The 137,115-nt window shown below is 41.1% G+C and overlaps 2 protein-coding genes and 1 long non-coding RNA gene across 3 annotated transcripts; all 3 read right to left on the bottom strand.

The window, feature by feature from the left end:
• Positions 1–17,437: 17,437 nt before the first annotated feature.
• Positions 17,438–69,638, bottom strand: si:ch211-51a6.2 (neurotrypsin). The gene is made up of 14 exons (XM_049601183.1): positions 69,363–69,638; positions 64,929–64,968; positions 59,238–59,480; positions 49,705–49,843; positions 46,946–47,121; positions 46,536–46,683; positions 45,985–46,163; positions 42,358–42,499; positions 37,503–37,717; positions 37,220–37,361; positions 33,228–33,506; positions 25,764–25,886; positions 24,438–24,718; positions 17,438–21,883 (listed from the first exon to the last, which is right to left on the bottom strand). The coding sequence occupies exons 1-14, from the start codon at positions 69,432–69,434 to the stop codon at positions 21,564–21,566; spliced, it is 2,499 nt and encodes an 832-aa protein (XP_049457140.1). The 5' UTR covers positions 69,435–69,638; the 3' UTR covers positions 17,438–21,563.
• A 3,411-nt stretch (positions 69,639–73,049) lies between these two features.
• LOC125904041 (uncharacterized) lies at positions 73,050–84,243 on the bottom strand. The gene is made up of 3 exons (XR_007451358.1): positions 84,066–84,243; positions 75,332–75,712; positions 73,050–75,118 (listed from the first exon to the last, which is right to left on the bottom strand). It is a non-coding gene; the product is annotated as an uncharacterized LOC125904041 (long non-coding RNA).
• Positions 84,244–94,427: 10,184 nt separating this feature from the next.
• chchd1 (coiled-coil-helix-coiled-coil-helix domain containing 1) lies at positions 94,428–113,316 on the bottom strand. Its single transcript, XM_049601293.1, has 3 exons — positions 112,982–113,316; positions 110,038–110,156; positions 94,428–94,720 (listed from the first exon to the last, which is right to left on the bottom strand). Exons 1-3 carry the CDS (start codon positions 113,121–113,123, stop codon positions 94,613–94,615), a joined length of 369 nt encoding a protein of 122 aa, XP_049457250.1. The 5' UTR covers positions 113,124–113,316; the 3' UTR covers positions 94,428–94,612.
• Positions 113,317–137,115: the final 23,799 nt, after the last annotated feature.

Genomic DNA, 137,115 nt, shown 5'->3' with positions numbered 1-137,115 from the left:
GGTTTCTCTGACCATAATTGCATACATCCCATCCCTGTCCACCGCACTGTACTGAAGCGAGGCAAAGTGCAAAACCTCAGAGTGAAAGTCTGGGATGATAACGCCTGCCTCACTTTACAGGGTTGCCTGGAGGCCACAGACTGGGAGATGTTTAAGGAGTCTTCTGCTGATTTAGATGAACTGACTGATGCTGTGAGTAGTTGGGTCTCATACTGAGAAAAGTGTTACAGCTACCAGAAAGAAATGTGAAAACTTATCCCAACAATAAGCCGTGGGTTTCTAAGTCACTTAAAGACCTTCTGTTAAGAAAGAAAAAAACATTTAGGGAAGGCAACAGACAAAGCTGTAACCTGCAGAAGGAAATTAAGCATGAGGTCAGGACCTGCAAAAGGCAATATAAGGAGAAAATTAAGTGTCAGTTCAAAATGAACAATCTAGGCTCCGTCTGGGGCAGCATGAAAACAATCACTGGGACCAAAGAATGTGGTAGGAAGAAAGTTCAGTTAAATGGTTACAAATCAGATGCAGAGCTGGCCCAGTGCCTTAATGATTTTTATGTCAGATTTGATGCCCTTGATTTTATTAATAAACATTCTGAGATTAAATATTGTCTCATGTCAGCCCCTCCTCTGAGCCCTTTCTTTGATGAGGATGATGTAATTAGGTGTTTTAAAAGGTGTAAACCGAAAAGCCCTGGCCCTGATCACATTGGTGGTCGCCTGTTAAAAACCTGCTCTGACCAGCTTGGCCCCATTTTTAATTATATTTTTAATAGGTCTCTTCTCTTTTGTTTTTGTTTTTCAGTATAGTACAGTAGACATGTATATGTTTATTTTTATTTTTGATAATCTGTATGGAGCACAACCACCTCAAGGCCACAATACATCAGCTACACTGCCTGTTTCTCCTCTGTTTTTTTTGTTTGTTTGTTTGTTTTTTTCCTCCTTCTTCTCCGCATGCACTGTCGCTATATAACTCAGGACTTAAGCACCTGCCCCTCAATCCCCCCTGCTTGTTCCTTACTTTCCCCTTGACACACTTTGGTGTATCACGGCCCTCTCTGGCTCATATTATAAAGTTTTTCCAATAAAGGCTGATAGACTAGTCTCCAGGGAGGGTGGGTGACGGTCACAACCACGCACGGTATGGGTATAAAATACTTGACTTCAAGATTAACAGTGCATCAGTCTTCATGAGAAGCTTACACCCTTTCGTGGCGCTAAGCTACGAAGACCAATGCAGACAGGTAGAAAAAAAAAAAAATTTAATAGGTCTCTTTCCCAGCAGAAGGTGCCATCTCTATGCAAGCAGTCCATAGTGGTGCCTGTTGCCAAAACAAACAGTCCTACCACACTGAATGATTTCCAGCCGGTGGCTTTTTCCTGTATAGTTATGAAGCAATTTGAGAAGTTGGTCAAAGCAGAGTTACTAGTAAAGACTGAGCATTTGCTAGACCCTATTCAGTTTGCCTATAGAGCTAAGAGAGGAGTACAAGAAGCTACTGCTGCTTTACTTAACCTTGTCTATAGGCATTTAGAAAGCAGCAAGACTCGTGCCAGGCTGTTTTTTGTCGACTTCTCGTCAGTCTTTAATACAATCCAGCCTCATGTTCTAGCTGACAAACTTGTGAACTTCTTTGGTCTGGACGCATGGTTTGTGGATTGGATTCTTGACTTCCTCACAAACAGATCCCAACAAGTAAGAGTCAATGGAACACTATCAAGTTTATTAACATTCTTCACCAGCTCACCTCAAGGTTGTGTTCTGTCCACCCTTTTATACATCTTGTACACAAATGACTGTTGTAGCCGCCGCACTGATAGATTCATCGTAAAGTATGCGGACGATTCTGTTATCGTCAGCCTGCTTAGTGATGATGACGTCGGTCATGGCCAGGTTCTTGACGATTTTATATCTTGGTGTGATGAAGCTTTCCTCCAAATCAATGTTTCTAAAACAAAGGAGATCTGTATAGATTTTAGACGACCCTCTCCAGTTCCTCAGCGTAGTGTTGTCCACAGCCAGCCAGTTGAGCTCAATCAATCAGTCAGTCAATTTTATTTATAAAGCCCAATATCACAAATCACAATTTGCCTCACAGGGCTTTACAGCATACGACATCCCTCTGTTCTTATGACCCTCTCAGCGGATAAGGAAAAACTCGCCAAAAAACCCTTTAATGGGGGGAAAAAAAACAGTAGAAACCTCAGGAAGAGCAACTGAGGAGGGATCCCTCTTCCAGGATGGACAGACATGCAATAGATGTCGTACAGAACAGATCAGCAGAATAAATTAACAGTAATCCATATGACACAATGAGACAGAAAGAGAGAGAGAGAGACAGAGAGAGATGCAGGACAGATGGTAATGACAGTAGCTTACAACAACATTATTGAAAGTAATAATGTTATAGTTATAGTTCTGGCTACTGCGGTACAATATGTTGAAAGTATATATTAATATCTGGCAGTATACATGTGTGACAATAATCATATGTGTATAATAACAGTAGAAGTATGACTAATGACTAATGATGGCAGCAGGAGGCATCTGGCAGGACCACGACAGCAGCACAACCACACATGTCACGCTGTCCAGGCACCGCTGCGATATGAGTTAATCTGAGAGACAGTGGAGCACAAAGGCTCCGGAGAAGAAGCCGAGTTAGTGACGTCCAGAATGGCCGAGTTAGCAAGATGCAGTAATAGAATACGAGAGAGAGAAGGAGAGAAGGTGCCCGGTGTATTATAGGAGGGTCCTCCGGCAGACTAGGCCTAAGTCAGCCTAACTAGGGGCTGGTACAGGGTAAGCCTGAGCCAGCCCTAACTATAAGCTTTATCAAAGAGGAAAGTCTTAAGTCTAGTCTTAAATGTGGAGACGGTGTCTGCCTCCCGGACCGTAACAGGAAGATGATTCCACAGGAGAGGAGCCTGATAGCTAAAGGCTCTGGCTCCTGATCTACTTTTGGAGACTTTAGGGACCACGAGTAACCCTGTATTCTCAGAGCACAGTGTTCTGGTGGGATAATAAGGCACTATGAGCTCTCTAAGATATGACGGAGCTTGACCATTTAGAGCTTTATAAGTTAACAGTAGGATTTTAAATTCATTTCTGGATTTTACAGGGAGCCAGTGCCGAGAAGCTAAAACAGGAGAAATATGATCTTGTTTCTTAGTTCCTGTTAGTACACGTGTTGCTGCATTCTGAATTAGCTGGAGAGTTTTTAAGGACTTACTAGAGCTACCTGATAATAGAGAGTTACAATAATCCAGCCTAGAGGTAACAAAAGTGTGGACCAATTTTTCTGCATCTTTTCGGGTCAGGATAGGCCTAATTTTCGCAATATTACGCAGATGAAAAAGTGCAGTCCGTGAGGTTTGTTTTAAATGAGAATTAAAAGACAAATCTTGATCAAATATTACTCCGAGGTTTGTTACGGTAGTGCTAGAGGCCAGAGCAATGCCATCTAGAGAAACTATGTCATCAGATAAAGAGTCTCTGAGTTGTTTGGGGCCAAGAACAATAACTTCAGTTTTGTCTGAATTTAACATCAGGAAATTGGTGCTCATCCAAGTTTTATGTCTTTAAGGCAGTTATGGAGTTTAGTTAATTGATTAGTTTCTTCTCATAAATACAACTGAGTATCATCCACATAACAATGGAAATTTATAGAGTGATTTCTAATGATGTTACCTAAAGGAAGCATATATAGAGTAAATAGGATTGGTCCGAGCACAGAACTCATGGAACTCCAAAACAAACTTTGCATGTAAGGATGATTCATTATAAACGTCAACAAACTGAAAATGATCAGATAAATAAGATTTAAACCAGCTCAGTGCAGAACCTTTTAGGCCAATTAAGTGATCCAGTCTCTGCAGTAGAATTTGATGGTCAATTGTGTCAAACGCCGCACTAAGATCTAATAAAACAAGTACAGAGACAAGTCCTTTGTCTGAAGCAATCAGAAGGTCATTTGTAATTTTAACTAGTGCTGTCTCAGTGCTATGATGCACTCTAAATCCTGACTGAAATTCCTCAAATAAATAATTATCATGGAGAAAATCACACAGCTGGTCTGCGACTACTTTCTCAAGGATCTTTGACATAAAGGGAAGATTAGATATTGGTCTATAGTTGGCTAACACCTCTGGATCCAGGGTGGGCTTTTTTAGTAGAGGTTTAATTACAGCTATCTTAAAAGACTGTGGTACATAGCCTGTTAATAAGGATATATTGATCATATCTAATATATGAGTGTTAACTAAAGGAAAGACCTCCTTAAGTAGCCTAGTTGGGATGGGGTCTAAGAGACACGTTGATGATTTAGATGAAGAAATCACTGCGGTCAATTCTTGAAGAGAAATTGGGGAGAAGCAATCTAAATATATATTAGGTTTTATAGCTGTGTTTGAGGTTAGATAGGTACTATCTGAGGACAGGAGGTCATGAATTTTGCCTCTAATAGTTAGAATTTTGTCATTAAAAAAGCTCATAAAATCATTACTGCTAAGGGCTAAAGGAATACAAGGCTCAACAGAGCTTTGACTCTCAGTCAGCCTGGCTACAGTGCTGAAAAGAAACCTGGAGTTGTTCTTATTGTCTTCTATTAATGCCAAGTAATAGTTTGCTCTGGCATTGCGGAGGCCCCTCTTATAAGTTTTGAGACTGTCCAGATTAAACGAGATTCTTCCAGTTTGGTCAATCGCCAATTCCTTTCAAATTTTCATGATATTTGTTTTAACTTACGGGTTTGAGAGTTATACCAAGGAGTGAACTTTCTTTGCTTTGTTAACTTCTTTTTAAGAGGAGCTACAGAGTCAAGTGTTGTTCGCAGCGAGCCTACGGCGCTATCAACAAAATGATCAATTCGGGAGAGGTTAAAGTCGGTACAGGAAACCTCTGTTACTGAGGGACTTGGTATTGAATTTAACGACGGAGTAATCTTTTCCTTAAATTTTGCGACAGCACTATCTGATAAACATCTAATATAGTAACTGTCGCTGAGTGGCGTGTAATCGAGTAAAAAGAAATCAAAAGTAATCAGATAATGATCCGATAGCGAGGGATTCTGTGGAAAGACTGTTAGGTTATCAATTTCAATTCCATACGTCAGAACTACAGTGATGGAAAAAAGTTTTCGGACAACCTTAAAATTTTACACAATCTCAAATATTATCATGAAATATTTGTGGAAAAATCTTTTTTGTGTTTCAAAAGCTGTGGCTGCATTAGACAGATACAAACAAATACAAATTATATTTTTTTGTTTATTGTTTACAAGAAAAATTAACAAAACTAAATTCTTGACAGTTTCAATATGTCAGTTCTCAACATTGTTGGTATCAAAGTCAACAAATAATTGAGAATGTGTTCAAAACTGAACAAAAAATAAATAAACCATCACATCATCAAATTAATATTTAGTAGTCCTGCCATTGGCCTGCCATTGGCGTTGGCATTGGTAGTAGAGCTCTAATCCTGGCTGGCATGTTCCCCATGAGCCTTTCACACTGTTGAGGGGTAATCTTGTCCCATTCTTCTTGAATTACTGCTTTTAATTCTTCTAAACTCTTTGGTTTATGCTTTGAAACAGACCTTTTGATAATCCACCACAGATTTTCAATGGGGCTCATGTCCGGGGATTGAGCTGGCCACTCTAAGACCTGGATACTGTGCTCCTGCAGCCAAGTTCTACTGGCCTTGGATGTGTGGCAAGGGGCATTGTCTTGTTGAAACATCCAGTTTTTACCTCGAGGGAACAATGCACGCGCAGAAGGGAGCATGTGGGTTTCGAGAATGGTACGATACTTGGTAGAGTTCAATGTGCCATCACAGACAGTGAGATGACCAACACCAGCAGCACTCATGCATCCCCAAACCATGATACTGCCTCCACCATGCTTGACAGTAGGTACTGTACATGCTGGAGATAATGCTTCGCCTGGCCTTCTGCGTACCCTCACATTAGTAGGAGGAAGATAAAGCTGGAAACTGGACTCATCTGACCACAAAATCTTCTTCCAATTCCTGGCTGTCCAGTTCTTGTGTGCCTGGACCCAATGACACCGGGCTAACCTCTGTCTCTCATTGATCAGGGGCTTCTTGATAGCCTCGGACCTTAAGCCATGATCTAAAAGTCGGCCACGTACAGTGCGGGTGGAACACTGGACACCAGTTTGGTTTGACCACTGCTGCTGAAGCTCCTGTGATGTCATTTGCCGGTTTTGCCTGCACATGCGGATCAGGATGCGGCCATTTCTTGCTGAAGAAACCCTTGGATGCCCAGATCTTGGTTTGTCTTCCAAGCTGTTGGTTCGTCTGTATTTCTGCAGAGTGTATCCAACTGCTGAAGGACTGCATCTGCACTTCCTGGCTATCTGGCGGCAGCTGTACCCTTCCTGGCTGAGAATCTTTATCTTCAGGCGTGTTTCCTGCGTTAGGTTCATTGTTTTAGCCATTTTTGTGTCTGAAGAACTTTCAAATGTGCTGGCTTTATGTAGACACGAAGCTTGGCAACAAGAATTGTGTCTTTTAATAAAAAGAACGACCTTCATCACTGGTACCAAAATGACCCAATACTCAAAATGTCTTATGTATTTTTATGGAACCAATCAATTTTAAGTTTTTAATGGCTTTTTTAGGATTTATTTAGTATTTTGGCTGTGACTGTACTAAAAGAAATTGCACTTGAAGACCTAAGAGTGATTCTTAATGCAATATTTCACAAATGCACGGGGTGTCCGAAAACTTTTTTCCACCACTGTAGGTCGAGGGTATGGTTAAAACAATGAGTGGGTTCATGTACACCCTGACTGAAGCCAATGGAGTCTAATAATGAGATAAACGCGGTAGCCAGGGAGTCATTATCAACGTCACCATGATTGTTAAAATCGCCTACAATAATAACTTTATCTGATTTAAGAACTAAACTGGATAAAAACTCTGAGAATTCAAATTCAAATTCAGAATACGGGCCAGGAGCACGGTACACTATAACAAATAAAAGTGGCTGCGAGGTTTTCCAGGTCGGATGTAAAAGACTAAGAACGAGGCTTTCAAATGAATTATAATCTAGTTTAGGTTTAGGGCTGATTAACAGACTAGAGTTAAAAATGGCTGCAGCTCCCCCTCCTCGGCCGCTGCCTCGAGGAATGTAGGTATTATTATGACTGGGAGGAGTGGACTCATTTAGACTAACATATTCATCTTGACACAGCCAGGTTTCAGTGAGACTGAGTAAATCAATATGATTATCTGATATTAATTTTTTTTACTAACACTGCTTTAGACGATAGAGACCTGATATTTAACAGTCCGCATTTAATTCTGCTGTTTTGTCTTTCTGTCACAGAAGAGGTTTTAATTTTTATGAGGTTGTTATGCACAACTCCTCTTTGTTTAATTTTAGATTTAAATAATTTAGGTGGTCGGGGGACAGACACCGTATGTATAAAACTATGAAAACTATGGCTGGGTAACTGAACTAGAAGCTCAGAGAGGCGTATAGGACTGCGACTTTGAGTCCTGGTCTCAACTCTGGGTTGTCAGGGATTTAAATTACTAATAAAGTTTGCCAGGTTCCTAAAAATGAGAGCAGCTCCATCCAAAGTGGGATGAATGCCATCTCTCCTAATAAGACCAGGTTTTCCCCAGAAAGTTTGCCAATTATTAACGAAACCCACATTGTTTGCTGGACACCACCTGGACAGCCAGCGATTAAATGATGACATGCGGCTAAACATGTCATCAGTGGTCAGATTTGGGAGGGGTCCAGAGAAAACCATGGAGTCCGACATCGTTTTTGCATATTCACACACCGAGGCAATATTAATTTTAGTGACCTCCGATTGGCGTAACCGGGTGTCATTGCGCGGCGTGAATAACAATCTTACTGAATCTACGTTTAGCTTTAGCCAGCAGTTTTAAATTAGATTCAATGTCGCCCGCTCTGGCCCCAGGGATACATTTGACTATGGCCGCTGGTGTTGCTAACTTCACGTTTCTCAGAATAGAGCTGCCAATAACCAGACTTTTATCCTCAGCGGGTGTGTTGCTGAGTGGGGAAAAGCGGTTGGAAACGTGAACAGGCTGGTGGTGAGCCGTGGGCTTCGGCTTGGAGCTGTGCTTCTGGCGAACCATAACCCAACCTCCCGGCTGAACGGGAGTTACCGGAGGACAGTTAGCAGAGGCTAAGGCTATGCTATGTGGCTCCACACCAGCTACAGGGGGCTGGCTAACTACTGCAGCTACTGAATGGTTTTCCATGGTGCGGAGCCGCGCTTCTAATTCACTAAGCCTCGCCTCCATCGCAGCAAATAAGCTACACTTATTACAATTACCACTGTCGCTAAAGGAGGCAGAGCCATAACTGAACATTTGGCACACCGAGCAAGAAAGAGCAGAGGCAGAAGCCATCGCTAACTGTAAAGCTAATGTAGCTACCAAGGCTAGTAACGTGCAAACAACAGCTAAGAGATTAGCGAGAAAGTCGTAGAAAGGAGGAGAGCTATAAGTGCTTAAACAGAACCAGTGTGGGTTAAGACTTGAAGTGGATGTTAAAGCAACGTTAAAGCAACTGAAGTGAGAAAGCAGGCTAGTAGAATTCACCAGAGCAGTACAGAGACGCTGCCACAGAAACACCGGAAATGACACAACTCTGGAGCTGGTGACCAATTATAAATATCTAGGCACCATAATTGACAGCAAGTTGAAATTTAATGTGAACTGTGAATTGCTGTGCAAAAAAGGTCAGCAACGCCTCTTTTGACTGAGGAAGCTCGCCAAATTTCAGGTTGATAGGACTTTGATGAAAATATTTTACAGTGCTTTCATTGAGTCATTTTTTTCCTTCTCCATCATTTGTTGGTATGGAAAGAAGAAGAACTCCCTTGGGAGAATTGTACAGGTAGCTTCTAAAATAGCTGGGGTGAAATTCAATAGCCTGGATGACATTTTTAACAAACAGGTGCTTAAGAAAGTGAAATCCATTTGTATGGGTGATACTCATCCTCTCAGCCAAGAGTATAAGCTGCTTCCCTCTGGCCTGCGCGTAACAGGTGTAAGTTCTCCTTTGTGCCTACCTCCACCTGGGCTCTAAATTCCACGGAGAGGAGGAGGTAGTTGCTGCTCTATGTTTATGTATATGGTGGTCTCACTTGGGTGTGACCATGAGGCATCCTGTGGAGATGGATGTCAAATAGCTCTCTTTGTTTGAAGAACAAAGGGCATGCAGAGAAGAAAAGCCTTCACATATCCAGTGTAGATTTTAACAAATGACAAATCATCTTTGGTCCCATGAATCCCAACACTGTTAATAAGCAGATCATGTCTCATGCTTGTTAAACCAAGCTTAAACATAACCGCAACAATAAAGCTGCCATGCCATGATTTCTGCTTTGAAAAGGGTTTAGGCAAATTGGTTTCAGATGTGATTCGTTGATTATTTACACCTGTGAATGATAAATCAATAAATTGAGGAATATGAAGATTTTCTTTGGTCATGAGATGGAGTCAGTTCACTAAAATGGCACAGACAAAGGTTTTCGTGTCAGTATACTAGGCCTATATCTGACAGAGGTAATGGATGGAGAGAAGCTGAACATGTAGTTTTATGTAAATGGATGAATTGTGCTTTGGTAACAGTTAAGTTTGGGTAGTTACTAAAATTGAGGTACCCTGAGCTCAGAGCTCAGAGTCCCAAAGCCACAGTGTGTGTTAGCAAATTGCCTCAAAATCAGCTTTTTACATTGAAAAGTGACAGGGCTCACTCAAAGTAGGGATGTCCCTCATTTACTGCTGCCGATTTCCAAATATTTAGTACTGTCTGATACATGCATCAATAAGCTTAGTACTTTCAGTCCATGTTTGTCCTCCCAATGATAATACTGTTAACCATATGAAAACAACAGCATCTTTCTAACCTCTGTTAACCCTCTGTGCCCCCCTCCCTCTCTCTGAAGTGATAGTGGGCTATATAAATAAATTGAATTGTGGGGCGTCGGAGGCTTAGTGGTAGAGCAGGCGCCCCATGTACAAGGCTGTTGCCGCAGCGGCCCGGGTTCGACACCAGCCCGTGGCCCTTTGCTGCATGTCATTCCCCCTCTCTCTCCCCCCTTGCACATTTAGCTGTCCTATCTATAAAGGCAAAAATGCCCCCAAAAATATCTTTTTTAAAAATAAAAATAAATAAATAAATAAATTGAATTGATTTGAGACAGAATCTGATCAAATTTTTATAACCTTTGTCCAGGAGGTTGTTTTCAGTTCAATTTGTTGAGTTGTTGGTTTGTCAGCAGGATTTCTAAAAAACTACAGGCCAGATTTTCAAGGTGAAAGGGTGTAGGATGGAACAAGGAGGAACCCATTCGATTTTAGAGTGGATCTGAATCATGGGATTCAGATACACAAATTTTACTTTGACTTTAAAAGTATACTATGCAGGATTATTTGTAACTGTAAACACGCTCGCTAGTGAAAGTGAAAATGAAAGTAAAAGCCAACCTCAGTGTGGAAGCCATATAACTGATTTGTGTTTTTGATATAAAAAATGGGCTTTCCAATTTGTGTGCCCTTTTAGATAGATATCTGATGCAAACAAAGTGCTTAACACAGTGAGCCAGCAAAAATAGAAATTTCCCAGCCAAGGTGACTGTTCTTCTCTTGTGGTAAAATCCAGGGGATATTGTAAAAAAAACAAAAAAACACCATCTTAGGCAGAAGCAGAAAAACTGTACAATGCAAATGAAGCTGTGATGCAGTCTGCTGAGGGGTGGAGCTATATGAATACAAAATAGGAAAGATGATTCTCTCAATGTGTTTCTGTCCAAGTAACAATCGTAGTTGATGTTAGCAGTGGCTTTAGCTTTTCTGTCCATACTCATCAGTTAATATAAAAAATAAAAATTCTTATTATACTCCAGGCCCACTACTGCAGCAGAGAGCACAACACAGAGTTCATCATGCTTGGCTAGTGAATCCAGATTCATACTGTAATTTCTAATTTCCTCTCCAAACTAAAGCTGGTATGTTTCATCAATTCAATCAGTCCAAGCCCAATATCACAAATCACAATTTGCCTCACAGGGCTTTACAGCATACGACATCCCTCTGACCTTTGGACCTTCGCAGCGGATAAGGAAAAACTCCCCCAAAAACCCCTTTAATGGGGGAAAAAGAAAAAAAAAACATGGAGTCAAGTTTCCCTTCAGCAATCAGCACAGATTCAAGGTGGGCACCCAAGATGACTATCACTTGTTAAAGGGAAACTAAACCCCCCTCTCTGGACATTACTCCGCCCACAGCTTGATTTAAAAAAAATTCAGAAAAGATGGGCAGAGCTGAGGGAGGGGGTCGGGGGCGGGGGGGCTGAGGAAGGGGGTGGAGTGAAGATTGTCCCTCACTGCGGGGAGAGGAGAGAGGGCTTCCCCGGAGGTCAGGCCTCTTTACCCAGTCCCTCTTCCTCCACACTTTGGCTTATTTTCACCCAGCCCAGCACTGGTACCTTGGAGAGCGGTCCCTTGCTGTGGGGAGAGAGGAGAGGGCTTCCCCGGAGGTCAGCCTCTTTACCTGGTCCCTCTCCTCCACACTTAGACTTATTTTCATTGTGCCGATGGTGGCTTGAAACCACCCCCCCAAGTCTGTGGATATTCTCATTTATTCAGGTCAATTCCATTTTGGCAACAATTAAATCGTAGGCAACTAGACTTTGATTTTGTCTAGAAGACATTTCGCCTCTTATCCAAGCGGCTTCATCAGTTCTCAACGCATCGGTCTGACTAGTCCTCACTAGTCTGACAAACAGTGGAGTAAGACTCAGGTTTTTAACCTCTGTGGAGGTGTACACCCACCACCCTCATAAGACAATACTTCGTTAGTGGAGTTTCACTGGACCATTGTTTGGGTCAGGTGAGTCGCACTAGTGAACGACAGTCGTTAGGAGTGAGTGGGGCCACTGGTGAGCAACAGTCGTTAGGCATAATGTGTGGTTACCAGTGAACGACTGTCGTGTTTCTTTGAGCCACTTGAGGTTAGTTTCGGGCAGTCTTTGTTGTTCAGTCTCTTAGGTACAGCAGCAAGGGCAGCATTGTAAATGGGGGATAGGTGGTGTCTCAGGCCACCTCCCCTATTTAGAGACGGCTTCTCTATTTTGACGTAGATGGATTCTTTCACCCCTCTTTCGAACCATCTGTCCTCTCTGTCCAAGATTTTCACATTGCTGTCCTCAAAGGAGTGAGCCTTCTCCTTTAGATGTAAATAAACAGCAGAAACTGGACCTGAGGAGTTTGCCCTTCTGTGTTGAGCCATGCGCTTGTTTAATAGTTGTTTGGTTTCACCAATGTATGAGTCCTTGCATTCTTCACTGCATTGAACAGCATATACCAAGTTGCTTTTTTGAGTGTGTGGTACCCTGTCACCCCCCCCCCAACTGCGTCACACGGGCAGAAGGGAAGGCGGCCGGAACTCGGCCGATCTTCTTCTCCACACTTTGACTATTTTATCCTACTTGGTTCTATTTCTCCCTCTCTGGGAACCTGGGCTCACCGCGCAGCAGCCCACCGCATCCATCCACCCCTCCTTCCCTCCCTCGCTGCCCCGCACATATACTCCCGAGGCTCGGCGCCTCTCCTTGACCAACTAACCTAAATACTATAAACACACTACTAACTGTAAACCTGCACTAAAATACACTACACTAACAATACAATTCAACAAATTACTAGCTATTTTCTCTGCTCTGATCCAACCTACTCGCGCTGTGGACAGAATGGATTTATAGTAAGGGGAGGAGGAGTAAAGGAAGGAGGGCAGGCTTTAGCGTGGACGGTTAGTGACGTCATTCGCCTCGAAAAAGAATCATTCGCCTCCAATGTAATGTAATGTAAATTCAAATGTAGTAACCAGGTTTCAAGCTGTAGAGGGCACTCCATACCACAATTATAAAATGAAATGTAGATTTTCAACAGTTTGCGCTAAACTGTCAAGATTTTGAGCAGGATCAGTCAGTAACACTACTATACAAACAGAAACAATGATTATCAGCTGAAAAAAATGGTTTTAGGGTTTAGTTACTCTTTAAGTATCTGACCAAATATCTCCCCTTCTGTTCCTGAGATACTGTATGACAGTAAATAATGACCAGAAAAGTAATTTATGCCGAACATTATGATGTCACTGTGAAGTCGACCTTTGACCTTTTGATGAAACACTGACAAACCTGGATGTGTGCTCAGATGGATTCAGCTTCTCCTCTCCCTCATCTTCCTCTGATGACCATTCATAGTTCAATTCAAAACTTATTTTAGGAAATAAATCCATGTTTTTGGCTGTTTGACAGTGGATGAATTAATTGGCCTACAACGCAACTGCTGACCTAACTGACACTAACCGTCAGTTTTGATTTGATTGTTGATTGCAATCAGCTGTGAGGCGGAGTGATACATACACAGTGAAATAACCGTACTCCAATATCATCACGGTTTTACTGTCTCTCGACCAATCAGATTGCAGGGCCGGAACTAACTGTTGTATAATATTACTTCACCCATGTTTGGGGCTTTACTCACAAAGTGTACAGACTCATTCATTAAGCCCTGTCAGCTATATATAAAATATTATTTTCATATTGTAGTTTCTCATGTCAACAATTTCTACTTTAACATATACTCGTTTCCAAAAGTTCTGTTTTCTTTAAGTATTTACACTTGCTTGTGAATTGCACATTGAATTATATAATTCATCCAGTTATTACATTCTTTTATTTATTTTTTCAGTGTTTGGTGGAGGTTAAAATTGTTTAAATGAATGCAGTTTCATGTGTAATAAAGGTATTTATTCTGGAACTTGGAACTTCTTGTTCCAAGTTTGGTATTTTTTTATTGTGCATCTGGTATGAATTTTCACAATAGCAGCCTGTTAGCTGATGGAGGTAATTTGTAATTAATCAAAAGGCTGTTTATTGTTAGCTTTATTCAACAACATGAAGGATCAAATGACAGATATTAAAGTTTGTGCTTTTCTTTATATAAAAGAAATATTTGCAGGTGACACTATGATGATTCATCTTGGCCATGGTGCTCAATGGTGAGTTTATGTTCTAGTGTTCTCTTGATAATAATGTTTGAAGGGACAATATTGTTGCATTGTCTCCTGCTTGCCATTGAACTACTTAGCTAGGTTATACAGATAATATTTTATTGACAGATATTTGACATATCTGTCAATAAAAGTGTTAAAGAATTAGTTGTTAGATTTTCCCTTGTCCCCAACAATCAGGGAGAACACTGCACACTGCAACAGCAAGATTTTACCCGTGCCTTTTGACACTGCAATAATATATTTTTAGCTTTTTTTTCAGTTCCCATACACATTGATTATTTATTAACTAGGGGTGTCACAGTTCAGTTTATACCCTGGTTTCGGGAGTCACAGTTCAGTGTGAGTCAGGTACAGCAAAGACCAAAAACCACTGGTTTTCATTTATTTTGAATGGACAGTAGTAAAGTGCAAAAGACACAATTGCTTTTTATGAGAATTAAGCTTTTTGCTCGCTGTTTCTGCGTTGCTACATGCCTGGCATTTCTGCGCTTTAGGCACCTGGGGCCGCATTCACAAACATTCTGAGAATACTCTCAGAGAGTTCCTAACTTAGCCTAAAAAAATAGTAAGGTCTGCTAGTATGGGAGTGAGTTAGGAAAGTTCTCAGAGAAACTCTGAGCAAGGGACAGAAACTTTTACCTTAATGAAGAGGTGTGGTTGACCCCCTTGCTAGATATGATGCATTGTTTTAACAGATGTGATTGGTTGTCTCAGGCATGCCCTTTTGTGAGCCTGCAAGGTGTGGACCCCCAGTGGAAATGAAATGAACTGCTGACTGCGCAAGTGTTTTCATTGTTAGTGATCACTCTACTGATGGAAGGTTTAGACAGACCAAAGTCATCACTGCTGCACTGTTGCATTTTTCCGTTTTTTTTTAAATGTCTTAGTGTTGTGATCACTTAATTTCTGGCATTCTAGCATTATTGTGTTGGGTGTGAAATGTGTGCATACTTCTAATGAGACTGACCACAAATATTATCCCTGCACAGTCTAATCTGTAGCATTTCATTGACTCACTCTCACCCAGTGTTTGGAGGATATTTCTCTGACCTCTTTGTCTTTCTGCCATTGTCCCCTCTGCTTAAGAAACTCTTGAGCCTCTAAAAGTCCTCTTCTCTGCCCCTAACAGTTTTTCACCTTAGTAGTTCTTTTGAGGTCTGAGAGGCTTTGTGAATGACTCTTATCTTTACAAAGACCTAGTCTTAATTTTAAGGGGAAATTCTAAGAAAACATCAAAATTCTTCTTAGAATTTCGTCACTAGGAGCAGCTCTTAGCTACAGAGACTGGGAGGTGACATGCATATGTTATTTTTTTTAAAAAACGCATGCATGCTTTCTAATTCGCGCGCATGTTTTATTACTATTTTGTGCGCACATTTGATAAAACGCACGCGCGTTTTATTAATTTGCACTGCTATTTATTTAATCGCGGGCGTGTTTTATTAAAACGCATGCGCGCCTGGCTGTCACTCCCACGAACTGCAGCAGGAGGACGGATTACATCTGTTTATGCCCGCGTGCCAAATTAAACAGTAAGACAATAGTAATGATGAGACAACGAAACGTGATTGCTGTGATGACCCCTCTGCTCCACTAGTTGTCCCTGCCTTTTTTGCTGCCGTTCTTTCTCTTGCAGGAAGCAGGGCAGAGGGTCATCAGCCTGATGAGCCACACCTGGGCCCGGCGTGTGTCTCTGTCAAAAGCTCCCTCCTGCCTGTCTTCATTCTCTCTCTGGTCTGACCGGAGCATGGGCACGGCTGCTGCTGCTGTTTTCTTCTTTTGTTCGCTCCATACATTTCCACACATCCACACATGCTTATACGTGTGTGCGTAATCCCCGAGAGGCTCTCCAACACTCACAACGAGGAAGCAGCAGACACCGGCGGGGCAGCATTATTCTAAGCTTCCAAGATGCCAAAGCGCAAGTGCAGCTTCACAGATGAACTGCAGAAAGAATTCCCACCTTACCTACTTATATAGGGGAGGCTGAGTGCACCGTGTGCAAAGCCGGCACATATGATTCTGTATCTAATAAAGGTGCCGGGGAGCTCAAAGTTGGATTTTCTAATACAGAAAGGTATTATTTAGAACATTGTTTCATATTATTTATTTATTTATTCGTCCAGTAAGACTTTAAAAGATAGCTATTATTTTACAAGTTGATTTTTCTAATACAGAAGAGACATTATTTCTATCATTAGCCCATTTAATTCCAGAGATTTTACATTTATTTTACATTTATATTTAATTATTGTACAATTGAAACTTGTAAAAAGATTATTATTTTAGGCATAATAAAAGCAAGCTGAGTAACCTCTGAGAAGCCTATCTAAATTTCTGTCTTTGAGAGATATTATTTTGTAATATAACTGAATTCTCTATCCATACATATAAACTTAAATATAGCCTATTAAAATTAGAAGGCATCTTTGAGTAAACTGCGAGTATCATTTAAGTAGGCTATGTCGTGGCCGGGGCGAGTGTCCTCTTTTTTGGAAATCAAAATATGGTCACCCTATGTCCCTCTCTATTATAAAGAAATATCATGGTTTGCTAGCTTGATGCTAATGACAGTACTCACCAGGTTGATAAAGTGCTTCTGCTGTTTCACACCATCATTTTCCCTTTTTACTCAGTTGTAGTAACGTCCCTAGAGGAAATAACAAAAAGGCTGGGGTGTTGTTGTCATTCAGTTGTCTATGGCAGCAGATCACTCTGTGTTTCTTATGGTCAAAGTGATGGCTGTGATGGGAGCAGTCGTGAACGACAAAAAGAAAATCAAATATGCTAGACTTTCAGTTGGAACGTTGTGAGGCGTCCCAGACGTGGTGCCGATTGTCTTTAACTATGACACACTACAGGAGATGAAACGATGAATTGTCGCTTACGACACTCATTTACGATCCACGCTGACACCGTACATCGCTGCGTCAGGCTAGAATTGGGTTGATATCGTGTAGTGTGTACCAGGCATAAGGCTGCTTGAAAGCAGAGGACATAAGGAGTTGGACTTCAGTTTGGTTTTCCTTGTGTGTTATTGCATTTAATAGTTGAATAAAACTCAAAATGTTTGAAAGATGTAGACAACTGTAACATATCCAAGCCCTGCATATGTGTGCTGGTTTGGCTCAGACAGTGTGTCTGAATTTAAACTGTCAACCCTGCAGTTCCCATAATGCATATTGATTAATGCCATGTCTTGTACCCATTGATCTACCAACATCCTGGCTAATATTTAAGGGAAAAGATAAAAAGTTCAAAAGGAAAGAGGTCTTAACTATTACAAACATTGTGAAATCAATCAGACACTGCTGCAAGTGTAATCATCTAATCAACTATGTGAGATTTAAAACAATTACTATTTATTTTTTACAGATGCATTAGACAGGCTTTAAACCTCCAATCACCAGTCCCACATTGAACAACTGGCAGGTGCTGAACTACAGAGAGGTCTGAATAGTTAAAGAGAGAATTCTAAACCATCCAAACAGACGCAGAAGTATTACTTTGATACAGTTATAATTCAGAAATACCACTGAATACAGTGGGGTTAAGTAGCACAAAAGTTGTAGTAGCAGTAGTAATAGTATTGGAAGCAGCAGTAGTATTGGTAGAAGTAGTAGTGGCAGACAGGTTTGAACAGGTGACCCAACATTCTCTAACATAATCATTGACGTAACACTGTAAATTAAAAAAAATAAATAAATAAAGCATATCTTAAAAAGTATAAATGCTTGACAAAAGCTGAAGAAGAGCACACGTCCTTGAAGAGCTGAACATTTTGACATATGAATGATTGCTGTAGTTCAGAGCATGCAGGAGGAGAAGCCAACTGAAGAAATGTACGGAAGAATAACAGTAAAGATTGGATGACAATATTAGGAATGCTGCATCAGCATTTACACTAATAAAGCTTGTTAAGCTACAGCTTAACAAAGTTAACTTTTTTCCTAAATAAATTAAAATGATAACAAATGAAAATTGCACTGATCAATGCAGAGCAGAACACACTAAAAAGTATACCTTATTTACATTACAGCTATGCACATGCATAGTGTGCAGTATTCCAATAATAGTAATAATATACATATTCCCATATCCCAAAACACAGTTAAACAAATGACTCCAAACCTACTGCCAAACAGTGATTCAGTTCCACCAGGGCAGGTTATAAGCCTCTCTAAGGCTGCGCTACCTGTGTGAGCAGAATGTGACGGCTACCTCATTGAACCACTGTGGCTTGCATGCACAAAAGCCAGTATTTCACTAACTTATGGAGCAGTGCAAGCCACTGCATTGTCCACAACATGGTCCTGCAAGTATTTCAAAATAAGGCTTGTGTGTTAAGGATTCTGTCCCAAGCGGTGACCTCTGAGGCTGAAAAATGAAGGCTGGCTCCAAGAGTGAGTCAGTCCCCATGGACACCTATGATAAAATGCCCAACTTTGTAGCAGAAATAAACATGTTTACAGCCTGGTACAAAAATTAGTTTTGGTCTCTATAGGTAATTTCAACATTCATGACAACCTGTAATTCACCATACATTTTATTAAGGCTTAACCTTGTGCCTATTTAAGGGCGGGGCCACTTGAGAGACAGGTTGTCTGCAAGACATCGCCAGTCTTTGAGTCACATCCATCCCTCGCTCCTCCACAGCTACACCAAATATGGTCACCTCTAGCTCCAAAAAAGATGGTGATGGCTGAAATGCCAAAGTCAAGGCTTTAAAGCGGCAGTCCACAAACCAATAGGTAATGTCACGGTAGCTACATCAGTTATTTTTACACCCTGTGTTCTGTCCACACAGGGTCCAGATTGTAAGAGGGCTTTTATTTTGAAACGTAAAACGTCAAACAGGAAGTGTTGAGTTAAAATATATATATTTATATTTTTTCATGTCTGACAGATACAGACATTGAAACTGTAGTGAAAGTGGTACAATGTCAATATGAGTATCAAAAGACAATTTTCAGTCTACTTTGACTAAAACCTGCACGTCAGGCAGAAAAAATAGACGAGACGCCGGATCTCTGGATGCTAGGCAGCTGAGCAGCAGCCTGGCCGTGTCTAATCATGCAGACAGTGCTGCTCTCATCTGTTAACAATTTTATATAGTCTATAGTTAACACGATTGTGGAAAAAAAAAGAGAAAAACATAAACAGAGGTTATACAACACAGACGCTGCTCACGCAGGCACTGTAGCCCGGGTGTAAACAGCTTATCGATGGACTTGCATTTACCCTTTTTACTTCAAGGTGGTTGACAGTAAATGTTATCTTATACACCTGTTAATTGGTTACATTTTAGCAAACAGGACTACATTGTGATGTCATGAATGTTTAGTATTCCATTGAATGATGGTTATGAGCTATGATTTTGGTTCAAAGCACACTTGGAATGTTTATATTACAAAAAAATGTCTGTATGTAGCATACATATTCAGCAGTATCATGTCATTTATCATTCTTCGAATATATTTTTTTTGTCATTCTTTCACTGGCTTGCATGAGGTCCTTATTTACAGGTGACCCTGTGTGACTAAGGTTTGTATTTTACTGCAATGTCATTCAACTTTTCACCTGACTGGCTTAGTATATCACTTTAACAGTGCCACATATACCCAGTAGAGGTCTTAATGGACTGGATTCCTAGTAATATATCTCATCTGGCCTGGATCCAAATTGGATTGTCACCATTTACCACTTGCTGTGTGTTTATCACCAGCTCTTTTCATGGTTCTTTGAAGTATGACACAACACAGGTGCCACGTACTATTTGGAAATTTGGCACAAGTTCACACTGTGACAATAAATGCTTTTTGAAGTGATGTGGAGGGAATACAAATGATCTGAAGAGCTCAGTAGTCCAGGAGACACAACACAGAAGCAATGGCCAAAACATACCTTGTGCAACAAGCCCTGAAATAACTTAATTACAGTGGTTTTCAACTGTTGTTATAGTTTTTCTTTTCTACAAATGGTACCACACATTTCTCAACACTGAATTCACTTCTTCTAAACTTTTCACTCAGTCAGCACAACAGAAGTCAATGTTTGCACATGTAAACATATTTGTCCAAAAAAAAAGTTAACATTTACGTTCCAAACCAAACACTTTTTCACATCTATATGTAAAAATAAAGTAAATGTATAAACTCCTGATTGGAACTTAAGAGTGCAGCTCTGAGTGTCTGGTTTCATTCATAATGACCTCTATGAAAGACGTGTCAGGTAAGGGAGGGGATCATTTTTTAACTGTATGGTGGTTTTCTGCCCATCCCAGGATAGAGTCACTTTTCCTGCCAACTTATCCTCTACTTTGCAACTGTAAAGGTATTCTTTTCCTCATGGAGGGGTGTGTATGACCACCTGCCACATGATCAAATGTCCCATTCTGGACACCAAGAGGATGGATCAGGCATGCAGGTGTGTTTTTAAAATAGGAAAGAAGGTTGTGATGTAGATGACAGTCCATCCATCCATTTTCATCTGCTTATATGGGGCCAGGTTGCAGGATCAGCGGGCAGAGCAGGGTACTCTGGATGTCCCTCTCCCTGGCAACGCTTTCCCATGGCGTTCCCAGGCCAGATGAGATATATAATCCCTCCAGTGTGTTCTGAGTCTGCCCCAGTGCCTCCCACCAGTTGGACATGTCCAGAACACCTCTGATGGGAAGGCACCCAGGAGGCATCCTGATCAGATGCCCGAAACACCTCAACTGCCCCCTTTCAACGCGAAACAGCAGCGGCTCTACTCCGAGCTCCCCCCAGATGTCTGAGCTCCTTACCCTAATTCTACAGCTGAGCCCAGAAACCCTACGGATGAAACTCATTTTGCATTTTGTATCCATGATCTCATTCTTTCAGTCATTACCCAAAGCTCATGACCATGGGTGAGGGTTAAGACGTAGATGGACCAGTAAATCAAAAGCTTTGCTTTCTGGCTCAGCTCCCTATTCACCATCACAAATACCACCAATACAGATAAATACAGATTAAAGGGTCGGCTAATGTTATTGTATTTCTATATCTGTAGCTGTCTTATACAAGAATGTATTGTAAATACATAACAATATACAACATAATGTAGTGTTTTACTGCATTATTTTAGTTTCATTTTGTGCACTTGGCATTAAATCAAACAATTAAAAATAGAAAATATATCCTTTAAACATCATTTCTGTGACACATACGATAAGGTAGCACAATCAATCCATGCCCTTTTTTGTTGTATTTGTGTCTTGGTCTATGCTAAATAAATGAATAAATGACAATTATGATCCAGGTTGATTTTACCTGTTGTTCATGTTGTTGTGTATCAAGTGTTTTGGCTGCAATGGTGTATTTTGGATGCTGAGCTGCATGTCAATAAAGAGCACTGTGTAAATAGTAGTGAATAAATGAACTCAGTATAGAGAAATGTATGCTATCAATTAAAAAAAAAAAAAACAGTCCAAGTCTCTTTTATTAGGTCTTGTAGGGTTTGCTGATGACCTTGTCAATCCATCGCAGGAACCTGCTAACACGTGTGTACACTCCAGGAAATGAAGGGTTACCACAGCCATGACCCCACGAGATGACTCCTGTCAGCACCCAATGGCCCCCCTCTGCCTGACAAACCAGCGGACCCCCACTGTCACCCTGGCAACTGTCCACACGGTGGCGCTCCGACAGGCTCCCAGCACACAGCATGCGGCTGGTGAAGCGATCACTGTAACGCTTCTTACACTTCCAGGCTGGAAGCAAGGGGACCCAGGCCTGGAGCAGAGTTCGGGAGTACTCCGAGTCTGACAGGAAGAAGCAGACAGGACAAAAAAAAAACATGACATCTGACAGAAATACAAATAATGAAGCAAAGGCTGCGACAGAATCACAGGGGGAAGTGCATGCGTATGTGCGCCAAATATCAGATGTGCCGCACAGTTGTGGTCAATGTACAGTAGTAGAATGTGTGTTGCTCTTTAAGAACTGGACGTGGTCTACAGGTAAATGTATGCTACTGAAGATACATACACTACATGCTGATACCTAAACCCGTGTTAAAGGAATAGTTCTGATTTTCTGAAGTGGGTTGTATGAAGAACTTATCCATAGACAACATATTAGATACAGTAGATGTTAATTTGCACACCCCCAGTCCAACATGGAAGCTAAGCAATGTACTGCTGTGGAGGGGTCAGCGACAAAATGTATTTGAGCCACCTCAAAATTTTTTTAAGTGTACGATATATTGGAGTATTTTCATCACTTTACCTTTTCCATCAGACAGATGGTAACAATGGGGAAGCCAATAAAGGCTTCAGCTTCCCATCTACCCTCTCGTCAAAGCCACCAGACTTCACTGAAAAAAGCAGTATTTTTAGCTCACTGAACAAGGGAGCCACTAGTCTACTGCTGCTTCAATCAAATAGTTAGTTTGTGTTATTGTGTGACTTTGGTGAATCTGAACCAACCAACCCTTTTAAACGCATAGACAAGCAGCTCCTGTGTAAATATTAAATTACTGTTTTTCTCAATGGAGTCTGGCTTTGAAGAGGGCGATAGAACAGTTTCATTTTCAAGATGGAAATCAATGTCTGACGTTAAGGTAAAGCAGTGTAAATGGATAGTTTATTTCACTGAGCTGACAGTTCCTTGGGAATACTCGGTGAAAAAAGCCTATGAAAGAAAAAACTTAGATATGCAGACTTAGGAGCAGAACTAGGATTTGTCCAGTGGAAGTGGGATGTAGGGGATTCATAGCAAAATCAGCTGTCTCGCTCCTGGGGGAACTCGGAGTGCGGGGACAGAGTTTGAGGAAGACAGTGAAGGAAATGTCAGATGAAGCAGGTAGATGTAGTCAGTGGATTTGGATGAAGAGGAATAATGTCAGTTGGGGGCCAGTAGGGGGACCTACTAGGCAGGGTACATAACTCCTTGAGTGGACTATTTGAATCCCTTTGTTTGAGACCATGCTGCAAGGTGAGTGTGTTTGCAGATTCTGAGTTAATCTTTTCTATCTCCCTTAACTTAAGCTTATATTGGAGTTATGATATGTAGCGTGTGAAATAGGGTATGATGAATGTGCTAGGAAAGGTAGTAACAGCACTGTCTCTACCTGGAGCTCGCATAAACGGAGCCTGGTTTTGTTGAAGGTGGCAGTGCTGTTTGGGCTGAGAAAGCCATGTGTAAGTAAGGTAAAGGAGGTTGTTGGGTTGGTGCGGGGAGCAGTGAGACCTGGCATTAGGGGAGTGTCTCTGGGACGCCAGAGATCACTGTCTAGCCTCCTGGAGGTGTCGTGGGACCGACTAGACGAAACACTGGTGAAAGGAGGTTCCCACCCGATGACCCCAAAGACATGTTAGTTATCACTGCTCACTGGTCTGTACAGTTAAGCCTTGCCATAATAGCTTATCATAGGGCTTAGGAGGTTATTCACTGAGTGCTGATCCTTTATCTAGAGCACAAATTTCTTGTGTTTGTTTGAATTCTAAATATAGCATACAGTTAAACTGATACAGATTTTTTAGGTGGGACTTTTTAAGGTGGCTAAATACGTTTTGTTGCTGACCCCTCCATAGCAGTCAAACTCCAGCCTGCCTCTCCAAACTGGGGGTGTGCAGACTGACATCTACTGTATTTAATATACTGTCTTTGGATAAATACCCCATACAACATGGCATTTTGAAGGAAGGATATTGGACTTTTTTTCTGGTTGGATTACTCTGTGCCATGGAGGAAAAATGTTTTTGAGATCTACTGTAGTGGACATTTTATGGTAGCCCTTAGAGTCAAAGTCAAAACAACATTTGACAAAACAGAACAAACTTAACTAGAAGTGAAATGTTGTAATGTTTTGTGAAATGTTTTTGTGAAATGTCTTTGTGTTTTGTGAAATGTGATCTTGTTTTGCTGTTGTGTTTTGTGAAATGTGTTTTTTTTTTTAATTTTGTCTTGTTTTGGGAGATGCTGTTGTATCTTAATACATTGTGCTCAAGCTGACATTGAACTTTCCTTTTAGTACTTTCTTTTGGTGGTGCCACCAGGGAATTAAAGGTAGTCCCAGTTAGTGGTCATTAGTACCACTGTTTGGATGAACCCAGACAACAGAGAAATGTAGGGAAAATGATGTTGTACAGCTGTTTCTGTTTGATCCTGTTTTGTTTTGTTTTGTTTTTTCGCCCGTTAAAGGGTTTTTTTGGGGAGTTTTTGCTTATCCGCTGTGAGGGTCCAAAGGACAGAGGGATTTCGTATGCTGTAAAGCCCTGTGAGGCAAATTGTGATTTGTGATATTGGGCTTTATAAATAAAATTGATTGATTGATTGATTGAAGACACGTGATGGTCAGAGCAGTTCGGTTACCTGTGATGCCCCAGCCAGTGATCACACAGGCAGCTGGCCTCTTCTCCCACTTGTTACCTGGCTCTGGCAGACACACTGCACCAGTGTGAGGGTTAAATGCTACACAGTTGCCCTCTGTGCCTTTGAGCCGCAGCAGGGCGATGTCATACTCCCAGCCCTGGTTGTGGTATTTTCTGTGGATAACAATGCGTTCAGGGGACAAGGTGCGTTCAAAGTCATCCTGCTCCTCAGTATGGTAGTCACCCAGGCGCAACACGTAGCGGGTCGGGTCTCTGCCAAATCTGAAGGAGCAAAGCAAATTTGGAAGTTGGTCTTGAGAAATGCATTTGCAAGAATGAGGTCAGGAGAATCATTTACGATCCAAACCACTGGGATAATGGTCTTTTCTCCCTGTTAAGGTCGGGAAGAAGGTACCAGACACATGTTCTTTTTAATGCACAATTTGAGGAACTGACAGAATTACATTTCATTGGAATTGGATCTTATATGATTACATGTGACACATAAATTGATTGACTGATAGATAATGTTACGACAACTCAGGAGGGATTTCATTTTAGCAAATAGGCACCCATGGTAAAGACCATTTAATGTAACAAAAATGTGATGAAAATATGATGAATGATAAAAATAAAGACTGTCAAAAATAATGAACATGGAAGGAATTCTATACGGGAAAAGTTTCAGCTGGTTGCAATCTGCAATCCTCCAAGCTAGATTCCACTAAATCCCGTTGAATCTTACACACTGTTACTTTAATGCATAGCTGGAAAGGACAGACTGTCCTTCCAGAAAAACGGCCTAATAGGTTGGGAGTCAGGTGACACAGTATTAAGAGCAACAAAATCACTGTAGGATGGAGGTTGAGGTGGGTGGGGGGGTCAAACAAACAGGACTTTGACCCAAGGGACCGCAGTTTATGTCCCATGTGAAACCAAAAATCAACGTTAACTATTTTTTTGTATGTATGTATGTATGTTTTTTTTATGTACATAAGTTAACTTACATTATGTATATAATGTGTTTAATTTACATACACAATTTAAGTTATGTAACAAACCTTATTTTTATTTTAACCTTAAATATAATATTTTCCTAAACCAAACTAACTGGTTTTATTGCCTAAAACGAAAAAAGTAAAACTGCAACTGTTTCACAATGTGAGTGCATGTGTCCATCACTGGTACTCTCCAATGATCATGTAGTTTTGTGAGTCACTGGCAAATGACCTGTTGTATCGTTTGGTTATGAGGATGTGTTGGGAATGTGACATCAATTAAAGGGAAACGTGATAACAGGTGTCCATTAGAGGGCGCTGTCTCCTACCTCTTAAAGCAGTGGGCGGCAGTCACAACCCAGCAGGGGTTGATGAGTGATGCTCCACACAAAGGATGATTTCCTTTAGACTGAGACCTGAGCCACAGAGACACCTGCCAGGGCCACTCACCCCTGAAATCACATACATACAAGCCACAGTTATGCCTTTAGGGGGGCAGCTGCACAATCCCACCAATCTGGAAATCCATCGGTGTGAAAATAGTCCAGGGGCCAACGGGCTAATTTTCACAAATTGGTGTCACTTAAAAGGACCAAACAATTTTGGTATTTTTGACTTCCTCTATGTCTCTAGTTTACATTTTGGTATGATAGACCTGCCTGTGTAGTAGCTTAATAAAAATTTTTGGATGATCTTTGGGTCTTCCTGAAAACAGTCAAAATTGAGGCCTCTCCAAAAGGGGCGGTGTCTTATCACATGAATCTCAGGAAATAATTATCAGAATGTCACCAAATTTGGACTGAATGTTCACAGACAGTTGCTGCACACAATGCAGCAAAGATTTCATCAGTACCTTGCTCCTTTTAAAAAATGTATACACCTAAACACACATGAATTACAGGCAGACATGGAATAAGGAATAAAAAATCCAAAAGGCATGTATATATGTGTTTGCCATTATGAATGTAAACAAGCCAGTCACCCCAAAATTGCATTTGTATGTGCCAAACAATGTCATCTATCATAAAAGTAGGTTATTAGATTATTCACCTCACCATCTAATGTCACCAGCCCCTGACAGGTAACTAGTGCAGCCAGAACTTCAAACAGACAAACAGAATGGGGCCCTATTAGTACAGGGGCTCAAGGGATCGTTTTCACAACTTGGTAGGCCCCTATCACCCACGGGGACCAAACAATTTTGGCATTTTTATCACTCTACAGGTCTCTAGTTTATATTTTGGTATGATAGCCCTGCCTATCTATTAGCTTAAATTATAGTTATCACTCTGTAAACAAACTTACACCCGTGTAGGCAAAACACTACAAATACGGCGAAAAATTAATTAATAGATATCCCAATGTAACTTGCCCAGTTGATCATTCATATTAAGACAAGTATTTTTTGCATTACAAATTTTCTGAAATATTTTATTTAAATATGCACCAAATTTATTAATGAAGACAATCACAAGGAGGGGAAATTGATTATGCAGTTACTGTGCTAACACTCAGTGTTACTGTAGCCTACAGTAGGCCTACTAGCACTCAGAGCTGCCCAGTTGCTATTTGACCCATAACTAGGAGACAAAGGGAGTGCTACCACTTGCCTAAGGCGGACTCCCAGGCTAGCAGAGGGAAGGAGGTGCCTTATTTCTCCATTTCTCCATTGTAGGCCGTCCTAAAATAGGGGGGCCCACCTGCTGCCCTCATCCTTGATCAGTACTTCCTAAGGAGTCAGCTGGATGAAGTCCAGCGACAAGTAGAAGGATATCAGTAACACTGCCGCTGAGGAGGAGGAGGAGGAGGAGGAGGAGGAGGGAGTGGTAAGAGAGGATGCAGGTGACACTGAGGTCAGTATGCCAGTCAGAGAGAGAACCATGGAGCAAAAGGTTAGAGTTAGATGGCCTAGGGCAAATGACAGTAAAGAATGGGAGATAGTTAATAGAGATTTGTTAGTAATTTTAAGCAGGCTTAAAGGAAATGCAATAGAAAAGTTAGAAAACATGGGAGATATAATTTACTCATATAGTGCAGAGAGGTTTGGGGTGCATGAGAGAAAGAGGGGTGAGAGGGTATAGTCAGGTAAGTCTAGGCAGCAAAGAGAAATAGAGAAGTTAGTTAAGGAAAGGAGACAGTTAAGAAAGCAGTGTAAAAAGGCTACAGAAGAAGAAAGGGAGGGAATTAATGTGTTGCAAGAGGAGTTGAGAAGCAGGCTAGCAGCTCTTAGAAGGGCAGAGCATCTCAGGAGAAAGAGGAGGAAGAAGGAACATGTAAGGACAGGTTTTTTCAGGGACCCTTTTAAGTTTGTTAAAGGACTGAAGCAGAAAGGCTAGAGGTTGAAGAATATTGGAGAAATACATATTCAGATTTAGAGAAGAATAGGATAGTTTTTATAGGTTTTTCCACCAGATATCCCTCCATTAGGAGGGATAGAGCATGAGATGGATGTCAGGCCACCTACGTGGAAGGAAGCTCAGGAGGTGGTCAGGCGTGCAAAGGCTTCTTTGGCCCCAGGGCCTAATGGAGTCCCCTACCGGGTTTATAAAAGTGCGCCTGATATCCTTAAATTTTTGTGGAAACAGCTAAGAATAGTTTGGGAGAAACAAATTATCCCAAGAGCATGGCGTAGGGCAGGGGGTGTCCTCATTCCTAAGGAGAAGGAGTCTGTGGACCTTAGCCAATTCCGGATGATTTCTCTCTTGAATGTGGAGGGAAACATTTTCTTTAGTGTAGTAGTGCAGAGATTAGCTAGCTACTTAGAAAGGAATAGCTTATTAGATACTATGGTGCAGAAGGCAGGAATACCAGGTTTTGCAGGGTGTTTAGAGCATACTAGCATGATCTGGCACCAGATTCAGGCAGCAAAGATTAAAAAAAGGGACCTACATGTAATATTTTTAGGTCTTGAAAATGCGCTTGGTTCAGTACCACATAGCCTCATTTGGAGTGCATTTGACTACTTCAAAGTGCCACATGTAGTTGTTAACTTAGTGAAAGCATATTTTCAGGATATTAGGTTGTGTCTAAGTACGGCAGGTTTCACAACAGGTTGGCAAAGGCTAGAAATAGGCATCATGGCAGGGTGTACAATTTCTCCATTAGCTTTTACTATGGTGATGGAAGTCATCATCAGGGCTTCTATGTGGGTGGTAGGTGGGGAGAGATGGCAGAACGGGTTGCATCTTCCACCAGTTAGGGCTTACATGGATGACATGACACTGGTGACCACAACGATGCCATGTACAAAGAGGCTACTAGAGAAGGTAAATAAGAACCTCAAGTGGGCCAGCATGAAGATCAAGCCTAGTAAGTCCAGAAGCATCTCGATACGTAGAGGGAAGTTAAGTGACAGGAAGTTTGTCATAGATGATGAGGAAATCACAACAATTAGGGAAAAGTCAGTAAAGAGCTTAGGTAGGTGGTACAATGTGGAGTTGAATGATGAGGAACAGGTGGTGAAATTTAGAAAAGATGTGGCTGCAGGATTAGATATAATAGATAAATCAGAACTTCCAGGAAAGTTGAAGTTGTGGTGTTTGCAATTTGGGCTATATCCTAGGTTAATGTGGCCATTGTCAATTTATGAAATTCCAATATCCATTGTGGAGAGAATTGAAAGGTTGATTAACTCCTATATTAGGATGTGGTTGGGTGCTCCTAGGTGCCTAAGTAGTGTTGCATTGTATGGAAAAGGGATACTTCAGCTGCCAGTATGTAGTTTAACAGAGGAATTTAAATGTACAAAGGTCAGGACAGAGCTGTTGTTATCTGGGAGTGAGGACGTGGAAGTTAGGAGTGTGGTTCCAAATCCAACCAAGGGGAGGAAGTGGAACCCAAGATCTGCAGTTAAGGAGGCAGAGGCAGCTCTTAGGTATGCAGATATTTTTTTTCCCCGTTAAAGGGTTTTTTTTGGGGGAGTTTTTCCTTATCCGCTGCGAGGGTCATAAGGACAGAGGGATGTCGTATGCTGTAAAGCCCTGTGAGGCAAATTGTGATTTGTGATATTGGGCTTTATAAATAAAATTGATTGATTGAAGACATGTGATGGTCAGAGCAGGCAAACCGGTATGGAATAAAGCAGGTCTCAAAGATAAAAGAAAGCTGGTTGTGGAACAGATACGTAGACAGGAGGAGATACTAAGGGGTGCAAAGGTAGTGGCCCAGGCTAAGCAGGGACAGTGGTTGAATTGGGAAAGTGTAGAGAAGAGGAAGCTTAGTTGGAGGGACCTGTCGGGTATGGAGAAGAATCGTATTAGATTTCTGGTAGGGGCTACATACGATGTCTTACCAACCCCCCAGAACCTAAAACTGTGGGTAAATGGGGACCCATCATGCCCATTGTGTTCAGGTACCACAACCTAAAAGCATATTTTGTCAGGCTGTAAAGTTAGCTTGTCACAAGGCCGGTATACATGGCAACATAACCAGGTGTTGAAAAGTTTAGCTGCAGGCATGGAAGGGAAATGAAGACTGGTAAATTCTGGTAAAAGGGTTTTAAGAACAGGAGTTTAGCAATTCAGTTTGTCCATGAGGGGGAGAAATACAGAAGGGATAAGTTAGTAAGGAGGCAATGGTGTGGCCACCTAGAAGGTGCTTGTGATTGGGAAATGCAAGTAGATTTAGGGGGAAAGCTTGTTGTTCCCCAGGAAATAGTTTGTACCAAGCAGAGGCCTGACATAGTATTGTGGTCAGTGAGTCAATGGATAGTTTATTTCATTGAGCTAACAGTTCCTTGGGAATACTCAGTGGAAGAAGCCTATGAAAGAAAAAAGCTTAGGTATGCAGACTTAGGAGCAGAAGCTGAGCAGCAAGGATGGAAAACTAGGATTTGTCTAGTGGAAGTGGGGTGTGGGGGATTCATAGCAAGATCAGCTGTCTCGCTCCTGGGGGAACTCGGAGTGCATGGACAGAGTTTGAGGAAGACAGTGAAGGAAATGTCAGATGAAGCAGCCAGAGCTAGTCAGTGGATTTGGATGAGGAGGGATAATGTCAGTTGGGGACCAGCAGGGGGAACTACTAAGGAGGGTACATAACTCCTTGAGATCAGGTGGAGATATCCACCAGTCAGTCCTCTTAGGAGAAAATCCAGGAAGAGGAGGGTTATTTAAGTGTGGGAGTGGCCTATTTGAATCACTTTTGTTTGAGACCATGCTGCAAGGTGAGTGTGTTTGCTGAGCCTGGGTTTGTTTAAGGTGGCAGTGCTGTTTGGGCTGAGAAAGCCGTGTGTAAGTAAGGTAAAGGAGGATGTTGGGTTGGTGCGGGGAGCAGTGAGACCTGGCATTAGGGGAGTGTCTCTGGGACGCCAGAGATCACTGTCTAGCCTCTTGGAGGTGTCGTGGGACCGACTAGACGAATTACTGGTGAAAGGAGGTTCCCACCTGATGAACCCAAAGACATGTTAGTTATGACTGCTCACTGGTCTGTATTGTTAAGCCCAAACAGCTTCCTATACAGTTAGCGCTTTCAGTGGCCGTGGAAGGTCAATCATATTTAAAAAAACTGAAGACCTGCCAAGACACATTCAGAATTGGGAAGCTCCTGGGAGGTCTCAGATGACCTATTTCACATGCCAGATGTATCTGCCTTCCACAAGCACAACTAAAGTAAACACGCTTCGCTACCAGCTATTTTGTGCAAGGCGCGGAGAAATAGACTCCAGTCAGCTTCCACCTTGTGAAGATTGTCTCTACATGCATGCCTTATGAGCAAACTATCAGGCTGCTATCTGGCGGAGGAGTCTGGAGTGCAATCCAAGTGTACCAAATCCAAAGGATCATGGATGGAAGATCCATGATGGGGATCTGGCCACCGAGTGGATGCGAGGTACGCCTGCACCAGAGGCTGTATTGGACCTACTATCATGCTCCTGCTCACGAACATGTAAACTTTCACAATGGCCATGCCTGCAAAGTGGTCTGCATTGCACAGATATGTGTGAACTACAAACCTGCAGCAACCAGGCAAATGAGCTGGAAAGTTTTCCGGAGCTGAATGATAGTGATGTGGACGATGAATGATGTGACAGAGCAAATTTTATACTATACAACGGCTCTAGATGGTCTAAATTCTAATTCGTGCTCCTAGCGTTGACATTATCTCTGCGCTCTGCCGTATGCCATCTCTCCCTCTGTTTTAAGGAATCACCAGCCACAGCTCCTGTCTCTTCTCCACCTGATTCAGAGTCTGCCATTGCTGTCTCTCCATGCTCGCTGACATTCAATTTCAGTATAGTAGCTCTATAGTAGTGTTAGCTAAGATGAGGGCAGCAGGTGGGCCCCCCTATTTTAGGACGGCCTACAATGGAGAAATGGAGAAATAAGGCACCTCCTTCCCTCTGCTAGCCTGGGAGTCCGCCTTAGGCAAGTGGTAGCACTCCCTTTGTCTCCTAGTTATGGGTCAAATAGCAACTGGGCAGCTCTGAGTGCTAGTAGGCCTACTGTAGGCTACAGCAACACTGAGTGTTAGCACAGTAACTGCATAATCAATTTCCCCTCCTTGTGATTGTCTTCATTAATAAATTTGGTGCATATTTAAATAAAATATTTCAGAAAATTTGTAATGCAAAAAATACTTGTCTTAATATGAATGATCAACTGGGCAAGTTACATGGGGCTATCTATTAGTTAATTTTTCGCCGTATTTGTAGTGTTTTGCCTACACGGGTGTAAGTTTGTTTACAGAGTGATAACTATAATTAAGCTAATAGATAGGTAGGGCTATCATACCAAAATATAAACTAGAGACCTGTAGAGAGATAAAAATGCCAAAATTGTTTGGTCCCCGTGGGTGATAGGGGCCTACCAAGTTGTGAAAACGATCCCTTGAGCCCCTGTACTAATACGACCCCATTCTGTTTGTCTGTTTGAAGTTCTGGCTGCACTAGTTACCTGTCAGGGGCTGGTGACATCAGATGGTGAGGTGAATAATCTAATAACCTACTTTTATGATAAGATGACATGTTTGGCACATATAAATGCAATTTTGGGGTGACTGGCTTGTTTACATTCATAATGGCCAACACATATATACATGCCTTTTGGATTTTTTATTCCTTATTCCATGTCTGCCTGTAATTCATGTGTGTTTAGGTGTATACATTTTTTAAAAGGAGCAAGGTACTGATGAATGCTGCATTGTGTGCAGCAACTGTCTGTGAACATTCAGTCCAAATCTGGTGACATTCTGATAATTTTTTTCCCGAGATTCATGTGATAAGGCAGACACCGTCCCTTTTGGAGAGGCCTCAATTTTGACTATTTTCAATTTCGGGGAGGACCCAAAGATCATCCAAAAATTTTTATTAAACTACTACATAGGCAGGTCTATCATACCAAAATGTAAACTAGAGACATAGAGGAAGTCAAAAATACCAAAATTGTTTGGTCCCTTTAAGTGATACCAAAAAAAAAAAACCAAAACATTTTTTTTCTTCCTTCACAATTTTACAATGTAAATTGCAGAATCTGTCTTGAGAGATTAGAATCCCACTGACTGGTCTGGACATCTGCACATTCATACACGCACACGCACACACGCACACTGTGATTGTGATCAAAATGGGGCAAAATGTGCAAATGACATCGCAGAAATAACAGACATATACCAAACTGTACAGTGAAGTAGTTATTTTCAATCTTTAGTCAAGCGATATAAGTACTTTAGTAAAACCTGTGTTGGTGTTCCACAGATGTACAGGGGCTGAGAAAGACTGTGAATCAAGTTCTGACATTTGTAAGTGTGTGTGAATCTACATACATTCCACTGTTCCCGTGTTGTGAGTGTATATTAACCTCAGTGACTTATCTCCTCCTATTATCCTACGTCTGCGACGCTGGTTATTGAGTCTCAGACCGCAGGTCCGCATGGCCACAGCAGCATCTCCCACAGGATCCAGGGTGTAGTCACAGATGACACCTGCATCCTCACTGTGGCGACAGTCATGGCTATCCTGACCCACAGCCGAACACTGTCCTAAGGACATCTCAGCACCCAAGCATCGAACATTGTCCAGGTGGATGGGACCTTGACCCTCACCAAAGTATGCCATGGATCGAGCTTTAGCCACACCCCTGAAGGGTCAGCACACAAAGACAAACAGCATCATGATTAATTGTTCCTTTTTTTCTAAAAATTCCCAGTACATTTATTTTATTTTGTCTGCCGTCCACTGTTAGTACTGTGACTGAACAAACCTTAAAGCTACAGTTGGTAACTTTTAGAAAAATATCTTGTCACATTTGCTGAAAGTGTCACTGTATTCACATATGAGACAAATAATCTGGAAAAAAAAATTCATATTACTCTGCCTACTCTATTGCCTTACAGTGGTTCTGATGGTTTTGCTGCATGTGAGGGAAAAGAACCAATCAGAACCGAGGTCTCTCACGCAGCTGTCAATCATGTCAACTACTGTGCATGAACTGCAGTCAAACTGTTAAACTAGGCAGCAAAGATCAAATATGAAACAAGATTCTGTTACTGCATTGCCTATTTCTGTCATCAAATGTTTTCAGAAAGATATCTTAGTGACTGTTTAGTTGGAAAATGAGAAAGTTGCTGCGGCCAGTGGGCAGTGCTTAGTACTTTGGTCGACTGTGTCCAAAATGGCAGCCAGGTCACAAACTTTCTCATTTTCTAGCTAAACAGTCACTAAAATATGTTTCTGAAAAGATCTGGGGAGAGAAATAGGCAATACAGTGACAGAATCTTGATTCATATTTGATCTACCTAGTTTTTTCAGTTTTACCACACTTCAAGTGCAATGATTGACGTGATTGACAGCTGTGTGAGACTTCTGGAGTCTGATTGGTTGGTTTCAGTGCGCATGGTAGATTCTAGTGAATGCCAATAGAAGCAGGAGGAAGAGGAGAAAGGACAAGATATTTTTCACAGAATATCTATCTCAAGTACTTCTTTTAGAATAAAGTTCAACAAACATGAAAAAAATATTTTCATAAATGAGACTGTTAGGTAAGTGTAGCTTTGATGCAACAAATCAAACCTGTTTTTTCATAAATAAATTTGATTATATCAGCTTTGATAATACCCCTTTGAGGTTCAAACCAGTTGGTTTTTGAAACAAGTCACTGTTAAATGTCACCTAAATTAAAGTGTTCATTTACTAAAGTGACTGAGCAATGTATAGCGGCTAAGCCTAAAGTTTAAGCCACTAAGGGGCAACATAGACAGGCTAATGACTAACTGACACACTCGCCTGACCTAACCGACTGCTGTTCATCAGGGGAAAACAAAGACTTCTACTTGTCTTTGATGTTTAACTTATTTCTCACTGCTGTAGTCTTCAGTGAAAAACATGCAAGCATCCATGAATCTGTGTATATAAACCATTTAAAGGAATAATATTTCACTATTACAATCAGCAGCATACACCTGGCTTGACATGGCCCGGTGCTGCCGTAAAAAAACATGACCTGAATGAATGGTTCCTACCTCTATACACATATACAGATGGCCATGACAGTACAGTGACCCCTACAGGACAAATTAGCATCCCACATACATTTTACACCAGGGATGGTTCCTATAGAATGTTTCTTCTCTGTGACAAGCTTCTGTGTTCGTGTCTGTTGATCTGCAGGCGGACCATGAGGGAAAGGTAGGGGATCAACAAAGTCATTAGGACTAATATTCTGGGACAATGAATGTTTGAACCAGGGGCGATTGCTCTGAGACAACAAGGGAGGCTGAACTTCCCCTAAAATTTCATAGAAGAAATTGTCAAATATGCACTATTGAATTTAACATTAAAATAAGAATTTACAATGCATTAAACATGCGCTAGGATGCTTTTAACATCATGACTATGATGTTCAAACGTCAGCTGTTTATCGCCAGTTTTCAAACGCGACCTCCCTGTCATACATTCTCGTGTCAGCACGGTGGATGTGGAGCCTCCAGACAACACTGAGCAGGTTTTTTCCATGCAGCAAAGAAAAGACGCTCATTGGATAAATGCAACAAAATCGTCACTTCCAGGGAGGCTCCGCTTCCCTGGGACCTAATGGAGCAGTAGGCGGGAGAGGACACTCGGTGTATGAATGATGATTGGAGGAATTGTCTAAAAGGCTGAACCCCTTTGTGATTGACAGCTTATCGCATTTTGAGCTCAGTCCCATTTGGATTTTTCTAATGAGAGTCTTCTGACAGAGTGCCGTCGGGAGTTCCTTATTTCCATAAGCGATATAGCTCATTTTGACCGTTAAACCCATCTGAAAATCTTTGAGGTGTGTTTTGCTGTGGTCCTATGGCATGAGTGTGGTTGAAAAACAGCTTCAATTAAATGTTCCTTTTATAAGATACTGCCTCGCTACAATATGACAGATTTTATGGTGTAAACTTAAAGTGAGCTTTCCCTGTTTGAAAGACCAGCAGCCACCACTGGTTTGAACCAATTTTTATGGCAATCCATAAAACTGCCAAGACCTTCTGAGACATTTATAATGTACAACATCAAACCAAAAATGTCAACCTGTTGGTGGCACTAATGAAAAGTCAGTTGATCACAGTAGTCAATAGGTTTCATCCTCCATTCATCCATGAATATCCATTCCACAGCCATCAATACAGCACTTGTCAAGATATTTTATTCTGGGCCAAACGGGTGAACTGACCAACCAATGAACTGTCCTTGCCATCATCAGAGTCAAGCTGTAGCTGTAGCTACACACATTTATGTCCCCAAAAGGATCAAATCACTATTTCTTTTAGGCAGGATCAAAATCAACGATCTTATCATTCTTTTTCATGTTGGTTTTTAAGACGATTTTGCAAGGTACTGAACAATACAATCAAACTAATTTCCCTGTTTAAAAATGATAGCTTTACAAGGTAACAAAACCTACAAGAAAAGGAATAACAGATTATTAAGGCTAAAGTACCTTTTCAAATAGATTTTAATCAAGTCTGCAATTCTAAAATTACGAACTTTCCACAGGAATCTTGACATGGTTTAGACTTGTATTGTACATTAAGAGACTTCTGCATAACTCCCAAAATGAACATTGGTTTCAAAAGGTAAAAAACACTTGAGTAAAGTTCACCCTCACTACCTAACATTAAGAAATCTAACATTTGGTAGGAATTGTAACAGTCAGGTAGCTTATTAGACACAGATCCTCAGCAGTCTATTCACACTGTTTTTGAGGTAGCAGTATGAAACATTCGGTTTGATTCCGGGTGTGGGAGCCCTTCTGTGCAGGGTTTGCATGTTCTCCTCGTATCAGCGTGGGTTTTCTCCGGGTACTCCGGCTTTCTCCCACAGACCAAAGACAGGCATGATTGGGGATAGGTTAACTGGTGATTCTAAATTGTACGTAGGTGTGAATGTGAGTGTGAATGGCTGTCTGTCTCTACATGTCAGCCCTGCGATAGTCTGGCGACCCTCAAGAGGATAAGCGGTTAGAAAATGGATGGATGGATTGTTTTGGAAAATCCAAATCAGTTCCATATTACAGATGTAGAATTTTTTCTAGTGACCAACTCCTCTGTGTTGTCAGCTATGCCGCTACGTTTCCAAATACAAAGGAGGAGGGGCTACCGGATGTGTGTATGAGCCATAGAACTGCAACTGATAGAACGTTCACTGTAGCATGATACTAACAATCTCTCTGTAAAGCAGATTGTGGAGACATTTTAATTGTTCACAGTCTAATATTGTCATATCGCCCACGACTAGGATGAACCCTTTTGATTCTGGACACTGCATGAGCTTTTCACTAGCTGTCTTAGGTAAAAATATCAAAGAAGGTGTAATCATACTCACATGAATCCCATCTGTCTGCAAACTACAGCTGCATTGACATCATTCCAGCCATCATCACACACACTTCCCCACTGGCCGTTAATGAAGACCTCCACTCTACCCTCTTTCCTGCTCTCTCCAGCAACCAAACGCACCAGAGGGCCTGCATTACAGGGAAAACGTGCCATTATAGTCATTATCACAGTTATTCATGCCCTGAGGTTTTCAGAAGCCTTTACAAGGGTTATACACAAATGTAATGACTGGAAAACTACTCTCAATAGCCAACAATGTGTGTACTTACCAATAGAGGGCAAAAGGTCTGGTATCTCATTGGTATCACCTCTCCTCTCACAGCGGACACCTACATCCTCACTGTGAGAGCAGTCATGTTGGCCCCACTCAGAGTGGGAGCAAGCCAGTAAACTGGCCTCTGTTCCTCGACACTGCACCTCGTCCAGAAGGATAAGCCCTCGACCTTCTTCATACACCCCGTCAGGAGCCACCTCTGCATGGCCCCTGTAAACAAGGCAAGATGGCAGAACATAGAGCCCATCATGAACACTCGTTCATTCATGTATTCATTGATCAGAGACATGCAACCATGTCAGTGTTTCCTACAGACTTAATTAGATAGTTTGCGGAGCGTTAATGTGGTACAAATACTTTCTTTGTTCATGAAGTTCAATGACACTGTATAATTCTCAGGTTTATCTGTGCAATGTATGAACTATACTGTAGAAACACTGTATGTGCCACTGCAAGTTTTGTGTAAACTGAGTGTGTTTGTGTTTTCATTGTAACCAACCTCTTCTGGCTGATTTGAGTTTGGTGAAATTATTTGACTGAAGTCGGCTGGTAAACAGATATTTAATCATCAAATCAGTCAGATGTGTTGATTGTGATGTTGATGTTGATGTTGGTTGGTTGGTCTGTCTGTCTGTCTGTCTGTCTGTCTGTCTGTCTGTCTGTCTGTCTGTCTCTCAAAAATACACTTTGAAATGTTCAGGCAACCGAACTTCTGCCAAAGTATTTAAAGCAATTCTCCAAACGCCATTGACGTAATGGGCAATTTAACATTTAAAGCAATGAACACTTTCATAATCCCAAGATTATCTCTGTCAATTTAGGTCAACAAATGACCTTTCTTCAGACACCATCTATAGACCAAAAACTACCAGCTTTGTACACAATATATATAAAATATGAAAAAACAGGCAATTTACTGTGTAATTATGGGTGGATATCTTAAATGTTTCCTAATTTCCCTGACTTCTCTCTTATTGTTAGTCTGAAGCCCGATACACACTGTGCGATTTGGGCTGTCCCAGACGAAAGATGACCGATGTGAAAGAAATGTGGTGTTATCTTTGGTTGTGGCTCTTAAACAGGGGTCCCCGTTAAAGTTTTTTTGGGGGGGGAGTTTTTCCTTATCCGCTGTGAGGGTCCAAAGGACAGAGGGATGTCGTATGCTGTAAAGCCCTCTGTGGAAAATTGTTATTTGTGATATTGGGCTTTATAAATAAGATTGATTGATTGATTGATTGATTGATTGATTGAAAGGTTCAAGAATGGCCGTTGTCACGGTCCTGAGATCAAAGACAGTCTGGGATAAAATTCTGACAGTGTCATAAATTTGGGATGACCATCTCACTGTGTGACTGCTGTTACCACCTACGTCTACTAATCAACCAAAAGAAATGCAGCATGAAATGGCACACCGGCGCCAAACCCAAACAAACAGACAGATAGCAGCTTGCAATGGAGGCAAAACAAGCTAAAAGAAATGTATAGGATCCCAGCAAAGAGGAAAACCTTGTTGAGTTGTGGCAGCAGAACCCTTGCCTGTATGATGTGTCCTCCAGCTCTTACCATGATTGTGTAAAGAAGAACGAAGTATGAAAGGAAACAGCTGTGGAGTTGCAGCTGCCAGGTGAGCAGCCTAGCAGCTAGCAAACACACACCCAGACACACTGCAGTATATAGTGCCTACAAAACTTTAGGTTATTTAATAATGTGGCCCTCTATGTTGTGCTTCACAGTTGGAGAAATAATAACCCATGCAGCATCCTTGCACACTCAGTATGGAAAGCTACTGCATTTTACGTCATAGGAGGGTTTAGTTACTCCCACACACACACAAAGTCACTGCAAAATATCTCTGTATATTTTGCCTTAAATAAACACCTTAACAAACATCTTACATGGAAGGCATACACAAACATAAAATCAGGCAAATGAGAAGCATGGTCAGACAAGAAGGAGGAGAAATCTATGTTCAACTGTTGTAATTCTGTGGCCTTTCATTCCGTCCCAGTCTTACACTACCATTTCCACTTACACAACAGATATTTTATTAATGTTATAGACAGATATCCTTGACGTTTGCTGAACACATTCATGCTTCCCAGAGGAAGAACTGTTTTAAATCTAGCTTGCCAAGCTCTTGATTTATAATTGGATCGATGTTCCAGCCCTACCAATTATCATGAACTCTAGTTCAGTCAGACAACTCTGGATTGAATTTAACATTTATACTGAGCATAAATATTGCATACTGAAGCAGAGCATGAATAGTTTTAGCATGGCTGAAGCAAGTTTGGCGTCGGGCTCTATCTCAATTTATTCATTCCCTGAAAATGATCTGTATGACAGACATTACAGGGAATGAATAGCAGACCCCCAGCTGGGGATCCTAGAAATAGAGCCCACAGGTGGATGCTGGGGAGGTGGTGGGATTTGAGAAGCTTCATAAGCAGCACACAGCAGTGGCGGCAGCAGCAGCAGCAGCAGCAGCGAGAGCAACAGAACCCAGCAGGATCAGCAGCAGCAGAGCAGCAGAGCAGCATGTGCATGCAGCAGCAGAGTAGCAAGGAATGATCAGGTAAGCACGGGAGGTTTAAACAGCCCGCCCTATCAGCTGAGGAGAGCATGTGGCTGATCAGCTGATCAGGATTGCGCACTTGAGTTGTCTGCCTGAATTAGCTCCGCAGGCTTCGCATCATATAGTGACCCAAAGAATGAGCTCAAGCAGACAAGAAGAATAGATTTTCTTGCATGGTTGTCACCTTAGAATTCTAAAGTTCTATCTGACATTTTTGTCAAAACTGAGCTATTCATATATTCTTATTCTGTGAAAACTTAATAACATTGTGTGAGGTGTTTTTTTTTTTAAAGTTATTTAGAAAACAAAAAGGTTCATATCATTTATGTTATTTGGAATGCAAAACTTTGAAGCTCAGTATATCAAAACCGCTCAGAATGCAGGTAGAACCTTTATTATTTTAAGGTGGCGCGGTGTCTGATACCTCTTACCTCTTTTCCACCAAAATTTGCGCAGGTATGCAGTTTTTATTTTAAATGTGGTAAAATCTGTTAAAAGTAGACAGTGAAATGCTTTGCTATTACCAGCAGAGCAGTCACGCACACTATCGCCGACTGCAGTGGGTGAATGTGTTACAGGTTCTGCTGCAGGCAATCGAGTGCCTTTCTGTTTTTTTAACAGATTGGTAAACAGTAGAAAGCAGCATAGAGGCCAGTGAAAGAGTTACAATAGTCCCTTCTTTTTTATAACTTACTTATTCAGTCTCTCTGTAAAACTTAGTGCAGAATGAATTTTGAACAATGTTAGAGCACTGCTTGTACAGAGACGGACAGTATATATGCCGGCCCGTCACTGCATTGCGCCCCACAAAGGGGCTAAAATTAGTGTGTCCACAAGGTTGTCATTTTGTCATCACTGTCAATCAGAGCTGAAGCCCATAAATACCTGTGACTACTGCAGAGTAATTTGTCCCGGGAGTCAATGCCGATTACAACCTTTCCCAATAAACAAAAAAGCCAGATGTTAGTAGGTTTGATGTGAAAGGGGCTTTACGGTCAGGTGAGGGGCTCAGATGGACTCGGTAGCTAGAAAGGAAGCAGGAAGGAGTAGAACTGCTGCACCTTTGCACTGAAAAGAGCCGGTTCAGGTAGTTTGGGCATTGATCAGGAGGCTTCATGGACCACTGTCTGGGGAGGTATTCCAGGCACATCCAACTCTGAGGAAATCCCTTTGTAGACCCACCCTGAACATGCTGGAGGGTTTTGACTGTATGTCAGGAAAAGTCTTGGAATCCCTCAGAATAAACTGAAGGACATGGCTGGGCAGAAGGGCACCTGGACTACCTTACTTAGGCCCCGATCACACAGAAAGCGTTTTACAGGATGCAAAATGGTGTATCACAGTGCCTTTTAAAAAAAACAAAAAACATCACCTTCTTACCCTAATCTTCCAGTAATTAGTAGCTATTTACTAAAATGGACAGGCAGAGGGTACTTGCTCTAGCTCTAGTTGAGGGTGAGAGGCTGTCAGCAAATAGTTTGTCAGGCACAGAGAAACAGAGATCTGTGTGGGTACATGATACGCTAAAAAAAGATGGTGGATCACGGAGAGTACCACCAGTTAGTGGAGCTTCGCTTCCATAAAGGCCGTTTCCAGGTGTATTTTCGGATGACTTGGCAACAGTTTGAAAACCTGCTGTCTAGCCTAGCATGACAAAATGAACACAACCTACAGGGAGTCCATTGGTTATGCCAAGCGACTGAGCATCACCAGATTCTCCTCCATTGTTTACCAACTGTATACTTGTTGTTGTGACCATCACAGAAAGCCTGCCTCTCCAATCATCTGCTTTGATAATGGAAAAAAAAGAGGAGATGATGTGGGGCGCTTTATCCGCTCTGAATTGAAGATTTTTTAACTAGAGGAATTTCCAAGCGCTCCAGCAAAAACGGCAATTGCCTAGAGCGCAGAAATGCAAAAACAGCGAGCAAAAAGCTTAATTCTTATAAGAAATACTACAAAAAGCCGCCTCCAGCTGGTAAAATGCTTTCTGTGTGATCAGTGCCTTACCCTGCTGCGACCACAACCACAAACCAGCTTTAAAAAAAAATAGAGGGATTGGTAAGGTTCTGAGACTAGCAAAATTGTCAGTATGTTGTTCAACCTTCATGAGGAAAAAGAAAGGACTTTCAATTGCTTTACCAGGGAAAAGAAACTATTAGTGCTCTGAAAAATTTCATCCCTACTTTAGATTAATATAAAATCACAGGGTAGTACACAATCTCCTAAGGCACAGAGGTCTTTCATAATGACTCAGATGTAGTGATGCACTGACCTGAAGCCCAGTTGTCTACACACTACCTGGGCGTTGATCTCAGTCCAGTTGTCATCGCAAACAGTACCCCATTGTCCCTGGTGGTATATCTCCACACGACCCTCCCAGTGACTGTCTGCTCCCACCAGACGAACTGCACCGTCTGCTGCCAGACAAGGAAACACTAATTCTTAATTAGATCACATACTCTAGGAAGTGTATGGGGAATCTAATTTGTTTTAGTGCTGGTGTTAGTCATCTCTTTTAGTGCTGTTACGATCACAGTATGTCTGAGAGGATTCTCTGTTATCAAAATCAGGATATCTAAAAGTGCAAAGTCAGATGCAATTGAGCTTGCTGTAGACTTGTAAAAAAGTTTAACTACTCGGTGGGAGGGAGTCTTCAGCAGAATTGTTAACATACAGCAAGGAACGCACAGGCCTTCACTTTGTTCATTTTGAACAAAGAAGACAACTGATTTGAAAGAGGAGTGACGAGTCCGTCTACGCCAAACCAGCCATGTTCAGACCAAGTGGCAACCTCTGAAGCTGAAAAGTGAAGCCAACACACAAGTGCCGAAAACTGCAATTCCTCAAATAGCCACTTGTGGCTGGCTCCAAAAGCGAGTCAATCCCATAGACCCCCATGTTAAAATGCCCACTTTTACAGCAGAAATAAACATGTTTACAACCTGCTACAAAAAATGGTTTTAGTCTCTATGGCTAATTTCAACATTCTTGACAACTATAGGGGGAATGATTTTTGAAATAACATGCCTGAATAAATATGTCCCAAATATGGCCACCTCAGCTCACTTCTGGCTCCAAAATTCCAAAATGGCAACAGCCAAAATGCCAAAATCGAGTCCACAAATCTATGGGTGACGTCACAGTGGCTAAGTCCATTATTGTTATACAGTTATGCTGCGTTCCAGTCAACCTGTAACTCATGTTTTTACAACCTTCTACCCGTGAAAGTGCACTGGAACAGCAGTCAAACCCATAACTTACCACGCGTGAACTCGTACCAGATCAGTGCACTCCCAGTTACGCTTTCTGACGTCACACAGCCCTCTAAACCAATTACCTTACTCCTCTAAACAACAATGGCAGCCCCATGGATGTGGTGTTGATGCAGGTGATACACAGTGAGAAATAGACATAAAATAACCCTAATGTTAAGGCATTACTGGCAGTCGCTCTAACAGCTAGTTTCCAGTGCAAGAATAAATCAATACAAAATACGTTTCCAAACACACAGATAACGTAAAATAAAAAGTATAATAGCATCTGTGACCTTATGCGCCGTTTCTCCTCCTCCGTTTCACTCAAATGAGCAAGGAACTGGCCCCTTTGGTGACAGAAGTGATCATAAACAAACATAAACCCCACACGGTCCACCATGTTGCTTTGGGAGTTTGGGGTGACTTGCCTGGAACGCTATGAAGTCGTGAGTCGTGACTTGAAGTGGTGACTTACGGGCTCAGAAACTTGCCTGGAACGCAGCAAGACCAACAAGACTAAAATGGATTTAAACTTTTGCAATCAAATCTATGTCATAGCCGGAGGTGCACCTCCTCAGAAATGTAAAGTTTGTCGCGGCGATGCAGGCCTGTCTGTTTTTGTAAGCTGAGAACCATTTCCTCTGAGTAGAAACAGAGCTTTTCATTTCATTTTCATTTTGACAAATAAGAAACAACAAAATTGTGAAGACAATAAAGTCCCCACAAAAAAGAATTTTAAGTCTTTTGTGTAATTTATCCTGCTTCATATGGGTAGAGGAAATCTCTGCTAGTTGCTAGGCTCATTTATACAATGTAAAATGCCATAGGCTTGTGCTAATAATGTTAGCATGTTGTATTTGTTTGGAAAATGTGTCCAGCAAAAGACAAGTGTTTTGTCTGTGAATCCTGTGAGTTATAATTAAGCTGTTTGTGTACTTGTAATTGAAATTGTCGCTATCAAGCCATGTTTAACCTGTGTTTTGAATCAACTAAACTTCACAGAAATCCCAACGCCAACTAGTGTTTTGGAGGTGTGACTGCAGAGTGACACAGACACACCACCACACAAGTATAAATGCTCACAATGCCACATGCATAGGCTCTGCATAGAGCTGACACACAAGTATAAATGCTTGTAAAGAGTTTACAGTCATGCTAGTGGCTCTGTGAAGCTGTACTTAGGCACTCACACAGTGCTTTGAGCTATATGTTATGCTACAATGGCAACACAATTCTAAATTCAGTGTTTAGCAGGCATAATCTTTACCATGTTCACCAACTTAGTTTAGCATGTTAGCATGCTATTTAACATAAATTTCAACTGAAGCTGATGGGAATGTCATTAAGTTGCATGTATTTGGTTCTAAACCAAAGTACTGGACAAATGTTGACCTGATTATGGCACCAGAGGAAAGGTTAAGCGTTCTCCAAAGTTTTTACAGTTCAAAAAGAGGGAAAAATAAGCCTGTACTAAATTTCTCAGCAATCCATCCAAAGATTGTTGAGACATTTCACCCAAAACCAAAAATGTGAACCTTGTGGTTGTGCTTGAGGAAAAGTCAAGTGATCGCCTAAGTTGTAGGTACATCCTCTGAGGTTCATACATTTTGTGTTGAGATATTTTAAATTTCAAGTATTTCAAAGGGGTGGACGGACCAACCGAGTGACTAGTTGACAGACAAATATGAATTGAACCAACAAATAACATCCTGGAACTGCCAAGCCAGACACAAGGCTCAAAAATTCCCCCTCTGCTCAATCTGGGGAGGTTTATAAATGTTCAGCACATGTTGTCTCTTGCATAAAATAAAGAAAAGTCATACTTGTTTTGGTTCCTTCAGGAAGTAGAAGTCTCTTCCACCTCCACCAGGAAAAGCTGATTGTTAGTCAGTTTTCCAATTCTCTGCATGAGAATTTCCTGGGATATCAAGTCCAATTGCCTTTGACTTAGCACTTCTGGATATCACAGTGATACCTATTAGTAGAGGACAGCTTATATAACCACAGTAGAAATGTTGCAGTTTTTTCATTTGGCATAACATATTGGTTCAAAGGTCCAGTGTGTAGGATTTAGGGGAATATATTGGCAGAAATGGAATATAATAGAGTAAATATGTTTTCTTTAGTGTATAATCACCTGAAAATAAGAACTGCAATGTTATCGTTACCTTGGAATGACCCGTTTATATCTACATTGCCTATGGAGGTCTTCATAATTCACCTCCCACTGAAAACCCCTGGAACCTCTGGATCTTGAGTTATCAGAGAAAAAAGGTCAGCGCCCCCCCATTTCCAACATGCCAAACAGCATAGGAGAAACAATTACTTTTAACATTAAACTGTTTTATTAAGTGTTTTTACTGGTTTGAATCACTGGTCTGTTAGTTTGTTTGAATAGACCTCTGCAGATAATTCAGCTCCTGGAGTAAACCTCCGGATGAACAATGAACACTAAAAAAATTCTGAGCGGGAGAAGTTTCAGCTGGTTACAATGTGCAATCCTCACCTCTAGATGCCACTAAATCCCCGTAAATCTTACACATTGAAACATGAAATAAAACGTCAGTTGCTTCCCACAGGATTGATTACGGTGTCATCTAATATGGATGTGTGAGTTAGCGCGTCTTTCCTTCCTTGGCTCTGACCTGTGTGTGGGTTGCAGGACACCCCTGCATCTTTCATGTGATCACAATTGTGTTGCTCCCAGGGGTTATGAGGACACTCCTCCAAAGAGAGCTCATTGCCTGTACACTGAACCCCATCCAGGAAGATGGGACCATCACCCAGACCAAAGTGGGCTCCTGTCCACGCCTTGGCCACACCCCTGTCAGACAAAAAAACAAAAAAACTTTTATGTGTACAGTAGCACAAGGTCAGTTAGGCTGAAAAAAGTTTTTGAAAAATTTATATTTACATTAATCATGTAAGGGTGAGTGCCATTATGTGGGTCTAAATTTATTGTGTTTGTGCACTGCTGTCAGAGTAGATTTGTCACCAAATATTGACATTGACACATCAAAATAATTAGAATATAATTGTCTTTCTCTTTGGAGACAGGTAGAGTTTCAACATGCCTTGGTGCTTCTGTATAGCATTCATTCAGACTTTTACACTGAAAGGGTTTTAGATTCAGAGAGATGCCAATAGTTTGATCCAGACATTCTATGTAAAGCAGTAGCACAGCAATTGTTTTTACCCAAGGTTCAACTGTCGGCACACCACCTCAGCATCAGTGTCATCCCACTGATTATTGCAGACGGTTCCCCACTTGCCATCATGGTACACCTCGACACGGCCCTCAAAGTCCTCCAGGCCTCCCACCAGCCTTAAAGGGATGCCAGTGCCTGAGAAGCAAAAGGTAAAAGCCAATACTACCCTACACAATGTTTCTGGAAAGATTTCATATACTAGGTCTCTGCAGTGGTGGGCTTGTAATCTTAGCCCTGCATTGTAACAATCATCATCTTCACAGGCTCGATAGAGGCCCATGTTCCAGCTCTGTCACACACTGTATGTGTCACAGCAATAATGTATCCGCAACATATTTGTCATTACTTATCAATGATGTATTTGTTTATTTAATCCCATGTGACACCCTGGCCTCACCTTTAGGTTCGGCACAAACCATCCCTGCTTCATGGCCATGGTAACAGTCGCTGGTGACAAACTTCCTGCTACGGCATTCCAGTAGGGAATTCTCATTACCGCGGCAACCCAGACGTTCAAAGTGGAAGACGGAACCTGGGCCAAAGTAGGAATGCTGCAGGGCTGTACCGATCTCCCTGCATGGACAGCAAATACACAGACAGACTAACACATGCAGGCTCCTCCCCTCACAGCAAACATCATTTAAGGGCAGTGGAAATATTGCTTTCACGTATTCAAATGACAATTCTGATTGAAGCTACTTTGTCCACTCATACAAAGCTTAATGCAATCAGCAGCACTGCTTCCCAGAAAATACTGCTATTTTGAAAACATTAATGCTTCACACACATCTTCCCCCCAGCAGCACAGAAGACCCATACAATCAACACAGTTTCAAGGTGAAAACCCAAGATGAGTGTCACCAAATCAGTATCTGACCAAATGTCTCCCCTTCTGTTCATTATGTTCTTGCAGAACACACTGATGTCATAGCAAAGTTGACCTTTTACCTTTTGGATATAAAATGTAATCACTTCATCATTTTATCCTATTAGACATTTTTTGTCATAATTAGTGTATGAATTCTTGAATTATGGCCAAAAACATGTTTTGTGAGGTCACAGTGACCTTTGACCACCAAAGAGTCCAAGTGGACGTCCCTCATGACTTTCTTAAGATACAGCGTACAGACAGCCCAAAACATAATGCCTCTGGCCACTGCTATTGCTGGTGTGAAGGCTTAAAACAAACAGATAAAATTGGACAGTGGTTCACAACTGGTGCAGCCATGGGGTCCAGATTTGTCCTTAGTCATTAGTTCAAGGTCCACAATTACTAGCCCAGGCTACTATTTGCTTGAAACAATGAACTCAACAGGCTTATGCTTGGGACAGGTGTCTATATGGGACAGGCCTTTAATTTCTTTCACACAAAACTGTTGCTCAGAAAAGATGGGAAATAATATCGAGGAATGGACCCATATTCTGATATGACCAGACCTGTGATGACCTGTAGGCGATATTTTTGTGGGCGTGTTGCACCAAAACCTGTTTCTCCCCAGCAATATTTTTGCAAGCGCACCGTTGCTGTGGCACCGCCAAGAACGATTGTGATTGGTTGAAAGAAATAAAAAAGCCGGGGCGTTTTTTTCTCCAATCTTAAAGTGAGAGTCAGACCAGCCAGACCTTTCTTTTCTTGAGAAAGGTCTGGTGAGCGAGACTAGGTGGGGCCTGGTTATTGAGGGCTTTGTATGTTATGAGGAGGATTTTGAAGTTGAGTGTAGCATCTCCATACTGATAAATTTTTTAACATTTATATTTGTATTTTTAAATTAAAGCAGCTAACTAACGTTAGTTTTAGTGGGTAGCCAACAACCTGGTTTAATACAAGCAAAGAACTTCTATAAAAATTAACTGTTTGGCAACCAGACCAGGCGTCTAATGAGGCAGGAATTTATTTGTAAAAATGTGTAGCTACACCGAGCCAGTAAATGAAACTGGGTGTTTAACTGGGACCAAGCTTTTAATTTAAGTTTTATGGTATTCAGTATCATACTTGCATTTGGCCACTTCGCAAGCTAGTTTGCTGTCCGTTTGTCACTCTACAGGAAAGGAAGTCTACAGGAAATGGCACTTCGAAATGAAAGCTCTCTGGAATTCATTGTACCTCACCACCTCAACACAAGTGTTTTTAACAAACTTCGCATTCGCAGTTCATTCAGAATGGACCCGCGATCCACTTTTGGACCACGACCCACCAGTTGGGAACCAGTGAAGTAGGAACTGCAGTGGTAGCTGAAACAAGTCATGACTGGTGACCTCCACATACTACAAGCTATAAGCTCAACGGTGTATCACCCTTTCATTTATTAAGTTTTAAGCCTGGCGTGGGGCTAATCAATAAGCCTCAGATGGCTGGCCTTCTGTGTTACCCTGTTCTGGTTGTGATGACATCATTTCATTGGTTGATAGCACTTCTTCTTCTCCTTGTCTCCTTATTAGGGTAGAAACTGCTGCTGCACAATGGGTATATTAGTTATTTTATTCACTGTGACAAACTGTGCTGAGTGTGGTGAGCAGAGGGTTTGCAGTGGAGATGTCTGTGTTAGATGCGTGTTAATGAAAAGCAGAACATCACTTTTAATACCACTTCTTCAACTTGTTTTATGTTGTGTTCACTCTCACTAATTTCTGTAGGAGAAAACACAAGCAGTCCAAACTGAAAAATCCCAATTCTTGAAGTGGTATCTCCGTAGCTCTTCATTCCGAAATGTTTTGTTTTTTTTGTTGTTTTTTTTTCCTGAAGGTGCAGGTGGCATATGGCGTAGCTAGAGCGGCTACATGTATTGGCCTCTTTAGCAATGCCATAACCCCTGACTAATGTCACTAAGAAGTAATAACAGGGATTTTAGGCTCCATTCCATTCTGTTATTTTGCAAATAAAGCTGTCAGATAAATGTAATAAGTTAAAGGTACAGTGTTTCCCCCCTGAAATACATGAAGCAAAAAATGTAAGTATTTGTAGTTTCTGAACTGATACAATTCCTCCTGAAGGCCCTAATGTAGTGGCAGTGATTTAAAACTGCAACAAAATTGAAAGTTAGATTGGTTGTAGTCACCAGCAGATTCACTGGCTGTTCACAACCATGGTTTCATATAATTATGTCCACCTGTGTATTGTCATTAGAAACATGTCTGGCTCTGTGAGACTGTCCTCACCCCAGTCCGAGCTGTCTGCATATGACGCTAGCATCACGGTCGGTCCAGTGTGTGTCACATACTGCCCCCCACTGGCCATTTAGGTAGACCTCCAGACGACCACTGTTATCTGATGATCCCCCCACCAATCTGGCTGCACCTGTAGATGACACAAAAGTAACTCTGTTAGCAGGGGCATAAATATAGGCAGTGCAGGCAGCGTGGTTGCACTGGGGACTGTGTAGTGGGGAGGGCCCTTGCGAATGATTCAGACACCTGTGTTAATTCAAAGAACTTACATTAAATTCAAAATGGTGCCTATAGGCTGGTGCCTATATGTGCGTATATATATATATATATATATATATATATATATATATATATATGTGTGTGTGTGTGTGTACATGTACATGTACATACATACATACATAATTTTGTATTTTCTTTGATATTTTTGTCATATACAGGTATGATTGTTCTGTAACATAATTTCAAGTCTATATTTGATCATGTGACATGACGATACAATATGGTAGCTAGTTAAGAGGCTGAGCACATCTCCAAGTCCAGCGAACAGTCATGCCTTTTACACAGAAAAGCATCAGTAAGAAAGGACAAGAAACAGAGAGGATGAAAAAGTAGGAAAGCGAGTGAGCAAGGTATGGAGTAAGACGTCTTTTTCAGACCTCCTGCAGATTCTTCTTCCATATTTTCTATAAAAACAGCTACTTCAGCATCAAGACCAGCCCTAAAGCTCACCGAGGACACCAAAACTCAACGTATGTGGTCAGAATCGAGTTTGTATGGCAGAAAAGCTCCAAAAATACAAATACGGCAGTGATGCCAGTGTTCCGCGGCCAACAAGAAATACGAGGCAGCGCACACCTGATAGCCAAGCTCAAACCTCACCCACCCGCAGTGAAAGCCCAGGTGTGGCCTCTGAAGAAATGAAGGCAGACATTTTATCTTCCTTGAGAGGAGAAATCTCCGCAGTCATAAGGGAGGAACTTAAAAGCGCACTGGCGGAGGATTTTGACGCCCTCAAATTAGAACTGCAAGCGGTACGGTGCGAAATTAAAAACAACATGGCGGCAATTAGATCAGAAGTTGACCATATGATGGCGGACATTCGGGACGTGAAAGGCGGATTGTCGACATGGTCCGATGAGATGGCAACGCTACAAACCACGGTAACCAGCCTTCAAAGCCAGGTGACAACTTTAAAAGACCGATGCGAGGACATGGAGGGGAGAATGAGACGGGGTAATATCCGCATCGTTGGCATTGAGGAGCAGCCGGATTCCAGCTCCCCCAGAGCGGTCGCCAAAGTTATTAAAGAAGTCCTGCAGATGGACCGGGAGATAAAAATAGACCGCTCGCATCGCGTCCTCGCTCCCAGAAAACCAGGAGACCGTCCCCGGGTGATAATTGCAAAATTACACTACGATGGAGAGCCAGAGACACAGCCCCTCTTATCTATAGCGGGCACCGCATCGCCATATTCCCCGACTACACCTCCAGCCTTGCCAGAGACAGAGCCGCATTTACGGATGTACGAAAGGCGCTGCGAGGACGTCAAGGAGTCAGATACAGACTATTTTACCCGGCCAGGCTCCGGATTTCATACAGGGATGAGGACAAGGACTTTCTGGACCCCCAGAAGGCCATGGAGTATGTTCAAAAGTCAATTGTTCCAGCAACAGAGACTGAAGCCTGAGTAGGCCTATACTTTTCACCTGTAACATTACTGGTAACACACTAAGAAGAACTAATCAAGAAGAGTAACTTCTGTCTTTTCACACTATTGATTTGTTCATTACTCTAAGCTATTTCCTGGTAGAATCTCATATGGTGTCTCAAATAGGGTGAGCAGCGCTCCATACACCTTACCTGAACACTTATCATTATTGTTATTTTCTTTACATAAGAAACTACCTGTTCTAATATTTCAGAGTTCATATTGTTGTTAGTATTCCCTACTTATCACTATCTGTTTTACTAATATAGACCCACATTCATAAGAGAAGACAACATTCTTATTTAAATTGCAACGTGTGTAATACAGATGGCTAGTATTTTACCATGAGAAGCTGTTTGATTTGTATACATCTACTTATCTGCAGGAGCCTGAATGGCTAACACCTGATACCGTTTTTGTTTTTGTTTTTTTCTTTCCACCTGTAATTTTTCTCCTTATCATAGCACACTCAAACCACAGTCAAACTCAAACTAGACTGTGCACTTTTGCTGCTTGCCTTAGTGGCTAGGGACTAGGTCCCACTGTATTACTGTTAATGTTAGTTAATTATAGTTATACTACGTTTTGTGTTCTTCTTGTTCTGATCCTCCTGTTCCCCGAGGGTCCTGCGTTAAATGCAGAAACAACAATGTTATCATTCCTTTTCCCTATCCAGATTTCCTCTACTTTTATTGATGTTAAAAATTCTCAGTACAGCTGTAGTAAATATCTGTACTTATTCCACTCCTTCTGGTTTCAATATTGGGCTCCACTCCTCATAACTCACATGACAAAGTATACTACCCAAGCATGGATTGGTCGTTCCTGCTTGACATCTCCTTCCCCTAGACTGCAATATCAGGGAACTAAGACTTGAACTGTAAATTGTAAGTAATGGACACACTAAATATTATAAGCTATAATGTTAGGGGTCTTCATAATCCTGTTAAAAGGAAGAAAATTTTACACCAACTGAAACGAGTCAACTGTCAAATAGCGTTTCTACAGGAAACCCATTTATCTAACGTAGAACATGAAAAGCTAAGGAAATCCTGGGCAGACAAAATATATTATTCTTCACATCGATCAGGCAGGAAGAGGGGAGTCTCCATTCTTATACACAGACAAATAAATTTCACAGAAACATCGCTACAAAGAGATACTGAGGGGAGATATATCCTGGTTAACGGACTAATTGATGGCATAGAAGTGTCCCTCATAAATGTATATGCACCCAACGAAGATGATCCTAGTTTCATCACAACACGGTTTACTATGATATTACGATACAGCTCTGGTTTGTTATTGATAGGAGGAGATTTTAACTGTGTGTTGTCACAACTAATGGACCGACAACCTGCTTCTAAAGCTCCTGCATCCAGAATGAGTAAAGTACTTAAGTATCAATCCATAGAAGCAGGCCTTGTGGATGTATGGAGGAGTAAATTTCCAAGAAGTAGGAACCTCACCTTCTATTCAAGCACATACACCTCTTATTCAAGGATTGATCTTTTCTTTACACCTAAGGTAGAACTACATAGGATTGCAGACATTGAGATACTGCCTATTACCATCTCCGATCATGCACCTGTTTTATTAAAGTGGGACATAGGCCATAGACCAACATCTAAACAATGGAGACTTAACACATCCCTCCTTGATGACAAGATATTTACCTCCTTTGTCACAGCAGAGCTCAAGAGCTATTTGGATATCAATGCCTCACCTGAAATAACACCTCTTATACTGTGGGATTGTGCAAAAGCATACCTTAGAGGGCGCATTATCTCCTTTACATCTGCTAGAAAAAAGGAGAGGGATGCTAAACAACATGAATTAGAAGATAAAATAAAAGAACTAGAACATAAACACAAGCAATCTGCCTCGACTAGTCTCATAAAGGATTTAAATACAGCTCGCAGAGAACTCAATAGTCTTCTAACAGATAAGAATGAGGGAAACTTAAGATTCACTATCAAAGATACTATGAATATGGTAACAGGGCAAGTAGATTATTGGCATTTAGACTAAGGAAACGGCAATCATCTAATACAGTACAGAGAATAAAATCACAAGGTGCTTACGTCACAAAACCGGATAAAACAGCTAAATCCTTTGCAGAGTTTTACACATCCTTGTATAAGAATACAGATACTTGCTCTGATGATGTAAAAATCATAGAGTTCCTAAACCGTATAAAAATGACTGAACTGTCAGAAGCAACAGCTAAGGAGTTGGATGAGCCAATAGAAGAATGGGAGATTAAGCAGGTGATCTCAACACTCAAAAACAACAAAAGTCCCAGGCCAGATGGATATGTTAATGAATTGTAACTTTTAAAGATCGACTGTCTCCCCTGTTGTTAAAAGCATATCACTATGCATTAGAATCTAAAAATATGGCACCATCCTGGACAGAGGCAACCATTGTTGTAATACACAAAGAGGGTAAAGACCCCACTGAATGCCAGTCCTACAGACCAATATCGTTATTGAATACTGATCTGCGTATACTCTCAGCAATTTTAGCCAGACGAGTTAATCGGATAATTACCCAAATTATTCATCCTGATCAGACTGGATTTATCACTGGAAGATACTATGGGGATAATTTACGGCGCCTACTAAATATAATATCCCATCAAAAAGACCAGAAAGCAGAATCAATGATTTTATCTCTGGATGCTCAAAAGGCATTTGACCGGGTCTTGTGGCAATATTTATTTCTGACATTAAAGCGGTTTAAATTTAGTCCTACTTTTATAAATTGGATACAAACATTATACTCATCTCCACAGGCGGTTATCAAGGTTAATGGGTATAGATCAGAGAGGTTTACATTGGAACGAGGATGCAGACAAGGCTGCTCTCTATCACCCCTGCTGTTCGCCATTAGCATCGAACCGCTGGCCCAGCTTATCAGAGACAGTGATAATATAAAAGGAATTGTTATAAATAAAGAAGAGCACAAAATATCATTATATGCGGACGATGTATTACTTTACCTGACAAAACCAACATCAACAATACCACGCTTAAAGGAATTCATTTCACAGTATGGTTATTATTCAGGATACAAGGTAAATGTGGACAAAACAGAGGTTATGGAGGTCAGCGGCAGGATTTCAGAAGGTACAAAACTTCAGAGTGGATTCAAATGGTGTAAAGAGGGTATTAAATATCTTGGCATATATATTCCCCCCTCTTTACATAATTTGTATGAAGCTAACTATGGTAAAATGATTCGGAGCATTACTAATGATTTGGAACGATGGGTTGTGCTTCCCCTCTCCTTGATCCGTCGTGTTGAAAGTATCCATATGAATGTTCTTCCAAGGCTGCTTTATTTATTTCAGATGTTACCTGTAGAAATTCCAAACTCAACTTTTGATAAGTTAGATAAAATAATTTCACATTTCATATGGCAAAAAAAGCGCCCTAGAATTAGACTTAAAACCTTACAGTTGTCTAAACTAGATGGCGGCCTTAAGCTTCCAAACCTAAAATATTACTTCTGGGCTGCACAAATGAAGCCTTTAATAGCATGGATTCAGAACGACACATATACTAGATGGCTTAACATTGAACAAAGTATGTGCCCAGAGCCCATGCAAATTCTACCCTTTCTAGATACACCCATGAAAGAATTGGCAGATTGGACTAAGATTACTCTTAAAATCTGGAAAAAGATACAATCAGCTTTTGGCCTACCCAAGATAATTTCATCGTTAACAAGTATTGGATTTAGGAAGACCTTTACACCTAACAACCTTGATACTGGTTTTAGAAAATGGTCAGACCATAGACTGGTTTATCTGCGGCAGTTATTTAATGGTGGAAATCTTAAGACATTTGAACAATTGAAAAATGACTTTAATCTCCCAAGGACAGATTTCTTTAGATATTTACAATTAAGAACTTTCCTGACGACACACAAGGAATGGACAAAACTTATAAAATCTACCCCCACAGAAGAGTTCTTAATAGAAATACAAACAGGGAATAGAGATAAGAAAATAATTAGCAAATTATACCATATATTTTTGTCTATGAATCTACACAACTCCCTACAGATAAAGCAGAGATGGGAAGCGGAAATGAACAAGGTTATATCACAGGATACCTGGAGGCAAGTGTGCACTGAGGCACACCTAGCTACAAATTCTAATAAAAGGAGGGAATTTAAGTGGAAAATAATTACTAGATTTTTTAGGACACCAGAAATAGTAGCCAAGATGGGCCCAGCTCATTCAAGTTCATGTTGGAGGAACTGTGGAGCATATATTGCTACCCACACTCATATATTCTGGTCCTGTCCTAAATTAGGTGCTTATTGGAGAGAGGTATTTGATGCCCTTGAAGTGGTTTTCCAACAAGATATTTCACGGTGGCCCAATAATGCCTACAGTGGCATTATTGGGAGTGATTCCTGAAGGACTGGAGGGACGGGCCAAGAAATATTTGTTGAATATATTGCTCACAGCTGCATTAAAGAGTATAACCATTAGATGGCTGAAACCAGATCCACCATGGATATATGGATCCAAAAAGTATGGGATCTTTATCATTCATTCATTCATTCATCTTCTAACCGCTTCATCCTCTTGAGGGTCGTGGGGGGGCTGGAGCCTATCCCAGCTGACATCGGGCGAGAGGCAGGGTACACCTGGACAGGTCGCCAGACTATCGCAGGGCTGACACATAGAGACAAACAACCATTCACACTCACATTCACACCTATGGACAATTTAGAGTTATCAATTAACCTAGTCCCCAATCTGCATGTCTTTGGACTGTGGGAGGAAGCCGGAGTGCCCGGAGAGAACCCACGCTGACACGGGGAGAACATGCAAACTCCGCACAGAAGGGCTCCCACGCCCGGGATCGAACTGGCAACCCTCTTGCTGTGAGGCGAGAGTGCTAACCACCACACCACCGTGCCGCCCGGGGATCTTTATTAAATGGAGCAAATTACATACTCATTAAGACTCCAAAGATCCATTTTTGCTGTTCGATGGAGCTCTGTTATCCCTTTGTTAATGCAATGAGAATTGCTGCTTGACCCCTCTGTTTGACTTTTGCTCCATACTGCATCCCCCCTTTTCCCTTCTTTTTTTTTTTTTTTTTACTTGTTTGTTTCCTTGCTGTGATGGTTACTGTTGTCTCTTTGTCCCCCCCTCTCTCTTTACTCTATGCGTCTTGGAGTGGACATTTAATATTTTAAGCATCTGACTAACACTTGAAAATGTATAACTGTATTTGGATACAGCTGGAAAGGAAGATAATTGTATGGATATATATTGTACTGTTGTTGACAAAATAAATAAAAATTGAATTAAAAAAAAAAAAAAAAAGTAGCAAAGCTCCCTAAATTGGATTCTTTTGGCTTTTTTATAAACAGTTGCCAGTGGTGTGCATGTGTGCTTTATAACCAGTAACTGGCATGCACCAGGACCCATCACAATAGTATGCACTGGGGCCTGTGGTAACTACCTTACGTCTCTGCCTGTTAGAATACATAGCGTACATGCAAAATACATACATACAAAAAAATTAAGATTTTTTTTTTTTTATGTGGTACCTTAAATAATGAGTGCATTGATCATTGGTGTGCTGGCTGAAATGGCAGTGGATTGTATCTGGCAGCTGTGACTGAACAAGAACACAATATAGCCATGCCAAGAGGAAACTGTGAGCCATCGCTCTTAAAGGGGTGGTAGTTCGGACTTTTTGAGGTGGGACTGTATGGGGTAATAATCCATTGTCAGTATATTACATACAGTAGATGTCAGTCAGCACGCCCCCAGTTTGGTGAATAAGGATCGAGTCCAACACAGAAGCTAAGCAATGTGCTGCTGTGGAGGGGTCAGCAACAAAATGCATTTTTGCCACCTAAAAAAATTAATGTCAGTTCAAGTATACGCTATATTGAGATAATTTTCACTGCTTTACCTTAATGTCAAACAGCCTGTTTCAACAAATAGGTAGTTAACAGCTTTAGCTCCCCATCTATGCTCTCGTGAAAACCACCTGACTCCATTAACAAAAACAATAATTTTAGCACACTGAACACAAATGCTGGTATACCGCTGGGCGGCAGTAGCTCATGCCATAGGGACTTGGACTTGGGAACCGGAGTTCACCTCCTGGGCCCTGCCGAGGTGTCCTTGATCAAGGCATCGAACCCCCAAACCACTCGGGGTGCTTGACCAAGGGCAGCCCCCTCACTTTAACATCTCTCCACTTTGTGCATGTATAGGTCCTGTTTGTGCATGTGTGTGTCTTTCGGACCTGTGTGTTAATAACAAAAGAGTGAAAAAATTGAATTTCCCCTCAGGGGGTTTAGTAAAGTATATAAAATAAAATACATAAATAAATCAATTAGTTAGTGTTTGCTGTTGTGTGACTTTGGTGAATTTAAATTAACCCTTTTAGATGCCAAAGTCACACAATAACACAAGCTAACTATCTGATCAAGGCAGTAGCCATGTTTCTATCAGCCTGTTTAAATGCGCAACTAGAAGTATCACATTAGAAAATTATGATGGAAACACCAAAATTCAAATTAAAATCCCCTGAATCGCACAAACTAAAATACCCTCGCTTTAGCCGGGTTTTGGTTGATTCGAAAAAATGTTGATTCTCAAAACGGGGGATGGAAACAGTTATGTTTGAATTAAGTCTGACGTAGTGCACCTCTCTCCATGATGATATCCACACTCTGGGTCGAGAAGGTGGTAATGCATTCACAAGCTGGTTGCCAAATGCCAGAAAACGTAGAAGAAGAAGAATGCGAGACTTGTTTTGTTTCCGGTTCTGCGGAAAACTCGCACAAGTTCGTAGTTTTCACCAAAGTCCGTACATTTAATGGAAACACACAGGATTCGTATTTCTTTTAATGCGCATTTCCCAGTGATTCAAATCACTTTTGGATGGAAACATAGCTAGTGTTAGATAAGCAGCTCCTGTGTTCAGTGATGTTGAATCACTGACTCTCAAAGGAGTCTGGCTTTGAAGAGAGTGATGGAAAGGCTTCATTTTCCTACTGGAAATCACTGTCTGACATTAAGGTAAAGCAGTGAAAATATTATTACAGCGTACACTTAAACTTTTTAGGTGGCTAAAATACATTTTGTTGCTGACCCCTCCACAGCAGTATATGTCGGACTTCAGCCTGCTTCTCCAAACTGGGGGCGTGTCCACTAATATTTGGTGTACGTAATATACTGTCTGTGGATAAGAACCCCACACAACTCCACTTCAAAAAATCTGAAGTATCCCTTTACTTTAGACTTTGATCTTGTCTAGCATTTTTGGACAGCCTTTGCCTGTGGTTTTGGGCAGTCACCTTTGTACTAAACCCTACTTTCGTCAAGTAAAGACTTGACTAACTTTTACTCTTTGTCTGTGAGTCATGCTTTTGAGCCCTGTCTCTGCTGTTTACCAGAGTTGCATGATGAGGTCCTGCTTTATAAACCTGATTCTGAGGCCCTGCCTTTAAGAGGTTCCCTGTGTCAACATCAGGTTGAAAGTTCTTCACTAATTGCTTATATGCTGCCAATTCCTAAACTAAGGTGTTTAGGTTTTAATATAATATGATAATCAAAAACGATAATCACATTAACACACAGTAAATCTTGGATCATAAAGTATTCCAACTTTGAAAACTGTTCGCAGCAAACAGGGTGTTTAATAGGGGCCCAGAAGTTCTTGTTCTGGGCCTGGTATGATATAGCCATTACTGTCTAGAAAAATAGCTGACATCCATATCCATCCATCCATCCATCCATCCATCCATCCTCAGATACCCTGCTCACCCTGATGGCAGTCGCAGTAGGCCCAGCCAATGGCACCAGAACTCTGCCTGAAGAAGCACCAGGGGTTGGCCTCTCGGTCTGGGTTTCGACAGTAGCTGTGGTCTCCCAGGCCTCGGCCCGGGTACTGCTGCATGTAGTCTGGGAAGTCTGTCCACTTGAGGCAGGGGGAGCCTGAGTCTGTTTGGGAAATTGAGCCATTATAGTAGCCCAGTTCCGTAAAGCCTTCTGAACAGTAGAGGGGAGCTGCAGACACAAACCATCAGTCAGTCAGTCCTACAGTCTTAAGTAACTAAATCACATTACATGAAGAGCGACAAAACAATAAACTTTAAGATACAAGAAAGAATAATTGAAAACAGAGACAAAACCAAATCTAGTAAGATATATGACTGTTTCTTTGTTAGTAATTTGGTCAAGTAACACATAATTTACAAGCCAATTTTTTCTCACTGAAGAGTTTTACCCCACTCACAGTGGGGCCCGGGGTTGGGGATTGTTTTGTTTTTCCAATACTTTGGTTTAGAGCAAGATTTGGATTTCAGTGCCTATCTATCAATCGCACACCAGTCCTTTTACCGTAAAGCACAGGCCTCCTCTCTTTCTCTCGCCAGAGTCCTCTGCTCTGTCAGATCAGCATATAGAAAAAGAACCTCCTGGTTGGATGGTGCTGTCCAGATTTAGCCACGTTTCCAAGAATCAATACAATCAATTACAGTTCCTGATATCCTGTTGGAAAATGATGCCGCTCGGAGGTAATCCAGTTTATTACCCAATGCCTCTACAATGGCTAGCTGGATGCTAGTTCTGCTGGTGTGGGTGAACTTTTCAAACTAAAGGTAGGCTTTAAAAATAAACCAACGAACAGTATTTCCTGTTGCGTTCTCAGGATAGGATTATATATATATGCCCATTTTCGGTTATGCCTTGTTATTTATGGGTCTGTTTTTCTTATTTGACAAGTCCGAGTACTGGATGCTGTAGAGCTGTGCTTTTAATTTTATTTATGTTGATAGGTTCTAAAAATAAACCAACGGACAGTACCTGTTGCGGTCTCAGGATACGCTGTATAGCACACATTATCGTTACTGCCCTTGTTATTTATTGTTACTTTTTTTATTATTTGATAAGCCTATAAGTACTGGATGCTATAGGGCTGTGTTTTAATTCAATTGATTTGTGTGGATTACTATACTGGAAGTGGATTGTAGCCCACAGACAATTTGTTGTTATTTCATTCAATTTGGTTGACTGCTGCATTTGCACTTTTTTAAAAAAAAAAATTTATTAATAAAAGTTGTTAATGTTGTACATGCCTATATGCCTCCGTTATTTTTCAGTATTCTTAGGCCTATGTAATGTTTACTATACTGTTTCTGAAAGGTATAAGCGCAAGCTGACATTTTGGCGACTCCCTCTGAGCCCTTCAAAGTGATTTTTAATTAGTCACGGTAATACCGTATACCCCGGGAAAATGTGGGGAAGGTTTAACAGTAACAAAATTTGGATATCGCCCAACTCTATACCCAACTGTATATAAAATAGTTAAACATTACCTACCTCTACCAGCTGCAACATCAAAGTGCTGCTTATATGTCAAGGCATCAATCATCAGTTGTAATCTAATAATATACAATAGCTAGAATTACAGTTGTATGCCTCCACAAACCAGCCAAGTTGCACTGACAATTTACATCCATGTCTGTAAAACATGGATGCTTCACACACATCTTCCCCCTGGCAGCACAGAAGATCAATACAATCACTACAGTTTCAAGGTGGACACCCAAGATTAGTGTCACCAATTCAGTATCTGACTAAATGTCTCCCCTTTTGTTCCTGAAATATGATGGCCAGAAAAGTGTTTCTGCAGAACATTATGATGTCACAGTGAAGCTGACCTTGGACTTGAATACACAATGTAAATACTTCATCAATTTATACTATTAGACACTTTTGTGAAATTTTGTGATAATTAAGGTATGAATTCTTGAGTTATGGCCAAAAAACATGTTTTCTGAGGTAAAGTGACCTTTGACCACAAAATTCTAACAACGTTATTGTTGTGTCAAAGGGGACATTTGTACCAAATTTGAGGAAACTCTCTCAAGGGCTCGAGATTTTGTGTATACAAGAATGAGATAGATGCAAGATTACAGTGATCTTGATGTTTGACCTTTGACCATCAAAATGTCATCAGTTCATTGTTAAGTCCAAGTGGACATTCGGGCCAAATTTGGCAAAACTCTCTTAAGGTGTTCTTGAGAAACATTCACAAGAATGGAATGTACCTTCAGAAAGATGGCAGATGGATGAACAAACAAATGAACAGATGGACGTCCAGCATGGAGGCATAATAAAACATTCTGAATGGGTCATTCTGCACAATGAGTATTTCTGCTTTTAATACTTGAAGGTTATCTGTAGTCAATACTCATATACTTTTACTTATGTAATAATTTACATTTAGCACTTTTACCTGTAGCAGAGTAGTAGTTTTACATTTCAAGTGATCACTGCTTTGTATCTCTGACCATTTCTCCCTTAGGATCCGTAATAGATATTTTTTTTTTTGTATCCTCATTTGCTAACTGCCAGTCTTTACACTTCATTAGTGGGATCAGAAGCAGCTTTAGAACTTCTCTACGGGTTATAGAATCCTGAAGTGACTAATAAAAACAAGTTCTATGAGGCTGGAGTACACGTCAAATATCACACATTCATTTGGTAGGCAGGAGGTGGTTTAACAAGACGTTTCTGAGATACAGGGAAGACACTTAATAGCAACCAGAAGCACTACCAACTGTTAAACTGATCTATAAAACTGCTTTCTGGGCAGACACTAGACTCATTCACACACACACACACACACACACACACACACACACACACACACACGAGTAGGAACATTTACTGACTCAGAATCCGACAGTCAATCACTCATCATTTGCACATGTAGATTCTTGTAGATTCCAACACAGCTGCCAAGCATTAATACTCGACAGTCAGCTTATCCATTTTCCAGTGGGTGTATCTGACAGGCATGAAGTCAGTGCGTCTTTGTTCCCATTAGTGGTGAAGCCTCATTGCTATAAGTCATGAAGCATGAAAATCAGTTAATCTACAGTGCGAAACTGCTTTAACTGTGACTGTAAGCTATAGGTACAAGATTGATACACAGGCTGCTGGTGCGGCTGGTGGGGGTAGAACACTAAACCATACTGGTTAATTGTATACAGACATGCCGTAACTGGAGGGGAAAGAGCTGAGATGATGGGACAGGGAGGGCTAGAAGGAACAACAGACAGAAGGAGCATAAAGGCTATACTGCATGACTGGAGGGAGGCAGGATGAGACCATAAACAGTCTGACCTGAGGAGAGGGTGAGAATATTTGCATTGTGTAAAACTTCTCAATTTGCATCTATACCATTCATATAATTGCTTAAATGCATGTGCAGTACCTATAAAAATGTTTTACCTTCCACTTGGACTTTTTGAAGTTTCATGTTTTCACAGCCTTCATTCACTGTGGATATTACTATTATTAGACACTGATTAACAGGAACAAAACCTTTTCACGTCAAAGTGAAGCCAAATCTCTAGCAAACCTTAATTAATCACAAATCTAAAATATAGCAAGTGTCAGTCCCAGGTTCAATCCCTTTCTTAGCCAACAGAAGGAAGCCGCTAAATTACCAAAATCGAAGCCAAAAGCAGCATTGAGCATGTTCAGGGCAGGCTGAGAAAGCCTGAGCAAAGTTCAGCTGATGTCTAAAGAAGGAGTGAGACTAATCACACATGTTCATCATTACAATATATTCAGCATTTCAATAACTATGCAGTCATAGTCCCAACCTTTTGCTCCCACTTTATCAGATATGGACAATACGTGGTGAATATGTTCAGGACTTAATGCAGGATGTCACCACTGAGTTTATTCAGGATTGCTCCAAGGCAGCTTGAGTCATGGCCTATTTCCTGTTAAGCCCCACCCCTTGCATATATTTCTAATTAATGGTAGCCATGTTTTTGGACCAGTCTTGCTCACTTATAGTAGAAAAGTCTATCTCAGTTCCACAAAGCCATGTAGCTAACTGAGTCAAAAATCAAAAAAATCTGTTCATATTAGTGTTTTTCACATTATGCAATTATCATGGTAGTCTTAATTGTCCAAGAGTTTTTTTTTTTTTTGTTATAATATCATAATAATATAATGATATTTCAGCGTATTTTTGTGATAATTATATACTTGATGATTTGACAAATTAGTAAAAAACAAAACAAAAAAAACAATCAATTTAAGAACATTTAAGAACAACTGCAACAAAATAAGCAATATAGCCAGTCTGCCTGTCATTAACTCCTATTTTTTTCCTGTGCTGTAGTTCCTCACCTACTCTGTCTCTTAGAATTACAGGAAACCCTGTAGGAACATTTGCGATGGGTGTAACACTGTGGTCAGTCTGTAAATGGTGCTGATCAGGACCTTGATCAGGTGCAGTGTTAATTTCATTGATAAAATCTATGATGAAGATTTTTCATCAGCGACCTTTTTTCCATGATGAAAACGAGACGATGATGAGCTAAAAATAGACCTTGACAATATAAGCTAAAATGAAATACGTTTCATTTTCACTGATGAGACGAGATGTGATGAAATGATTAGTGGTAAACTATTGGACATTGAAAGCTGAGAACACTTCACAAACTCCAGTAAACTGTAAATAGTTGGTGCTATGATGTTTTGTTAGCCACCAAAAACACTCACACCTGAGCGTTGGTGAGAGTTGTGAGTTGTAATTCAGCAGTAAATAAGCAGCCATGTGTGTCTTGCTGTGATGGTGGAAGTGTTGAATGGATTTGTGGAGTATTTTAGTTACAGCGTGGCTGTTAGCAGTTAGCTCCGCTTGTTAGCAGCTGAACTGCAGCAGAGCAAGCAGCCACCAGCCGGCACAAGTCACATCTGTTCATCTCCACAGGACTCCACTCAGTCCCGGAGTGTCACAGAAAGATTTATGGGTTGATGCTGTTATCTCAGTTCATCTGTGAGTGTAGCTGTCAGTTTTTTCTGACAGCTGAAAGTTTAGTTTTAGTCACCAACTCTGTGAGAGCACATGAGTTTAAACCCCCAGACTAACATGTTGCAGATTAAGAAAGAATTCATGCTTTAATTAAGTTATTTTCAGTGAGATAGATAAGTCAGAATTTACAACGAACCTAGGTACAAATCCAAGTTGTCTCAGATTAGTTATTTGAGGTGTTGAAGTTTTTGAGATCATAAGTAGAGAGATATTGAGTTTTTTGAATGAAGATCAGTAAGTGTGTTTTCGTAAAATACACACATATATATATATATATATATATATATATATATATACATACATATATATATATATATATATACATACATATATATATTGACTAAAAGTTAACTAAAATATCAGGAATTTTTGTCAACAAAACTGTGAAGGATAAAAATGACTAAAATGTGACTAAAACTAATAAGCATTTACGTCTCAAGACTAAGACTAATCTAAAATGCCTGTCAAAATGTCAAAATGTTCACTGATCAGGTGTAGAGCCTTACATGTCTTAATGAACTAAATACTTCTGTTTTGCTGCCAGGCAATTTCAATTCAACACTCCCCCTCAAACAGACCCACACAAAAAAAGACTTGAAAATGACCCTTACCTGAACTCTGCACAGTATTCAAGTCTCCACCTTCAGTGACCTGCAGAAGACACGCAACATGATGGAACAAATATAGAGTTTGAAGTCTTGATTTACAACCAGAATGCAGAGTTTTCAAGCACCAAACACATGGCACTTATTATACCATAAGATTACTGCACAGTTCTCATGCAGACCAAACTTTCATCTGAGCTCCTGAAGACAGCAGAGCCCTTATAATACATATTTTCTTGTTGTTGAATTTGCTATAGAAGTGACTATGCCAGCTTCTCCTCAACTATAGTTATGCAACGGTTTAGGTCAGCAGTATTAGGAGTTAAAAATAAAAATAGGTGTGACAGACTGTTCCTACAGACAAAAGGACATTGGACTAAATAGCAAGGAAAATTCAAGGTTATAAAGTTAACAAATCATAGGGCTTATAGATTATGTTGCATTATTTGCAATTTTGTTTTTGCACAGCCATGTTCAGGCAATGTTTTTAACAGTTTTAGACTTGAACCATGACCCCTAACCCATAAAGTATATAACATTGTGCAGATGTTGCAATGTTTGTAATTTTGTTTTTGCACAACTACTTTTTTAAGATAATCCTTAATTTTTTTACTCATAAAATCCTACTACTACCACCAAATAGCTCGGGGGAAAAAATGCATACTAAAGAAAAGCTCAGGTGTCAGGAGGATAAAGACCACAGACAAATCCACAATGTGAACATGAATATGCATTTTAGATAACATTAATTTACAAAAGTATATTTTATGTATGTTTGTTGAAGTATGTATGTATGTATGTATGTATGTATGTGTATGTGTGTGTGTATGTTTGTATGTATGTATATATGTATGGCATGCAGTGTGACACACAGGAGCTGTAACACAGTGCATTTTCATGGCAGATTATGTGCAGATTAGTAGTATGAGTGTGTTAAATGTAGTAAATATTTATCCCTCCAGTGACTTTAATGTGGCACATTCTTTCATCACAAATCTGCCCATCTGAGACATAAACAAAGAGGTTGCTTTAGGCAGAGCCACCAGGGGGCCCCCACACCAGAACATTCAAGTCCTTTGCTCATTCCTCACAATAAATATTTCACTGGCGGACAGTTATTGTTTAAGTTTTACCATGTTAATGTAGTTCCCTTTGCACAGTTTAATGTAATTTAATCAGGGTTTAGGGGTTTCAGAGGTAAAATCAGTTCATCCTTCTAAGACACTCCAACCAGTCTTGCCTGAAAGAGCTGTTTATCTATGCTGTTTCACTTAAACACTTATCTGCAATGATGTGATATGAATAAAAATGAGTGTAGACTTTGACCTGCTCAGAATATGAAGCAAACAGACCAGCTATTGACAAAGGAATAAATAAACAGACTGCAGTATTTGGACTTGTTTTCTGTTCTGTCTGTACTCCAGCACACTGGATCTGAACTAAAGCTATGAGCTTAAAATGCTGACTCTCAGCTTGAACTTGAAGCTGTTTAAATGCACACTGGGTGAAACATGAAGGAATTACAGCCCTGTCACTGTCTGCCAACATTGTGGAACTATGTATGAAAAGGTGCATGTCCTACAATGTTCACCCAGTTTACACGTGAACATCCTCAAACACCTTAAACCTGACAGTCAACCGACCCGAATTCTGTAGTTTCTGGAAATGCATTTTGGAATGTATGCATCAGTGTTGTGCCTTTACACAAACAACATACCCTGCTTATGAGATATATGGGGTGTCTGTGGCCCAGAAGGTGAAGCCGGTTGTCAAATAACTGGAAGATCAGCAGTTTGATCCCCGGCTCCTCCAGTCCGCATGTTGAAGTATCCTTGGGCGAGATACTGGGTGGACCATACCGAACCCAAAATTGCTCTCGATGGCTGTTCCATTGGTGTGTGAGAACATGTGAATGGTTACTGAGTGTCAGGCATGTATGGTAGCCTCAGCCACCAGTGTGTGAATGTGTAAGTGTGACATGTACTGTAAAAGTGCTTTGAATGGTCAGAAGTCCAGAAGAGGGCTTTACAAGTGCAGGCCCATTTACCATATATGTTTCCTACATCCGTTCATCCATTTCTGTAACCGCTTCATCCTCTTGAGGGTCGCGGGGGGGCTGGAGCCTATCCCAGCTGACATTGGGAGAGAGGCAGGATACACCCTGGACAGGTCGCCAGGCTATCACAGGGCTTACACATAGAGACAGACAACCATTCACACTCACATTCACACCTATGGACAATTTAGAGTTATCAATTAACCTAGTCCCCAATCTGCATGTCTTTGGACTGTGGGAGGAGTCCCTGCAGAAAACCATGCTGACACAGGAAGAACATGCAAACTCCGCACAGAAGAGCTCCCTCCTGTGATAGAACTAGGAACCCTCTTGCTGTGAGGCAACAGTTCTAACCACTATACCACTGTGCTGCCCATGTTTCCTACACTTACTCGTCATTACTGCACTTCTTGCATGTGTATGTTGCATGTTGTATTCCCAGTGACCGCTCTGTTTACATTCTCTTACTGATTTCATTTTCTTCCTGTTCCTCTGTTGACCGTTGCTCTGCAGAGTTGAGACTGTATACACAGACTAGTTTTGAAACTATAATCAGGAGCGAGCTAGAAATGAGGCCGTTTGATAGATGACAATCCACTCAAATATCTGATTCTGAGATGTTTTCATTTGCACAGGTTGTTTGGCAGTCTCATCTTTATGACTTAAATAGGTGATGGAGACCCAAATGCAAACTGTCAAGTCAAAAACCTATTTGGAGTCCAAACCCATCACCAAGTAAATACGTTAAAGAAACTGTTATCAATGCCTGGCTTAAGACTATAAAGAAAACTGAGTGAGGAGATAAGGGGGGGGTTAGGTGATAAAGGTGTTACAAGGGTTTCCACAGCTCCACAGCTTTCTTATATGCCTGCTGAACACTGTTGTTTTTGGTTGGATTATCACAAATCTTTGGTTTCCACAACGGATTCATCCATTTTATATTTCTATTAGACTTTGAGATCATTGTTATTAGGGTTGCAACAGTATGAGATTTTCACGGTCTCAGAAAATATTGCAGTTTCACGGTATCACACTATTACAGCATTTATTTTATTATCAGTGAGAATGACCCTTAAAGTAATGAAAACAGAAGGGTTATGTTTGGTTGAACAAATGCCTTGTTATCATAACTGACATTTGAAACCATTTTGTTAATGGAAGTATGTATAAAAAGTCTCCCCTTAAAAAATAATTAAACCAAAGGGGAGATTCAACATACAGTTGCATTTTTTAAAAAATATTGTAGATATGCAAATGTACACAGCATGGTTACCGTCAACTTTCATATGACAGTATATAGGCCTACTGAAACTGATATATTGCTGCAACCGTAATTGTTATATTCTATATGTAGATCCTTCTGATACTGTGTGAGAGTGAGGATCTGACATGAATCTATGTGATGTTTTACTTGTTAAAAGTTTGGGACACTGTGAGCCTGTATTATTTTGCAGGTCTTGTAGTTTCTTAGTGATGTAACAGAAAATTGAGTGATATTAGGGGTGAGAATCGCTAGAGACCCCATGATGCGATATTATCGATATTATAATACTTAAATGACAATGCAATATTATTGTGATTTTGAATGTGTTGTGATATGCTGAGTATTGCAATAACATGCAGTATATTGCAATTAATTACCTTTATTTAAACTGCAAATTATAGGCAAACTTTGTCAACATCTGTTATATCCAGTATGATAAAGTTTCAGTCTGTTCATCTCACTTCAGTCATTTGTATTGCACCAAAATGTATCATGATGATTTTATTATTTTCTAAGTTTATTTGTATTCGTATTATCAAAGATTTATAAAATATGAAAATCAATACTTGGAGTGTGTGTACTGATACAAATATCACGATACTATCCTGTAGCCTATTGATTTTTTTCCCTCCCACCCTAACGGATATGTCACTACAAATTCTTTTAAAGGCCTGAGTCATTCATTCGCACAGACAAGTGATTGCACAGACTAGAGTGTGAGACCTCATGTTAACTTAAAGTGTGCACAGCTGTGAAAATAGCCTACCCTACGTGCCTTAAACATGCACAGATCTGTATCTGTATATATCTCTTTATTTATCTGATGTTCAATCACTGTGATGAACTCGGGGGCACTGTTGGTTTGTTGATGTACTTTCAAGGAAATTATGTCTGGAAATCACCAACTATTATTTTCCCTCTAATTATGAACCAGCAAAAGTTATTTTCAGGAAACGTCCTATAAAATGATTAATGCCAGATCTATAGAAAAATGTGTTAAAGCTCTCTAGTTCACTGGAGCCAGTGGAGCTAAAGCAGTCCTTGGAGACATAGACGTGCCAAATGACAGCTCGTAATCATCAGCTTTATATAGTCAGAGAATGTTTAGCAGCATACTTACCACTGCAGACACGCACAGCGCGAGGAACAGGCAGCAGGGCACGAACCCGGGCACAACTTTCTTCCGGTCCATCCTGCTGAAGGAACCATCTCCTCCTTCCACATACACCCTCACCACCTCAGCCCACCGCCTGAAAATCTCTCCTCTCTGACAGATAAGAAATTTCCCGTCACGGAAAAGCACATAGAAAGACACTGGCTGTGTAACGCTCTGGACTCATCTCCAGACACCCAACCCGCTTTGGAGCTAAAAATGACGTGCAGTTGGCACAGGAGAGGACAGACGATAACTCTCTCTCTCTTTCTCTGTTTCTGTCTCTATGTGTGTGTGTGTGTGTGTGTGTGTGTGTCTCTCTCTCTCTCTCTCTCTCTCTCTCACACACACACACACACACACACACACACACACACTGCGCCACTGCGAGGCGTCGCTCCGACTTATCAAAGCGGTTTGCCTGTTAAATCAGAGGTGTGGCGCCCTCATACTTAGCCTTTATATCAGTGCCTGACGTTAGAGCAATGGTTTTATTTATGACAGTGTCTATCTCAAGGTGCCACAGATATCATATAGATAGAGATGGTAGGACGCAGGCGGCGCGTCAGAATACTGAGAAGCCCTGGAGCCACATACTGAACATATAACTCAACCGTGCAGATTCACAACGAAAACTGTGCACGCACAACGGTAGAAATATGCATGCGCTTTATTTTCGCAAGATTGACAAAGTCGTCCGTGCGCCCTATTGTGACGCTGGGCACACGTGCACGAGCATATTTCCACGCACACAGTTCGCCATAAATGAATACAGAAACGCCCTTTATTCAGACATAGGTTTGCATATCGAAACTCGTGCGCCTTCAACATTCATTAGATTTTCATTTACCTGCATCAGTTCAGTTTATTATTATTAAAAGTAACGCAGTCTAACCGAGGTGTAGTTAGTTTGAGGTTGGATATTCGACGGATATTTATTTCGGGTTCAACAGTGATTTCCACCTCCCTCATAGGCAGAAAACAATAAGCAACATAGAGTAGGGCTCATACCCCCACCCGCCCCCACAAACAGAACAAAAACACACTTTCTATTTTATGGGGATTTCCAAAAAAATAATTTGGTTTTCTACTGAAACAAACTCCACTGGTTTTCAGTGAAAAAAGTCTATTTTCTTCAATAGCTTTGACATTACTGGACCCAGACATCCCACACCAATGTAGAATGACTTGGCAAGTGGGTCTAATATGGCCTAATCTCTCAAGACAGATTCTGCAATTTACATTGTAGAAAGTAAGAAAAAAAAAGTTGTTGTTTTTTTTTTACAGATGGATTTCCCGATTGAATATGACCCATCTCTTTATAAATGGGTTAATGTGAAAGCTATTGAAGAAAATAGACAGATAGATAGAAAGAGCATGAAACCCATTTAAAAAGAAGTGTGCCTTATTAGGCCCACTTGGCTAAACCATTCTACATTGGTGTGGGGTGTCTGGGTCCAGTAATGTCAAAGCTATTGAAGAAAATAGACTTTTTTCACTGAAAACCAGTGGAGTTTGTTTAAGAAATGGTATGAAATAGAAAGAGCATGAAACCTTTTTATAAAGAGGTGTGCCTTATTAGGTCGACTTGGCCAAGTCATTTTACATTGGTGTGGGGTGTCTGGGTCCAGTAATGTGAAAGCTATTGAAGAAAATAGACTTTTTCAACTGAAAACCAATGGCGTTTGTTTAAAAAAAATCATATAAAATAGAAAGAGCATGAAACCCATTTATTAAGAACTGTGCCTCATTAGACCCACTTGGCAAAACCATTCTACATTGGTGTGGGGTGTCTGGGTCCAGTAATGTGAAAGCTGTTGAAGAAAATAGACTTTTTTCATAGAAAACCAAATTATTTTTTTGGAAATTCCTATAAAATAGAAAGTGTGTGTGTGTGTGTGTGTGTGTGTGTGTGTGTGAGGGAGGTGGAAATCACTGTTGAACCCAAAATGAATATCCGAATATCCGTCGAATATCCTACGTCAAACTAACTTCACCTGGGTTGTAGACCGATACAACAATCCTGTAATAAATCCTCAATGGAGCATATGTTCAGTTTTCAAAGTGTTTTACAGAGGTGAATAATCATTTTGGAAGCTAGCTTGCAGTGCTGTTGAACTACATTGCATTATACAGAGATATAAACAGCTGTCAGTATAATACAGAAAAATACAGAAACTTAGATCACTTACGATTTAAAGGTCCAGTGTGTAGGACCGTTAGGGGGGTATATTGGCATAAATGGAATAAAATACAACAATTATGTTTTATTTTTTCATTAGTGTATAATCATAATACAATAATTCTATATAAATGGGGATGCAAAAAAAAGAAAATCATCAGGATTGGCCAACATGCATTTCCTTTATTTGCACAATGAATGAATATTACATACATTGTAAAGCATTGTATTTCATGTCTCCATCTGGTAGGAGAAAAGTATGCATGCACAATACGATGTTAATTCAGAAGAGACTTGATGATCACTAATATTAGGTGGGGAAAAAAGTGGATATATTTATGTCGGTATCAGTTGTTAACTTCCTTATGCTACTGTACATATGTTGTTTCTACCCAGAACGGACAAGCCAAACACTGGCTCTAGATAGGGACATTTGCGTTTTCGTCCTGGCCACTGTAGTTAGCAACCTCTCTGTGACGAGTCAAACAGTGTCAGAAAAACACTGATTTTTAATGTTAAACTGCTTTATTCAGTGTTTCAATCAATCAATCAATCAATCAATCAATTTTATTTATAAAGCCCAATATCACAAATCACAATTTGCCTCACAGGGCTTTACAGCATACGACATCCCTCTGTCCTTAAGACCCTCACAGCGGATAAGGAAAAACTCCCCAAAAAAAACCCTTTAACGGGGGAAAAAAAACGGTAGAAACCTCAGGAAGAGCAACTGAGGAGGGATCCCTCTTCCAGGACGGACAGACGTGCAATAGATGTCGTACAGAACAGATCAACATGATAAATTAACAGTAATCCATATGACACAGGGAGAGAGAGAGAGAGAGAGAGAGAGAGAGAGAGAGAGAGAGAGAGAGAGCGAGAGAGAGATATGCAGGTAATGACAGTATCTTACAACAACATTAATGGAAGTAATAATATTATAGTTATAGTTCTGGTTACTGCGGTACAATATGTTGAAAGTATGTATTAATACCTGGCAGTATACATGTGTGACAATAATCATATGTGTATAATAACAGAAGAAGTATGACTAATGACTAATGATGGCAGCAGCAGCAGGAGGCATCTGGCAGGACCACGGCAGCAGCACAACCACACGTCACGCTGTCCAGGCACCGCTGTGATATGAGTTAATCTGAGAGACAGTGGAGCACAAAGGCTCCGGAGAAGAAGCCGAGTTAGTGACATCCAGAATGGCCGGGTTAGCAAGATGCAGTAATAGGATACGAGAGAGAGAGAGAGAGAGAGAGAGAGAGAGAGAGAGAGAGAGAGAAGGAGAGAAGGGGCCCGGTGTATTATAGGGGGTCCTCCGGCAGACTAGGCCTAAGTCAGCCTAACTAAGGGCTGGTACAGGGCAAGCCTGAGCCAGCCCTAACTATAAGCTTTATCAAAGAGGAAAGTCTTAAGTCTAGTCTTAAATGTGGAGACGGTGTCTGCCTCCCGGACCGTAACAGGAAGGTGATTCCACAGGAGAGGAGCCTGATAGCTGAAGGCTCTGGCTCCTGATCTACTTTTGGAGACTTTAGGGACCACGAGTAACCCTGCGTTCTCAGAGCGCAGTGTTCTGATGAGATAATAAGGCACTATGAGCTCTCTAAGATATGACGGAGCTTGACCATTTAGAGCTTTATAAGTTAACAGTAGGATTTTAAATTCAATTCTGGATTTTACAGGGAGCCAGTGCAGAGAAGCTAAAACAGGAGAAATATGATCTGGTTTCTTAGTTCCTGTTAGTACACGTGCTGCTGCATTCTGAATTAGCTGGAGAGTTTTTAAGGACTTACTAGAGCTACCTGATAATAGAGAGTTACAATAATCCAGCCTTGAGGTAACAAAAGCGTGGACCAATTTTTCTGCATCTTTTCGGGTCAGGATAGGCCTAATTTTCGCAATATTACGCAGATGAAAAAATGCAGTCCGTGAGGTTTGTTTTAAATGAGAATTAAAAGACAAATCTTGATCAAATGTTACTCCGAGGTTTCTTACGGTAGTGGCAGGGGCCAGAGCAATGCCATCTAGAGAAACTATGTCATCAGATAAAGAGTCTCTGAGTTGTTTGGGGCCAAGAACAATAACTTCAGTTTTGTCTGAATTTAACATTAGGAAATTGGTGCTCATCCAAGTTTTTATGTCTTTAAGGCAATTATGGAGTTTAGTTAATTGATTGCTTTTTTCTGGCTTCATTGATAAATACAACTGAGTATCATCCGCATAACAATGGAAATTTATAGAGTGATTTCTAATGATGTTACCTAAAGGAAGCATATATAGAGTAAACAGGATTGGTCCGAGCACAGAACCTTGCGGAACTCCAAAACAAACTTTAGTACGTAAGGATGGTTCATTGCGAACGTCAACAAATTGAAAACGATCAGATAAATAAGATTTAAACCAGCTTAGTGCTGAACCTTTTAAGCCAATTAAGTGATCCAGTCTCTGCAGCAGTTTTTACTGTTTACTGTTTTTACTGGTTTAAATCATGGAGCCCATTTGTTTTGAAGAGCAAAGGACCTCTGTGGATACTTTGGCTCCCAGCAAAAACCTCCTGAACATCTGGATCTTAAGTTATCAGAGAAGTAAGGTGAGCACACATTAGCAGATGCTGGGATAGCAACCCATCTGTGACGAGCTGAACAGCATAGGAGAAACACTGATTTGTAACATTAATTAAGGAAGAAGTGCAGTATTTTGCACTTTGAGCCCCATTTCTGGGTTGTTTAGGATGAAATAGAGTGGTTAAGACCAAAGTTTTGACGATTGCTCCTTTTCAGAGAATTTGGATTTCCCCTGCCTGGCTTAACAATGCTGTCTATGGCCATGTGTAAATCTGTCCTGAAACCACCCTAAACATTCGTTTTCAAAGCCATGAAACTCACCAAGTGGTCAGTGGTATTCGTTGATGTTTTGACATAAAAATCATAGCAAACTGTGGTTTCCATCCGTGTTTTCACTATTCATCTTGATTGTGGAACTATTTTTTCAGCTGCCTCACACCCGTGTGTAAATTTCCGCTTGATCATTCGATTGACACTGAAGCGTTATACACTCCAGCCCACTTGATGGCGATAATGCTCCTTTGCATGGGTGTCGCCAACCGGCAGGAAACCACTGCAATGTAATGGGACAGAGAAAAGAAGCAGAAAAAGAAGGTTGGCATTGTGTTCAAAGGCATCGTACAATTACAAACTCCTTCAATCAGTTCTCACTTTTTTTCCTACCTTTTATACAGTGTGAAAATAGTTTTATACAGTGTGATGAGCATTTTATTTACAAAAACACCCTGAAAAGATAAGAAATAAAAGCTTTTGTTGAGATGAACTGTGTTGTTCAGTTCAGAGGTCAGAATAAATACTCTATCTCCCTCGCTGTGAATCCTGCGTACTGTCCATCGGGGGATGGGAACGCGTCTCTGATGGCCCACACCACACAACTAGGCAGTGCAACTCGATTTCCACGTCCAAGTTGTTGGCACTTGAGGGCCCACTCCAGAATCACTCTATATGCCACCAGTTGGTATTGTCTGAAAGTAACATGGATATTGCATAGATTCTGCATCAGTAAACAGTGATGACAAGGTAGCAGGGAATAACAGAATGTTTGTTTTCAAGGGGCTGCTGCTATATCCTAGCCTATGTAGCCTATGTGTATTTAGCCCAAACATATGCTATGACTTGGACGAACTTCTGAAATTGAAATTCATTACATCAAAGAGCAAAAAGGTTACATAGCCTACCTCTGCAACAGCTGCTCATTCAATCCCTCGGGTGTGGGACGCTTTTTCCAGTTAATTTTAGGGACGTAAAAACACGTCTCCAGAGACATTCAGATTTGCCATCTCCGCAGTGACTATGAGGTCCCATTTGTCACAGCACCTACTCTTTTCTCCGTGGGCATCTGTCTGCACTTTCCACAGGAGCACCACTAAGTGCCAGTGACTCTGGGGACAGGTCCAGCTTCAGCTGAGCTGCTCTGGGCTTAGAGATGGCTCTGCAGCCCTGGCCTCCATCTCCATCTCCATCTCTCTTTGCGGAAGTTCCTCCTCGGTATACTCCGGTTCAAATTGGTAACCACGGCCGGTGGCAGATTGCTACCACTGGACAGACAATGAGGCTTCCTATAGAAAAACAATGGATTAGACAAAATGTCAAATAAATCATCACGGAAACTACAGTTTGCTACGATTTTTATGTCAGAACGTCAACAAACACTGTTGATCACTCGGTGAGTTTCATGGCTTTGAAAACGAACGTTTAGGGTGGTTTCAGGACAGATTTACACATGGCCATAGACAGCATTGTTAAACCAGGCAGGGGAAAGCCAAAAAGGAGCAATCATCAAAATTTTGGTCTTAACCACTCTATTTCATCCTAAACAACCCAGAAATGGGGCTCAAAGTGCAAAATACTGGACTTCTCCTTTAAGCAATATCACATGAAAGAGAGTATTGTTGTACTGAATATCAGCACGGCTGTGATTGGGTCATAGGCACAAGGCCACAGGCTGAGTGCCAAAAATAATCACAGCCATGCTGATATTCAGTTACAGTTCTACAAGTGCCATTTATTAGTTAACAGTAAAAAGCAGCAACAGTTATGATTTATTTGACTCCGCCAACACAAATAATTCAGCAACTGGACTGGGATTGAACTGTTGCCAAGCTATACATATAAATATTCCTGCACATTAGTTTGCTACTGTACTAACATCTATGCAGGTGGACACACTACCACAGGCTAGTCACTATTTATCAGAGATGCTGATGAGTTAACAGCTACACATTGCGTCATCTTCTGAAGTCATATGCGCATACCTGAAGATTTACAGTGAAGTATCCAGACTTCTTTCTGCCCTTCGTCATTTACTGATGACCATTTATTATTTAACTCAAATATTATTGACAGACATAGCTATGTTCCTCTTTGTGGTGCAATGTTTGTTACAACAGCTCTTAATGTTGAACCCTAAATGCTAATTAATGGTTAACGTAATTAACGGCTCAGAGCACCTGTAAAGCGGAGTGTTCTCTATCGTATCAAGATAATCTCCCCAGCAGTAGTTATATGATAACTATGGGAATTATCCCCATCTGGGGTACTCGACGTGGAAAATTAATAATCTTTAAGACACACCGCTTTACATGGCCGGTATGTTCCAGGCTATAAAAGCCCCACCTTGTGCATGCACTCATTGATTCATCGATTTCCACCTGTCAGAGTCAACGTGAGAGCAAAAAGAAAAGAGAAAGGAGTTTAACGTTTTGTCCACTTCGCCTTAGCGGGTCCCTCTCGAGGATAGTTAAACGTTGTTTCTTCTTGACAATAAGGAGTGAAACGGTTGAGAGGGGTGCCATTTCCGTATATTGAAGCTGTCTGCTTATGCACAGTGGAGGCATAGTAGCTTGCTTGAGTCTGACTCAGTCAGGGGGCAGCATACTGCATCTCTCTCTGAGGTAATTGCTGGCTCAAACCCAACAGAGTCGGGGGGCAGTTTGCACCGTTCCTCGGGGGTTTCTTTGCCTGCTCAAACCTGATAGAGTCGGGGGGCAGCTTCCAGTAGAAGTGTCCTGCTGTCTGGTGTCAAAGAAAATAATCCATACTGTGGCCACACTCACATCTGTTGGCTCAGGGAAACTAATTAAAGACAGTTAGCAGCAACTATTGCCATAGCTAGAGTGCACATTCTGGTCACCATACAGTGACATCACTGTCCAAAAAAAAAATAAAATAAAATAAAGAGAGAGAGAGAGAGACGATGGCAAGCTGGCAGGGCCCTCCTTGTGTGAGTTGTAATGTTTAAAAAAAATGTAAAAAAAAAAATAACATGACTACTGTGTGTTATGTTTGAGAATTGAGGTTTCAGTAGGGGGTGAACGGACTGTGTCACATAGGAACCTGCTCCTGGGCCCTCTGCTGGGTTGGATAGGAGCTCCGAGGAGATAGACATTCTTGGCCTTGGGCCCTTAGAGAATGATGAATTGAGATGAGAATGAATGAGAATGAGAATGAGAATGCCCCTTCCTGTTTCAATGATGAAACAGGGGAACCAGCAACCGCAGCCTGCTTGGGGGAAGGAAGATCTGCGGGGCCGGCTGGACGCAGCACAGCATGACAAGACTAAATGGGGTGGAGACGTGGCAGTGGCCAGGGGCCAGCCAAGCCCACACCTCAGTCCTGACGCAACATCACCCCCAGCCTTCGACTGCCCTATAGGCGGCATGGTAGGCTCTGGAGGCAGACATCTGGGTTGTTTTACCAATGACCCAGGGGTATCGTTTATAGTTCTGGGGCACTCCTCCTCTGACAAGGGTGGCTGCGTTTTCCATTATTGCAGACCACCAGCACAGGGAGGTCTTGTGCTCGCAGATCTTCACTCTCGTGGCGAAGTCAGCTATCAGGTAAGTACAGGAAGAAGATCAGAGGGCAGGGTCTTATTCCCGCTATTCTCTTGTTCTGAAGTGGGATAGGACACTCAGGCTTGTCTTAGACCTCATGGAGCTGAATAAGTTCCTCATGCCCCTGAAGTGCAGAATGTTGACCGTGCCTAGGGTCAAGCAAGCTGTCCGGGTAGGCTCCTGGCTTGCTATTGTCGACCTCAAGGACGCCTATTTTCAAAGGGCACAGGAGGTTTTTCAGGTTTGCCTTCATGGGAAAACCTTTGAGTTCTGTGTCCTCCCTTCCGGCATCTCACTGGCACCCCGAACCTTATCCAGGTGCATGGATGTGGTCTTGGGGCCTCTGCCGCAGCAGGGTCTCTATAATTATTTGGACGACTGGCTAATATGTGCACAGACAGAGGGGCAGTGCTGCCATCATGTGTCTGTGCTGTTGGATCACATTCACGAGAAAAAGAGCAGTCTTCAGCCTGCACAGGCCACCCGGTCTCTAGGCATATGGTTGGATGCCAGAGCTGGGTTGGTGATGCCGTCACAGGAGAGGCAGGTTTCAGTCAGGACTCATTTTCGGCTGGGTGCAAATGCCACATGACGGCTGTGTCTCCGCCTCTTGGGTCTTAAGGCAGCCTCCGTACGAGTGGTGCCATTGGCCCTTCTACAAGTGTCCAGTCCAGAGGCATCTCCTAAGCCTGGGGCTCTGTCCACAGAGACAGCTGCAGGCAGCAGTGCACCATGCAGCTTTGTACAGGGGACTGGAGGCTGCACCTGGAGGTGGTTGGGGAGATCTGACAGCGCTTCGGCAGAGCAGTGGTTGACCTGTTCGCAACCAGGGACAATGCCCATTGCCTTCTGTCCTTTTCCATGGGGTGGGACTGGCGCCTGGGCATCAGTACAGTGACACACAGCATCTGCAGTGTCACTGTCCATTGAATGCGCAAGATGTTGTACAGGTGTTTATAACTTATTGGTGTTTTTTCATATATACACACCTATTGGGTATTTTCTGTTGTTAATGCACCTGGTGGCGGGGAAGTGTCTTTTGAATACCAGGGAAGGGCTTGTGTACCTGCATCTGCTCTGTCTCTTGGGGCCCCTTGTGGTGTGTCATAAAGCGTTCCCATAGTTATGATATAACTATTTGGTGGGGAGATAATCTCGATACGATAGAGAATGTTTGGCTACTTTGTAACCTTGGTTCTCTGAGTGAGGAGATTATCTCCCCAGGCTCAAAGCCGCTAGGTACCTGTTCCAGTCAATGTTAATCAGTGGGTGCATGTGCAAGGTGGGGCTTTTATAGTCTAGTGCATGCTGGCCACATAAAGTGGTGTGTCTTATTAATTTTCCTGTAATACTGCATACCAGCACTCAGGAGTACCTCTTGTCCAATCCAATTGCTTGGCTGGAACTAATTGTTGCATAAACTGCTTTATTGTTTTCACTAGTTTAAATGACCTGGTTCATTTGTTTTGTAAAGGAGAAGACCTCTGTGGATAATTCAGCTTCTGGTAAAAACCTCCTGAACAATGAACACTAAACAAAGTCTAACCAGGAGTTCACACTTGGCACATGGGAAATATTTCAGCTGGTTACAATCTACAATCCTCACTGCTGCCATTAAATCCTATACACTGCTTCTTTAAGTACTTAAGAATACATAAGCTAATCGTTGCTGCTGCTGCTGCTGCTGCTGCTACAGGACATGTCTGGCCTTAAAACACCTGAGAGGTATCTTATCAAATAGGATGTGGTCATAATTTGACAAACTAATATTTTGTCTGGACAGTTTAAACTTACTGATAGTGACTATCTGACACCTGGTAAACAATGGCAGCTCTGAAAACAAAAGCAGTAAAAGTCAACATCCTCTCACTGTAACACTGACCAAAGAACTCTTAAGATCAGACTGAGATAAGCAGGGCGAGTCCATGATCTCTCTCCAAATAAAAAGGCCTGATAGGCTGGGTTTCAATCGACAACTTTCAAGGCACTGATTGTTTTTTCCTGGCCACCTCTCACAAACACAGATAATTATTAAGCTTGATCTTGATGTATCATCAAAAACTCTTAGTGTGCCTCCTGGGGCAGAGGCCTCAGATGCTTCCAGACCCAGGAGATGTCTGTCAGAGATAATCAAATTTTCACATTTCACTTGGACAGACAGTGGCTGAAACATCTTAACTTTTAGTCCCTACAAATTAAGTTCCAAAACACTGGATCCTACACTTCCAACAATGCAACTGAATAGCATCTGTCTTTAGACTCTCTGTGCTGCCGTCTTTTTGTTAGACATTTGTAGACTTCAAGTCCAAACCGAGTGATGCCACTTTCTCAGTGTGTGTGGGAGGGATGAATGTGTAATTAACTTAACCGCTCGTTGATTCATGTTGAAATACAAAGCTACACTTCTTTGAACAACAAGGCTCTCATTTTAGTGTAGAGCGTCAGACTGAATTTATGAATGCACCATGTCAGGTCACTCACTCTCTGGGACTTGAATAAGTAAACACTGACCAACAGGACCAGACTGGCCGACCTGTACACTCTCACTCAGTGGATGGATGATTTGACAGGATTGCTGAAGGCTGGATGGCCGGCTTTGTGGTTGATTACTATTCCAATCTTACAAAGGAGGACGACACTTCCCAGATAGCAAACATACATCTGGCTGACGTCGGCCTAAGGATGACACATCGGCCCTTAATTTATAATGTCTGACAAACGTCGGCCACAGGGGCGGATATCTTTAAATTTAATACTATTTTGTCCCAGCTCATCAAACGTCTCTCTTACGTCGGCTTTGGGTTGGCCCATACCTGCCCACATACGGAAGTTGCCACGGAAGGTGGAATTTAATCTCTGCTGTCTTTGTTTGGAACTGAGCTCGCAGGTCGCAGCATCTCATCACAGTTGGTTTCAGGTAAAATAGCTGGAATAAATTGGCAGAAAAAAGCTATGTTGTTTATTCTGTGACCGTTAAAAGAGGTTCCTGGTGAGTGGTGAGGCACGACTGGGTGTATAGCTTAGCACAGGTCCCCACCAGCTAACGTTATCTTTCTTTAACTGTTAGGTAGTTTAGCTCATGTTAGCTAACACACTACAACTGTGGTGTTTTCATTTTATTTTGCCTCGTGAGCACTCATTTTGGGTTAAAAGTGGAAGTGCCCGGAACTCCCACCCATGGTCCCGGGCAGGGTTGAGACTTGGGATCCACTCAAAGTGAAGTTTAAGGATGCCTTCGGTATGTTGTTAATGTGATTTTATGGGCACATCAGTTGAGGTCTCCTCCTCTGCAAAGCAAACTGACCCGGTGGCTACAGGTAATAGCGCAGTTTTGAAACCACTGTTTTTCCGAGATGAAGGACTGATTGTTATATTGTTTGATGAAATTTGAAAATAAAGTTTCTCAAATTGACTTTTGTCTCTTCATTGTGCACACTTACACACGAAATAGGGTAACAGCTATTTTTGAATGTTAGCATTGATTTCTCACATTGGATGGTGAAATATTTGTAGTTTGAAAGGTCCGACCTAAATGAATAAAGGTCGTAGTTAACGAAGCACATGAATATTAATATAGAAGGAGTGCCCACTGAGCACAGCTTCTTTTATTGATCGTTTGAACGTCGTCTGGCAGTCATTTTCAATTAAAGGCCGATGTCTTGGCGACGTATTGGCAATGAGCAAATGCTCTCCCTGCTACGTCTTAACGATCTAAACTTGATACATCAGGCTGATGTCAGCCAGATGTATGTGTGCTATCTGGGTTTAACTGTTTTCTCCAGTTTGTTTTGCTATCAAAGCTAATGTTAGCTAATGTGCAAAAAAAAAAAAACAAGCGTTACGGAGAAATCCAATATTCCTCTTATTACCTCCCCAATTTCTGACTAGGTAGACATGATAACCCTTAATACACATAATGTTATTCATCCCTACAACAGTAAATACTTTTTCCCTAACCTGATATAAAGTGTGCGCTGCACATGCAAGCATTTTTGATGATCGCCTCGGTCCAGTCCTTTTGTCTTATCACATTCAACCCTTGTTGACTTTGTTTTTGTTGACGGGTAGTGGTGGCTGGTATGTGATAAAATTTAAGGTTTGAGCCATACTTCTTTTCTGGCTCCCTATAACACAACAAGGTTACATTTTAAGATGTCTATGTAGCCTACAGCCCTGTGGTGGCAAATCGTGTTTTGCCTCCAGCTAACAAACTGCTGTCATTGTAACGTCGGCCTTAAAAGGGTCTCTAGTTTTCTAAATTGAAGGTCTTTCAAGAACAAAATCCTCTGTAATGTTGAACAAAAACCTTGTAAGCTACTGCAGGGTTAGTGAGTTGCTAGCTTGCTAACTAGTTTGGTTATGCTAATGAGCAAATTTGCCAATAGACAGGAATATTAACGAGCTAGCTTGCTAAGCAGGTATACTATGCTAACAAGTAAGCTTGTCAATAGGCTAGAATATTAGCTAGTTAGCTTGCTAACTACGTAGGATGTGCTAACAAGTAAGCTTTGCCAATAGGCCAGAATGTTTGCGAGTTAGTTTGCTAAGGAGGTGGGCTATGCTAACAAGTAATCTGTTTACTGACAATGACTAAGAATAATAGCATTTTTAAGTTGCTAATTCCTGGAATTAACATGTTTTCCCTCCTTTTTTTCATGTTGATCCCGGATAGATTTATTTAGGTTGAACCAGGATCATCATCATCACGCTGTTTCTGGATAATTTCATTCATTCATTCATTCATTCATTCATCTTCTAACCGCTTCATCCTCTAGAGGGTCGCGGGGGGCTGGAGCCTATCCCAGCTGACATCGGGCGAGAGGCAGGGTACACCCTGGACAGGTTGCCAGACTATCGCAGGGCTGACACATAGAGACAGACAGCCATTCACGCTCACATTCACACCTACGGACAATTTAGAGTTATCAATTAAGCTAGTCCCCAATCTGCATGTCTTTGGACTGTGGGAGGAAGCCGGAGTGCCCGTAGAGAACCCACGCTGACACGGGGAGAACATGCAAACTCCGCACAGAAGGGCTCCCACGCCCGGGATCGAACCGGCAACCCTCTTGCTGGCGAGAGTGCTAACCACCACACCACCGTGCCACCCCCTCTGGATAATTTGTTTATGTGAATATCAACATATCAGTGATGGTCCTGGATCAACATCAGCCATTCTATTCAGGATCAACATGGCAATGATGGTCCTGGATCACTATAAACTAATTATCCAGGGTCAACATTTTGGTGATATTCCTGGATCAAAATTAACAAGTTATCCAGAGGGATATTGCACAAAACCAAGATAAGGGATTAAACCGGGATATGTTGGTTATCCTGGCTGAACTTAGCCTCAAGTCAGTTGCGTAAAAGCAGGTCAAATTTAACCCGGTCAAGTTACTATGGCGATTTATTCTCTGCTGCTAGCCTGCTCCAGACCAGGCTAACAACCAGGCTAAGATTAATCCTAGTGATTCATCTGGTAGTTTTACTGTCAATCCTGTGACAAATTCATGTGTTTTACAGCATTTCCATGGTTTTTCTAAATTATTTTGCATCATTTTTCCACTTAGGTTAAATCAACAAATTTAGCCTCTCTTCAATAAAGGATTTTTTATGTTACTTTTTGCTGTGTATGTGCATTTTATCTGGCATTGGTAGCACACAGTGTGTGGTTATCTTATAAATTCCACTTAACCAAATCAATAGTATACCGCACATTCATGAAAAAGGGAGGACACCAATCAGTACGTTTACATGCACAGTTTAATTCCACTTTTAATCGGAATGAAAGGCCATTCCGATTAAAAGTGGTCATGTAAACGGTCATTCCGATTGAAAAACGGTCATTCCGATTGAAAATTAAATCCGATTAAAGGGGGTGGTTTATTCCTTTTGTCATTCCGAATGAAAGAATTTTGTGTGCATGTATACACTCATTCCTCTTTAAGTTCATTCCGGTCTTTCTGCGCATGCTCGTTTCCTTGCCCTTCTGGCGCGATGACGTAATAGCGCGCATAGCAACGGGCTGCATAGCAACAGACTGAGCTAGAGCAGTCGGACTTGTTGCACTCACCGGTTTCCATTCGCCACAGCACGGTCTTCTATCTCCCTTCTTCGACCTTCTACCTCCGTTCTCCTCCTCAACAGATGAAGCATTAGCAGAACAAGGTTGTTGTCGTACTGCTGCTTCAAGAATATAAGCAAAACAAGCCTGAAAAAGGCACTAAGAACGGCATCGTCAAACATCTTGTTATCCGGAGCGAGGACTACAGTGTTTTCTTCCGGTAAACGTGAACACGTAACATCCGCCCGCCTCCTATCCAATCAGAAACCTTCCCTGACCCAAACCTTGTGCAGACCTGAATAAAGGCGATTGAACTGATCTCCCATGTAAACCTTCATTCGGAATGAATATTTCCCATGTAAACTACCTGGAAAAACTTTAATTCCGAATGATTTCATTCAGATTTATTTCATTCCGAATGAGAAGCTATCATGTAACCGTAGCCAATGTTTTGTCGTTCAGTTGCTTTATTTCGCAGTCCTCTTTTGTCTGCTTGGAACCTTAAATAGAAAGCACAAGTAACAACTATTAATACACTGTATTACAGATATGGTTACAGTGTGCACTGAAATACTCACTTCACTTTCTAATTTCTGGATTTCTAGGTCAAGTTTCACAAGGGTCCTTTTAATTTCAAGATCAAGCTCCATTTTTTGCAGCTTTCTTTTCTCCACTTGAATTTTTACTTCTGCCAGCTCTATCTGTCTCTCAAGATGTTTTCCATATAGAGCTCTGACAGTGTGTGAATTCTGTAAAAGAAATGTCAATTAGCACAGCAGGATCTATGCATAATATAGATTTACTTTAGCCAATACTTACAATGTTACCAGGCTGCTTCTGAGGCTGTGCAGTGTCTGGGTCCTGTTACACTCATAACATTTTCTATAAGCACCACATCACTGACTTCATATCCATTATGGACTAAATAAGCAGGATATTTCCACAAAATTGACATGATACCTCAAGCCTGCTGGAGTCCAGTGACACTGTCTCCTCATCAATCAATCAATCAATCAGTCAATCAATTTTATTTATAAAGCCCAATATCACAAATCACAATTTGCCTCACAGGGCTTTACAGCATAAAACATCCCTCTGTCCTTTGGACCCTCACAGCGGATAAGGAAAAACTCCCCCCCAAAAAAACCCATTAACGGGGGAAAAAAATGGTAGAAACCTCAGTAAGAGCAACTGAGGAGGGATCCCTCTTCCAGGACGGACAGACGTGCAATAGATGTCGTACAGAACAGATCAACATAATAAATTAACAGTAATCCGTATGACACAATGAGACAGAAAGAGAGAGAGACAGAGAGAGATGCAGGACAGACGGTAATGACAGTAGCTTACAACTACATTAATGAAAGTAATAATAATATTATAATTAATAGTAATATATTAATATCTGATAGTATACATATGTGAAAATAATCATATGTGTATAATAACAGTAGAAGTATGACTAATGATAACAGCAGCAGCAGGAGGCATCTGGCAGGACCACAGCAGCAGCGCAACCACACACGTCACACTATCCAGGCACTGCTGCAATACGAGTTAACCTGAGAGACAGTGGAGCACAAAGGCTCCGGGGAAGAAGCCGAGTTAGTAACATCCAGAATGGCTGAGTTAGCAAGATGCAGTAATAGGATACGAGAGAGAGAGTGAGAGAGAGAGAGAGAGAGAGAGAGAGAGAGGGAGAGAGAGAGAGAAGGAGAGAAGGTGCCCAGTGTATTATAGGGGGTCCTCCGGCAGACTAGGCCTAAGTCAGCCTAACTAGGGGCTGGTACAGGGCAAGCCTGAGCCAGCCTTAACTATAAGCTTTATCAAAGAGGAAAGTCTTAAGTCTAGTCTTAAATGTGAAGACGGTGTCTGCCTCCCGGACCGTAACAGGAAGATGATTCCACAGGAGAGGAGCCTGATAGCTGAAGGCTCTGGCTCCTGATCTACTTTTGGAGACTTTAGGGATCATGTGTAACCCTGCGTTCTCAGAGCGCATTCTCAGAGTTCTGGTGGGATAATAAAGCACTATGAGCTCTCTAAGATATGACGGAGCTTGACCATTTAGAGCTTTATAAGTTAACAGTAGGATTTTAAATTCAATTCTGGATTTTACAGGGAGCCAGTGCAGAGAAGCTAAAACAGGAGAAATATGATGTTGTTTCTTAGTTCCTGTCAGTACACGTGCTGCTGCATTCTGAATTAGCTGGAGAGTTTTTAAGGACTTACTAGAGCTACCTGATAACAGAGAGTTACAGTAGTCCAGCCTAGAGGTAACAAAAGCGTGGACAAATTTTTCTGCATCTTTTCGGGTCAGGATAGGCCTAATTTTCGTAATATTACGCAGATGAAAAAAATGCAGTCTGTGAGATTTGTTTTAAATGAGAATTAAAAGACAAATCTTGATCAAATGTTACTCTGAGGTTTCTTACGGTAGTGCATAGAGAAACTATGTCATCAGATAAAGAGTCTCTGAGTTGTTTGGGGCCAAGAACAATAACTTCAGTTTTGTCTGAATTTAACATCAGTAAATTGGTGCTCATCCAGGTTTTTATGTCTTTAAGGCAATTATGGAGTTTAGTTAATTGATTACTTTCTTCTGGCTTCATCGATAAATACAACTGAGTATCATCCGCATAACAATGGAAATTTACAGAGTGATTTCTAATGATGTTACCTAAAGGAAGCATATATAGAGTAAATAGGATTAGTCCGAGCACAGAACCTTGCAGAACTCCAAAATAAACTTTAGTATGTAAGGATGATTCATTATGAACGTGAACAAACTGAAAACGATCAGATAAATAAGATTTAAACCAGCTTAGTGCAGAACCTCTGCAGATGTGCATTCTACAGCTGCAGATGTGCCTTCCCCCTGCCGTATACATGCATGTACCAAGAGAACGTATATTAAGAATTTTGACAGGACATGCCAAGCCTGTGATTTCAATAAAATGTACAGTACTAGCCAGATCATCTTCTGGTGGCTCCAAAAGAAGTGTGTTCCCAGACACTGCAAGGAAATCCAAAGTCAGACAGTATAATATTTTTGTTTGTGTTCCATGTGCAGCAGTACTGCAATCTGTACCTTATATGAAGAGGCCAGTTTCTGTTGCAGGGACTGAGTCTGTCACAGTCCCTCCCTGGATCCCCTCCATCACTGGCCTCTCTTTATTCAAATCAAGTGCCAGGCCTGCTGCAAAATACAGACATTCAATATGTCAGCAAACACCTAATCTCATCACCTCATTTGTCTGCACTAACGTCACTTACCAGCCTGCAAAATGTTCTTGTATCTTATTTTCACCTGCTACCAGGTCCTTTGTTGCCCAGACAAGTTTGTTCTTTATGAAGAGTGGATAGATAAAATAGACAAAGTTTACAACTGTTAATTAGTGGACTTGAAAAGTAACTAACTCCGTTAGTCCTTTAATTGTAATTATAACAGTTCCAGTGGAGTAGGCTACTGTTTAATAATTGTACATTTTTTTGGACTACTTATGCATTAAGCTGGTCCACGATTGTTTGCCAGGCTTTCTCCCTTCCCTTGATTATAGTACTGGTGTTGCCTTTTTTTCTTATAATGTGTTTCACCTCCTCATATGATTCCATTAGGAGCTGCTGCTCAGCGGCTGTAAAATAGAAATCGCGACTCTTATCCATTTTCCACTCTGTGATTCTGTGATCGATCCTGTGGTCTATTTATGAATGCCGTGAACGTGCGCTTATCCCAACTATCTACACCTGGCTTGACATAGCCGCACCTTTTCATCCTGGCTCAGCAAATGTGCAACCAATTAAGCCAAGATGCGCCGATCAGACTAGGTCAAGCCGCGCTTGCTCTGTTATCCTGGATTTCTTTATTCTACTTTTGTGCAATACCCCTCAGGTCAACATGGAAATGATGTCCCTGAATTAACCTAAACAAATTATGCAGGATGAAAATAATGATGATGTTTCTGTTTCTGTCCTCAGATCTTTGCAACTGCAAAATGACATTATCCTTACTCTTAATGTCAGTGAACAATATCTAAGCCTATTGGCAAGCTTACTTGTTAGCAAAGCCTACCTAGTTAGCAAGCAAACTCATTAACTCTGCAGTAGTTAACAAGGTTTTTGTTTTTGTTCAAATATTATAATATTTGGAAAAATAGATAAGCTCTGAAGAAGCACAAAGGAGTTTTGAAAGAAGTAAAGGAGCAGCACACCGATGATGTGAGAGGGCTGTGATTGGTTGGTTGCAATGTTCACCCCGGAATTCTATATGGAATGTTGATCCAGGAGCATGTCCTGTGCAGAGATATCTCTCTCGATGAAAGCGATGCACAACCAACAGCCAACAGACCCACATGTCTGTGATCTCCACATTATCACCAGCAGACACACTGTACGCCACCTATAACTGTTGTTCTCAGGTAACACTGCATGCAATGTTGCAATTATTTAAACTTAAAATATGTTTGCCAGTGATGTTTTACAGTTTTCAAATAACCTACAATATAACAACTTCCTGTCATTGCTCTGGAAGCACACAGCCACTTTTCTTTCAGCCTTAGTGTTTGAGATGTGTGCTGTATGCTATGTTTGTGGTGTGGTAAGTATGCTGGAGGTTGGGACTGTAAATATTACATGTGACATTTGTCCAGTATATGTGTGGTTGTTTATTTACATTTCTATTTATTTATACAAAAGTAAAAGTTTAAGATTTGAGTAAAACTTTTTGATTTGAACATGGCCTTTCCTCTGCCAGCCTCAGGCCAGGTAAGGATCTGAAAAAAAATAAAGTTGTTTATCAAATTGTCCAAGTAGTTTGGAATGAGCAGAGAAGATGTAGATTTATAGTTTTATAGTTTTGATAGAGGTGAACATCAGCTTATTTACCCCCTTTTGCCAACTTAGACTACTACTTAGATAATAGTGAGAAATCAAAACTTGTTGAGTTTGGTATGAGTGAAGACGTCTATGTAACAGTGAGTGAGTGATTGCTGCGGGCTGTGGCGGAGTTTCCTCTGCACTCTTGATGTTTGGGAGGAAGTGATAAGCAGGGTGGGGAAATGGTTCTGTATAATGACGGGGAGATAAACAAGTACGCAGCAAAAATACCACTTTCTGACAATGGTGGGTGCAAACATAGTACAAAATCTTTCCTGTCCCTCAGACAAAACATGAAACCAAATCCACACTTACAACATCATTAACAGAATGTCAATACCTCTGCCAGGAATAAACCAATAGCAAGAAAACATAGAGGAAGGTCATTAAAAAAAGAGTTCAACTTAAAACATGCTTGCTTATCCTGTCAGATGAGAGGAGTGATATGAATTTTACGTATGCTGCTTGCATCAGTAAATATTATGGCAGTGTATTGCTTCCACGACAGAAAAAAACAACAACAAAAAAAGCATCACATAATAACATGAAAAGTATGTTATATCTATGCTATATATGTTTTTCATGTTATAACAAAATGTTTTCATGTTACAACAAGAGATTTACATGTTATTCTCATGTTATTTTCATGTCTTTTATTCAGTTCTTTTATTTCTATTGCAGTTTATTATTTATCTTGTTTTAGCTTGAAACATTTCATCTGAAAACATGATCATTTCTTATTATTATTACGTAAAGCGTTTTATAAACACAGACTATTAAAAACATTGAAACAATATGTGAAGTTATAACTATACTATTTATTCTGTAATAATTTGAAAGGTTTCATGTTATTTGAAGTTCTCACGTAATGTTAAATTTGACGTTATAAGAACAGAAGTGATCACTTTATAATGTAAAAGTTTTTATAACAATAAATGATCACTTTTGAACATGAAACATTTCACTGTAACAAAATAGATAGTATATTGTTAAAACAATAAAGCGTCTAGTTAATGTGATTAGTTTGTGTGTAATAACATGGAAACATGAAAAATGCCTTATTACAGCAATGAACTTTTCATAATTTTTTGTTTGTTTTTTTGTTTAGGTGTGGCAGCAATACGCCTACATAAAATCTAGCTTAGTCTAGCTCAGAACAAAGGTAGAGGTAAAGCAGGTCATCCAATTATAGAGCAATCGGTGGTTCGATCCCCAGCTCCTCCAGCCCGCATGTCCAGGTATCCTTGGGCAAGATACTGAATACAAAATTGGCTGATGGCTGTTCATTGGTATGTGAATGGTTACTGAGTAGCAGGTGGCACCTTGTATGGTAGTGTCGGCCACCAGTTTGTGAATGTGATATGTAGTGTACAAGCAATTCGCATGGTCAGAAGACTAGAAAAGCGCTACACAAGTGTAGTCCATTTACCATCCATATGATGATGAAGTGCATGTAATAAATAATGAAATGACTATAATACAAAATAACAAATGGCTGATTTGTACATGAATGAAAATGTACGTAAGCTATGTCTTCATTGTTGCTGTTCCAAAAATCACATATTAGCCACTGATCATTTATCTGCTTTGTTGTGACTGAGAAAAGAACCTGTGGCTTCTGTGGTGGAGCTGATCATCAGCTAATCACAAGGGTAGAGGTACAATCCACATGTTGACAAGACATGAAGGGTGTGTGTGTGTGTGTGTCACACATAGATCTCGCTACAGAGTCACCACTAAGTCTCTTCTTTATGTCTCCATTGCATTTTTACACAGAAGCCAATGACAGTGGCATCATTCTGTTCCAGCGTGTGATTATACACTGCATCTCAGCTTTACAGAATCAAAAGAGATATTGGGCTTTATAAATAAAATTGTTTGATTGATTGATTGATTGAAAAGAGGTGTGATGGGCATGACATGTAACACAACAACATCGGCCTCTAGTAAGACATATAACGTACACATTCGCAGCGCCTTTGAAGCAAATACAATGGCATTAACATGTCAATAACAATCATTTAGTGTCCCTGTTATATGGGTCTGCTCTTGTCCTCTGCTCAGAGGTTAAGGAGCTCCTAGACCTCAGTGTTTTCACAATTTGTGGACATTTTCGGCCACTGTTCTTCTTCCTTGAGTTAGCCGCTATTTGCTAACAGCTACTTTTTAAATCTCCCACAGTGGGTTGCATGTGAAACACATCGTAAAACATCACGCTCATGCCGCTCATGATCCCATCCTGCCGGCTGTCCCTTTTATACGGACACCATTTTGGCACTGTTACTTAATCCTGTGGCGTCTTAAAGGCGAGACCATTTTGTCTCCCCATTCTGCGAACGTACCTTATATAGAGAACAGCGAGGTGGCATAACATTGCAATATTCCTGACTTGAACAGGTAGTGTGAAAGGGACTAATGAGAGGCAAACTTTAAAAAAATGTATCATGGTCTACACTGACTTTATGTAGTTTGAAAGATAGGTTTACCAGGTAAAGAGTCTTCTTAAACATGCTGAAGAATTGTAGGATGCAGGGTTATGCAGTTTGACCCATACTAACAACTAAAACTCGGTGTATCTCAGACACTGCTTCAGTTTCGCCCTTTATTCAGAGAAACTGTCCCGTTAGAAGAAGAAATCCAGAAGACAACCTATGAACCAACCTGCTACTGGTGTTTTGATGTTAATTTGGAAAGGCTGCTGCTTGCCAGTCAGATGTCAAGCCTCAGATATTTGATGCAAACCTGTTTGAAAACCAATGGAACACTAGCAGACCTTGTAAACATACCTTTGACAAAGATATAATCAGACTTGGTTTATGCAAGTATTACTAAACTGAAAACACCATGACCAAACTTTACAAGGAAAATGGTTGGTACGCGTAACATGCTGGTTATCATGTCCATATATGGAGGAATGCTGTTAATAGAGTATGTGTAAGAGCCACTTAAGCACATATTTAGATTTGGTAAAAATGTCTGTGTTGATATGACATATCATATAGATTCTGATATTATTTAAATTTGCACAAGAGTTTCTTTATATTCTGAGTAGTGTATAGTAGTGGACTACGCTAAGGTTGTGTTTATATTGACTTTATTTCTGTTAGAATAAAGGCATAAGTTATTTACAACAGGTATGGTACTGTAAGGCAGTTGAAAGAGCATGACAAGGATATTGTTGATAATGTCATGTTTAAAGACCACATGAAGTCGAGTCACATTGTGAATATACAGATATAGGACATTGAGTCACTAGTGGACAGTACAAGATTTAATTTTGTAAGGACTTGGCCAGCTGTTTGGTTTTCTTTTCTATATTCTCAATAAACCTGGCTCAACCTTTTCCTGCTTCGTGTGAGTAGTGTGGATCTTCACAGAAGTCAAAAGTCAAAACTGAGACACCTTGCAGACTGAGTGGCCTAGGAACTTTGAAATGTTGAAACGGCTACAATAGTATGTGAGGTTGGAGCACCAATTTAGAGCATGTTGAGGACACATCAAGTCAGATGCTGAACGAAAGACAGAACAGGTTGTTTCCCAATTCCATACCACATACCTGCTGCATTCACATTGTGGTAAACTGTATTAATTCTTCACTGTAAGGGTACAAATAAAGTGCTCCAGGAAATAATCCAACAACCCAGAAATGAGTTGGCATTTTAGCACCGGTTCTCTTGTCTTAAAGTCAATGGGTTTTTGAATGAGTTTTTGGTTAGATGTCTGAAATAAGGTCTGTGGTTAACACAAACTAAGGAGACTTTCACATTTTGTTCTACAACATAAAATATGTCAGTAAATACCCCACTGTGAATTTTGAAGCTTTTAGGGCTCCTAAAAAAAGACAGTTGCTAACAAATGGCTAAATGAAACTACAGATCATCCACACTCCAAACATGGCTTTACAGCCCCGTTGTGGTAGGGCGACGAAGTTCGTTAATGTCTAACATTAGTTTTTTACTTATGCTTAATGCATTTATGTTTTCAAACATTATAAAACTGGTGTTGATCTGTGAAGATTATCTTGCTGAACAAAACATCTCAGTATAATAAACTTTGTGCCACAGAGCTTGTTTTCTGCAATAAACCAAAAAATCCTATAGGCTTTTTGACATCTTGCACATCAGCCAATAAAGACCCTCATCCCTGGAGCACTTTACAATCAATGTGCTTTTTGTTTGTACAATGTGAAATGATACAGGACATGCAAGAACAGGTACATCAATCAAACTGTCACTTTTCAATGTCACTGTCAACCAGACTTCACAACGAGAACACTAAATGTGTTTCCATGGATTTAATACTTTTGTTTCAGGAGCTCACCATTCTAACTGATTAGTTTGTTTTCCAGCCACTAGCAGCTCCTCTATTTCATTCACTTTATACTATAAACACATTACAGACTCAAAACCCGCTTTCACTTAGTGTGTCGTATGGAACTGGGCATGGTTCAAGACAGCAAAAAGAACTGATTGGAAAAAAAAAACTGTTTTTAATTTATTCAGGAATAAATATATCAACCATCCTGAGCTTTGCTTACTGGTAATCTGTTTGATAGGCTGATTTCAGTATCTGTTAACCACCAATCTCAGCTTCCACAGGAATGACAAGGCATTTAAAAGTACAGTGATATCGGTAAGCTCCCAGCCAGTAGCCATGAAACCCAAGAATAATAATTCCATCACATCCAATAATAACATCACAGCACTCAATGAGACCACTCTGCTAAATTAGATTGAGACATAATGGCATCGTGTTCATCAGAGCCAACTGTGGACATGAGGAGAAAATCTTATTATAATTTAAAACATAAAATGCAGTGTGTTGTGAATACAGGCTGAGCAAATACAGAACATTGGTCAGCAATGTGAAATGATAACCTTACACGCTGAGGGAGTCATGCAGTGTGTTTGTGTTGGAAATCACCCTTTTCAGTGCTCTGCTCCTTCCAGAGGCATGGACTTGAGTCACATGACTCTGATGCGAGTCATATGACTTGAGTCAGACTCCAGTCACAAATTTGATGACTTTAGACTCGACTTGACAAAATCAAAAAAGACTTGCAACTTGAGTTGGACTTCATCACCAGTGACTCATGACTTCACTTGGACTCGAGCCTTTTGATTTGGAAGAACTTAATACCTTCCCCCAAGCCCAAAGATCAGAAAGTATGTTTTTCAAACAGTTTAATTCCTGAATCATCTAGCATTAACATTATTCCTTCTCATCATAATGAAGAACTAATGTTATGGTACTGAGTGCCAGTTTAAAAAAATGATACTAACAAACTGCAGTATGCAAAACATGTGTATCGACAATTATAGACAGAGACCCTAAACCTTCCAACAAACTTGTTTTAACAAATTAATACAAAATTTAAAAGAATTAATGATTTTTTGTAAGTTTAATGGCTTATTAATCTGATGTTAAAATTATATTACATTTGATAAATAGCACATTATGAGATTTACTTGTGACTTGCAAAACAATGATTTGGTCCCATCTCTGCCTCTGTCCTTTATTTATGTAAAACATGTGTATGGTATCCCATTGTTGAATCATACAATAGCTGGCAATTCTAGACAACACCTTCACATGATTAAATCCAGTTCAGAACTCAGCCCAATGTCTCTGTTTAACCTACACATTTCAAGTCTGTCTAGGTTATGCATTATGAGGTTTCATTCCTAGATCTCAGTGCGCAGGTTGGGAAATCTCTTCAGCAGGGTTGTGGCTTGTTTTGGGTGCAATTGTCCACCCTGAAGGCTGGTCTGGTCTTTATTCTTCATAGCAGCCTGTGAAAGGGGAAGACAATTTGTTACCAGTGCTTTTTAATGAGTAATGTGTTCATTAAGTACAGCTAGCTTCACAGCTCTGTAAGATGAGGTCAGCAAACTCTGATATCTAAATGCCTCGTGTGAATGATGAGGTGAGACGCAGACATTCTTGGTGTGTCCAGCATTCTCTATACTGAGCACATACTTAACATTTCTTCTGTATAAAGACTTTCTAAGATCATGGCAACTTTGAAATCTCTCAGGCCAGTTCCACAAAGATCATTTGGACTGGAATTGTACGGGTGGAAATCACCAGAGGGTGCATGATACGATTTTATCACCATACTGAAGTCACAAAACAATATTAATGTAAATTTAAACATATTGCGATATGCTGCATATTGAGATAACAAATATTGTTATAGTGATTTATTACCTTTTTTCAACTTGAAATTATGCCCCAAAAGGAAAACTTTGTCAACTTTGGTTTTATCTAATAAGATGAAGTTTTCAGTCTGTTCATCTTACTGCAGTCACTTTGTATGTAGTGGACTGAAAAAATCAATTGATTTTATTATTCTAGTAGCCTACCAGCAGTTTACCGCAGTGAGGCAGTGGTTAGCACTGTCACCTCACAGCAAGAGGATTTGAACCCAGGGTGGGAGAGCCCCTCGGTGTGGAGTTTGCATGTTCTCCCTGTGTCAGTGAGGGTTTTCTCCGGGTAGTCAGGCTTCCTTCCATAATTCAAAGACATGCAGGTTAGGTTAACTGGTGACTCTAAATTGCCTGTAGGTGTGAATGTGAACATGAATGGTTGTCTGTCTCTATGCGTCAACCCTGCAATAGTCTGGTGACCTGTCAAGGGTTTACCCTACTTCTTACCCAGTGTCAGCTGGCATAAGCTCCAGCACCCCCTCGACCCCAAACAGGATAAGCGGTTATCGAAAATGAATGGAATAAATATTAATAATTTATATAATAGAAACTTTGATACTTGCTGTCCCTGTAATGATACAATATTGCCACACAAAAATATCGCAATACTATGCTGTACTGATTATTTCCCCCACCCCTAAAAATTACATACAAAGACAATGCAAAGATGAAAATAGACACAAAGACGTGCTATTCACATATTTACCCCAAGTTGAAATCTTTCAATTTGAGTGAGTAATACCAGCCTATCAGCATTGAGATCTAGCGGATATCCTCCTGATGTTACAGATGTTGACATTTTGGTTCACGCTGGTTCAGAACATGGAGCTTGTGAACCATTAGAACACTTGATTCTAGCTGCCAGCTGTAATTAGGATAATCAAGTTAGCTGCTAGCTGCCCTCGCACAGCTGTAAAGGGCAGATTTTCACCAGTAAAATACTCAAAAAAACCCAAACAAAAACAAAAACCCACTAGCAGCCATACATGCACGAGTAATGTGGCAAAATTTAGCTTTGCCTTCGGTGTGAACACACTATTATGTTTTGCTCTTAGATCAGTATAATGCATTTTAGTACTTGTTGAAAATAAATAGCAGTTGGGAGATTGTTAGGAAACAATCCTGAGCTTGTGTGACGTGTAGCAGAAGTACTGAGGCCTGACATATTGATGCTTATTTTTCTCTTGTTAAAAAGCTCAGTCATATGCAATGGCATAATAACATAATGGGTCACATAAAATCAAAAGTCAAATGAATACAATAAATATTTCAAGTTTTCAGTGGTTTTCAGCCTGTGACATTTAACAGTTTGAGGGCCCAGTTTTCCTGTAGGTCGACAGTTTATTTGTGGTACATTGACCACAAAATATTAATAGCTAATGATCTCAAATCTGATGATGATTAAATCATTAAATAATTAATGATTTAACATAACAATGATAAGATAGTGGCAACAGGTTGGTCCAGTGGTTAGCACTGTCGTCTTACAGCAAGAGGGTTCCTTGTTCGAACCCAGGGTGGGGGAGCCCCTCTGTGCAGAGTTTGCATGTTCTCCCCATGTCAGCATGGGTTTTTTCCGGGTACTCCGGTTTCCTTACACAGTCCAAAGACATGCAGGTTAGGGAGGAGCCCGTAGGTGAAAATGTGAGCATGAATGGTTGTCTGTCTCTATACGTTAGCCCTATGATAGTCTGGCAACCTGTCCAGGGTGTAACCCCACCTCTTGCCTAATGTCAGCTGGGATAGGCTCCAGCAACCCCCAACAGGATAAGCTGGAAAATGAATGAATGTAAAATAGTAACTTCTTACATTTCATTGCCGCTTTCAAATTATTTTTACTTGCTTGTTTAATTAGTGAAACAGAGTGAAGTTCTGAAAATCGAAGAGTGAGTTCTGGGACATTTAGGCAATAATAATGGTTACCCGTCTGCAGTCAACATATTTTATATGACAAATAAGGTTGCCTTGCCTGTCTCTCTGAATCAAAGACAGTCCAGCTACTTAAAGTGTCCACACCAATGGAAGCAATGACCCAGCGATGCAATAATAATGTTACACCAAATTTATGCTGTCAGTTAAGTCTTGACCAATAATATTCCAAACAGTGATTGATTAATCATTGATTAATCATTAACAACCCAAACGGTACCCCATTTTATGCTACCTTATGCTTCAACAAGTTTTTCATCCACTGCAGCATACTTCTAAACTGTGTAGTCTGCCCTCCTTTGTTGAGAAACCTTTATCAGTCCTGTTCTAACCCATATACTACAAAGGCCTAACATCATTCGCAAGTTCTGTCAACTGTCAAATCAGCTACTCTGTTAAATATACTGCGTTTGTGAGTAGTCAACTGCCTACTTGTCTGACATATTTTTGGTAATTTGTGGCATAGTTGTACAGTGATTAACATAATCACAACAGGGTTCCTGGTTCGAACCCCGATTCATTCATTAAAAACAATCGATCTTTTACTGTAACTATTTTCCTTCGTGGACGTGTTGTATAGCTGCAGCAGCCTACAGTACTATCAACCCAGGCAGTCTCACGAGATCAGCATTTAACACCTGAGGTCATGGCGAGAGATCTCGCGAGACGGCCGGACACTGAATGAAAACAGAGCAGCAAACAATGGTGGGAGCGCATCCACTGAAGGCATGGGTCTACGGTGCATTTTTCTCACTCGCATTTTCCCCTAAAAATATAATGCTAATAATGTATGAATGTTTATTAAATGCACACTAGTATCCCAGAAAAGATTAAGAAATACCACTAAGCATCAGCTCACTGCTAACTGTAGCCTCAGTTTGTACCTCATACAGATCTGCTGGTAAAGTTAACTTAGCGTTAGCAAGCGTGATAAAAGACGGCAGAGAGTCGACGTTGTGCAAATAAATCAAAGATTTATTATTTTTCTGTAGCAGTAAACACATGGGCCGATAACAAAAGTGTTAACTAACTATGCTAAAGCTTTACAAGCTATTCAGGGCTGCCAACGATAACATTAACATGACGAACAGCAAGGCTATCGTTACGGCCAACAAGCTAACGTACTAACGCTACTCAGACATACACACATACCGGACAGCCTCTCAGTCCTTAGCCGCTAACGTTAGCTCATGTACAACACATGTAACGTTACCACACAGAAACTTTTACAAAGGGTCATAACGTTCTTCTAGTGACTGTCAAATCGCCAGCGAACGTTGTTTACACTGCGGACACGGAGAACAGCTGCCTGCTCTCATGGCACAAAGATCCTCTGAGAAGAAAGACGGTTCACTCTGCTCTGCCGCCAGGAACAAACTGGGAGGCAAAGTTCCTCTCTGAGGAAGAGGGCTCACTTTGCTGCAGGGTTCACCTACGTATATTGTTTCTCTTCTGATACAGTCAATGTGTGCATCACAACCACTGTAGTGTATTGCACAAAAGACGGTTACTGGCAGCAAACTTGTGGATGTCCTTTGTTTACATTTTTTGTAGCCACTTCATTTAAATTGTCTGCTTTGTGATTAGATTTAATTTAAAATATTTATTTTGTATGTGTTGGTCAGGTAATGTTAAATAAAAGTACATGATGACTAATGTACTGTTTTGGGGTCAATTCTTAATGTAAACAATATTTTTTAATAGTAATGGACTAGGTCAGAGGGTTCCTTGTTCAATGAGGACTGTTCAGAAGGTCATCCTGTCTCTACAGTTTACACCAAGACACCCCTCCTTTCAGCCCACTCGCTCTTCACGTAAACAGGTCGTGCCAACGGTAACTGACTTGCTCCATCAATCACGAGTCTCTTACATCAATCGGTGGAGCTCAGCAGCAGCAAAGGACATCTGACTCCAGCTAAAGTGGACATCTAGCTATTCGGCAATATCAGGCCTCTGTTTCTCTTTGTTTAATCATCTGGTTTATTATCCTGTGCGTTCATGAGAATGTGTGTATTACTGGAGTCTTACTTTATAATTGTAACTGGAGTCGTGGTGTTTCGCATTCAATGCACCATGTAATGATGGTGCTCGGTGTCATGACAGTTTGACAGTCACATTATAAAGTTTACTTTGCTAATGCTATTTATGATCATTCTCTGTATATGGACCCTGATAATGTTATTTATGTTAATGTTCAAATAAACACAAGAAATTTGTACTCTAGATAAAGGATCAGCGCTCAGTGAATAACCTCCTAAGCCCTATGATAAGCTATTATGGCAAGGCTTAACTTTACAGATCAGTGAGCAGTGAGAACTAACATGTCTTTGAGGTCATCAGGTGGGAACCTCCTTTCACCAGTGTTTTGTCTAGTTGGTCCCACGACACCTCCAGGAGGCTAGACAGTGATCTCTGGCATCTCAGAGACACTCCCCTAATGCCAGCTCTCACTGCTCCCCGCACCGACCCAACAACTTCCTTTACCTTACTTACATACACATGGTGTTCTCAGCCCAAACAGCACTGCCACCTTCAACAAACCCAGGCTCCGTTTATACAAGCTCCAGGTAGTGACCGTGCCAATACTACCTTTCCTAGCACATTCACCATACCCTATTTCACATGCTACCATAACCAGAGTTGGGTAAGGGTTACTTTAAAAGTAATCAAAGTACTTTACTGCATTACTTTTTTGAAAAGTAACCAGTTACTTTACAAAGTTATTCTCTGAGAAAAGTAACTCAAGTATTTTTAAAGTACTTGAGTATTCTACATTTCCTATTGGGCAATGGACCACAGGGCGCTTAGCCTACATTTTGTGTCTCCAAAATTAAAGTTATGGACCACTTGCCCTTCAATGAAATCCAATTCTCCCACCACAGCCGTCACTTTGACCAGTAGAAACACAGAACGATCTGCTGCCGTAGACAACTGTATGACAACAACACCCCAGCGTTTTTTATATTTCCTCTAGGGATATTACCACACAGAGTAAAAGTGTGGAAAATGATAGTGTGAAACAGCAGAGGCACTTTGTCAACCCGCTGAGTACTGTCATTAGCATCAAGCTAGCAAACAATATTACATCCTCACGGTCGGACATAAAGTAATAACATTAACAAATAGCGGCGGGGCTTTTACTCACCACAGCTGCAGAGGCTCCCAGCTTCATCTGAAACAGACTACATTATAGGTGGTCCGTTATTTATTAATCACTTTGTGTTTTTATACATTTACTTTTTATCCGCTCCTGTTGTCTCTACAAAGTTACCACATCGCACGGTCATTTCAAACTCAACACTTCCTGAATTTGTTTCAAATTAAAAGCCCCTTATAACCTCGGCTGAGAGAATCCCTCCATTTTATAAATAGGCTTTTATTGTGAAACATTTGTAGGAACTAGTTGGGGAGGATACAGTAGCTTGAATGTTTGCGTACGGTGCTTCAAATGAAGCTCCTGCCATCTGCTGATGCTTTTAGGTGACTACGACAACATTTCGGCTGGCACATGAACAGACACAATGACTCAAATAATTGTAAAAGTAATAAAAATAGGACAAGAATAACCCGATGACATCACACACGTCGTGAAAGACAACCAGGGATAATTGGTGACTACCATCGTGTAGTGTGTCATGTCTGTTGGCTAAGTCACGGCACGATTTTATCCACAATCATGTAATGTGACATAGTGACTGTCAGAACGGGCAGAAAAGTCATGTAGTGTGTACCAGGCATAATGCAAGTCCTCCTGAGTCTGACCTCAGCGAGTCCTCCTCCATCTGTTGAGTCGTGGGTATTTTACTGAAGGATGCTGCAGAATGTTTTAGACTCGACCGTAGACAATGGCAGTATTTCTTCTACCACGTAGCTAGCCACAAGCATCATGACTTCTTTCGGACTGATAGGTTTAACGTTATCTCCGTTATTAGAACCAAAAGACAGTCGTTGCTGTTTCGGAGCTGAAGAACCAGCGTTCTATAAGTAACGGAAGTAACTGATGCTTGTTTGAAAATGTACTCAAGTATTTGATTACTCAAACAGCAAACTAATGCGTTAGGTTACTCGTTACTGCAAAAAGTAATCAAAGTACTCTAACACGTTACTTTGTAACGCGTTATACCCAAGTCTGATCATAACTCCAATATAAGCTAAAGTTAAAGGAGATAGAGAAGATAAACTCACAGACTTTCTCAGCCCAAACAGCACTGCCACCTTCAACAAACCCAGGCTCAGTAGGTTCCCCTGCTGGCCCCCCAACTGGCATTATTCCTCCTCATCCAAATCCACTGACTAGGTCTAGCTGCTTCATCTGACATTTCCTTCACTGTCTTCCTCAAACTCTGCCCCCGCACTCCAAGTTACCCCAGGGTCGAGACAGCTGATCTTGCTATAAATCCCCTACACCCCACTTCCACTGGACAAATCCTAGTTTTCCGCCCTCACTGCTCAGCTTCTGCTCCTAAAAGGCATGAAAATGGGTCAGGGTGAAAAAGGTGAGAAGGATACAAGACCCGGCACCTACTAGGGGGTCCCGGGGTTATGCTCCTTGATTGTTTTTTGGTGGAAAAATGAGCTTCAAAATGCTCATATCTGATTTCTTTTAGATTTACTCTAGTGGTGGTCACATGCAGAATTACAAGATTGCACAGAAACAAAAGTATGAATGTATAATTAATTGCAAGTAAAGTATCTTTACATGTTCACATATGTTGTATGAAAGACGAGACCAGGGGCAGACTGGGACACAAATTCAGGCCGGGACATTCAGGCGCACCGGCCCACACGTCTCTACCTATAATCCTCTATATGCTTCTACACACAACACAAATGCTGTCCTCAGAATCAACTGCATAAGAAAATCAGCAGTTATTGTTTAATTCCAGACTATAAAACAAATGCAATAACGAATTGGCCACAAATGGTTATGTGCTTATTATTTATCTTAAAATATGAGCATATGACACTATCCTAATGCATCTAATTTTATGCACAATATAACTGAGTGCCCTGTCCTGCCCAGCCCTGCTCGTGTATTACATAAGCCCAATTTATATCTCCATGGCTCACAGCCATGAACTAAGGAGGTATAAACTGGGCAATAGGCCCTATAGTCAACTTTTAGTGAACTTATTACTACAACAAAAAAATCCCACTTAATACTACTAAAAAGGTTTTCCTCTGGCTAAAATGTAATGCATAGTAGGCTATGCCTTCACATTGCACCTGTCATATTTCTGGTCTCATCCTCCTCCTCATCACGACTGGGGTTAGTCTGTCCCTCAGCTTCATTGTCCTTGGGACTGGGAGCACCACCTCACGTTAATTGCGTGCATCCACAGGAAAAAAGCAAGCACATATTTTCTTTTAGTACAGGTTTAAATTATAAAGACTTAATGCAATATCTAGTAGGCTAGTTGGCCTCTTGAAACGGACACCTAGAAGAAATTCACAATTTGCCAAAGCCAAATTTGCACATTACACGCTCACGAACGTTAGCTAATGTTAATACACCTGCTATAATGGCACTGTCGGCTCCAGCTCCATCTCCGTCGTTAGCAACACCAGCAGCCCCAGCCCATCAACTAACGCTGCGGCCAAACAGGTTGGTTATTTTGGAGCACTTTGCTGTCTCTTCTTGTAAAGATTTAATTGTTTTTATTTGAATTTTTTTCACCCTTTCTTGTTTTACCGGCTTTATCCATGTTTTCTGTCTAGCGGTCAAACTAGCCTGGTCTGCCATGAGTAATGACTGATGACTGCGGCTGAGGCAATCAGTTTTCAAGAAAAACGAGAGCCTCTTTTGTATCGGAGGAGGCCGCTCTTATCTCACAACACAACACTGACCACCGGCCCATTTGGTGACCGGCCAATCCGCCATTGGACAAGACAGACAATATCTCTAATGAAATGCCCACGTGCATATGTTCGCTACGTCTTTTTTCTGTGGCTTCACTTTGATTGGTACAAACTATTTCCTGGGGAATAACAAGCTTTCCCCATAAATCTACTTGCATTTCCCAATCACAGGCACCTTCTAGGCGGCCACACCCTTGCCTCCTTACTAACTTATCACTTCAGTATTTCTCCCCCTCATGGACAAACTGAATTGCTAAACTCCTATTCTTAAAACCCTCTGAATTTGCCTGTCTTGCCTACAGCTAAACTTTTCAACACCTGGTTATGTCACCATGTATACCGGCCTTGTGACAAGCTAACTTCACAGCCTGACAAAATATGCTTTAAGGTTGCGGTACCTGAACACAATGGGCATGATGGGTCCCCATTTACCCACAGTTTAAGGTCCTGGGGGGTTGGTAACACATCGTATGTAGCCCCTACCAGGAATCTAATACGATTCTCCTCCATATTCCACAGGTCCCTCCAACTAAGTTTCCTCTCTTTACACTTTCCCAATTCAACCACTGTCCCTGCTTAGCCTGGGCCACTACCTTTGCACCCCTTAATATCTCCTCCTGTCTACGTATCTGTTCCACAACCAGCTTTCTTTTATCTTTGGGACCTGCTTTATTCCATACTGGTTTGCCTGAGCCAAGCTCCAGGCCTTCCACGTCCTTACTCCCAGATAACAACAGCTCTGTCCTGACCTTGGTACATTTAAATTACTCTGTTAAACTAGATACTGGCAGCTGAAGTATCCCTTTCCCATACAATGCAACACTACTTTAGACACCTAGGAGCGTCCAACCACATCCTAATATAGGAGCTAACCAACCTTTCAATTATCTCCACAATGGATATTGGAATTTCATAAATTGACAATAGCCACATTAACCTAGGATATGACCCAAACTGCAAACACCACAACTTCAACTTTCCTGGAAGTTCTGATTTATCTATTCTGTTCAATCCTTCAGCAACATCTTTTCTAAATTTCACCACCTGTTCCTCATCATTTAACTCCACATTGTACCACCTACCTAAGCTCTTTACTGACTTTTCCCTAATTGTTGTGATTTCCTCATCATCTATGACAAACTTCCTATCACTTAACTTCCCTCTACATATTGAGATGTTTCTAGACTTCCTAGACTTGATCTTCATGCTGGCCCACTTTAGGTTCTTATTTACCTTCTCTAGTAGCCTCTTTGTACATGGCATTGTTGTGGTCACCAGTGTCATGTCATCCATGTAAGCCGTAACTGGTGGAAGACGCCGTCTCTCCCCACCTACTACCCACTTGGAAGACCTGATGATTACTTCCATTGCCGTAGTAAATGCTAATGGAGAAATTGTACACCCTGCCATAATACCTATTTCTAGCCTCTGCCAGCCTGTTGTGAAACCTGCCATACTTAGACACAACCTAATATCCTGAAAATATGCTTTCACTAAGTTAACAACTACCTGTGGCACTCTGAAGTAGTCAAATGCACTGAGGCTATGTGGTACAGAATCAAACACATTTGCAAGATCTAAAAATATTACATGCTAGTAGGCTCTAAACACCCTGCAAAACCAGGTATTCCTGCCTTCTGCAGCATAGTATCTATTAAGTTATTCCTTTCCAAGTATCTAGCTAATCTCTGCGCTACTACACTAAAGAAAATCTTCAAAAATTTAAGGATATAAGGGGCACTTTTATAAACCCGGTAGGGGACTCCATTAGGCCCTGGGGTCAAAGAAGCCTTTACACGCCTGACGACCTCCTGAACTTCCTTCCACCTACAGTACAGGCCAAAAGTTTGGACACAACTTCTCATTCAATGCGTTTTCTTTATTTTCATGACTATTTACATTGTAGATTCTCACTGAAGGCATCAAAACTATGAATGAACACATGTGGAGTTATGTACTTAACAAAAAAAGGTGAAATAACTGAAAACATGTTTTATATTCTAGTTTCTTCAAAATAGCCACCTTTTGCTCTGATTACTGCTTTGCACACTCTTGGCATTCTCTCGATGTGCTTCAAGAGGTAGTCACCTGAAATGGTTTCCACTTCACAGGTGTGCCTTATCAGGGTTAATTAGTGGAATTTCTTGCTTTATCAATGGGGTTGGGACCATCAGTTGTGTTGTGCAGAAGTCAGGTTAATACACAGCCGACAGCCCTATTGGACAACTGTTAAAATTCATATTATGGCAAGAACCAATCAGCTAACTAAAGAAAAACGAGTGGCCATCATTACTTTAAGAAATGAAGGTCAGTCAGTCCGGAAAATTGCAAAAACTTTAAATGTGTCCCCAAGTGGAGTCGCAAAAACCATCAAGCGCTACAACGAAACTGGCACACATGAGGACTGACCCAGGAAAGGAAGACCAAAAGTCACCTCTGCTTCTGAGGATAAGTTCATCCGAGTCACCAGCCTCAGAAATGGCAAGTTAACAGCAGCTCAGATCAGAGACCAGATGAATGCCACACAGAGTTCTAGCAGCAGACCCATCTCTAGAACAACTGTTAAGAGGAGACTGCGCGAATCAGGCCTTCATGGTCAAATAGCTGCTAGGAAACCACTGCTAAGGAGAGGCAACAAGCAGAAGAGATTTGTTTGGGCCAAGAAACACAAGGAATGGACATTAGACCAGTGGAAATCTGTGCTTTGGTCTGATGAGTCCAAATTTGAGATCTTTGGTTCCAACCGTGTCTTTGTGAGACGCAGAAAAGGTGAACGGATGGATTCCACATGCCTGGTTCCCACTGTGAAGCATGGAGGAGGAGGTGTGATGGTGTGGGGGTGTTTTGCTGGTGACACTGTTGGGGATTTATTCAAAATTGAAGCCACACTGAACCAACATGGCTACCACAGCATCCTGCAGCGACATGCCATCCCATCCGGTTTGCGTTTAGTTGGACGATCATTTATTTTTCAACAGGACAATGACCCCAAACACACCTCCAGGCTGTGTAAGGGCTATTTGACCAAGAAGGAGAGTGATGGAGTGCTGCAGATGACCTGGCCTCCACAGTCAGACCTGAACCCAATCGAGATGGTTTGGGGTGAGCTGGACCGCAGAGTGAAGGCAAAGGGGCCAACAAGTGCTAAACACCTCTGGGAACTCCTTCAAGACTGTTGGAAAACCATTTCAGGTGACTACCTCTTGAAGCTCATGGAGAGAATGCCAAGAGTGTGCAAAGCAGTAATCAGAGCAAAGGGTGGCTATTTTGAAGAAACTAGAATATAAAACATGTTTTCAGTTATTTCACCTTTTTTTGTTAAGTACATAACTCCACATGTGTTCATTCATAGTTTTGATGCCTTCAGTGAGAATCTACAATGTAAATAGTCATGAAAATAAAGAAAACGCATTGAATGAGAAGGTGTGTCCAAACTTTTGGCCTGTACTGTAGGTGGCCTGACATCCATCTCATGCTCTATCCCTACTAATGGAGGGATATCCGGTGGAAAACCTACTATCCTATTCTTCTCTAAATTTGAATATGTATTTCTCAAATATTCTTCAACCTCTAGCCTTTCTGCTTTAAGCTGCCCTCCCATTTCCTGGCTAAACAATCCTTTAACAAACTTAAATGGGTCCCTGAAAAAAGCTGTCCTTGCATATTCCTTCGTCCTCCTCTTTTTCCCACGAGATGCTCTGCCCTTCTAAGAGCTGCTGGCCTGCTTCTCAACTCCTCTTGCAACACATAAATTCCCTCCCTTTCTTCTTCTGTAGCCTTTTCTATTAACTATCTCCCATTCTTTACCGTCATTTGACCTAGGCCATCTAACTCTAACCTCTTGCTCCATGGTTCTCTCTCTGACTGGCCTGCTAACCTCAGTGTCACCAGCATCCCCTCTTACTACCTCCTCCTCCTCAGTGGCAGTGTTACTGATATCCTGCAAACTGTGGTTTTCTACCTGTCGCTGGACTTCATCCGACTGACTCGACTGACTTCTTAATAAGTACTGATCAATGTGGCTACTCTGCCCTTTCTTTACCACACTTCTTCTTTCCCTGATGAGTTCTGAGGCCTTTTACTGATGTTACTTTCTGCCAGTCGAAGGACAAACCTGAAACATCTTGTTCTCGATTGTGCTACTTTTGTCCTCTACAGATGCGCTCGCCTTGCCCTGAGTGCTGCTAATTCTAGCTCTGGTGGATAGGTCCATGCCCCCATCCTTCACTGAGTCACAGATCCAATGCATAGTAGTGTCCGTTCCAAAGTCTCTTACCGTGTAATCCACCTGTGAGTCATCTTCCACCCCTGCTCTCGCTGACTCTCTGGGTATTTTCCCTATGTTGGATGTAGCTAATTTGGTTGTAGCAAGGCTGCTACGCCTAAACACTGCTGCCATGGGTTGCTAGCCCATGCCAGCACATTTGGGGTCTTTTCCCTCCTGTCAGCTGTCTTTCCAAGCAGTAACATGGTCTTTCCCTTGTTGTCAGCTGCCCTATTCACAGCAGTCACTAGCTGGTTGAGTTCTGACGTTTCCTTCACTCATTAGTTTTACTGCCGCAACGTGGGAGTTTTGTTTATGTTTGAGGAGCAGTGAGCACTCTCATCGGTCTGCTAAGGGACTGTTCAACATTTATTTAGTGTGCCCTCAGTGTACTGGAACAGTAGTAAATATAAGTTTTACTTAGGGATGCACCGAATATTCGGTAACCAAATATATTTGGCCGAATATTGCAAAAAAAACACACATTCGGTATTCGGTGGAATAAGTTAAAAGCAAGGCCGAATAATAGCAGCGTGTTTTGATAACGCAATCAAACAGCGTGCCGTGACGGGCGGAATAAAATGTCGGCAGTGTGGCGATCCGTCCGTCACGGCACTCGCATTTGCGACTAAAAATAGTTTTGAGCGAGCAAAATAGGCTTAAATCATTCAGCATGCTGTGCGAGCAGCCTACAGATTTCAACCAGCAGCAGAAACGAAAGGCGAATCCCATCAGTTGTGGGTTCAACGGGGGTCACAGACACAGACAGTAATGTATTCCTGTCAAATACGGCGGCCATCGGCTTACCCGGCGACGGAGAAGTCGGCCCCAATAATATCCTCTTCTTGGTGTCATGACTGCCCAGAAGTACCTCAACAGCCGAGCCAGCCGAACACAGGTATGTGATGTGTCAGAGGAGAAACGAGCCTTTCACATTTCTGTCTTTGTGTCAGTAACAGTCCACAAACCTCACCACACTTTAGGGACTGTTCTTTACTTATGAAGGGACTGTCAGGGGAGGAGGGTGGCTGGTTGATTTTTATTTTATTTATTTATTTTATTTTGATTCCCCCCCATGTTAATCACTTTTTGATGCTGTTGTTGAAGTATGAATAAGTCAATAAGTAATTTATTCCTTTGAAACATTATTGATGTATTATAGAAAAGTGATTTATCTTTTCATAAATGACAAAAGGAACATCTGCCTCATTTTTGCTATGGCATCGTGATACTACTCAGAACCATATTTTCATTGGTATCGCACAGTGGGTCCCAATTTTGGTACCGTGACAACACTAATCTGGAGGAGGTTCATCTGCAAAAACTAATGAAAAACTAAACAATGATATTCGGTACTCGGTATTCGGCCAAGTGTTTAATAATATTCGGCTTCGGCCACAAATTTTCATTTAGGTGCATCCCTAGTTTTACTGATTTATCCCTTATTGACACTCCCTTACAGTATTGAGGGCAGGACTCTCTTCATCTATTCAATGTTGTAGTCTGATTTCCTTAAGTAACTTCATTTGTTTTCATGCCATACTGTTAATGTTTTTTATTGTTACATATTAATATATGTGCATGTTCTCTGTTTTATTTCTTTATCGTAGTAACCCCCCATCATATACCTCACCTATGGATATTCTGACTAGCAGAAAATAAATGAGTGGCAAGTCAATCAGTGTGTGAATTGGATTCATTATCACCCATCATCATCCTGTTCTTACCGGACAACCTGTGGAGATTGACCATCCATAAAACCAGCACTTAAGGCTTCAGTCATACATCATCACTGAGTCACACGCTTACAGTAAACCAACACCTCTTTTATAAGGACTTCAATATAAAACCATTTCTTTGAAACTGTGATACGGGCCGTGATGCAATGTTGATGTATGGTTAAAATATTGATGTATGGTTAAAAATGTTTGTGTTGATTTACAAAAAGATGTTTGTGTCCTTTACACAAAAATATTTGTGTCCTCCACACACACAAAAAAGAACTAAAATGTGTGAGTACTGCCATGTTCTAAACGAGCTAAAATTAATACAAAAAACTTAAGTACAAAATCTTGAAACAAACATGAAAAACATTTTGGTTCACCAAAATGAATTTGAAAAATAGTGTAGTTCTATATAGAGGCTCCTCTACATAGTCAACTGAAAGTATGACAGCCAGCTGGCCTGATGGTGTTTTATTCTTTTGTATAGTGTAGTGTAATGCAGAGTTTTTTCTATACATATCCACTGTCACTTTTTGGTGTCCTTGACCATGTGAAAACATGTTTTGACTCATGTAATGAGTTCATACAGATAGTGGAGTAACTGATCAGATCATTTATTCTGGATCAAAAATATGTTTGGTTTTAAAAGAAAATATGTTTATACAGATAGTGAGGTGGATCGGATCACTCAATTGTTGCAGCTGATTGCCATGTGATCTTGATTATGTCACGTGATCTATGTTACTTAAGATGGCCTCTCACAGCACCTAAGTTGACGAAGAGCATACGCTGCTCAAAACGCATCACTGTTGTTTTGGGATGTGCTAAATAAATTTAAATTGCACTTCAACTGGGAGCAAAAAGTGTGCGGCCCTTCCTCTTCTTTTCTGACTGCCTATGTTTTTTTTGGTCCAGCACCTGTCTTACTGGATGTGCGCGGCTGCACCTCTTCTATTGGCTTTCAGTGAAGGTGTAATTTCCCAGTGTGCATTAGAAAAGGCGTTTTTTGTGTCACTTTAGGAGCCCTGTAGAATTGTACATTAACCAGCTCAGCTTGAACACACGTCATCTTACAGCACTAACCAGTTGATGTATCAGTTGTGTTGCTGTTTATGTGAACATACCCGAGCTGTCTTGACACAGGTGAAGAAGGTGTTCATCTCATTATAGCACAGACTGTCCACAAAGTTGTTTTGCTTCCAACAGGCCATCAGGACGGACATCTCTGTGATACAAGTGGCCTCTGTGGAGGAAAGGCTACATGTTAACCATCTAAAACCAATGGGATTTAGAACATGCATTATTACAAAAACAACCTACTCCTGAGAGTCAGAGAGTTTGAAAATTTTCCAACCGGTTTGATTTAAAGCCAAATATCTAACCGAACTGATATATCGAATTATATACCTAATTTTACCACTGGGGGTCGCATAAAAGCAATAATCGCAATAAAAGTCCATTATAGGTGTAATGCGCTTCCAATCCACTAGGTGGCGGTAATGCTGTATTAACCGCCAATACACGCAAGGTTACACAAGAAGAAGGAGAAGACACAGAAGGACACCAAGGAACCTTCCTCCGACTCTGCCCGTTCAGTGGAGACACGGCGGTTGAGATGGCCGAACGAGAGGACGTTCCTGTAGTAGTGCCAACCCCCCAAATAGTACCAGGAACTTCTTCAGTGGAAACGGGTTACTAGGGCAACAAACTGAATGACTGCTGACTCCCTCGCACTTTTCCCCGCCCCAATGAAATTTCATCTCTCGCAGCAGCAGCAGACAGCTGAGCGGAGCTGCAGAGTCCCTCTGAAGCCTCTGAGACAAACTAAACAAAACACTTGTAGGCTCCTCCACTTCATTTATAAACAAACATAAACCTTATTAAGTTGTCATAATGCATGTTACAATGCAAGATACGTTGAATATAGTCCCTTGACACGCCGCCGATGTGAAAATCTTTTTTTTTTTTTCTCCTCCGGTTTATATGGTTGACGTGAATAAAACCAGGTGGAGCTCTTAAACCAGACCAAACCGGTTAAACCGGAAATCGGCACAAGCCTGACTAGCCCCCCTTAATATTAACAGCTCCTCAGTGAAGAGGGTGGACAGCCTTAAGTACCTTGGTGCCCCCATCACTGAGAGCCTGACCTGGATACTGCATATATATATATATATATATATATATATATATATATATACAGTCTACAGATATATATATATATATATATATATATATATATATATATATATATATATATGTACAGTACAGGCCAAAAGTTTGGACACAACTTCTCATTCAATGCGTTTTCTTTATTTTCATGACTATTTACATTGTAGATTCTCACTGAAGGCATCAAAACTATGAATGAACACATGTGGAGTTATGTACTTAACAAAAAAAGGTGAAATAACTGAAAACATGTTTTATATTCTAGTTTCTTCAAAATAGCCACCCTTTGCTCTGATTACTGCTTTGCACACTCTTGGCATTCTCTCCATGAGCTTCAAGAGGTAGTCACCTGAAATGGTTTCCACTTCACAGGTGTGCCTTATCAGGGTTAATTAGTGGAATTTCTTGCTTTATCAATGGGGTTGGGACCATCAGTTGTGTTGTGCAGAAGTCAGGTTAATACACAGCCGACAGCCCTATTGGACAACTGTTAAAATTCATATTATGGCAAGAACCAATCAGCTAACTAAAGAAAAACAAGTGGCCATCATTACTTAAGAAATGAAGGTCAGTCAGTCCGGAAAATTGCAAAAACTTTAAATGTGTCTCCAAGTGGAGTCGCAAAAACCATCAAGCACTACAACGAAACTGGCACACATGAGGACCGACCCAGGAAAGGAAGACCAAGAGTCACCTCTGCTTCTGAGGATAAGTTCATCCGAGTCACCAGCCTCAGAAATGGCAAGTTAACAGCAGCTCAGATCAGAGACCAGATGAATGCCACACAGAGTTCTAGCAGCAGACCCATCTCTAGAACAACTGTTAAGAGGAGACTGCGCGAATCAGGCCTTCATGGTCAAATAGCTGCTAGGAAACCACTGCTAAGGAGAGGCAACAAGCAGAAGAGATTTGTATATATATATATATATATATATATATATATATATATATATATATATATATATAAATAAATATATATATATAAATCTCCTCCGTGATTTCTAATATGTTCTAATACAAATAGTATTTCTCTCCTAAACATGAGACAATAGAGCAATAGACAAAAAAGAAGCAATAATAACCATAAATGAAAGAGACACATACACATGAACACAACTAATACATACAATGGAGCATTAGTTTATATATGTTTATATACATACACACACACACACACACACACACACACACACACATATATATATATACACATATATACGTGTCTATATATATATATATATATATATATATATATATATATATATATATATATATATACACACACACACACACACATATATATGTTTGTATGTATATTTATATTTTTATTAAGTGAGAGTAATCATGTTGTTGCTGTAATAGGGAAGATAAATACTGGACATCATAATTCATCAAGAGAAAGTTGGGAAATACATCATAATGTGTTTAATAAATGTTAATATTGAAAATGAACAGCAGATTTAATTTGTTGAACAGATGGGCCAATGATTCCCAACAATTTGCTGCAGTTGCCAATCAGACGAATTTCTTTTGGATTAAAATTACTTTTTGCAGGGAAGAAAGATATGTAGCCTACTAGCCCAAACGATGTTATGTATAACGTTAATGGATACATTCAACTACAGTAGAGTGCTGGATGGAGATCCCACTGAATCAAGTCTAGCCAACGCGGACGCCTGCGCGTCATACATCTATCCATCTATGTATCCGTCCATCCATCCATCGACATCAGTTTATCACTTTGTAAAGTTTTATCCACAGATGTTGTTCAGCTGAAAGCGTGTAACGTTAACGTTACAGCCCGGTATCAGGTGCTACAGGCTACTGAATGAGTCATATCAGCAAACCGTCGGAAGAACCCCGGTATTCACTCAGTAATGTTATTTCTTCATCACTTACCTCCTTTGTTGGGTTTGCGGTTAGCTACAGCATCTTTCAGAGACAGAGCTCTGTTGGGTTTCAGGACTGGTTTCTTCCCTTCGTGTCTGCTTAGCAGCTTGCTGACCTTCTGCTGGAACACGATGCCTCCCTGCGCCGCCATTTCGCTTCACTTCACACTGTGCTGTTATTCTCTAACTGTTAATCGAGTCTTAGCTAAGCGGAGAGCTGCTGTATGGACCTCAAAGCAGAGAAAGAAAGCGAACTGTCTTCCCTTTAACGCCTGTCAGTTGTCTCATTCCTAAGCTCTGCGCAGCGCCATGTTTTGCCGTATGATGCAGTGTCGTAAAAAGATCAACCAGCTACAGCCGTAAATGCTGTCGTAACTTTTTTTTTTTTTTTATCTAGCCGTGTTGACATTAGAATGTAAAAATAACATGTGTTCCATATTATGTGCCATTAACAGGGCCATGTTTACGCTTCACTATGCCAACATTAAAACGCACCAGATTGCAGACATTGTCATCAAGTGCATTTTAATAATAAATGATCAAATGTTAAACAAATCAGGCTCAGCTGATTTTTTAAAAACTCAGTAGCATTTAGTAAATACATTGATCCTTAAATATCTAACAGTCATCAAGTGCATTTTGATAAAGAGAAATTATGTACAGATCGTATAAATCTTCAATCTGGATTTGCAGACTTTATAGAGCTATAGTGCAAATATGGCTAAATTAGGGTGACCATATTTTGATTTCCAAAAAAGAGGACACTCGGCCCGCCACAAGATAGCCTACTTAAATGATACTCGCAGTTTATTCAAAGATGCCTTATAATTTTAATATATTTAAAGTTTATATGTATGGATAGAAAATTCAGTTACAAAATAATATCTCTCAAAGACAGAAATTCAGATAGGCCCCTATAGATAGGGGACACATACACACACTAGAGTGTGGCTACCCGATCCGGGTCCCGACGGTAGGCCTACCCAACGGGTCGGCCGGGTTCGGTCAAAAATGTAGCTATAAATTGTATTCGGGCTCGGGTCGGATTCGGTCAGCTTTCAGTGAAAATGTAGTGTAAAAATAAATAAAATCCTATTGTCTGTCCTGTTTATTGCTTGGGGACTGTTATTTACGTGACAACACCTGAACAGAACACACACACACACATTGGCTGTTTGTTTCTACCTCTCCCCTCGCTGGAAGCCTCGGACCTCCCGCCGCCTGCTCCCGTCTCAAACACGGAGGTCTCCCTCTCCGCGGAGCACCCACGGCGCACGCCTGGCCTGTTAAATAGCCTGTAACCATAACAACCGTGTGACTCAAACTCAGTGCTTTAGTAATTAAATAATGTCGGGCTCAGTTCGGTTTCGGACATAACAAAACCGAATGACTGTCGGGTTCGAACAGAAATATGCGGCCCGTGCCACACTCTAGCACACACACACACACACACACACACACACAAGGAAAACCGGACATTATCATCAATTTATAAACAACCCCGAACGCCCCGGACAGGACGTGAAAAGTGGACATGTCCGGGAAAAAGAGGACGTTTGGTCAGCCTATAAACCATTGTCTTGCCAAGGCTACTCACTCACATTTCACATTATTTAAGTCAGATTTATGCTGATATGTTAAATACCTACTGAGCACATCAGCATAAATCTAGCAAAATGCAAAAATCACGCTTTGTTGATTGATTCCATAGAACTGAGTACAGAGGCATATAGTAAATATGTCCAGTCCTTCAATATCTAACCAAGGCCGGTTCCAGAAAATAATGACTAGAGGTGCATCTAAGATCAGAGGGGGTGCACTTGCCCGGCACGTTATTCAACACTAAATTATGCATTTTCCAGTCATTTCAAGTTGGATGATACCAGCCAAGCAAGAATATTTAAAGTGTCTTTCAAGTGCTTTATTGCAGCAATACTGTAGCAGAACAACGAAAAGGCTACATTTAGTCTGGGCTACCTCACCCATCAGTCCATCTAGCAGCAGATGTTTCTTACTCTGAAAATAAAACATAGAAATTCAAACTAGGGATTCTATTTATAACAATCAGTGTTGTCAGCTCAAAACCAACACTTATTGTTATAGATAGAATTCCTAGTTTTAAATTTTATTTTTTATAGTATAACAGTATAATGTGGTAGGACATAGAAAAATTCTTAACTTCTTCCTATCCCTTTGAACATGACACATACCATCTAACTTACTCAACAACTAATTTATTGTATTGTTTATATGCAATATTTTTGTTATTTGTTTTTCTGTGTCTTTTTTTAAACATGTTTAGTAAAGTTGAATTTAAAAAAAAAAAAAAAAAAGCTCAAATAAAATAAAAATAACCTGTGTGGTCCATTTCATCTGGCAGAAACCGCCATACCACAGCAAAAGGTACAGGTTGCGCCTGCTCTGGGGCTGGGGGACACTTTGATTCATCTTTGTTTTATTTTCTGGAAATATTTTTATCTTGTGAAGCATTGAACTAACTGTCTTTAAAGGGTTAACATCTGAGTGCCACGCTACAGACTAAGGACAGGCAAACAGTGCAAACTTCATAATCCAGCCCGGTCTCTTTTGTTGGTATATGCTTATGTGGAAAGTACTGCCTAGTTTCCCTGTAAGTTTTGGGGAAATTACCCAGTACTTTCAGACTAAGGACAGGCAAACAGTGAAAACTTCATAATCCAGCCCAGTCTCTTTTGTTGGTATATACTTAGGTGGAAAGTACTGCCTAGTTTCCCTGTAAGTTTTGGGGAAATTACCCAGTACTTTCAGACTAAGGACAGGCAAACAGTGCAAACTTCATAATCCAGCCCGGTCTCTTTTGTTGGTATATACTTAGGTGGAAAGTACTGCCTAGTTTCCCTGTAAGTTTTGGGGAAATTACCCAGTACTTTCAGACTAAGGACAGGCAAACAGTGCACACTTCATAATCCAGCCCAGTCTCTTTTGTTAGTATATACTTGGGTGGAAAGTCCTGCCTAGTTTCCCTGTAAGTTTTGGAGAAATTACCCAGTACTTTCAGACTAAGGATGGGCAAACAGTGCAAACTTCATAATCCAGCCCAGTCTCTTTTGCTAGTATATACTTGGGTGGAAAGTACTGCCTAGTATTCCTGTAAGTTTTGGTGAAAGTACGCTGTAGATTTGAGAACAGCACTTACCATGTGGTTTCTGTGTAATTAAATAATACAAACATAACTTTTCATGACTCATTATTGTGTATTTTAAGATATATGTAGGCTATATTATTACATTACTGTATTGTTTGTGTTTCGTCCTCGGATGGCACTACAAGACTTCCAGAGATGTGCACTTGAGAGAGGTAAGTTTGCTTTGTACTCCAGCCTGCCCGTTAATTAGGCAATTTGCTGAATATAGACCCATTTCTTGACATATTCATATTCAAACTCATTCAATGAAATGTAAACAAAACATAAATATTAAAACCCTGGAGTGTGGGTGAAATTGCCTGATGACACATAGGCTACATAAAAGTGACTGAATCAACTGCCATGAGCAAAGGGCAAAAGCATTTGTTTTTATTGCACTTCATACATATACAGATTCATGTAAGGAAATTAAACCATAAGTTTTGGGAAATTACATAAGTGACGAGTTAGACTCTAACTCCCGGGAAAGTATGTGCTAAGTGACCGCGAGGGATACTCTAACTCCCGGCGAAGTATATGCCAAGTGACCGCGTCGTTATACACTAACTCCCTGGAAAGTATGTGGTAAGTGACCGGGAGGAGTTATACTCTAACTCCCGGGAAAGTACATGTAAGTTACCGGGAGTTATACGCTAACTCCCGGGAAAGTGGGCGAGATATACACTCTAAAGCGCGGGCTGACTTATGAAGTGTTATCCTATATTGTTATGTCAACATTTTTTTTTTTCCACTCTTTTCAACTGAGCAGGCAGACACATAAAATAAGGGTGCAATGTATGCTTATGCACCCTCGTAAAACCGGGCCTGTATCTAACAGTCATTGACTGCATTTTAAAAAAATTTAAAAAAAGAAGTCATGAAGTACAGATGGACAAATCTTTAATCTGGATTTGCTGAATTTATAGAGCTAAAGTGCAAATACTGCTAAAGAAACCACTGTCTTGCCAAGTCTACTCACTCACATATCACGTTATTTAAACCAGATTTATGTTAATGTGTTTGAACATGCATTGAACATATAACACATAAATCTGGCACAATACACAAATCAGGCTTAGTTGATTCTACAGAACTCAGTACAGTATCATACTGTAAATACCATGGCGCTGGAATTAATGGCACTGCTCTGAACTGGTTCACATCCTACCTCAACAATAGAACCTTCTTTGTAAACATAGGCAGACTCTCCTCTCCCCCAGCTACTCTCTCCTGCGGGGTCCTGCAAGGTTCAGTCTTAGATCCCATTCTTTTCACCATCTACATGCTTCCCCTCAGTCAAATCATTCAAAAATATGACCTCTCTTTCCACTGCTATGCTGATGACACCCAGCTCTATCTTCCCCTCAATCCAAACAACCAATCCAAACTCACCAATATCTTCAACTGCATCAATGAAATAAAGTCCTGGATGGCAGTAAACTTCCTTCAACTAAATGAAGCTAAATCTGAAATTATTCTCTTTGGCCCCTCTGACAACATCAACCTGATATCCAACAGTCTTGGCAACTTGTCCACTCTTATCAAACCTCACGTCAAAAACCTCGGTGTCATTTTCAATTCTTTCTGTTTCTTTTGTTCTGTTGCTTTAATTTCAATCTATTCTATTTTATTTTTTATGTTACAATGATGCATTGATATGTATTGTAATTGTATGCATGTGTCGGACCCCAGGAAGAATAGCGGCAGCATTTGCTGCAGTTAATGGGGATCCCAATAAACTAAACTAAACCTACTCCGCATTTAACTACATTTATAAAGGTAGTAGTCCAGTCCGATAGATATTTGTACATGACAGGATGGCAAACTTCAGATGTACCTACTTTTATACAGGTAATAGTCCATTTTAATAAAAAATTGTACCTGAGCTGAAGACCTTCCCCACAAGTATGCAGCAAGTAGTCCATTCTGATGCATATTTGTATCTGCCAGAATGATCTACTCAACATTTATCAAGACAGTTGACCATTCTGATAGATATATGTACCTGACAGGATGACCTTTGTCACATTTATGCAGGTAGTAATCCATTCTTATTGAAATGTGGACAGAATGGCATCTTTGATATTTATATATATAGTAGTTCATTTTGATGGATATTCATACCTGATAGAGTGACCTGACCTACTCCACATTTATAGAGACAGTAAACCATTCTGAAAGGAATTTGTACCTGATAGGATGAACTACTTCACATTTATACAGGCAGTGTTACATTCTGATAGACATTTGTTCCTAACAGAATAGACATTTGTTCCTGACAGAATGACCTACTACACATTTATACAGATAGTAGTCCATTCTGATAAATATTTGGACCTGAGAGGATGATCCACTCCACATTTATACAGGTAGGTGTCTCTTCTCATTGATATATGTACCTGACAAGATGACCTGCTCCATATGGATACAGATAGCAGTCCTTTCGGATACGCATTTGTACCTGATAGAGTGACCTACTTCACTTGTATACAGGTAGTAGTTCATTCTGATAGATATTCGTAGCTGACAGGATGACTTACTCACATCTATAAAGATAATAGATCATTTTGATAGATATCTATACCTAACAGGATGACTTATTCAACATGTAATTACATTTAAACATGTAGAAGTCCATTTTGCTGGATATTTGTAACTGACAAGAAGACCTACTCCACATTTATACAGATAGTCAGCTATACAGATAGATATCTGTACCTGACACAATAACCTACTCCACATTTACCTACTCCACATTCATACAGGTAGTACTTCCTTTCAATAGGTATTCAATTCAATTCAATTCAATTCAATTCAATAGAACTTTATTTATCTTGAAGGAAGTTCTTGTGCCAGAGAATGCTTCAAATTACAGTAACACTAAGTACAGTAATCACAGTTTTAACAATTCATAACCAGTAACAACTTGACAACCAGAGGGTTTCCCAGGACAGTCACTTATTGGGTCCAGTTTTATAACAAGAGTGTTAATAATAATAATAAACTTTATTTCTATAGCACCTTTCAAAACCAGGGTTAAATATCTGGCAGAATATTAAAATATACAGGATAGAAGTGTTTTCTAGGAGCAAATGCAAAAACCAGTGCCTAATAGAGTAACAATAGGAGTATGATAAGTACAAGAGTTACTAAAATGAACTAATATGGTGGAAAAAACAGGCTGCACCTGCTAATCAATGATATATTGAATCTGATAACAACGAGAAGTAGTATTGCACATGACTGAGAAAATGATATCGCACTACACTGACAAGTAATCAGTAGCACTTTCTCTGCAACCGGAAACACAGGACATTGACACCATAAAAACTATCATTACACTTAGAAAGTTGAAACCCAGGAATGTTTTTAGACCTAACCGTGTTTTTAACATCCATTTGAAAAGTCACAAAGCGCGCATGTTCAGCACAAACATTAAAATGGCAGTGCTGAACGTGTGCTCCCTTTTAAACAAATCTTTTATCATAAATGATTTAATTTTAGACAATAACCTAGACAGTATTCTCCTTACAGAGACGTGGCTTGGCACCGACGCACCTGTTGTTCTCACCAAGGCTTCCCCACCAAATTTTAATTTTTTATATTCTATTAGAGGGGGTAAAAGAGGAGGCGGAACTGCATCAGTAACAAAAACCACAATGTCCTCAAATGAAGTTTCTTTTAGCAGTTACACGTCATTTGAGCATCATGCCTTTGTTTTTAGCAGCCCTCCTATCCTTTGCATAACAGTTTACAGACCACCCCAGTACTCTACTTCTTTCATCAGTGATTTCTCTGAATTATTATCAATCATTCACTCCACCTACAACAGGATTTTAATAACTGGTGATTTTAATCTACACATTGACAACACCTCGGACCCAGTATCCAGAGAATTTTTAAACCTCTTAAACTGTTTAGATTTTAAACAACATATCACGCAGCCGACCCACAGCAGAGGGCACACCCTGGAACTGGTCATAACCTATGGCCTGTCCGTGGGTGTGTCCTCTGTTGTGGATCTGACTGTGTCCGACCACTTTTGTGTGTTTTTTAACATCACCAGTTTTAACCAACAGGAGGCCCCGGTGAAAACAGTGAGGAAACGCTACCTAACTTCTGAAGTGGCTGCAAATTTTATCCAGATTTTACAGAGCACTCCTGCAGAGATTTTACCAGCACCCTGTGATTTTATTGTGGACAATTTTAACAACAAACTCAAGTCAATGCTGGACTCAGTGGCTCCACTTTTAATCAAAACAATTAGAACAAAACCTACTCCCCCATGGAGAAATCAGGAAATCAAACAACTGAAAAGATACTGCAGGAGTGCTGAGAGAAGGTGGAGAAACTCAAACCTAACAGTCCACTACGAAATATTACGTCAACATCTCAAAACCTACAATAATGCAGTCAAACAGGCAAGAATTTCCTACTTCAAAAAACTAATCTCTGACAATAAAAACAATCCCAAATTCCTCTTCTCCACAATTTAATAAATTATTTTAAACAGTAATTTTAACAGATCACCTAAAATAATAATAAAAATAATAAAAATCAATGACATCAGATCCAGTCTCTTATCGCAACAGATTTTAACTGTCGACACACCTGGATCATTGCTTTTACCTGAGGAAACACTGGAGAGTTTTGCCCTGGTTGATGCGAGGACACTTGGTCGAGTTTTCTCCCAAGTAAAGCCCACAACCTGCCTTTTACACCCAATTCCCACACCATTTTTTAAAACATTTTATGGATTCTTTGAGAAACAGCTACTGTACATGGTGAATTGCTCTCTTCAGACAGGTGTCTTCCCAGCCTCCTTGAAAACGGCGGTGGTGAGGCCCCTTCTGAAGAAGAGCAATTTAGACCCCAACATTCTTAATAATTATCGACCTGTATCCAACCATTTTTAGTTAGAAAAACTGGTTTTTAACCAAGTAAATGATTTTTTAAATACAAATAACACTTTATAGAAGTATCAGTCTGGTTTTAGGATGAACCACAGTACCGAGACAGCCCTTTTAAAGATTTTAAACGACACCAGGTGCAATTTAGATAACCATAAACTCACAGTCTTGGTACTACTGGATCTAACCGCCGCCTTCGATACAGTAGACCATCACATTTTATTAAATAGATGAGGCACCTGGTCGGCCTCTCTGGTACTGTTTTTAACTGGTTCGTCTCTTACCTCACTGATCGACACTTCTTTGTAAGTATGGATACATGTTCCTCAGGAACCCATGAGATAAAGTTTGGGGTCCCTCAGGGGTCAATTTTAGGTCCAGCTCTTTTTAATCTCTACATGCTTCCTCTGGGGGACGTCATCAGGAGGCACGGCATCAGCTTTCATAGTTATGCTGATGATACGCAACTGTACATCGCCGTGTCTCCTGATGACACAAAGCCAACTGATACCCTTTTTAACTGCATTTTAGATATAAAGTCATGGATGGCAGCAAATTTCCTGCATCTCAACCAGGACAAAACAGAGGTTTTAGTCATTGGTCCTGAAGGCCAGAGAGAGAAACTTTTACCAAAACTACAGGATTTTAAACCAACACAATCTGTAAAAAATCTGGGTGTGATTTTTGACTCTGAGCTCTGTTTTATTCCACATATTAAAAACACCTTAAGAATATAGCCAGGGTCCGCCCGTTTCTCTCTCAGGCCAGCACGGAGGTGCTGATGCATGCTTTTATCTCCTGTAGGTTAGATTATTGTAATGCCCTGCTCTCTGGTCTTCCCAAAAAGAGTATCTCAAATCTACAGTTATTACAGAATTCAGCTGCACGAGTGCTGACGAGGACCAGAGGGCAGGAGCACATTACACCAGTTTTAAAATTGCTGCATTGGCTCCCTGTGCGCTTCAGGATCGATTTTAAGGTTCTTTTATTAGTTTTTAAATGTGTTAACGGTCTTGGGCCTTCTTATTTATCTGACCTGCTTTTACCATATCAACCCTCGCGGACCCTGAGGTCCTCCGGCACCAGCCTTTTAACCATACCACAAGTTAGGACTAAAACACACGGGGAGGCGGCATTTAATTATTATGGCCCCCGATTGTGGAACAGCCTGCCGGAGAACCTCAGAGCTGCAGAGACTGTTGATGTTTTTAAAAAGAGGCTCAAGACTCATCTTTTTAATCAGGCTTTTAACTGATCTCTGTATTTATCTATTTTAAATTCCTCTTATAACCGATTTATCCATCTATTATCTATTTTTTATTTATTTATCTTTTATTTTCTTACCTTTCCTCTTTTTACGTTCTTATCTCATTTAACCTTTATCTTTTGTTATTTTAGTTAGCCTACAGGTTTTAGTTTTGATGCATTTCATGTCTCTGTTTTAGATCATTCTTACCTAGCTACTAACTCAATTTTATGAGCTAAATAGCTTTTTGTTGGGTGGGAGGATTGGGTTTTCTCTTTTCTTTTTGTTTTCTGTTTGGATCTTTGTTGTTTTTAATCTCTGTGAGGCACTTTGTGTTACTGTTGTATGAAAAGTGCCATATAAATAAAGTTGATTTGATTTGATTTGATTTGATTTGATATTGAAGAATAATATTGCACATGATGTTGTGAAAAAATATTGCACAAGATAGAGCCACAGGTAGAAATGATCTCCTGTGGCGTTTCGTAGTGCTCCTTGGTGGTCTCTATAGCTGAATGTGCTCTGATATGACTCCAGAGTGGCATGTGAGAGGTGTTGTCCAGAATACTGAGTAGTTTTCTCAGCATCCTCTCTGAGACCTCCACTAAAGACTTCAGTTCCACTCCAAGGACAGAACCAGCTTTCCTGATAAGCTTATTAAGTCTGTTAGCATCAGCTGTCTTTACCCTATTGCCCCAGCACATTAACAGCATAGTTCCATTCATGCTGACCGGGCTGAGGCGGGTCCTCTGCCTCGTAAAATCCACCACCAACTCCTTTGTCTTTGTGACATTGAGCTGAAGGTGGTTTCTTCCTCACAATGGCAGCATCGTCTGAAAACTTCTGCAGATGGGAGGACTTTGAGCAATATCTGAAGTCCATGGTGTAGAGTGTTTGTACCTAACAGGACGACCTTCTTCACATTTATGAAGATAATAGTCTGTTTTGATAGATATTTGTACCTGACAGGATGACCTACCTGACAGGATGAGGTGCTCCAAATTTATACACATAGTAGTCCATTCTGTAGTCTGATTCTTATATTTGACAGGATGACTTACTCCACGTTGGTGGATCATTTATTCTGATAGATATTTGTACTTGACAGGATGACCTAGTTCACACTTATGCAAGTAGTAGTCCATTCTGATAGATATATGTATCTGACAGGATTCCCTAATCCAATTTTTTTTTAATATCTTCCAGGATTTTTTTTTTTTTTTCAAAGCTTGAGTTAAAACCATCTTGACCAGGAGTTTTACCTACCATACTAGTCTCAGAATCACATACTTCTTTAAATGCCAAAGCAATCTGAGAAACATATCATATTGTTTAATCTCTTGAAGAAATAACAGTGACTCTGTAACTGAATCAGAGGAAGAGTAGAATTTATAATAGAATTAATGACTTTATTCAGAAATTAGTTTGCTTATCCTTCATCGTTATCAGTTTCAAATGTTAGTCCCTCCTCTGGGAATATATTAAAACATATGGCCTCCAGATCGATCGCTGCCTTTAGAAAAGAGAACATTGTCTCCCCATGGGTTCTTCTAAAATGTAGTGTCCTATTCACATGAGTAAGTCTCTTGCAGATGTATGCAGCAATTATATGCATACCATTCTGGAGCTGGTGCACCAGAATGGTGTTGCTTGAGTTTTGTTATACTGAATCAGATTCAAATGCTGTATGTTATGGGTTCTTTTAACTTGTTCTAATGCTCTGTTCCTACAGTATTTTTACTGGCTTGAGGACACTCCTGTCCACCATGGTACTCCTAGGTATAGATCAATCTGCTTCCATAATAACTGTTAAAGTTACCCAACTGTTCATTTCACCTATATCTGCATAAATGTCAGTCTTTGTCACTGTTTCCTCACTCAATTTATGGAACTTTTCCCAATCTGCTTTTCCAAAGACCCACTTTGGGATTCTACCACCTAACTTGTTGTTCCTGTGGCTGTTTGGAGATTGCCTGCCTTGTCGCAACAGTGTGAGTTTTGTCCTTACAACCAGTGACTTCCTGGTAAGCAGAGACTCTTGCGGTGTTGCCACACTGGTCTCGGTGTGTGTGCTGCGTGAATTTTTACCTGCTGGATTATTCCTCTGCATTTCCCTGTGTCTGCTGCAAGCTTCATTTAAGTCATTACCAACTGTCTGCCTGCCTCTGAGTGCTGCATTTGGGTACTATCACACCCTGTGACAAATAAGTCATTTTCAGTGTTTAAAAGACACTGTAATCATATTTTGGGTTATTAAAAATGAACTCACAATCAAAATATCAATAATAACCAAAATAGACCTAAATCATTTAAAAGCATTCTGTACCTCTGAGCAGGACACAGTAAAAATGCAGAACACAGGTTGTTTTTCATGTGCAGGTGTGTATTAAACGGAGAGAAAACACTGCACTACACACACACACACACACACACACACACACACACACACACTAATTGAAATGAAATCTCTCTGTTGGAAACAGTTTTGTGTTCAACTTCTGTCCTCAGGTTTCCAGAGGTGAACATTCACACATTCCTGCCACTGTCTGCCTGGAAGCTGTGTGGTATTCTCTGTGTCTCTGCATGTTCACCTGGAGAAAATGTGCTGTACACAGCTGTCTCTGCACTGGAAGAAATATGGTCTTGATTCTGTGCCAGGATCGGTTCATCCACATTGATCTGACACTTCTATCTCAGTCTTCACACCCAGGGAGCAGTACACCACAGGTATGAGGTATATGTGCATGGGACAGCAAAGCTTCAGTGAGTGTCAAAACTTTTATTTTAATATGCTCACACCAGGTAAAAAGGAGGACAGAGGCCTGAGTTGAACTTACACACCAGACACAGCCACAGCCACACATTGTCTTAAAGAACCTTTTGCGAGGATTCAAGTGGACTGATAAATCACACTAACAGTGTTTGAGCATTCTTTCAAATCTGCCGATCAAGCAGTTTGCCCTTTCCTGTTAACCCCCAGCAGACAAATACACACTGTCACGTTTTACACGTTACTGGACTAAAACTGCAGACAAACTGAAACACACTAAAATAAAACCATTTTGTTTTTGTTTCTTTTAGGTAAGATTCAAAACGAGTCACACAATGAGCCTTGACTCTCATTAATCTCTTACACTGTTTAACATGGCCAAAATAAGAATCTATTGTAACGTCAAATAAACCCAAAGATCTAACTTCAGCTCTGATGATTTGAGAAGCCACATTATATGATATCTGACTTTTCCCCAAAAACATTAGAACCGTCCGAGAACCGTCACCTTATCGTGGTGGAGGAGTTTGAGTGCCCTAATGACCCTAGGAGCTATGCTGTCGGGGGCATTTTGCCCCTGGTAGGGTTTCCCATGGCAGATTGGTTCTGGGCGAAGGGTCAGACAAAGAACGGTTCAGAAGACCCTTCATGATGGAGACAATCAAGGACACGTGTACCCGGCCCGGAGGGTTACCGGGGCCCCGCCCTGGAGCCAGGCCTGGGGTTGGGGCCCGTGGGCGAGCGCCTGGTGGTCGGGCCTTCGCCCATGGGGTCCGGCCGGGCCCAGCCCGAACCGGCTACATGGGCTCGTCCCCCTGCAGGCCCACCACCCGCAGAGGGATCCAGAAGGGTTCGGTGCAATGTGGATTGGGCAGCAGACCAAGGCGGGGGCCTTGGCGGTCCAATCCTCGGTTACAGAAGTTAGCTCTTGGGACATGGAATGTCACCTCTCTGGCGAGGAAGGAGCCGGAGCTTGTGGAAGAGGTTGAGCGTTACCGGCTAGATATAGTTGGCCTCACCTCGACACATAGCTCCGGGTCTGGAACCCTAGTCCTTGAGAGGGGTTGGACTCTCTCCTTCACTGGAGTTGCTCCGGGTGAGAGGCGGAGGGCCGGGATGGGCTTTCTGATAGCCCCCAGACTCTCTGCCTGTACGTTGGGGTTTACCCCGGTGGATGAAAGGGTTGCTTCCCTGCGCCTTTGGGTCGGGGAATGGGTCCTGACTGTTGTCTGTGCTTATGCACCGAACAACAGTTCAGAGTACCCACCCTTTTTGGAGTCCCTGGGACGGGTGCTGGACAGTGCCCCAACTGGGGACTCCATTGTTCTGCTGGGGGACTTCAACGCTCACGTGGGCAATGACAGCGGGACCTGGAGGGGCGTGATTGGGAGGAATGGCCTGCCTGATTTGAACCCGAGTGGTGTTCAGTTATTGGACTTCTGTGCGGGTCGCAGTTTGGCCATAACTAACACCATGTTCAAACATAAGGATGTCCATCGGTGCACGTGGCACCAGGACAGCCTAGGTCGCAGGTCAATGATCGACATGTAGTCATATCATTTGACCTGCGGCCATATGTTCTGGACACTCGGGTGAAGAGAGGAGCAGAGCTGTCAACTGATCACCACCTGGTGGTGAGTTGGATCAGATGGTAGGGGAAGACGCTGCGCGGACCTGGCAGGCCCAAACGAACAGTGAGGGTCTGCTGGGAACGCCTGGCAGAAGAACCTGTCCAGATGATCTTCAACTCCCACCTCTGGGAGAGCTTTGACCGCGTCCCGAGGGCAGAGGGGGACATTGAGTCCGAATGGGCCTTGTTCCGCTCTGCCATTGTCGAGGCGGCGGTTGCGAGCTGTGGCCGCAAGGCCGCTGGGGCCAGTCGCGGCGGTAATCCCCGAACCCGCTGGTGGACACCAGAGGTGAGGGGAGCCGTCAGGCTGAAGAAGAAGACCTACAGGGCATGGTTGGTCTGTGGGTCTCTGGAAGCAGCTGACAGGTACCGGCGGGCCAAGCAGAGCGCAGCGGCGGCAGTCGTTGAGGCAAAACTCGGGCATGGGAGGAGTTCGGTGAGGCCATGGAGGAAGACTATTGATCGGCTCCAAAGAGGTTCTGGCAAACCGTCCGGCGCCTCAGGGGGGGAAGGCGGCAACTTCCTCACACTGTTTACAGTGGGGGCGGGGAGCTGCTGACGTCAACTGGGGACATTGTTGGGCGGTGGAAGGAATACTTTGAGGAGCTCCTCAATCCCACCAACACGTATTCCGGTGAGGAAACAGAGACGAGGGTCTCGGGGGCGGGTCGTCCAATTTCTGGGGCAGAAGTTGCTGAGGTAGTGAAACAACTCCGAAGCGGCGGAGCCCCGGGGGTGGATGAGATTCGTCCTGGATATCTCAAGGCTCTGGATGTTGTTGGGCTGTCCTGGCTGACACGCCTCTGCAACATTGCATGGACATCGGGGGCCGTGCCTCTGGAGTGGTAGACCGGGGTGGTGGTCCCCATTTTCAAGAAAGGGGACCAGAGGGTGTGTTCCAACTACAGGGGGATCACACTCCTCAGCCTGCCCGGTAAGGCCTACTCCAGGGTGCTGGAGAAGAGGGTCCGGTCGATAGTTGAACCTCGGATTGAGGAGGAGCAATGTGGTTTTCGTCCCGGACGCAGAACCGTGGACCAGCTCTTTACCCTCGCCGGGGTGCTGGAGGGGGCATGGGAGTTTGCCCAACCAGTCCACATGTGTTTTGTGGATTTGGAGAAGGCTTACAACCGTGTCCCCAGGGGCATCCTGTGGGGGGTGCTCTGGGAGTATGGGGTTGGTGGCCCCTTGCTAAGGGCCATCCGGTCCCTGTACCGAAGGAGCATGAGTTTGGATCGCATGGCTGGCAGTAAGTCGGACCTGTTCCCGGTGAGGGTTGGACTCCGCCAGGGCTGCCCTTTGTCACCGGTTCTGTTCATAACTTTTATGGACAGAATTTCTAGACGCAGCTGAGTGGTGGAGGGTGTCAGGTTCGTCCCTGCTTTTTGCGGATGACATGGTCCTCCTAGCTCCATCGAACAGTGACCTCCAGCTCTCGCTGGGGCGGTTCGCAGCCGAGTGTGAAGCAGCCGGGATGAGAATCAGCACCTCCAAGTCTGAGGCCATGGTCCTCAGCCGGAAAAGGGTGGATTGCCCACTCCAGGTCAGGGGGGAGGTCCTTCCTCAGGTGGAGGAGTATAAGTATCTCGGGGTCTTGTTCACGAGTGAGGGTAGGATGGAGCGGGAGATTGACAGGCGGATTGGGGGCAGCGTCAGCAGTGATGCAGGCGCTTAACCGGTCCGTTGTGGTGAAGAGGGAGCTTAGCCAGAAAGCGAAGCTCTTGATTTACCGGTCGATCTACGTTCCAGCCCTCACCTATGGTCATGAGCTCTGGGTAGTGACCGAAAGAATGAGATCACAGATACAAGCGGCCGAAATGAGTTTTCTCCGCAGGGTGGCTGGGCTCAGCCTTAGGGATAGGGTGAGGAGCTCAGACATCCGGGAGGGACTCGGAGTAGAGCCGCTGCTCCTCCACATCGAGAGGAGCCAGTTGAGGTGGTTTGGGCATCTGGTAAGGATGCCTTCCGGACGCCTCCCTTGGGAGGTGTTTCGGGCATGTCCAACCGGGAGGAGACCTCAGGGCCGCCCCAGAACACGCTGGAGGGATTACATCACCCGGTTGGCCTGGGAACACCTCGGGGTTCCCGCGGAGGAGCTGACGGAAGTGGCGGGGGAGAGGACTGTCTGGGCTTCTTTGCTGAGGCTGCTGCCCCTGCGACCCGGACCCGGATAAGCGGAGGACGACGAGTACGAGTACGAGTACATTAGCCAGAAGTTTATCGTTAAAGAATTATGACCTGATCCATGAAACCAGCTGCTGATGGGTCGGGTTTCAACACATTCAAAATATATCTTTATAATTACAACATAGTTTTGATAATCTTTATGTAAACAGGGAAAGTGATGTGCCTGCCAGTGTGTCAGTTGCCAGTCACCACAGAACTATTCTTCTCCTTTTACTGCAGAGCATGAAAAACAAGCAGGCAGACACAGTCGGAGCTTGTTGTGGGTTAACAACAGTCATAATAGGGATGGTAAATCATTTGTCATTTCTTTGCAACAGAGAGGCATGCTGGCTGACTGGAGTTGTCAGGTCCTGATGCGGTCAGGACCGGGACGCTTGCACCGATTCGTTACTTTAACAGCTGCAAGGAAAAGCCTATTATGAGCATTTCATTTTTTTAAGGATATGTTTTGGGGAATTTTTGCCTTTAATTGACAGGTGAGCTAAATGTGGGGGGGAGAATGACATGCAGCAAAGGGCCACAGGCTGGAATTGAACCCGTGCCGTTGCAGCAACAGCCTTGTGCAAGGGGCGTTTGCTCTATCCACTAAGCTGCTGACGCCCCTGATAACTTGTTTTTAAGATATCCCGGTAACCAGTTTTTAGTTGGCTTTTTGCTAATTAGCTGTTTGGGTGTATTAAAATGAAGAATAAAAGTTTCAGATTTACTAGTTTAATAAATGTTTTGTTGTGATTTTAGCCCATATAAATGAACACATATAGAGCATGTGTGTGTCCAGTCTGTACCAAAACAACAGCAGCAGACATGGCAGTTATTTTTTTAGTGATGAGTAAGGTGTGCCGTTATGCTGATTTATGCATATTCTAAATGTTTTGTTGACCAATCAGATTGCTTGGTCTAACCAATTGTTGTATAATAGCATATCATAACTATTAGTCTCTATGGAGTTCCAAAAGAACTACTGCAATAGGCCAGGAATCCTCATACAGTCAGTACGTTTACATGCACAGTTAAGTGGAGCTATGGTTTTAGCCCAACTACGCCATTAATTGGATTGCTGTCCTTGTCCCGGTATACTAGCACCAGAGGGGAATTGATTTATTGACCGAAGTATGTCGGACTACGTTAGGATAGGTGGTGATATTCCCCTTTTCAGCTTGTTAGTATTGGACTAACCTCCTTCAATCAATCAATAAAGCCCAATATCACAAATCACAGTTTGCCTCACAGGGCTTTACAACATACGACATCCCTCTGTCCTTTGGACCCTCACAGCGGATAAGGAAAAACTCCCCCAAAAAACCCTTTAACGGGGGGAAAAGAACGGTAGAAACCTCAGGAAGACCAACTGAGGAGGGATCCCTCTTCCAGGATGGACAGACGTGCAATAGATGTCGTACAGAACAGATCAACATAATAAATTAACAGTAATCCATATGACACAATGAGACAGAGAGAGAGACAGAGAGAGAGAGATGCAGGAAAGATGGTAATGACAGTAGCTTACAAAAACATTAATGAAAATATAATTATAATTCTGGCTGTTGTGGTACAATATGTTGAAAGTATATATTAATATCTGATAGTGTACATGTGACAATAATCAGGTTGACCTATTACGTCACAGACCAAACAATCGATAAACAAGTAAGCTACGGTTAGCTAGCTGCAAACTGGCACCATGGTGGACAACTTTACAGCTCTGTACATTTTTTTTTTATAGATAGTTTTTGGGCAGTTTTGCCTTTAATTGATAGGAAAGTCAAGTTTGAAGGGGGGAGAGAGATTTCTTGATTTATCTGCTCTGTTTTAACAATGTACGGCTGAAAAACGGTGCATGCAGGCTGAAATTCATCCCTACTGTTCTGTCGGGAGATGCAGTGGCTTCAACCACCGGTGACAACGTTACATGCAGTTTGGTAAGCTGTGAGAAGAGGGAAAATGTCCACTAGCCGCTAGGCTAATTATGAAATGTAAACATGCTAAAGCTAATAATGAGTGATTAGGAAAAAAACAACTGCTTTGTCTCTGAACCTTGACAGTTACTATTGAGCTGAATGTTAAACTTTTGTTTAATCATCTTGTTGTTAATCTGTGTTTTATGGCTGTTTGGAGAAGTTTTCCCTCAGGGTTTTAAGCCAGATAAACCTGAAGTTTTATGAAAAAGATATCGGTTTGGGTTGAAATGAAAAGATTTCTTCCAGAAAGGTCTCTGACAGAAAGCCTTGATGGTTAACGTATCCCATTTGCTGTTTCATTGATGTTAATGGAGTCAGTTTAAAGTGAACTGTACTTATTATTTATATGTTGTTTATGTGTTTTATGGCCAAAAGCAAAAACAAAGGGGTGGTAGCGTCCTCTGTAACAGACTGTGTTAAATGGGCATTTAATATTGCGTAATATCGATCACAGACCCCTGAATCGTACCGAATCGAAATCGTATCGTGGCAGACTTTGTAATATGCAAAAATCTGGTATTGTGATGAAACTGGTGATTTACACCCCTACTTTTTAAAATATACGTTGTATGGAAAATGTACAACCAATCAATCAATCAATCAATCAATCAATCAATCAATCAATTTTATTTATAAAGCCCAGTATCACAAATCACAATTTGCCTCACAGGGCTTTACAGCATATGACATCCCTCTGTCCTTTGGACCCTCGCAGCTGATAAGGAAAAACTCCCTCAAAAAAAACCTTTAACGGGGGAAAAAAATGGTAGAAACCTCAGGAAGAGGTCCAGGATGGACAGATGTGCAAAAGATGTCGTACAGGACAGCCTTCAGCCGAGGTCTCTAAGTAACAGTAATCCGTATGACATAATGAGACAGAAAGAGAGACAGAGACAGAGAGAGATGCAGGACAGACGGTAATGACAGTCGCTTACAACAACATTAATGAAAGTAATAAAATTATAATTATAGTTATGGCTATTGTGATACAATAAGTTGAAAGTATATGTCACAGAGTGACAAGGAGAGAATTGTTTGTGGGTGGGATTTCATTGTATTTTCAGTCTGCAGTGTGTGTGTTTTCTCTTTTGTTGACTCAATTGAAATCCACCAGAGCAAATCATGCCTCCTGCGCCTAGAGGACCTCCCCCTGCAATTTAGTGCACCTGCAGATAATCACTAATCAGGAGAAGCTGCTTAAAATCACCTGCACCAAGACGGCGCAAGAGCCTGGCAGAGCAGAGGAACGGCAGGAGGAAGTGGACGCTGCACGGTGTGATTGGCGGAGGAAACAGGAAGATGATTCCACAGGAAAAGGGCCTGATAGCTGAGGGCTCTGGCTCCTGATCTACTTTTGGAGACTTTAGGGACCACGAGTAACCCTGCATTCTCAGAGCGCAGTGTTCTGGTGGGATAATAAGGCACTATGAGCTCTAAGATTTGACAGAGCCTGACCATTTAGAGCATTTTAAGTTAACAGTAGGATTTTAAATTAAATTCTGGATTTTACAGGGAGCCAGTGCAGAGAAGCTAAAACAGGAGAAATATGATCTTGTTTCTTAGTTCCTGTTAGTACACGTGCTGCTGCATTCTGAATTAGCTGGAGAGTTTTTAAAGACTTATTAGAGCAATCTGATAATAGGGAGTTACAGTAATCCAGCCTCGAGGTAACAAAAGCGTGGACCAATTTTTCTGCATCTTTTCGGGTCAGGATAGGCCTAATTTTCGCAATTTTACGCAGATGAAAAAGTGCAGTCCGTGAGGTTTGTTTTAAATGAGAATTAAAAGACAAATCTTGGTCAAATAGTACTCTGAGGTTTCTTACGGTAGTGCTCGAGGCCAGAGCAATGCCATCTAGAGAAACTATGTCATCAGATAAAGAGTCTCTGAGTTGTTTGGGGCCAAGAACAATAACTTCAGTTTTGTCTGAATTTAACATCAGGAAATTGGTGTTCATCCAGGTTTTTATGTCTTTAAGGCAATTATGAAGTTTAGTTAATTGATTACTTTTTCTGGCTTCTTCGATAAATACAACTGTGTATCATCCGCATAACAATGGAAATTTACAGAGTGATTTCTAATGATGTTACCTAAAGGAAGCATATATAGAGTGAATAGGATTGGTCCGAGCACAGAACCTTGTGGAACTCCAAAACAAACTTTAGTACGTAAGGATGATTCATTATGAACGTGAACAAACTGAAAACGATCAGATAAATAAGATTTAAACCAGCTTAGTGCAGAACTTTTTAGGCCAATTAAATGTTCCAATCTCTGTAACAGAATTTGATGGTCAATTGTGTCAAACGCCGCACTAAGATCTAATAAAACAAGTACAGAGACGAGTCCTTTGTCTGAAGCAATCAGAAGGTCATTTGTAATTTTAACTAGAGCTGTCTCAGTGCTATGATGCACTCTAAATCCTGACTGAAATTCCTCAAATAGATTATTATCATGGAGAAAATCACACAGCTGGTCTGCGACTACTTTCTCAAGGATCTTTGACATAAAGGGAAGATTAGATATTGGTCTATAGTTGGCTAACACCTCTGGATCCAGGGTGGGCTGTTTTAGTAGAGGTTTAATTACAGCTATCTTAAAAGACTGTGGTACATAGCCTGTTAATAAGGATATATTGATCATATCTAATATATGAGTGTTAACTAAAGGAAAGACCTCCTTAAGTAGCCTAGTTGGGATGGGGTCTAAGAGACACGTTGATGATTTAGATGAAGAAATCAGTGCGGTCAATTCTTGAAGAGAAATTGGGGAGAAGTAATCTAAATATATATTAGGTTTTACAGCTGTGTTTGAGGTTAGATAGGTACTATCTGAGGACAGGAGGTCATGAATTTTGCCTCTAATAGTTAGAATTTTGTCATTAAAAAAGCTCATAAAATCATTACTGCTAAGGGCTAAAGGAATACAAGGCTCAATAGAGCTTTGACTCTCAGTCAGCCTGGCTACAGTGCTGAAAAGAAACCTGGGGTTGTTCTTATTGTCTTCTATTAATGCTGAGTAATAGTTTGCTCTGGCATTGCGGAGGCCCCTCTTATAAGTTTTGAGACTGTCTGTCCAGATTAAACGAGATTCTTCCAGTTTGGTTAATCGCCAATTCTTTTCAAATTTTCGCGATATTTGTTTTAACTTACGGGTTTGAGAGTTATACCAAGGAGCGAACTTTCTTTGCTTTTTTAACTTCTTTTTAAGAGGAGCTACAGAGTCAAGTGTTGTTCGCAGCGAGCCTATAGCGCTATCGACAAAATGATCAAAGTCGGTACAGGAAACCTCTGTTACTGAGGGACTTGGTATTGAATTTAATGACGGAGTAATCTTTTCCTTAAATTTTGCGACAATTAACCAGTTAATGAGCACTTATAAGAACAATAAGATGTTTATTGCCATTAATAAGGCTATGTAGGTGTTAATTATAGCATAATTAACAGTTATTATTGCATATAGGAGCATTATAAGCACTTAATAGAAACTTGATAACAGTTTATAAAGCTATCCTAAATATTAATAAATAAGATGTCTGTTTACATTAATTATGATTTATAAGGTTTAATTATAGAACAATAACCACATTTATTACGGGTTTATAAGACACTATAAGACCCTATCAGATTAAATTAATAAGGTGTTATTAATAGTTCATCATGATCCTTTGCAGCTACCAGATCTAAAGTGGGAACAGTGTCGTATAAAGGTTAATAAATTATGGTCTCATGACTCAAAACTAACGGTGTTCCGACATCCCGGGGACTATAAAAATTGCTACTGGGACACAAAGATGATGTGTCTGGGACAAATGCGGGACAGCCAAAAAAAAAAAAAAAAAAAAAGCCAAAGCAATATCGAAATGGGTGTTATTTACAACGTCATTACTTGAACACCGTTTTTGTCACTTGCATAATTTCAGTAAAAACTTATTAGCAGCAAAAATACAGTGGCTTTTGCTGCACCTAATCTGGCTCCACACGTGCTCACATGCACACACAACTCGGAATTCAACTGGCTCGCCACTCCTCATCAGAGTACAGAACCTAGCAATGCTGAGATGGTTGAAACAACTGATACAAGCTCCTCCAGTGCCACTCCAGTTGGAGTAGGATGTGACACTTGGCTTCGGGACTCTGAAGGCGATGTTTCATCTGTTTCTGCCCCTGTGGTAAGTTAGTTTGTTAAAGTAAGCTATAGGCTAACGTTAGCTTGTTGATTTTTAGCTAGTTCTAGTTCTTTGCGATAGCTAACACTAGCAACTCAGCTAATCATGTACATGATGGCCTTACAAAGTTATAAAATGTGACTGTGTGTTCTAAATTTTGATGTTTATCGTAGTGACGGTAACGTTATCAGAAGAGGTGTACTCGGTTCATTCAGTCAGTAATAATTAGGCTAGCAAATTTAGCTACAGAGATGAAGGTCACGCTTGAACTAACGTTAGCAGCCAGTCATGTTTCTAAATTTCTTACAGGTAAGCTGAATATAATGAACACCCAGATAACAGTAGTATGTGTTGGCAGAACTTTAGTGTGTAACTGTGACACTCAGAGACATTGGGCCTCATTCACGAACAGTGCATACGCACAAATCTGTGCTTAAACTGTGCGTACGATCGTTTGATGCACAAATCCGGGATTCATCATTATTTTGATTACCCGAATTTGTTCTTACTCTGCGAACAAATTTAGAACTGCCTCAGACCATGCTTTTAAATACATGCAGAGTCTAAAAAACCACATTCATTAAAAAGAGATTTAACATTTTTTTTAAAATCATTAATTTACTAATATATTGGCCAAATGTATTAAATAACCATGAAATTGAAACACGTTCACCCTCATCATTGTGACAATTAAAATATTAACAACAACATGAACAGAAAAAACTATCACTCCATCAACATGCAGATGATCTGTAATGCCAACGGCCATGTCCTTAACGCTGTGGCCCGCTGGCCAGGAGGCACCCACGACTCATTTATTTTGCAAAACAGTACAGTGGGAATGCGTTTGGAGGCAGGGGCTGTGAGAAGTGGATGGCATGTTGGTGAGCATCTTTTGTTCTAGTCTTTTATTTCAATTGTTTTTAGTTAGTATTTTTAGTAAGTTTCCATTTTGTTAATGCTAAAATGTTATATTGTTTGGGTGACCGGGGATATGGCCTTAAAACATGGCTGATGACACCATACGCAAACCCTGAAACCCCTCAAGAGGTGCGCTATAATAACATACATGCCCACACATGTGCCGTAGAGCGCACTTTTGGCGTGCTTAAGGGCTGTTGGATGTGTTTGGATCGGGTACAGCCGGTGGCAAACTACTTTATACCCCTGAGAAGATGTGCAAGATCATTCTGGCATGCTGTTTCCTCCACAATCTTACAACGACCCATGGCATTCCTGTATGACCCGGTGCCATCGCCTCTAACAAACTGTGAAATTTACTACTTCTCTCCTCGCGTAACCGCTTCCTTCATTCATGAATCAACTCTAGGCAAGCGGTTTCCTTATATGGAGAAATGGGGGCGTGGTAGTATGCTAATCACAAATTGCGAGCACGCACCTGTCAGTTTAGAATGATTCTGATTCACACGCATACGCAAGGTTGTGAGAACAAAACTGGCCGGTGCGCAGGTGTCATGAATCCCACGGTGACTTATTTTGTGCTCACAGTAAGAACATTTCCACGCACATATTAGTGAATGAGGCCCATTGACTTTGACCGCGATTAAAGGGTGTGTGTGTGTGTGTGTGTGTGTGTGTGTGTCGCGGCTCGTGGAGAGTACCACTAGAAATAGCTTCGGTAGCTAAGTGCATCACTAATGACGTTCTAAGTGAGTGAAATGTGTGTGAAGATGCATATGGTTGAGATACAAGAGTGACAGTAAATTGTGTGAAGCAGGATGAGTGAATGTGTTAGGAGCATCAATGAGCTTATGTTGAGCAGGCTAATGGATATAGGCTGTGTCATATTCATGCTAACTCCTGCTGATTTGCTAACGCCATAGCCTGACTTCATTCCTCTCCATCAGTAAGGTTAAAGGAGCATTTCATACATTTTGACAATTGAAGTTTGTATCAGGCCCAATGTGTAAGTGTTTTATTATCACTCTTGTGAAACCATTGTGAGAGTAATTCAGTACTAGGCTGTGGATTAAAAACAAGGGAAGTTAGATTAAATGTGTTTATGGGTTTAATTCTGAGCCTTCTCTTTCAGGAGGATGGGCTGACATTGCAGATGACCCTGGCTCTTGTAGCCATGCAGGTAAACAAAAT

The sequence above is a fragment of the Epinephelus fuscoguttatus genome, linkage group LG16 (genome assembly GCF_011397635.1).
Source record: "Epinephelus fuscoguttatus linkage group LG16, E.fuscoguttatus.final_Chr_v1".
In the NCBI taxonomy this organism is placed as follows: domain Eukaryota; kingdom Metazoa; phylum Chordata; class Actinopteri; order Perciformes; family Serranidae; genus Epinephelus; species Epinephelus fuscoguttatus.
The sequence above is the reverse complement of the archived record's forward strand: the minus strand, read 5'-3'. Positions and strand labels throughout refer to the sequence as shown.

Coding starts and splice junctions, on each gene's coding strand:
- si:ch211-51a6.2 (XM_049601183.1), bottom strand. CDS start 69,434: ATGGACCGGAAGAAAGTTGTGCCCGGGTTCGTGCCCTGCTGCCTGTTC. Junction 46,684..46,945: donor GGTTTGTGCCGAACCTAAAG/GTGAGGCCAGGG, acceptor TTTGCTTCTCAG/GCACTGGCATCCCTTTAAGG. Junction 25,887..33,227: donor GGAGGAGATAAGTCACTGAG/GTTAATATACAC, acceptor ATGTGATTTCAG/GGGTGAGTGGCCCTGGCAGG.
- chchd1 (XM_049601293.1), bottom strand. CDS start 113,123: ATGGCGGCGCAGGGAGGCATCGTGTTCCAGCAGAAGGTCAGCAAGCTG. Junction 110,157..112,981: donor CCGCAAACCCAACAAAGGAG/GTAAGTGATGAA, acceptor TTTCCTCCACAG/AGGCCACTTGTATCACAGAG. Junction 94,721..110,037: donor CCTGTGTCAAGACAGCTCGG/GTATGTTCACAT, acceptor CCCCTTTCACAG/GCTGCTATGAAGAATAAAGA.